We start from the raw sequence: 124,791 nt of genomic DNA, 5'->3' as shown, positions 1-124,791 counted from the left end.
TTTTGCAGAATTCAGATGGTCAGAAAACAAAGAATTTTTACGTATTTCTGAACCTTCACCTTCTCTTTTACCAATCCAAAAGATAAAACTATACTTCCGACAACTTCTTACCAACTGTTCGGCTAATAATATCCGTATGACAATCACGAATATATTTTGAAATATCAAAATCTCCGGAACAATCTCTCTCAATTTCGTAGACCCACATACTCATAACTATAGGTTATGAAGAGTTAACAAGTTTAGTTTGTACTATGTGAAGTATGCAATGTAGGTGCACGGATTCACGAAAATTAAATACATTTATGTATTGGAGATTTTTCCCTCGGGGGAAACATTTCTTAGACCAACATGGCAACACGAGTAGTTAAGTGACTATCTTAGACTTTTAAAAATATCCTTTGAATACGGCCTTTGTTCTGGAAGATGTATTCTGGTTTTATGTCAAATCACGTGGCATTTTTTGTTTGTCTGGATATTCGGGTTCGAACTAATATTCTCTCACCGTCTCAATTTAGAACCCTGAGTGTATAAAACAACAGAACAGGGCCCCGTTTCTCGAAATTTTAACTAAAGATAAAATCCAATTTTAGTAGATACTTCAAAGTTGATTGACTAAGCACTAAAATCAATCTAATATTATCCAATCAAATTACTAAAATTTGGATTTTATCTTAGTGAAAAATTTGTGAAACAGGCCCCTGGGAGTCAACGGTGTACCTATTACAACAGTGTACAAGTATTGACAGTTGAAATCGGAGAAAGTTGGGTGGAAACACCGCGGTCAAGACTAAATTCCATTGCCTCGCATTGCATACGTAACTGCAGTGTTTTGTTGACAAGACACTAAACCATATTCTATTTCCATATAAATCTAACATTTTTAACAGAAAACATGAAAGACATAAGTTGAGTGATATTGTGGTCCTTTACTGTGATAAAAAAAAAACTAACAATACCGACGAGAAGATACACCACAATACCTTGTTGCTTTCTTTAACATAACGGCAGACATATCTATATAGCAAGAGTCATTCCAAACATATATAGTACACAATGTATTAAACATAATCACACCTACTATGGTGGCCTATCGTTATCATTCGGGAATTTAACAAAATGTCTTTAAGAACTTAAATAAAACGATATGAAAATGAAAAAAGTCAAAATCAAAAGTGGAAACAAAAGTAAATATAAAACATATATATAGGATTATAGGCTTTGCCTGTTTCCTAATCCTAATATTCAATAAAATATTGTTTATAAAAAAAAAATTCGTTAATAAATCGGAATTATGTATTCATCCCAACCACCTTGTTATGAAAAAATTAATAGTTGGAGTACCCTGGCAAATAACGAGGGCTGACTGAACAATTCTAAGCCTGAAAAGGATAGTTCATTTGGGTTGACACAAGACTTTTACCACCAACAATATAATAATTGAATGAATCGTAGACATACGAACTGCATTGGACAAAACTGGCTACATGGAATTGTCAAGTACCTGCAACGGAAAGGACTAACCCCCAAAACAGATACATACCAACATGTTCTCCACTTTAGCGGGTGATACCCCTTCCTTATCCATAGTTAAGAAGTGCGCTGTGCAATTTAAGCTTGACAGAGATAGGCTTGGTGGTCATCAACAGCAACCATTCAAGAAAACGTAACCCGGGTGCAGTGTTGTGGACATCTCTTATGAGAGTGTTGGGCACATTATCGCCAACGAGTTAGAAATGACAAAAGTTTTTGCAAGATGGGTGCCAGAGCTCTGGACTGCGGATCAGAAACGTGTTAGATTCCTATGGAATTTAACAAATCCATCCGAAAAGTATGAAGGGCTCCTCAATATTGTTGTTAGTCTTGGCTCAAACACAGTGGGTGGTGCGGTGGGTGAGGGGGGTAACACAGATGAGTAGGTATGCAAAATTATCTTTTTTCTTGAATACATATAGGGCAATATTGCATCTAAACAGAGCAGATTACGTAGTATCTTATAAGTTGATATCACGTTATAAGTATGATTAAAGATTAATTACAGACATCAATATAATCATACTGGTAAACGCTCATTGTCATTTTGAATTTAAATAAAAAAGAGTACGGATATTAAGTTGACATCCAACTACTAAACACATTTTGTTATCATCATCTCCTGATATGATAATAAACCGTATTATTAATATGATATATTCAACCTTACCATGTTGTCATATTGTACATCGATTGAAGTATAATTATCTATTTATATACTTATAATTAGAAAGTCTAGATCACAGTTGGCTATGGTCGGGTGAAAATATAAAAGCAATATCGGGGATCTGGACTAATTAAGAAACACTACAGCGAGGAGTTAGTCCTATCCTAAATGATAAGGCTAACTCAATTTTTCGTCATAGGTCACGAGATGTAAACAGGGCTAGCGCTAATCCCAACCCTAATCCTAACGTTGGACCTAGCCGCAATGCTTACCCTAACCTACAATCTCACCAAAAATCACGTGCCCTAACCGTATTTACATCTCAGCGACCTTGACAAGAATTAAGCTGGCCTTAACAAATAGATTTAGCCACAGCCAGGTCGAAACGCCACATGTACACGAATAGACCTTGTAATGGATCTGCAAGCATCCTGTACACAGAGAACTATCTACTTTGAGAATAAATCTCTCCTCTGAATAGCCGCCATTTTAATAAAATCAGTTTTTTAAATACTCTTCAAAAAAAGTAGGGGATATTCAGAAACAATGCAAAACTGCGGAAATGCACTGCTGTTTTTATTAGAGGTAACCAGTGTATGTTAATAACAGGCCAATTGCCTACACATGAACATAAACAGTTCATAAGGGCGGCTTATCTGACGGCCCCATTTCACTCGCAAAGAGATACACCGTCAAAATTGAAAATGGACGTTTTTGATTTTTGTCTTAATAATGAGTAATTGCTCCACCAATCCTCAGACATTCAGCAATTAGTCGTGGCATGCTCCTAATCAACCGTCCAATCACGATTTGGGGCAATCTGACCCGCTCCTCTTGCAGTGCCACGGCAAATTCTTGCAGTGCCACGGCAAATTCTTGCAGTGCCACGGCAAATTCTTGCAATGTTGTCGTTGACGTTGATATCGACGAAAACGTCTCCCGATCAAATTAAACGTAACAAACTAAAGCAAAGATACCCAAAACAGTAAATCTTATGCAAGAACCGATAGGAAAGCAAACATGGGTAGATAAACCAGCACGCGGCAGTTTTCATCAACTCTTCCTTGAAGTGTCAAATTTGACAATGAACCCCTCCCACGTGTATGGCGCTATTGCGTGTCGCATGTGCAGCTCAGTGGGTCTGTTGGGACGATAAGTTCTTCATCTGTGAACATACTCTCAAAGCATGTCAAGTGTCCATGACTATTTATCATATCACATCCTGCATAGGTATTTGCATTTCAATATTCCTTACTTTTTTGAAGAGTATATTTTGCATATAAACAAAGGTAAATAAAGATTTTCAATTTCATTAAGTGGAAGCGGAATAATATTTCTCAATATTCTCGAAATATACTTAGTTGTTTCGACTAAAATCATATCGTATTATCTTACTTCGTACAGATTTAGGAAGCCGCTATGCTCGGTGAATTAGACTTACCTGGAGGTCCCGTGTTGGCCGAGAAAGTTCATCGGGAATTTCCGTCGTGGTTCTCTCTTGCCAGTGGTGCAGGACGAGGGGCCTAGCAAGGGACAACGTATAGTCGTTCGGAAGAGACAAAATTGGAATGAATGAAATATTTTTAAATGGCACGTCAGCACCAACTGAAAACTAAGATAATATACAACACAGAAGACGGACGCAACATCTTGAAAAGTAAACTCGAAGGTAGTTAATATACAGTATTAATAATATTTGTTTATAAAATTACATTTCTTTATGCACCCTAAGATGTATTTCTCAGCACTAGATTTAAGTTTGATTTATATTTATGCATTATGAATTATGTATGTATGTATGTATGTATGTATGTTCTATCGTTTTTATTGGTGAATAAACTGGTTTAAGAAAAAAAAAACAAAAAAAAAAAAAAAAAAAAAAAACATCCACCTCCGAGAGTCCGGAGAGGGACCATTATTATCAAGATAGGAAATTGGTCGCTACCAAACCTATAGTCATTTACCCTTCATGTAAAATCCCGAAACTGGACCGGAGAGAGAGCAAAGGCTAAGATCGAAGGAAGAACAAGAAGCTGCGAAAGGATGCAGATAAGTAAGTGTAATCAAATTAATTATTTCGTTTAATCGAATTAGGATTTAATACGTCGAGTACTGACCCCAATGCTTCACAACCAATTTGAAAATAAAATATTATGTTTTAAATATAAACAATCGGGGCCTCTATCGTGGGGCGATAACTCCTGAACTGCAGGTCGTAAAACACTGAAAATCGATATAGTTCATACGCGTATGGCACAAATGGTTAACACCCAACCTAAAAGAAAAATCTGTTAAAAACATAATTAATCTCCATCGTATTTAAACAATCTTGCAGAGACCTGTATTTCTAGTAGAAATCTACGTTCTCAGGAAAATTTTTTCTAAAATCTTCAACTATTAACTTACAGATTGGAAAATGTGCTTTTTCCTTTGCTGGACAGTTTCTATGGAATAAACCACCAGTCAATTTAAAACTCAACCATTCTTGTTTCAAAACCTTGATTTGTAAATAATCAGTGAATATAACCACCAACAGCACCCTAAAAACTGTTTTTCAGTATTATGCGCTTTATAAATGACCATAATATTATTAAAATATTGGTCATCTATACCACCGTTTTTAGAGAACGAGGACAAGGGAGAAAGGGATTTTAGGCCACTCGACACAAACAGTTCAAATTGTTATTTCAATAATTCGCATACACGTAGGATCTATATCTTTGGGAGGAAAGCAGAGGACCCGGAGAAAAGCCACGAGGTTAGACAGGCGACTCTATTCCTTGTCACGAATTTGAGGGGATACGCAACTATACGCCACTTGACAGAACTTATGATCTAAAGTGCACGTGTTAAACCATTCGCCCCACCCCCTCTTAACCAAAGAACAATAAAACTAAACGAATACTGATATTTGTCACATGGGGAATCACATAAATAGAGAAGAATTGCTGACTACTGGGGCATTTGCCGTGATCGAACGCTATGCATTTCTATTATATATACTGTATAAAACAACTACTGGAAGACGATAGGTGTATCGAATTGCTTGGTGTTTTATTTCAATCTGCATCATATACTATTCAATTGGTTAATTGAGCCCAATGACGTCGACAACCCACCCTTATATGGTGGAATGGAATTTTACTGAAGAATATTCTCATGAGATATCTGTTAACATGTTGTTGACATAGAACCAGTTATGTTATGGCTCTACAAGTGTTTTTATATCACAATATATCATTCAAACCCTAAGTTGATTTAAGTATTTTAAGTACATATCACATATTACGCGAATATATATTTTCTTGAGCAAAAATTCTACTAAAAGTATTACATTCGTCCCTTTCTTTAAGACTTTTTGCTCGGTATTGTGTAAAAGATCCCTCGAATCTTTTATAATAACCATACCAACATCTGTAGAATTATATAACTATTCATAAATGTAGCAGAAATCTAGAAAATCAACATATACTATTCAAAAAAAGTAGGGGATATTTGATTTTTAAGTGTTATTAAAGTCACCTAATGAAACTGACGAAGAAACAAATGACAAAATGAAATGAAGTTCACATTCATCGATTTATTCCAAATGATCGTTAGACTAAGTAAGGCACAGACTGACCATTATAAGGGTAAAATGATACCCGGGGTCAAACAGCAAAGTTACCACAGCATCACAACCAAGTCAGTAACGGGTAAATCCTCCTCTGTTTGCCAAACAAGCATTGATCCGACGTGGTATACTCCTAATGAGACGTCTAAGGTCATTTTGGTCCAGATTGTTCCATTCCTGTTGCAACGCAGCAGCAAGTTCTTGGACATTGGCAGGACGTTGTTGACGTTGACGTAACCTCTGTCCAAGCATGTCCCAGACATGCTCGATGGGGGAGAGGTCGGGACTCAGTGCTGGCCAAGGTAATGTGGTGATGTTCTGTTGTTGGAGGTAACCTGTAACGATTCTGGCCCTGTGACATCTTGCGTTGTCATCCTGGAAGATGAAACGGCGGCCATGACGTCGTGCGAACGGCACAACATGGACTGCCAAGATGTTGTCCCGGTAGTACTGGCCTGTAACACGCCCTGCAACAACATGTAAAGCCGTTCTTCCAGCAACAGTGATGCCTCCCCACACCATAACAGAACCACCCCCAAATCGATCATGTCTGATGACGTTAACGTCTTGGAAGCGCTCGTTTCGACGACGCCACACCCTCCTACGTCTGTCCAAAAAATCAACAGTGAACCTTGACTCATCTGAAAACATCACATTGCTCCAGCGTCGATTATCCCAGTGTTGACGATCCCTACACCAACGACGTCTTGCCTGAATGTGATGATCTCTCAAACAAGGGATCACGCGAGGACGTCGGGCGCGAAGGTGACCCCTATGCAGTCGATTCCGAATCGTCTGGCCACTCACTCTCACACCAGTGTCTGTTTGAAGACGAGCGCTGATCTGATTTGCTGTGATGACACGATTTCTCAAGGCCAAGGTACGGATAAATCGATCCTGGGCTTGAGTTGTCGCCCTTGGTCGACCTGAGCGTGGTCTGTCCTGTACAGATTGTGTATCACGGTATCTTGACCATAGCCTGCTTATGACAGACTGAGAAACATTCATCCTCCGCGCCACAACCGCCTGTGTTGTGCCGATCTGTAGCATGCCAAGGGCACGTAACCTTTCATTTTGGGTAAGCCGACGCATATTAAAATTTGTTTTCTGGTCACTAAAACAATTAAACTGATGTTTCCACCCTGGAATTCAATGCCACAATGACTGTAACATTCAAAGTCAGAGTCGTGCAAATCTTGGGTTGGACCCCCATGATGATCCCAAGCATCACCTGCATTCCATGCGGTAGCTATTGGTGCGTTTGGGCGTCACATGTAACTGGAAATGTTTCTTCTGTGAGGTTCTATAGTGACTTTTTTCGTAGTCATTTGCATATTTTAGTATTATGCCCCCAAAATCAAATATCCCCTACTTTTTTTGAATAGTATATATGCTTGATTAAATTCGCTTTGGCTTTGTCGTCTTTGAATTATTAAAACTCGAATATATCTATTTCTGCATAACATATCATGGTGTAAAGGTATCTTGTATTATTAAAGGGGCTAAATCGCTATTCTTTGGTACCTAGGAATGGACACAAATGGATGGCAACGCATATAATAATGTAATATGAATGTATATAAACTCATTTACATTCAATCCTGTCTGTTTTTACTGTAATTTCTAATCAGTTATGTTCGGCGAAATACGCGAATAGTGCAAATTGAATGACAGTCTATGACGTCTGGTTATTCCAGTCTACTCCGATAATCTTCACTTATGGGACATGTTTAGCCTCATTCATCCAGTCACTTCATTACAAATAGCACTCGTAAGCATTCGGGCACGCGATTCGTGTACCAAGTTTAAAATTTTCATTGTGTTTTAAATATTGGACACCAGAAGCCCACGGTAGGATAACAACATCAATGTTAATTTAAATTGATCAATAAAACGTGTTTGCAATGTCGAAGACTGTGGATGATTCTGGGGTGTGTTCCCACTTAGCCGGCAGACTGTTAATCCTTTGATTGATCTTAAAACTATAGTCTGTTTAAAAGTAGTCACTCAAGAACTGTTCACTAGTGTTCAGCGTTAATGAGCTCTTAATCCCTCTTACAAGTTCATTAACTTAATAAAACAAGAACAATCCTACGTCGAAATCACCATTTCACAGATATTATTTGGTGGTACCAAAAGGCCTCGAGTTAAGAAATATCGACAACTTGATACAAGAATTGAACATTTGAAAACACAGTTATTAAATGGCTCTTTAAGTGTAAATCGGTATGGAACAAATATTTCCTATTTAATGGGGCTGTAAAATGATTGTTATGTTGTAAGACATTTATTTATAAATTATATAATGCTATTTAATAAAAGTTAAATGTGTAAATTGTAATGCATTTTTATATGTGTAAATCATTTAATGTTATTTAATAAATATTAAATTTGTTAAAATCAATATATTTTTATATGTGTAAGCTATTTAATGTTATTTAATAAAAGTTAGATTTGTTAAAATCAATACAGTTTTAGTCTTAAAAAAGATATGGACTATAGTTTATAACACCATTGTTCTAGGATTAACTCTGGATTAGCGGCAAAATTTGACATCAAAGCCTGCCGGCTAAGTGGGAACACCCCGATTCTGGCTACTTTAATATTACATAACATTGTGATCAACCAGGGAAAGTTAATTGGTATAACAACCTGCTGCATGATTTAATTTTAGCGATAAAAGATTAATGATACATTATGCAAGCTTTAGATAAAGAGCTAGTTGTTCTTGCTATAATAGTTCAAAAATAGACAATGCAAAATGAATATACTGAAAATTTAATTCAAATTACTTTACTCTGAGCCAAAGTTATTACTGTAGTTTTGACAAGATGTGTGCATTGATCGTAACCACCGTACTGGTTGTTCAAAGCTTAGCCTCGCTTCCCCATTTTTAAATTAAATCATTAAATGGCCGAACCGTTCTAATCTACTTAAAATCGGGGCCACCCGATGGCATTGAGAGTTGATTATGGTCTTTGCAAGTTAATAAATGTCTTATGAATAATTTATATAACGGAATAAATTTAAGTCTGCTTTCAATCACAAAAGAAATATATACAAAATACAACGCTGTGTTTGTGCAACCATATAACAAGCATAGAAATATAGTCTATGATAACAAGCAGTGGCGTACTGCAAAGCCATATATGGGCTATGACTTCATCTTAGAATTGTGACGTCATATCTAAACTAGAAATCAGTCATTCGAGGCTCAATTGTCCGATGAACCACCATGCCAAGTTTTATGTCAAGCACCACTCCAAAAACAAGATCAGTAGTGCTAAGGGGCCAATTCCTGGTCCAAAAATGATATAGTTTGTGCTATTTGCGATTTTTGTCATTCAATCACAGAGTTAGTTTAGTTCAATATTAGTTTTAAATTTACATGATGATGTAACCTATAATATATTGTACATTGCCATCCGTCTCATCATATGTATTTACATATATATATATATGTATGTGTTTGCCATTTTAACTGTGTATATACATCCATTTTGTTCCTTTGTTTTAATATTATGCATGCATATATTATCTAGGGAGAGGGGTTTTACATAGACTAAGCCTGTTCCCCAATCCCATCCAGACATCCTGAATAAAAATATTGTTTATAAAAAAATAAAATCACAAGGTGTGCTGGACAAAACACAAAATAATCTGATACTTATGTATTATAAGGTCCATGATTTTACCCATAAACTGATCAGGCATTCTCATTTATGACATCTTTAGTTGGTTTTAAAAAAAACTGACTGAATGAAATGTGTGTTGGAGACACACTGTTAATCTACTGCTCGGGCATTTTCATACATGTTTGTATTATTTATCATGTTAGATTTATTATTTTTCCCGGTCATTTCGATGTTGGGGCTATGTTTTGACGTATCCGTAATGCGTTATGGAGTTTTAATAAAAGTAGTTCTTCAATAAACACCACCCGTTACAAATATAAATATCTTGAACGAAAACGTATGGTCAGGTGCCGTACTATATCTTGTCTCCCGGGGATATTATAACTGATTAAAGGTTAAAGTTATAGGTAGACCATACCTAACTTTAAGTGTATTTTAATAACTATTGTAAATTAATAATTCATTTCAATCATACTCATTTGTATCTACATGCGCTACAAGTTCGTCTGTGGATTTGGCACTATATAAATGACCATATTATTATTATTGAACATGTGCGACATGAAATGTCTAATTTTGTCTTAACGACAGTGTGTTTCTAAGGATTTTTTTTTACCCTTAGAGTCACGTGTGGATTGATAGAACTGAAATGAAATGGGGTTCAACACCTACGCTGGGCTAATAAACACAGACAAACACAATGTAGGTTTTTTTATGGAAGAGACATTCCCTCTGGACTAATATGTTTACCGTTTTCACAAAAAGAACGAAAAAAAATTCCGGTGTTCATTGGCCCGGTTGGAACCATAAACCCTCATTTCATTCTGAAAAGGGCATGGTCACTGTGTGACATATGTTCATTAGTGTTCCGCCCCGGGAGAACCCCTGATGTAGCCACCAACCCTGAACAGACAGACAGACACAAATAATAGTATTTACATGTATGAAATGAGTGTCATTAAGGGATCGAACTTGAAACAGTCGTTAAACCACATTTTACGCCCAGACACACTCATATTGATTTTAGTAGCAGTATTTTAATAATAGATGTGGACTGATTTTGTTACTGAAAGAAAAAAAAAAAACAACCATTAAATTATTCTCTTCATTTGTTTTATTGACATTTTATCTTTAAGATAAAAATTGTTTCACCATTTTATCTTATCAACAGTATCTTTATTTCAACCACTGTAACAATCTTATCAACTGTATCCCTGTTCTGTAAATGGCAGTAAGATTTTCACATTTCTACTATATTCATTCTCTTCAGACACCTTCCTGTTAAACTGAAACGACAAGAAATAATACAATTCACACTGACAACCAGCAACTTTGTCACCACTTATGAAGTACAATTAAGGATACAGTGGCGTGGAAGCGTTGTCTGAGGTGAGCAATGGTCGATGGGTGGACATTAAAGTGTCTGGCAACGGCTACCTGTGAAGCCCCCTGATCCAGCATGCCAATAGCTCTGTTCCTGTTTTCTTGTGTAAGGTGTGGCATTTTTCCGAAATGATGAATGTTGAAATTTTGATCTGTATTTAAACGGCCAGAGTGCAGGGAATGCATGTGCAAAACGTTTGACATGGGACTGCTTAAAATCTTGAAAAAAGACAAGTGTTGCGTTTGCACGAACAAAGTTCATTACCAAGAACTGATATTGGGTTCAAACCCAGAACTCCATAAAAAGAGACCCATCACAAGATTCACCTATGTGCCATAAGATAGGAAAGCACAAGAAAACATTTACCAGAAATATTTCACGAATTAGGCATTGCATTTTTAATGGCTTTGAGTGTACATGTAAAGACACCAAAATTCTACTAGAAAATTACTCTATTCCCTGGGAAGACATCTCAAAACCCAACCTGTTCTTGTGGTCACTATATAGAAAATTTGCACACTATTTGTTACATTGTCCAAATTTTGACAATTTAACATTACCAACTATGAATAAATGAATCAAATATATTAATTCAGAAACTGTAATCAACCGTACTAGAAATGCAATATCTGCAATATCGCTAGTGTAAACACAACACACATCAATTCTCTAGGGTCAGTAAAACTGTGGAGTTATGAACGACATGCCAAGGTTGACATATAAATACTGAGAACACGCCATGGGTTTGATTCCGGACGGTGGTATTACCAGAACCATTGCACACTGGTTTGGATGCCATCACATTACCATCCTAAGGTTCGTCACTAGAGATCGACAAAGGCCTCGAAAACACCTGGACAAGCCCAACACATAATCTGACAAACTGTACAGGACCACACGCTGTCGGCTATTGTGAGGGGTCAAAATGTGTTCATATGTGTTGACACGGTTCGTCGCCGAGTTCGCTCTGAAGCAGAACCACCTATCTGTATTGGTGTGAAAGCTGAAGCAGAATTACCTACCTGTATTGGTGTAAAAGCTGAAGCAGACCCACCTACCTGAATGGTATGAAAGATGGAATAGTCAAACCTACCTGTATTGGTGTAAAAGCAGGAGAGGGTGGCGTCAGTTGTTGAGGTGTGTAAAGATTATTTAAAGTAAACCATATTACATCTTTATCCAACTTGATAAAGTCATGGAAACAATTTACACTGGCCTGAAATAAAATATTTTGAAATAATTGTTTTTATTTATTTCCAAATAGCCTAATATGGATTATCGTAGCTAACAAGGAATCTGTAATAGCAATGGCTGTATGTGTCGACAATATATGATGGCATTCAAATGGCAGGGAAAAGTTCAGAAAAATATCATAGATGCTTTTGTTTCATTTTTTATTTAACATTTTATCCTTCTATGACCACTTTACAACAACTGGATCACAACAATTTCAGTTTCATATTTCAGAAAAATTCAGGAAAACATATTAAAATGGAGACTATGACATACGGAAAGCATATAAAAATTAAATTACCGCTTGTAATGTTTTAGGTTGATTTATATTCAGATATGGTAGACAACAGGAAGTAATCAGGTTCAGATCATTACCATTTATCTGTAACTATAGTAAACACTAGTATCAAATTAATATATCATTACGTGTCAATATACAAATTGCTAGTACTCTTAACTACAAACCAGACAAACTTAATCATAATAAAGTTCTTAAAAACTTTGTATCTTGTGATATTTGTCTCTATTTTAGACTAGATTTAAATCATTTTTCAGGTCAAGTTTCTAAGATTAATTCTAGTTTGTATGATGGCAAGTAAAAGGTCATCTAACTGATGGTATTTCAGTACAAGCAAGAGCAGGATTTAGATCATTCAACCCATCCAATTAAGGATAAGCAGTTATCTCAATTTAAAGTTAATGACTTCAATCTTCACTAATGACCCAAACCACAACACTTGTTACCAGGTGTTGAAGTCACATTTGAGTAATTAGTAATTATATCAACACTTATACCATCCTTAATACATAACAATCGATCTACTAGAATAAACAACTACTAGAGAATCTAAATGCTGAGTTATCTCTCTGTGATTTCTCCTGAGAACAACGATGGCTCAGCGAGTAAGGTGCTGGCTCCTGTGACTAGAAGGTTCAGCCTGTGTTTGATTAGGAGTTGTTTCTTCTTGAGATTATTCAGCCAGGTTTCCCCTTATTAGTGATACAAGCCGAACAGTCTAGTCATTCAGATGGGACAATAAACTGAAGTCGCTTGAACACATTGCAGGTGTGCATGTAAAAGAACACTAGACAGTTGGAATTTGATGAAGGCTTCTGTTTGGGAAAAAATTCAATCATAATCATAGCACATTGCATGGCATATGCCCATCTTCATTAGCCCAGTTGGAGCAGAAAAGTAACCCGTTAAACTCCATTTGGTGTCTCCTATAAAGACATTTGATTTTTTCGCACTGTATGCTACACGTTCTCATGATAAATTGCAAGCTAGATAAATATATATTGTTAACAGCATATTTTTGAGGAAAATCAGTATTTTGTCAAATAAGAATACATATAACAAAGATCCTGTTGTGGAAATGTAAGAATTTCAGAAAGTTAATATCTATGTAGAATTCAGAAGGTAAATTTTTCATACTTGATTTCGCAAAAAGTAACCGTAAACCAAAAAGTAAACCAAACAGTAACCGTAAACCAAAAAGAAGTTCCAATTGACTTGTATAGAGACTGTATAGATTGATACATCCCCACATGTTAGTGATTCAATATTAACCTTTATGATTAATGATACTAAATGTATTTTATTAATGGTACTGTATTTTTTTTATTACCTTTAAAGCTAGCTGTCCAAGATTGGTTAAGAATGTCAACTGTAGTTTATAGTTAACAGTGAAGGTGTACATAGATCCACAATGATAACTGAAAAAAAAAAGCCAAACAATTTTTAATTAATTCAGTGTGAAAGAATGATGATTAGAATAAGGATGATAGTATATGGTATAGGCCTATGATCAGCCATTCATCCAATATTACAGATACATTATGGGAGATTAGATAAAGAGCTGGCAGTTCTCGCTTTAATAGTTAAAAACTAGATAATGTAAAGGCAATTTGCTGAAAATTTCAGTCAAATTGATCGACTCTGAATTGAGAAGTTAGTGATTGAAATTTCGGCCTAGTCTCGACCAACATTACTAAAGTCAGTACAATAAAAAACATAGTCTCGATTATCCATTTCATGATTAAATCATGAATGAAAGTTGAGCAGCAAATCGGATCCTAATCCAATAAATATCGCAGGCAAGCGATAACATCGAGAGTTGATTATGGTCTGGATAAGTTAATTAATGTCTAATTAATGCCTAAAGAAAGACCTGCAATAGGCAGATTTAGATCTTGCATAAGGTATGTTTCAGTGGTAGACATACATCTTAATCTTAATTGTGATTAATTGTGGAAAATATGGTTCTTTGAAAGTAAATAAGCGTGATAATGTACAAGTTAGAAAATCCCCGACATGAGCTACGATGCCGATCTGTATAGAGTGGAGGATATTTAAAATACATGTATACATAATACAAAACAAATTTAGATCTGTATTTAAAGTAACGATGCCTGATTTACATTTTTCAAAAAATATCAAATTTGTCACAGCTTAAATCCATGCTAATTTGTACTCGGATTAATTAGTTATCCTTCAAAAATAAATCAAAATTCCAATTTCCAAGACTAGATAATCTCCCAGCTTGGATTCTATCAGATTTTAAACAGGCCCATTAATTTGGTTCATGGCAAATATAGATGGCGATCATCATGTTACATAGACTGACTGGAATTTTTTGATTGATATTCCAATTAGAGATTCATCTTTCACAATATTGTAGTTGGCAACGGATTTTATATAGCACTAAAATCATGCATAAACTCCTTAACCAGATTATTTTACGCCTTATATAAATCAAGCAATAAATTATTATCCTACAGCATGATCTATCTAAAAATATTCTAAAATTAATACAATTTAAAGCTGTATGTATCGATTAAAACACAGCTTATTGTGACATTATTTATATTTTGATTGACATGACTCACAATACCAGGTCTTTGTAATTTACAGTAATTCTCAAAATACAAATATAAATAAATATGATCATTAGAATGAAATCTGAAGCATTTTGATGTCTTAGAAGAGACAATACATAATACTCTCTTTATTTGCATAGTATGTTTTCTGCTTTAAATTTGGATACACTAATTAACACGTTTTTTGTATGTGTTTTCTACCATTTTCAGTGAAATAAGCTCTTGATATTTTATGACTTGTGTATAGTACACAAGGCAGGTAATTATAAGTGGTTTGATACAGTAACATCTTTTCTTAAAGGACAATATTGGTGTCAGTCATTATCACATATGTGATAGAACTGGTTAAACACGTTCCAAATATAATTTTAACACAGAGATCATTGCTACGATATATGAGCAATACAGGTGTCATGAATCGGAAATAACTTTACATACATTAATATTACATTAATGTACTCTTTTAGGCCCATTTATGTCTATTTTAAGGCTTCAAATAATAGAGCTATACACCCTTTAATTTTCTTAATTAAATCATTTAACTTAATGGTCGACCTGGATTAGTTTCATTGAGGCCAGCATGAGTTTCTTTTTTTGTCAGATTTAGCATAGGATGAAGATGACGACGGTCTCTTCCAAAAACATAACCATTTTCCATTTCTAGTTCATAATATTGAATATACTTCAATATTTCATTCACATCATCAATACATTATCCATTTCAAGTAAGTTTTATAAAACCCATTTGTTTAAAAGAATTTTTAACATCCTGTTTTCATTGTCAATTTATATTTTACTTTTAACATTGTTTACTTACTAACATTAATGTATCTTTTTACTAATTGTTTACAGCAAAGCACTTTTCAGCACTCTATGTGGAAATAGTTATGAATCCCCTTTTTTAAAAAGAGTTCATCATTAATTTTCTGTGTAACTCTTTTTCAGTGCAATTAATATTTTACTTTTAACATTTTTGACCTTTTTTTTTTAATGCATTCATGTATTTTTAACAATTGTTTTACTGTAAAGTGCTTTTGATCACCCTTATAAAAATTATTAATAATAATCAGGGCATTGATCTGGGCGTAGTGCAAAAGGTTGAATCTTAACTGTATCTTAAGTCCTTTGTTTAAAGGTTTACGATCAATACAAATGCAAAGCTTTCCATTAGATTTTACAATCACATATAGACTGCTGATTATAACCAGAGTGATGCTTTGAAGTTAAGAGCATAACATTCTTTAAGTATATAGGAACAGTAGTTGTCATACTGGATAAATTCAAGGTTCAATGTCCTGGGAACTGCAGTTGCTCAGTGAGTAACCTGCTTACTCGCTAATGAAGAGGTCTCGGGTTCCCTCCCACTGTTGGCCGAGAAAATCTTCAGGATTTTCCAGAGTGGTTTCAGGGGTGCAGGACGAAGTGCCTGGCAAGAAGTGATGAACCTAGGTTTCATCCAGAGTAACAATATAACCCATGAAAGCACATGGATCTCTCCAAAGTCCTTGAGAAGCTGTTGACTAACACAATTCTCTGATGGTTTTGTTCTTCAATCAACATTCTGAACACCCAACGAGCTGACAACTGTTTTCATGAGCAACTCTTCATGGATTATTCGTTCCACTGATGTTTTGCTAATGTTATCTGCAGTAGATGCCTATCTGGTAGTATTGTGTCTAGAACAGCAACAAGATTATCTTGGATGGTCACTTCATAAGGACGACTAAACTGTGCTTCATCTTAGATACTGATCCTTCCCTTTGTAAATTCAGTACACAGCTGTTAGACTATTCTATATGAAGGAGCATTGTCACATAATGTTTGTGTCATGTCATCATGAATATTGCATAAACATTTTCAAATGAAGATACTTAATCAAGGCTTTGCATTCTGTCTTCTCTATTTTGAGAGCAAATGAAAGCGTCATGCTGTTAGACAATTAAAAAAGGAGGAATTTATAGCAAATGGAATTATGTTTTGAATGTCAAGCACCTGCTGAAAAACTTTTCCAGCAACATGAGCAGAAACCTTTGGAACACCTCTCTTATTTGAGCGGCAAAGTTGAACGAAAAAATTTCAAATCTGTCACACACTTGAATTTACTACAGGCACCCAAAGAGGTCACTTTACCATATTCTATAAGTTTATGTCAAAATATCAATGGTCAGATATTTTTACATGTCCTGCAAGTTTGTTGGGAAGAAATAGCAATGAAATTAGGTTTAACATCCTACAGTTCTGCACCAACTGGGCTAATGAAGATAGGCATTGGTCATGCAGGGTTCTATGAGGGAGGTTTTGACCGGACCGCCGTACTACAGCCACTTGTTTCAAATTCCAACTCTCAAGGGTTCTTTTATGTCCTATCCAAACAGCTAGACACTATTTGTTGATTGTTGAAAAAAAATAAACAACCCAATTGATTATTGATGTTTATTTCCCAAAAATTAATTCTACAGTAGATATCGCTTGTGTGATAAATTTCATAATCTACTGCGATATCTCCTTATCGCTTTAGATGAATTTGATTGGTCAGTTAAAATGGAACTACTTTTTTGTATTTTCAAAGAACAGTTCATTTTTTTATTAAAAGTAACTTCTTTTTTTATTAAAAGTAACTTCTTATTTTATTAAAAATGAATTATTTTTATTTAATTGACCTTGATGGAAACACTGGGTCAATATAAAGGACTTTGCAATGGTTGAATTGCTATCAAAAAATGATGTATCACTACGCCGTTATGTAATCAGGTTCAGTAAAAGTGAAATCTATAGCAAAGAATTATATTTATTTATTTGTGCATGTAAGAAATAAATAAAATCTCCTACTCGTCTTTTTTGATATCAAAAAATATCAACATTCGTCGTTAAAGTAAAAAAAAAACATGTTTACATTATCGACTTGTGTTGATATTTTTTGATATCAAAAGACGAGTAGGAGATTCTCTATATAACATCATTTACTATATACATGTATGATGATGATATATAACATCATTTGGATACTTAAAACTACCATGTTGAAACTAACTAACATATGGTGCAAAGTTCCATTTGAAGCTACATGTAATATCACCTGGTAAAATGTCAATTGTCATACAGAATATCTTACATAGTTGTTTTGTTAAAGATTAGTGGATGATCACTGTATTTGCTTTCTACTCTTAAAATGTAATTAAGTCCTTATCCTGATATGTAAATTAATGATTGTATAATTGTTTAACTGTCATGGTATGACATACTGTAGTTTATAGAACTTAACTTCTAGGCAACTTATTAAACATGCATTATGCAAGAGGTAAATCTGTCTATTGCAGGTCTTTCTTTAGACCTGAAATGTTATATAAACTATTAAAAAACAGATGTGACGTCACCCTTTGATGTTGGCGTACCATTATTTCAAATAATCGTATGGGCAACTTGTCAATCATACATTATTTATACTAGTGAAATATTGGACTCGTGTGATGTATTTCACTGTAAAAGCACCTGCGGAGTTACTGTATTTTAAGTTGTTTAATGGTCTCGAGCTTAAGAGATTGCGTAATGAATTGTAAAAACACTCAGTTACAATATATTACTTAATGTCTCTCTCTCTCGACCATTAAACAAGACCATAATCAACTATCGATGCCATCTTATATAACTTGTCCGATTACCAATGGATTTCAATCTGATCTGCTGTTCAATGTCAGCTGATGATTAAATGCAAAAATGGATAATCAAGACCTCTAGTTACTTATCGTGAGAGTGCTAACAAAGATTTTAAAATAAGGTTTTCTCGACTTGTAAGCGATTTGACTGAAATTTTCAGTATATTCCCTTTACATTATCTGGTTTGTAACTATTATAGTGAGAACTGCCAGCTCTTGATCTAATCTCCCATAATGTATCTATAATACATGGAATAGCCAAGACTACTATAGAGATTGGACAGGACCATGGAAGCTGACCTGCATGATGTACTAAACATGTATTCTGAAATTATACAATGAATTCTTACTGTAAATTCTTACTGTAATAGACAAACAGAAATAGATTTAGCAATAAAACTAGAACCAGTTTCACAAAAACTTAAGCTACAATCACTAAAATAGATTTTAACTAAAATTAATTTTATGTGTTTCATGAAGATCGATTGTAACTTAAAATGGAATTTTAATAGATTTTAGTTAAAATTGCTTGTAATCGTGCAGTTCAGTTTTTTTGTCAGCTTGCATACGGATTCAAACAAATACACTTTGGAATTGAAAACTGGTGACAATTACAATATCAATGGGGAGAGTTTCATATGCTGTAGCAATGTTTGACCATGGTCAGACAGTCGGCGAGAGATTAAATAAATTATTGGGATGAGTTTATTGTGGTTAAGTCATCTGGAAATGTATCAGTGGATTGGCTAGATTTGAAATGTAATCCCCTCACACCCTTTTAAGGATACTTAGAAAATGCCCAAGTGCCACACTCCTTATAAGGCCTATTTATCTTATTAAATTAAAATATTTTTTTTCCCCAAGAAAAAACTCTTCTGGCTCCTAAAACTTCTCACTGTGTGCTTTTCTGCTTTACGTTATGTTATTAAATTTACGATATTAAAATTTAATTTCAAATACCGGCAGTTCTATAACATTATTCAACACATTTGAGATTACTGACTTATCTTTTACAAATAATCTTAACCCCCAAACCACATAAGAGTAAATACTGTGCATATGACACGTCTTGTATTAATTGTATGCCTTCTAAAATAGTTTTGAGAAACTCATGAGCATTTATAACAAATAACAGCCATTGCCATAAAATCTTTTCTAAAAGCCTCATTAATTAATAGAAGAGAGTTTTATGGTTGTTGATAGCTAGATAAACTGTTATTTATCAATTAGTAACTGACATTGTCGTCAATACTTGACATTATTTATAGTAAGTATCTTGCCACTACACATCACAATATTTGTTCTGTCATTATATTTTGACATATAGTGACACTAACGATACCAGAGAGAGATTAAAGAGAATTCAGTGACCTTAAAATATTTTCATAGGCGTAGGAGCCGGGGGCGGGAAGGGTGTGGGGTGTGTGGAGCAGCCCCCAAGATTCAGTGACCTTAAGATATTTCCATAGGCGTAGGAGCCGGGGGGGGGGGGGGGGGAGAAGCCCCCAAGATTCGGTGAACTACCCATTATTCGGGCTATGTATTTCTGACTTTCGGGCACAAACAACAGAGAATGGGGAGCATTAAGTTGTATTTTGCTTAACATATTGTAAATTTATATTGTTGTGTTATTGTGTAATTAGTTAAAAATATACACCCATCACAGCTTTGTAGGAAATTCGTTTTAGTTAATGATAGATTCATTACAAATTTCGGGCAAATAGCCTCCTATCCCCTAAGCTAAACCAGCGGCTGCCAGACAGGATACGCCAACATTTTGCAAGAGATGGATAGAGAACAAGCTAAAAACAAAAAAGATTTTTTGTACAATCAGGAGCCATAATCCAGAAAGTTATGGTCTTAAATGTGCAAATATCAAAAGGGACTGAGATTTTTGGAATATAAGGATATGTTTTAAGATTCATCAAAATTGGATAAAAATTATGACCTCTAGAGACCCATTACCTTTGTATTACCTACTTATACACAATTTGCATACAAAGAGCAGCCATTTTGTTGGGCAGTTTCATTTTGATTTTCCCGAAATTCCAATTCAACCTTCATTATGGTGGAATGGTGATATATCTAAACGGTTTTTAAAATCTGAAAAAAAATTGCGACCTCTAGAGAATCCACAAGCTAAAAATGCGATTTTTCGACCAATCAGGGGCCATAATCCAGGAAGTTACGTTCCGATATGTGAGCTTATCAAAAAGAACCAATATATATTTAAAGTTTCATCCAAATCGGATAAAAACTGTGGCCTCTTAAGGTCCACAACCGTGATATACCATATTTTGTGAAATGAAATGACATGAAATGAAATGGAGTTTAACGTCCTACCGTTCTGCTCCTAACCTGGGCTAATGAAGACGGGCATACGCCATACAGTGTGCTATGAGGGAAATTTTGCCCGGACAGCAGCACTACGGCCTACTCTTATATCGAATTCCAACTGCCAAAGGATCTTTTACGTGCACGCCAATGTGTACACGGGACCTCGGTTTTTCGTCCCATCCGAACGACTAGACAGCTTTCCTTGTCAGCCCCTCCGTCCTGCATCACTGACAAGGGAGAACCACGCCGGAAAATCTGGATGAACTTTCTCGGCCAATGCAGGGATCGAACACCCATCCTCCAGGCTAGCGAGCTAGCGTCTTACCCACTTAGCCACGTGATCCCCCCCATATTTTGTACACTATTTGCGTACAATTTTTGTCCAATTTTCATGAAATTGGAACTCAACAGTGTATAACTGTGATATATTGACACGTTTTTTTTTTTAAATCGGATAAAAATTGTGACCTCTATAGGGACCACAAGCTCAAAATGTGATTTTCCGTACAATCAAGGGCCATAATTCAGGAAGTTACGATCTGATATGCGCGAATATCAAAAGGAAACAAGATATTTCGGTTATAAACATGCATTTCAAGTTTCAGCAAAATCGGATCAAAATTGTGACCTCTAGAGTGTCCACAAGCTAAAAACTTGATTTTTCATACAATCCATGAAATTATGGTCCGATACATATGAATATCGAAAGGAACCAAGATCTTTGGGAGATAGACCTATATTTCAAGTTTTGTCAAAAACGGATAAAAATTGTGACCTGTAGAGTGTCCACAAACAGATTGTGGATGGACAGACGTCTGGACGGACAGGGGCGACAACAATATACGTCCACATGAAAATGTGCCCTGGGGACATAAACCAGAATGTTATGATCCCACATGCGTCAATATCTTTGGGATATTAACATATATTTTAGGTTTCATCAAATTGTGACCTCTAGAGGGTTCAAAACCTTGGTATTCATGCTTATTATACTATGTGCGTAAATGGGAGTGACCATTTGCCAGATAATTTTGTTCCAATTTTCAAGAAATTTGAACTCAACCGTAATTAGGGTGTAACAGTGATATATATGAACAGTTTTTAAAATCAGATAAAAATTTGTGTCCTCTAGCAGTGCTCACTCTGGGTTCCATTTTTTTCCCACCAATTTTTCATTTTAATTTAATAGCTATACATTTTTCCGTCCCCAAAAAAGAAAAAATATCTATTACATTTTTTCAGTAATTTTGATTTACATAAGTACATACAATATAAATATGATATTGCAATTTACAAAATCCTTCTCTGCTTTGCAGAAGCCCATTTTTTGAAAGCTTTTTCAATATCTGAGGTAACCACTTTTCCAATACTTAGAAACATTAAATTATACAGTGTATTTGTTTTTAATGAATTTCTGTATTTGTTTTTTATAATATTTTGTCAACTAAACCCTCTTTCACAGTCTGCAGTTGCGACAGGAATTGTGACCAAGCGGTTACTGATATCACATGGATTTGAACATTTCCAGTCATCTCTAAAAGATCTACCTTTTCCAAATGCACTTAAGATTTTATGTTTTTCAAAAATGTTCTCTGCCGCTGACTTTTGAGGTACATGCAGACATATTGTGGAAGTTGTTATCGCTTCAACATGCAAGGAAGCTGTACATGTGCCTCTATCAGCAAGCAGCATACACGCTCATCAGGAAATCTAACCCACGAGAGCAAGCCAGAGGTGTCCGACCATCTAGAGGATTAGCCTCTTAATGACTGGTTCTTATTACAAGAAGCAAACGTTAACCTCGACAAAAGAACGAACATTCCTGTCCTAAGCGATTGGCACTTCCATGTCTGCGATATACCCCCCCCCCTCACTAATGAACGACATCTCTGTATGTAATAAACTAAATACTTGTTTATTAATTAAAGTTGACAAATAATTGGACTGTAAAGTACTATTTAGATTTTTTATACTAAGCTGATTATATTGATATTTCTATAATCTGATACAACAAAGAATAAAGCACTCAAATGGAAATTATCACTAGCTATAAATTGACTTGACTAAAAAATATTTTATATAACCAATATTTGCAGTCTACCAGACAAACAAAAACCCAAATGAACTTATAGTTCCGGCGTTATTCCCCCGGTGGTGCAGAGTGGGGCGGGGGGCTGGCAAAGGACAGAGTATATTCAGCTGTTCGTATGATATCTTCTATTTCAGACAAAGTGAACATTATCAGGTTTATATTTATGATACACAGTCATATTGAAACCGAATGTTGGCATTTCAGCAATAGAAGGAGTGCACATGACACTTCTCAACAGTTTTTGTATCATACGACTGAACACATCTTTTTTTTTTCTTCTTGAGTCGGCGCGATTGTACAAATAGATAGGGTTGTTATGGTAATGTTACCTACACAAAGCAAACATCAAACCTATTCCTAGCACCAACTATTTAGATATTTGTTTAGCATGATAAACATTGAATTGAACAATCTACGACAGATGTATATCAGATAAAAGTAAAGATCTCCAAGTTATTACTATAAACTTATTAACTTGACACGCAATAACACTGGCTCACTGGACAGTTCACCGAGATATCTTTCATATTGCCATGGCAGAGGATCTGGCAAGTACAGTGAGGAGAACCCCCACGTAACTGAAACCTTGACAAACAAAATGTCCCTCATAGTACCCCACAATTATTAGACCAGTAGGTGCAGAAAAGTTGGACGTTAAACCCCATTTCATTTCATTTCATATTCATAAACACAGACCCGAACCAGATTTCTAATATTGGAGGATTGTCCCTTAACCTGGTACCCTCAACCTCAGTCATGTTACACTTAGTTGAATCTTCTAAATGCACGTGCTGTGAAGAATAAACCTTTCTTACATATTGATTTCAATTCAGTATAAATCACTTAGATAATATATTATTAAGCATTATTCTAAAAATGACAATAATTTCACATACATTATTTCTTATATAACACACGAAACTGTTAATTAAAATCATGTGTGCTTTGATAATGATCACTTGATTGTTTTCCATATCAATTGTGTTGTGTTTTGTTTTTTAATTAAAGCACAGACGCAACTTGAATCAACGAATGTTAACAAGACTATATGTCTATATTTTATCGTTGGGTTTCCTGACAGTTGAAATCCGGTGAAGAGGAGGCGTGGGGGTAGAGGGGTGACGTTTCCCGAGCACAATCCTTCTCCGCAGAATTGTACACCTTGCCATAAACATATGCCAGACTGAAAATGACCGAAATGTTATGCTGAGATTTGTTAACACCTAATCTTATTATGTTGCCATTTGTTGTAGTGGATGGTCGTGTCCGAGGTCATACGAGCATCTTTTGACCCTATAACGTCAGACATTTGATTAACCAATCAGCGTTGATGTTTCTGTTACGTTACCCACCTCATGCCAAAATACTTGCCGTAAGAAACCGTTTTATTGGCTAATCCGTCACATCATCCAGAACGCAGGTTCCCAGTGTATTAAATATAAGTAAAACAAAATTTTGAACTATAAAAAACAAAACAAAATAGGATCTGTGTTTTAATCAGATTGGAGGGACAAGCTAAAAATGTGATTTTTTGTACAATCAGGGGTCATAATCCAGGAAGTTACATTCCAATATGCGTGAATATCGAAAACAATCAGGATCTTTGGGTTATAAAGATACATTTTAAGTTCCATCAAAATTGGATAAAAACCGTGATCTCAAGAGTGTCCACAAGCTAAAAATGTGATTTTTTGCACAATCAGGGTCCATAATCCGTGAACCATGCCAATATCGAAAGGAACCAAGATCTTTGGGAGATAAACAGTCTATAAGTTTCGTCAAAATCAGATAAAAATTATGACCTGTAGAGTGTCCACAAACAGGACGTTTGTCCCTGGGATAGACCGGACAGAAAATGTGAATTCAAATAAAAACTAGAACTCTGAAGGAGTACTGATGTGTTGTGGTACGGCAGATCACGCCATGAATTATTGAGTTTTTAGTAAAATCCAATACCTATTAAAGTGGAAAAACCTGTCATTTTGAACACTTAATAAAATCGGAAATTATACTTCAAGACCCAACTTTTTGATATTAACTGTAATTAGTTGACATCAGGGACATCATATATACAAAGGTCAAAGGTCACTGAAAGGTTAGGTCACCAGATAGAAGGTCAAAAGACGAACAAAACTCAAAGTGAAACTGGAAGTAAACGAAACTGGAATTAAAAATCGGCTCCTTAAGAATTGTTGCCATTTGGAGTAGGTTCAAAACAAAAAAAAAGTTTTCAAAAATCGTAATTAAAATTTGTCCACTTGCCCTCGGTTTTTTTTTGGTCCTATCCAAATGACTAGATGTTTTTCCTTGCCAGCCCTCTGTCCTGTACCAGTGATTAGATGAAACCCCACTAAAAAACCCATAGAACTTTCTGTGCCAACAATGGGACCAAACCTTGGTTAATAAGTCAGCTCCATATGCACTGATCCACAATCTTTACAAATATTCAATATCTATGGAATGTCTCTTTAAAGACATGGGAAATACAAATAAATGATCATAATCATCATATCAATCAGTTTATTTGTTGGAGATCATAAAGAATTGTAATTCAGAAATGCATTGATAAAAACTGGCCTATCCTTTATAAAATCAATAATTTGTTCTTGTTTTTGCTTCTAAAATTGTACTACGATTTTAAAAATATTTATGATCCATTAGTGCATTTTCACTTTAAAAACATGAGAAATAAAACAAGTGATAATCACCAAAAAGTACAAAAGGTCAATTTATACGAAGCAGTAAAACGCCCTTTAATTGTCATTTTGATCTATATCTTCATTTTAATTAACAAAACTTTCTTGTTTTGATCAATAATAACATCTACATACAACGTGTCTAAATGGAATTTTCCTTAATACAAATGGTTAAAATTACCTTGAAACATTGTGTAAACTTATACTTGGCACTGTATTAATGATTAAATAGTGGTTTTATTTACGTTTCTCAGCAGTCTGAATGTCTAAAGCACACGTGGATTACCCTACTAACAAACTAATTTTGTCTCCTTAAAAGAAAATGTGACATCTTTGTTAAAATTTGGCATGTACCTGAGAGTCCAAACAAATCGAATCATAAATCAATTTTCACCCAGCAACAAACCTACTGCAGTTTTTAATCAAGACTAATAACTTGTCTTTATCTATTATAAACCTAAATAAATAAAGACTAAAGATGGCAAACAGATAATGACGTGTTGGATATTGTTATCCTGAAATAGGCATGTCCTAGGATCACTAATAGCCCTGAAGAAGATTTATGTGGAAATGGATTTGAAGTGCTTTGTTAATATCCAAACATCAATGACATGACATAGTGAATTTCAACAATTCTATTTGGCTTTTATTCTCCACAAAAATTTTTGTTAAAAAATATCAATACAGGTAAACGCAATAAAATGAGCAAATCAGTTTGAATTTGACTTCTAGACAACATAATTAAGCCATTTCATCATATTCTGGTGTTCGTTGGTAAAGAAAAATGAAATAAAATGAATTTGGGTTTATTGTCCTACTCCTACTGGACTAATGAAGACGGGCATACGCCATGCAGTGTCTTATGAAGGAAATCTGGCCCGGACTCAAGGACTCTTCTACATTCACGCCAATGTTTGCATTGGGGCCTCGGTTTTTGTTCCCATCCGAATGACTACATGTTGTCACTGATACCTGGGATAACCAGGCCCCCGAGTTCACAAAGGATTATCAGACTTAAGTTAAGAATTTACTCAAAATTGTTCGCCTTTTTAATACTAAAATATAACCCTTTATGAAACTGTATCAAATACATCTATAAGAAACTATGTGCAGAGTTTTGTGTTTCTGGATCAAAGATATTTCTCATAAACAGTGATTGAAAGTTGAGTAAATTCTTAACTTTTATCTGAGAATGCTTTGTGAACTTGGGGCCTGGTCTTAATAGCCACCCTTACCTCTTATATAATATATACCAAGTGGTAAAGGGTTCACAGGTCCACAAAACATGAAAGGATCATTTACAATTTCAGTTTAAAGAAAACTGAATATTAATAAACATCCCTTAATCAAAAGCACAACATGCCAGAATATAGTCAATATATATTGAAATTCTATTTGTAACAGACCTGATTTTAGCCTGGTTTAGCAGAAATCGTTTAACTGAAGGAAGGATATCTTTCATAGTTCTCTTCATTAAAAAATCTCCTGAACAATCTGACATTATTCTTAATGTTTCCATGGCCTAAAATCAGATAAAAAGATTTTTTATTCGATTCACAAACAATCATAAACAAACTCTTTAAAGCTTTGTATCCAAATTAAAAAGAGGTGGTTATTAATTGGGTAAAATGTATAAAAGTGTGCATTTTAAAATAAAATATTGATCCAGAATTTTACCTTGAGAGTTACAAGTTTTTCATCATCAGAAAAACGAAGAGCAAATGGCAACCAAATTTCATGCAGCATTGGTAAAAGTTCTTCTGAAAAATAAAAATAATACAAAATAACCTACAAAGAGAAATGTAATGAATCTAACACAAGGTACCATTTTATGGATACACAATTACTGAGTTTAATACTAAGCAATGTTTCGACGAGGATACTCTCGTCTTTAAGCTTGATAAAGACAAGAGTATCCACGTCACTTAGTATTAAACTCAGTAATTGTGTATCCATAAAATTGTACCTTGTGTTAATATGTTCAATTACTAAATGCCAATCAAAGAAGGTAATTAATCTAAACTGTTTTACTTTGTTTTAGAAACTACAGACCCAAACTACTCACTTTGTTTTAGAAAATATGCATTGTCTTCCACAAACTACCAGCATTGGCGTAGGAGCCAGGGCTATGTATTTCCGTTTTCGGGCACAAACATCAGAGAATGGGTAACTTTGAAGTTTTTTTTTGCTTAACATATTATAAATTTATATTGTTGTGTTATTGTGTAATTAGTTAAAAATATACAACCATCACAGCTTAGTAGAAAATTTGTTTTAATTAATGCTTCATTCATTCAGAAAAATTGGGCGACAAAGAAAATTTTCGGGCAAATAGCCTTAGCCCTCCAACTGAGATTGGCCCCCTATGACTACCAGTACCCCCTCTGTTATAGACTACCAGTACCCCCTCTGTTATAGACTACCAGTACCCCCTCTGTTATAAACTACACACATTTTTCTATAATGTAAACACACTGTTACACAAAGTACACACATTGTTACACAAAGTACACACTATATTCTATTCTAAAAAGTACACATCATAAGCTACAAGTACACACTTTATATACTACAAACAAGTACACACTATATATGTTACAAATAAGTACAAACTTATTCTACAAAGTAAACACAATATATACTATGGAGTATATACTTTATTCTATAGAGTACACACTTTGTATGCTACAGAGTACATAATGTATGCTACAAAATACACACTTTATTCTACAAAGTACACACTACTTAAGTACACATATTGAGGTACAAGGTACACACATAATTTTACAAAGTACACACTACTCATAAAAACTACAAACTATACATTTTACTTAAGAAGCGAAACATTTTAGTTCCATTACTACAAATTGCTTTATCATGCTTTACCTTTTTCTCAATTTTGAACAGCGATGATTTTTTAGAGTTCAATTACTTACCCTGATAATTATATAAAACTTGAACAGAATATTGTATGATATCTAATACCAACAATCTCAATCGTGGATTATTACAAGACAGCAGGTGCTTCGTTCGCAGTAGTATCTATAACAAACACATAACATAGATTGTATAAACATATTGTATAAACATAACAAAAGTACAAATGCCAAATTGGACTTAGTCATCCACCAGGAATTAAGGAAATGAAATGAAATGGAGTTTAAGGTCCTACTGTTCTGCACCAAACTTGGCTAAGGAAGACGGGCATACAGTGTGCTATGAGGAAAATTTTGCCCGGACAGCGGCACTACGGCCTACTCTTATATCGAATTCCAACTGTCAAGGGATCTTTTACATGCATGACAATGTGTACACAGGACCTAGGTTTTTTTGTCCCATCCAAATGACTAGACATCTGTCCTTGTCAGGCTCTCCGTCTTGCATCACTGACAAGGGGGAACCACGCCGGAAAATCTGGATGAACTTTCTCGGCCAATGCAGGGACTGAACACCCGACCTCCAGGCTAGCATGCCAGCGTCTTACCTACTTAGCCACCGTGACCCCCAGGATTTAAGGACTATCAATATATTAAAGAGGCATTATGTAAGAGCTAAATCGGCAGGTATTTTATTCTGACCCTAAATTTTATGCAAATTATTATTTAGACATTTATTCATATGAAGAGAGAGAGAGAGAGAAATGAGGTTTAATGTCCACTCGACACAAACTAATTTGCTTGTGCGTAGGGGTCTTTAGCAGTGGGAAGAAACTGGAGGACCTGGAGAAAACCCACGAGGTTGGACAGGTGATTCATATTAAGAGCCCATGATCAAAGTCTTAGATATGTCAAATAGCAGTACCAGTATTATCAGGTTTTTTCACATTAATGCATCCCTTAAATTTTCTATTATAATATGCACCCCTATGAAAAAAGAGTTATGTTAGTTATTATGTTGCAAAACTAATTTTTCATTTTTACCTCTTTAACAGCCTCTATATGAAAAGGAAGATCTTTTTTATCACAGTCTCCCTCCTGATCCTCATCTTGAATGTCATCAGCATCCATCGTATCCCCACTATCAATATCATCTATATCCCCATCAGCTATCTGTTTGGTTTTATGATAATCAATAAAATACTCTTCAATCTGTTTCAAAGTTAAACTTTGTTTTGAATCTGGTTGCTGATCTTGTTGGAGTTGTTTCAGACTTGAAGCTAGATCAGATTCAGATTGGTAGTTCTTTTCTTTGACATTCTCTTTCTAGAACAAAAATGGCATAAGTTAGAAATTTAATATTGCAAATAAATGAAGAAAACTATATATACTTTTTAAACAAAAAATTAAACAAACAAAAAAGCTAACACTCTAATTATTTAAAACATCAAGGGCAAAACTTTCAGAGGAGACTCCCAGTTTTAATAAAATACAGTAGGGTTTAACATTCTACTTTTGTGCACATGGACTACTGGACTAATGAAGACGGGCATATGCCATACTGTGTGCTATGAAGCAAATTTTGCCTGGGCAGCAGCACTATCGCCTACTCTTATATCGAATTCCAACTGCCAAGAGATCTTTTATGTGCACGCTAATGTATACATGAGAGTGGCGGAACCTCAGTTTTTTGTCCCATCCAAACAACTAGACAGCTGTCCTTGTCCGAGTCTCCGTCCTGCTCAACTAACAAGGGAAAACCATGTCAGAAAATCGCTATTGAAGAACGCGATGTTCCATGCAGTTTTATTTAAAGGATATTTTGAATGACTGTTTCCTATCAACGAGTACACGGTTGTTCCTCGTAGTCTTTTTCCATCTGATCGACTGGATGATATTGCCATACCAATACCTCAATCCTACACCAATGACAAGGAAAAAACCAGGCTTTAAAATCTATCTAAAATAATTCCTGGGCAACACCACAATCAAGCTGGGACCTGATCGGTGAGCAATTGTTACTTTCACTGAGCTAATGTGGCTCAATCAGTGAGAATAAATAAATTGCAAGATAATATTGTTTAAGTGTCTATTTATATCATAGTTCATGGATATTTCAAATACCAGAAACCATGTCCCGTAGATATGGCTTTAATTGAACATATAAACAAAGACATTGGTTATTGGTCAAAGAATTAAAGATTACAGACAATGAGTGGAACGTATATTTTACCTCAAATCTATTTTTGTTTTCCTTCATACTTCATAAACTATATAACACATACTTATGGAAGAACAATTACTGATTTATTAAGGCGACGTTTCGAAGAGTATTCTCTCAAAGTTTTCAAGCAAGAACAGTAACAAATGTGTAGGGCAATTATATATAACAAGTAATAACAACAAATCAGTAACCATGCATGACAACAACAAGATCAAAGGCATGAAAACAACATGATCAAAGGCAATGTGCATATGAAGAATTAGTGAGACCACTGATAATTGGTATAATTAATATTGGAGTTAAATAATAATTGATTATAGGGGTAACTAACTTTAATTAGACAACCAATAATGACAAATCATAAACCTTGATATAAAACTACATAATTATTGTATTCTTTTCATTAGTGTAACATACATACGCTCGTAAATATAAAGATAAATTACTAAAATATCTGAGTAAGACAAAGAATTTAATAATGTTACTGTACCATTAATGATTGAAAATAGATTTTACAGTATCCATTATACAAGACAAAAATACATAAGTTATTCTTGGGACTGACAGAAAAGATAGGTTAGTAGGCTGTGAAATATATAAACATCTAGTCAAAGAGAGACAGCTCAGCTCAACACGAACCAAGCCATTTTGGAACCAACAACTGCTAAATATTTATTTCAATAATGTGTTTGTAGGTCTTTTAGAAGTGGGTGGAAACCGGAGGACCAGGAGCAAACCAATGTGGCTAAGCAGACGACCCTACATCGTGTGGGAGCATAACCATGCCACTTGATTCAATAACAGACCTTATTATCTAAAGCACATTCATACACCCAAACTACCATCTAGTCTGAGACTGGATACTGCAGAATGGCATTCAAAGAGATTCTGCATAACCTAATTATCTAGTATTTTCCTTTTCTTTAAATACATGTGTCTACAAGTACCTGATTTCTTTCATAATTATATATATATAATTTTAGAACTAAAATATCCATTTCTATATATAATTTTGTTCAAAATAACTACAAAATATGAGATGAAATGTTGGCGCATATACCGGTAGTTTATAGTCTATATTATAAATTTTTTTACTTACATCTTTAAAAGGAAACCATCTTAAGATAGAAACCACTAGTTCTTTTAAGACTTGTAAAAACACAGAACTATTATCTTCATAATTATTATCTAATGATTCTAAAATCTGAAAATATATCAAATTCAATTTGATTACATTTAATTTGAAGCCAAATACTAGTATATATAATACATAAATAGTAACCAGAAACAAAATCAATAGGCTTAAAGGTATGCTAAAAGGTTATTTGGAATATTATATCATTAAGCTCCATCATGCCAGAAATGAAAAGAAATGGGTACAACATCATGGTTTTCTACTCCATTAGGGCTAATAAAGACAGACATACCCCATGCAGTGTACTCTTATTTTGAATTTCAATTACAAAGCGTTCTTTTATGGGCACGCCAGCATGTACACAAGACTCCAGACTTTTGTCCCATCTGAACATCTGATAAGCTCCCTACCCACTAGCCCCGCAAAAGAACTTTTTTGAACATCACCGGGATCAAACCTGGGATTTTCGGTCAGCATTTTACTCACTGAGGTACTGTATCTCCCCATCTGGATAAATATTAAATACTGAACTTAATATAAAATCAAGAGTGGTTATAATGAAACGGATTCTTGTACAGAAATTATGTATATTTCAAGGTTACAGTTGTTTCTCTTGATTTCAAACTGCCATTTTTATGCGTCTTTTCATTAAAACTGTTCATCCTTCATGAATTGTGGCTCAGTGGGTAGGACGCTGGCTCACTAACCTGGAGGTCCTGTGTTTGATCCTTGCGTTGACCGAAAAAATTCATTAGTGGTGCAGGGCCTGGCAAGGGACAATGCATAGTCGGTCGCATGGAATGAAAAAATGCAGTCCCGTGTACACATTGGTGTACACATTGGCGTACACATTAAAGATCCCTAGGCAATTGGAATTTGATATAAGAGTAGGCTGTAGTGCCGTTGTTCGAACAAAATTCCTCTCATAGCACACTGTATGGCGCATGCCCATCTTCATTAGCCCAGTTGGAGCAGAACAGTAGGACGTTAAACCCCATTTCATTTCCATTATTTTTTTCTAGACTTGGATATGCTCAAAAACAAGAGAGGAAATCAGGTAGGGTTGATTGTCGAGAATTTTCTTCAGAGCGGGGCACCCTAACATGGTCACGGAAATAAAGGAACAAACCTCTTGAATGGTATCATGAATCAAGGGAAGTAACTCCACACTACTATATTCTATCATAACTTGCAGAACTAATGGTGCATGGTTATCATGATGAAACCGTCGTAACTTTAAAGATATTGTGTTTACCAAATAATCCGAGTTTTCTCGGATTAGTTCATCTATTGAGCTGTAAAATAAAACAAGAGGCCTGAACAATGTGAATCAAAAGAATATAAATATATCAATAGATTTCCGTCACAGATTCACAGACCTGAATACAAATATGTTTTGTGTCGAATGTAGACACAATTAAGGGCGTTGAGCAGTCTAAAATGCACATTTCAAAGCTAGCACTGTAATTTTTGTTGATAAGATATGACATTTTTTGTTATTTTGGGTCGTAAACTACGTAAACTACATATTAATCACCAAAAAAATACCAATCGTGATAGATGGTAGACCTGGATAATCGTGTCTTAGGAGGAATTCCTTCTGAAGTCATATCTAGATAGACGTGAATGATCCAGTGTGAAACTACTACTTGACACGGCCATGATTGTTTACAGCGGATGACGTGAACGGTGTATATGACGTCATAATTTATTCAAGAACTGATCTAGGTCGGGGAAACCTTCTTGATTGCTATACTATTCAAAAAAAGTAGGGGATATTTGATTTTTAAGTGTTATTAAAGTCACCTAATGAAACTGACGAAGAAACAAATGACAAAATGAAATGAAGTTCACATTCATCGATTTATTCCAAATGATCGTTAGACTAAGTAAGGCACAGACTGACCATTATAAGGGTAAAATGATACCCGGGGTCAAACAACAAAGTTACCACAGCATCACAACCAAGTCAGTAACGGGTAAATCCTCCTCTGTTTGCCAAACAAGCATTGATCCGACGTGGCATACTCCTAATGAGACGTCTAAGGTCATTTTGGTCCAGATTGTCCCATTCCTGTTGCAACGCAGCAGCAAGTTCTTGGACATTGGCAGGACGTTGTTGACGTTGACGTAACCTCTGTCCAAGCATGTCCCAGACATGCTCGATGGGGGAGAGGTCGGGACTCAGTGCTGGCCTGTAACACGCCCTGCAACAACATGTAAAGCCGTTCTTCCAGCAACAGTGATGCCTCCCCACACCATAACAGAACCACCCCCAAATCGATCATGTCTGATGACGTTAACGTCTTGGAAGCGCTCGTTTCGACGACGCCACACCCTACTACGTCTGTCCAAAAAATCAACAGTGAACCTTGACTCATCTGAAAACATCACATTGCTCCAGCGTCGATTATCCCAGTGTTGACGATCCCTACACCAACGACGTCTTGCCTGAATGTGATGATCTCTCAAACAAGGGATCACGCGAGGACGTCGGGCGCGAAGGTGACCCCTATGCAGTCGATTCCGAATCGTCTGGCCACTCACTCTCACACCAGTGTCTGTTTGAAGACGAGCGCTGATCTGATTTGCTGTGATGACACGATTTCTCAAGGCCAAGGTACGGATAAATCGATCCTGGGCTTGAGTTGTCGCCCTTGGTTGACCTGAGCGTGGTCTGTCCTGTACAGATTGTGTATCACGGTATCTGGACCATAGCCTGCTTATGACAGACTGAGAAACATTCATCGTCCGCGCCACAACCGCCTGTGTTGTGCCGATCTGTAGCATGCCAAGGGCACGTAACCTTTCATTTTGGGTAAGCCGACGCATATCAAAATTTGTTTTCTGGTCACTAAAACAATTAAACTGATGTTTCCACCCTGGAATTCAATGCCACAATGACTGTAACATTCAAAGTCAGAGTCGTGCAAATCTTGGGTTGGACCCCCATGATGATCCCAAGCATCACCTGCATTCCATGCGGTAGCTATTGGTGCGTTTGGGCGTCACATGTAACTGGAAATGTTTCTTCTGTTAGGTTCTATAGTGACTTTTTTCGTAGTCATTTGCATATTTTAGTATTATGCCCCCAAAATCAAATATCCCCTACTTTTTTTGAATAGTATATAAATATTTTTTTTTCTTTCAGCTTGTACCTCCATTTTTACACAACAAATGGTCGGACTGTTATGTGTCCTCTGGGTTATTTTACATATGGAACAAGCGTGCAAAGTCTTAATAAGATTGGTGTTGAAAAGTTAGTGCGTACTCAATGCCCTTAAGAACAGCCAACATGTCAGCAGAAATATTTTCTTATTTAGATGACCAGTGATATTTTAATATTCAAATGATATGCGTATTTGTTGCCCATTGTTCTGTCTACTCGACTTTCACTGTTGATGAAACTTGGCTCGAAGATAAAGTGTTGATTTGACGGGATGAAATCTAAACAATTAAATGATCTATAAACAGGAATTCGTTGATTACTAATTTTGTCTTAAACTCTTTGACAGTGAAACAAACAAATCAGGTATAGATATTGTAGGCACCAATCTTGGACAAGAGAGAGAGAGAGAGAGAGAGAGAGAGAGAGAGAGAGAGAGAGAGAGAGAGAGAGAGATGGGTTTAACATCCACTTGGCACACACTAGGTCATTTCGGGACTAACTTATAGTTCAATATTAATATGGTAATTTGCTTATTTGCTTTTAGCAATATGAGAAAACCAAAGCATCCAGAGAAAACCTACGAGGTTGGACAGGACACCATACACTTTGTCCCGCACAAGCTGGGTATCAAAACTGGGCCACTTACTCATTGACAGACCGTATGATCTAAAACCAAAGTGTTACGCCATTTGGCCACCCATGACATAAATCTTATATTATAAGTCTTACCTATAATGGCAGGAATTAGAAACCTCTATAAGACTATAATATGCTGTATGACTGATATATGTATTATCTTGTCCAAGTTTCTCTAATAACGGGTAAACAACATCCATTAGTAAACATCTGAATTCTTCACCTAAAACCTATAATAAATAATTAAAATAATCCCTTGAACTAAAACAAATTATTCCTGTTATTAAATAACAAAGAGATATATAATCCCTTGATAATAAGCAAAATCAAAAAATCCAAATCACTAATGATGCATACACAAGGACATATAAAGAAAATAATCCTTTAATGAAATAACGTAATACATCTAATCCATTAATAATTAACTAACTTGGAAAAATCAAAGATAAATCCCTATAATTATCTGACTGACAGGTTGTTCTTTTTCATTCTTTTGATATTAAACATATATAATTTGTAACAAAAAAATACGAAGAGAGAGAGAGAGAGAGAGAGAGAGAGAGGGGGGGAGAAATTAACCTCCACTGAGAGACAGAGGGTTTAAGGTCCACTCCACACAAACTAGTTCATTTTGGGACTAACACATCGTTCAATTTTATTTCAATAATTCACTTGCGTGTAGGGGTCTTTAGCAGTGGGAGGAAACCGGAGGACCCGGAGAAAACCTGTGAGGTTGGACAGGCGAGCCCACTCCTTGTCACGTATAACCCCTCAATCAAAACCCCGCCAGCTGACTCAATGACAGACCTTATGATACAGCGTGCATGTGCTAACCTTTCGGCCATCCAACCCCCCACGAATAGAAATAGAAAGTTTAAAAAGATCTTTTTTGAATAATTATACAGGTACATATAGATAAAAAAATATCAAAAAAAATTTTCAGCCCAGCATGGGATTCAAACATGTAACATTGTTCTAATCACTTGACTACCCATGGCTGGTTTACAGGGATATAAAGAAGCATTGCATGTTAATTAAATGTCTATAAAGTTAATAAAGTATACATGTTAGTAAACTAACTTTCATTTGTTTAAAATGTTGTCTGTATGAAAATGCATAGTGGTAGTATTATGCAACAAATCCCTATAGAATCAATGTAAGGGTCCAGAATGACATTTCTATGAGGTTGTGTCGGTTTAACTATGTATGATTAACCTTGCATTGGAAATGGATAATCAGTATGCTATTTTGACTATGGGCACCATAGACATCAATATAACTAAACCATGGTTTTTTTTTATGGACTAAATACAAATTTATGTAAACACTGTTTAAAGATGGCAATTGCAGGTCTTTCTTTTGACTTCAAAAGTTATATAAACTATTATTTAAACATTTATTCACATGACAAGCCTATATAATCAACTCCTAGAACATTCGTTGCCAGAGTTTTGAACGAATTAAATCATGGTCACCATTATATTAATGAATAACACGTACCGTTGTTACCATAATTAACAATCTATGCCACATATAGTTTGTATTATCTATCTTTGAAATATTATAGCAGGAATGGGAAGCCCTTTATCTAAATCTTACATTATGCATCTTTAAGTAACACTGACTTCATTAAGCACGGCATTTTTGATTTCGAGCATCAAGGGCGACCTTCCTTTGGTTGCACAGATTTTCGTACTATAGTCGAACTATCTGCATGCGAATGACATTTAGTTCAACCTGTGGTCGTGACCAGCCGTACCATGCAATAGAGCATGGTTGAGATAGTTCAAAGATGGCTGACAAGACTAACGGTCCATGGGGTATAGATGTTAACTACTTTGGGTTTTTTTTCGTGTTTTCTTGATGAATGAAAAGTATTCTGATATTGACTAATCCTATCTAAACTTGTTTTCACACTGCAGCGTGGAAAATTAGCCAATTCTTAAAAATACATGAGTAAAATAAAGCAGGCGGAACAACTGACATGGGTGCCGCCATATTTCATAGTCAATGGCCCGGGCAATTTGCATTCTGGTTCTGGTTCAGACTGTAGTCGCTACCATAGTCTACAGCTGAAGGTCGCCATGGTAGTCTCATTGTACAAGTGAACATTATATGCAGATCAATCACTTAGCCATAAATAAATATAGGGCATATCATACCTTTGCAAATATTCCAATGCCTTCAATTAAAAGACAAATTTTCATGATATTATGGTTCATATTGGCTAGAGTTAAACTAGAGTTGTCCCCCTTGTTTAGGCACAGACTAGATGGGTGTTCATCAAATTGTGTAGTTGATTTGGGTGGTGTAGATGTTGGAATATTAAAATTATCATCAGATAGATACTCATCAACTAACATCCTGAAAAAAAATTCCAATAGACATAAAAGTGAAGAAATAAAGCACATGAAATTTACCATAGTTCTTTGTGCAATATGATATGCTTCCCCTTTTGTTTAAGGGAACTGTTGTGGTGGCTTTGTAAGTCAGGTGCTGGAGGTCTGGCACGGGTAGAGAAAGTTTCTCAGAATTTTGCAGTGTGATTTCCCCTTGTCAGAGGATGTAGGACGGAGGGTCTGACAAAAACATTGTTTAGTCATTCGGATGGGAATTTGAAATATAAGTAGGTTGTAGTGCTGCTGGCGAGACAAAATATCTCTCACTGCACACTTGTATGGCCATCTTTATTAGTCCAGTTGCTGCAGAAAAGTGGGATGTAAAACCCTATTTCATTTAATTTCTTTTCTTAAAACTGTCTTTATTAGCCCGATTGGTGAAGAAACACGGGACATTTAACCCCATTTAATTTCCCTTCCTTACAAAAATAAAATGATAGAAAAACTCACCTTATTATATCAATAACCAGAGAAACATTATCTGAAAATAAAGAAAACATGTATCACTTTTTTTTTCTCTATTTCCTTCTAATATTAATTGAAAATTTATATATCAACTAATTTAAACATTCATATTTTAATAAAGCTAAAACTTCTTGATCAATGGATGAATATATTAATATACTCTTGGTTTGATACAAGTATATTATAAATTATCCACTTGTTAGGCATGTAAAATTCACAAATAAATAGAAAGAGTATGCATTATTTAAACAGGTGTGATGCACAAGGCAGCTAGGGTATAAACATTAAACAGGTGAGATGCACAAGGCAGCTAGGTTATAAACCTTAAACAGGTGTGATGCACAAGGCAGCTGGGGTATAAATCTTAAACAGGTGTGATGCACAAGGCAGCTAGGGTATAAATCTTAAACAGGTGTGATGCACAAGGCAGCTAGGGTATAAATCTTAAACAGGTGTGATGCACAAGGCAACTAGGGTATAAACCTTAAACAGGTGTGATGCACAAGGCAGCTAGGGTATAAATCTTAAATAAGTATGTGATGCACAAGGCAGCTAGGGTATAAACCTTACCTTTAGTAACTGAACCAGCAATGATCTGATTGATAATAAACACAGATTGTAGTTGATAAATACTTGATTCATGTAACATGTCCATCATATGATCTACCAGTAAGTCTATATCACCTAAAGATATACAATATAGAGTATGAGAGACATTTTACAATTATAAACTCTTCACTGAAATGACATGATCAATCAATAGTAGGCTAACTTAAATTATTATGCCCATTTAAACCTTGCATTGGTTTCTATTGGTTTCACAATGCTGAGACAAATAAAACAATAATAATATTCAGGGGCAGATCCAGACCAGAGGGGCATCTTTGGGGGGGGGGGGGAGGGCTAATTTAAGATTTCTACAATTAAATGAGAGAATGATTGCCAGGGCAGCAACTTATTGTCCAGTTAGAGTGATTATGGCTATCCAGACGGACCTCAGATTGTTTTTTATTAAAATGACTAGACATACTTTTCACAGATGTTTCACAAATATTTGCAAAGTATTATTCTGCTTACCATATTGTCCAAGTAGATGACAAGATTGAATAAGAGCAGTCGCTATTTGATTGTCACGGAAATGTTTGAAGACATGTTTTGGCCTCATTATATCAGCTTCTGATGGAATCCCACCTTTAACTACAAAAAAAAAACAAAAACAAATTTAAACGTTAAAGTAGTCAACTTTTTTCAAGGACTTGAAATTTTTAACCATATGGAACTCACAAATAGATCTTAACTAGAAATAATTGCACAAACAGTTTTTATTATGTAAATAAATTAATACAGCTTTGTGGTTTTTACTTTGAAAACTTTGCTTTCCCACATGAAGCAAGCAGATTCTTTTTCCCATAAATTTTTTTTTCTATCAAAATTGACGATACCAAGCATTAATCAGCTGGACCTTCTGTTTTAACTTCATTTCATGATGATGAAGGAAGAAGATGGCCCACCCACAGTGTTTTAAAATTACTTTTTTATATGCAAGAACTCTTTTATGTTTTTACCCTTTTTTTGATTACTTCATATTTAAATACTCTTAATTAAATCAACTTGTCCATGCATAACGTATTGGACGTTATATTTGTAATAAACGACAACAACAGCTGATCATCATCCTTAATTAATGGACAGCTGACATGTGTAAGATCAGTCGAAAAGTGGAGAATCAACTCATCATGTGCATTGCGTGAGGCATGGTAAATGCAAGCATACTATAAATGTTGACTGAACCAACTATTCAACATTTATTTCTAAATATAAGCTTACCAATAGACTGTGATTTGTGGTCTATTATTCTGATATCTGTACAATCAAACTCTAGAACTTGTATTAAGGACAAAGATAATCTTCTAAGATGAGCAATAGACTTTAATACTTGGTTGATATCTGGACCTGAAATACAAATAAAATTTCTAAATTAAATATCTAGGAAATACAAAACATACCCTTTAAAATTTTTCTATTTTATAGAAGACTAATTTTGGAAAATGACCAGAAACCATTTGGTTTTGTTTAGAGTGGAAAAGTGTGTTTCTCACCCTTATTAATATGATCATAATATTGTAATTGTTTTCATCTTAACTACTTACCCAGTAGAGTTAAATAACCATTAAGTAGATTTACGATAGCTAACTTTTCATCTTCATCTGAAAGATAATATTGATTGAATATATTTAAAACATAATGTAACAGCATAATGTAACTGAATATATGTAGAATATAATGTAATAAAATATATGTAAAACATCTTGTAATAAAAAATATATGTAAAACATAATGTAATAAAAAATATATATACACATATATGTACATAATATATGTAAAACATAATGTAATAGAATATATGTAAAAGATAATGTAATATAATATTTATGTAAAATGTGATGTAATATACGTCAAATGTAATGTGATTGAATATATGTATAATGCAATGTGATCGAATATATGTAAAAGATAATTATTATTATCACTGTTCGATTTATATAGCACTTCATTACACATGAATTTTTCTAAGCATCCACGACAAAACAGTTCAAAAACATTTTTGAAATAAATGTCTTTAAGATAGTCTTAAAGCTCTGGATGGAAGAGGACTCTTGAAGAGTTTTTGGAAGATCATTCCACATATTAGCTGCTCTAATGGAGAAAGCATATTCACCAGAGCATTTATTACATTTTAGAATCCTTAATATGCTACAATCACTTGAATAACGAAGGTTGGATCGCCGAGGAGTATGGAAGTCAAACAGTTCTTTTAAATAATTGGCTGCAGAATCAGAATAAATCGATTTAAACACATTCACAAGAGTTTAAATTGAACCTTTGCTCGAACTGGAGGCCAAAGGAGTTTCTGGATCTTAATTAGCTGATATATGATTAAATCTGGATCTTAATTAGCTGATATATGATTAAATCTGGATCTTAATTAGCTGATATATGATTAAATCTGGATCTTAATTAGCTGATATATGATTAAATCTGGATCTTAATTAGCTGATATATGATTAAATCTTCGTGTTCTATAGTTATGAAATGTGCAGCATTGTTTTGCGCTATTTGTATTCTATTTAAATTGCTTCTGCTGCTCCTAATAGAAGGGAATAGAATATATGTAAAAGATAATGTGATCGAATATATGTAACATAATATTTACATGATGTTGTCTTTCATTTCATGGAGTTTTTGTCTTTGATTACCCTTCTGTATTTGTTACATAGAATATTAAAAGTTGCTTGAAAGATCCCTCAAATAATATATCATGGATATTGTACAGAACCTGCAGAAATTGGTGCCAACATTTCATGCGAATCGTCATGGAGTCACAGCTGGATGTAATTATTTTTAGTTACCTGCTATATGTATTTGTCGAGGTAAAGATGTCGTAAGACTGTGTAGATTATCTGATAACATTTCTTGTAGTGCTCTCGTTTCACCAACATCCTTCTGCTTCTGTTTAAACTCATTTAAAGACTCCAGACTTTTCGTTTTAATATTTTTATAATCATCACCAATAAATCCAACTAAGACTTCTAACAAGGCAGGAACACATTCTTTCATAGATCTGGAGAAAAACCAAAACATGGACTTGATTAATTTTAGTTAGATTCAAAGAAAGTCTATATAGATCCTCAAAAAAGTAGACTTTGCATCTTATGCCTGTCAATCTACAGAGTTTTTAACAGTTAATGGGTTATAATTTTAGTTTTCTCAGATTCGTCATAAAGAAGCTTTTAAGCCTGCCTTGATGAATTATTCAAAGTAGTGAAACCCTGGACCTTTATTTACAAACATAACAAGGCCTTGACAATAATGTTGTTGGACGCCATGCATGCTAACATCAGATATCCTCCTTATATAAGGTCTCAGTGTACTTGTAACTGGAAGGGGGGGTTGGATGGCCAAATGGTTGGCACATGCGCGGGATGTATCATAAGGCCTGTCATTGAGGCAGCTGCCGTGACAAAGAGTAGGGTTGTCTGTCCAACTTTATGGGTTTTCTCCGGGTCCCCTGGTTTCCTCCCACTGCTAAAGACCCCTACATGCAAGTGAATTATTGAAATAAAATTAAACCATATGTTAGTCCCAAAATGACCTAGTCTGTGTCAAGAGGACGTTAAACCCCATTTCTCTCTCTCTCCTAACTGGAAATATCAAATATAATTACTTGCAACATTTTTTCAGCAGTAATTCTGCCCAGTCTACTAAAGCTAATCTCACTCTCCAGTTACTGTGGGTTTTAACAGTTGTTATTTGTTTTATTAATATCAATAATTTAGTTGAGGTGGATGTCAACCAGTCTTTGTTCCTTTTTATCATCAAGTCTCTAATTTTCTCATCAACTAATAGAAAAAATAAAGATTCAAAGTTTTATGGACCAGGAATCAAGAATGGTGTCATCACGGCCATCTTAGAATTGTGACATCATATCAAAATTCAAAGTCTGTCAATCGATGCCCAATTGTCCAAAGAAGTATGCCAAGTTTCCAGTCGATTGTATTTGAATTGGTGCAACCTTAGGCTTTTTCAAAGAGCATCATCCCTAAGAAAAAGAAGAACAACAAGATGGCTCAAAAAAGTAAAAGTCACATGTTGTTGACCAAGGCATAATCTGAACACAACAAATTTAACAGTCTTAGGAGACTCATCAGCAGGAGTAGGAAAACTGTAAGAAAAATTTGATCTCCAAACAAACAATCATACATGGAAAGATAAGGCAGACTTTCAAAGCATGATTAAATTCCAATGACAACATCTGTGCACAGGTAGTTCCGTATGGCTGAATGTAATGAATTCAATGAAAATTAATACTTTCTATAAATAAATCAACTAATTAAACCTTCATTAGTCTTTAGGCTTCCATTCTTTGTTTCTGTTATATCAACTGCTTCATCTGACATAACTAATGATGTTATTCTGGCCCATGTATCCAATGCTTTCTGCAAATAATCACATGATAATTAACATTTTTGCTTAGAAAGGTCACCAATTCTAGATGGAGGACACTTGTATCTGAAGTGTTGCATGGACGATGTTAATTTACGTCTATCTAAAGTCATACTATATTGACATCATTTATTAAAATTTTGTATCAAGTTAAAAAAAAAAAAGAAAAAAAAAAGGAAAATAAAAGCATTACAGAAATACTGATAGTAAAATAAAATAAGAGGGGTGTGTTTGACCTCTGCTAAAATATAACAGTGATGTGTATGACCTCAACTAAAATAATTGGGATGTGTAAAGCATTGACTACAGCCATGAATGCCAAAATATAACTCACCACTAGTACAGCCTGTCCTTGTTTCTGATCACCAGTAATAATTCTTGATAATGTCATTGTAATACCCGGTAAAAACGATGCAAATACATCACCCAATAATACTCTCTCACTCTTAACAACTGTTACAGAAAAAGAATAAAACATGAAATAATGGAGTCACCTGCTACAGCCAAAACATCGAATAAGAGTCCATGGTTACACATGCTGTGGGATATGTTCACTATTGACAACTTAAAAATGCATGACAGGTTCCACAGCAATTCAGTTGCCTATTTTATAGATTTTATGACTGTGGAGTTGGATTCCACTCTATGAGAGAGAGAGAGAAATGGGGTTTAACGTCCACTCGACACAAACTAGATCATTTCGGGACTAACATATGGTTTAATTTTATTTACATAATTCGCTTGCGCGTAGGGGTCTTTAGCAGTGGGAGGAAACCGGAGGACCCGGAGAAAACCCACGAGGTTGGACAGGCGACCCTACTCCTTGCCACGTACAATCGGGGATTCGAAACCACGCCAGTCGACTCAATGACAGACTTTATGATACAGCGCGCTCACGCTAACCATTCAGCCATCCAAACACCCCCTCCCCCCACTCTATGAGACTCAACCAAATCCTATGCAATCTGATTAAAACACAGATCCTATTTCGTTTCGTTTTTTTATAGTTGAAAATTTTGTTTTACTTGTCTTAACTACACTAGGATCTGGAAGAGTTGTTATCATTGACGTGTTCTGGGTGATGTGAGGGATTAGCCAATGAAACGGTCTGTTACACCGAGCTTTTGGCGTGTGGTGCATGGAATTGTGGGTAATCCACTAGAAACATCAATGCTGGTTAATCAAATGTCTGACGTCATGGTGTCAAAAGCTGCTCGTATCACCTCTGACACGACCTCCCAAAACAACTGGTCAGATCTTCATGTAGTGTTGGCATTCCAAAGTATATAAAAAAAACGGAACGAAATATAGATCTGTTTTTTAATAAGATTGAATCCTATGGTAATTTTGTCCATGGAACTCCTCTATTCCTTCAGTCTAGTCTTTGGAAAGAAATGAAACGCGCTTAACATCTTTATTCCCTTTACCAATTGGGAAATTTTGCCCGGACAGTGGCGCTATGGCCTACTTTTATATCGAATTCCAACTGCCAAGGGTCTTACTCACTTAGCCACCGTGGCTCCCCCACCTAAACAGATCTATAACACGCAACCTTGGATTTTTTTAACTATATGCATAACTAGGTGATTTTCGTTGCAATGCTCTGATCTCCATGCCGCACTCTTTGAAAGAATATGTAAACCCATCAAATGAATATATTACACATATTATTGTCCATAGACTGGAGTCTGTCATGTATGTACATATATAATTATTCCGATTCCTGTAAATGAAAACAGCTGAGGGATAAACTGGATGATTAGAAAAATAATATGAAATATATTCAAAGGATATATATTAGTAAAATATAATTGTAAATCTACTTACGTTTTCTGTTAATTTGTGCAAGTGAACACAGACATACAATGGCTGTAATTTGTAGATCTCTAGATCTTTCTACCTCAGATTCCCTCAGGACCACAGAAACAGCGTGACCCAGAGCTGGTAATGATTTTGGTTCATATAACATCTTTAAAACACTGAAAGTGGAAAAAAAATATATACACATTTTCAATTGGACCACAATATACCACCTTTTAAGCAGGTTTTTATGAGTTATCCTCAAGAGGCTGGTCATCCATGACATCATTACTTTTTCTCTCATCAAAACGTTCTCATCTTATTATCATGTAACTTCATATGATCATCTTTATTGTCATGTATGATATGCCTCTTGGAAAAATAAATAGAATAAATAGAATATGCTGTAAAACTTGTATCAGCAACAGACCAAACAGGTATATAATCAAAATATGTACAGATTATATACTAAAAGAGTTTTCATACTCTATTAGCGGCATATTACATAGAAGGGAATGAGTATTGAAATTAATTCCACTTCCATGTTATACATATAGTGAATATAAACTAATTCTGGGAGTTTGCAGAAACTAACATCCAATGTCATAGCCCGTTTTCTCTCATAAATTGAACATAAAAGCTATTTTGTTCTGTATAACCAATGCACAGTGCCCCCCCCCCCCCACACACACACACCCTTGGCCTTTTGGAAACTCTGCCATGTAGCCATCCCACTAGATTTTTTTTGAATTCACTGGATTTCAATACTGGTTAGAATTGGTTCTGCTTGACTGAATTACTGGATTGTGTGTCTTTCTATTTTATTCCATGAAACATTGAAAATTCAAAAATCTCACACAATATAAGCATACATATACCTCCATTCTGTATTTACAACTAGAGCTGTAAGAGTTTTCAATATAACCAATTTTAATTCTTCACTAGAAGCTGTCACTGGAAACATTATAGACACAAGATAAAATATTAGTACACATGTTATGCATACAATACATGATGAATTGTTCAAAAATATCTGGGAGTGTTTAAAAAATAAACAATAATGTACCAGTAGTAAAGAAGAGTAATTAGTAAAATTGCCTTATCTCTTGATTCAAGGAAATTTATTTCCCCACATTCTTTGTCTTATTTCTATCTGCAAGTATTTTATCCTCATTTTTTTTTAATAGAATGATAGTGTGTCTTTTTATTTCAAGAGACACAGACTCTGCATTCCAGCATCATATAGACAATCATATCTGTTTAATTACCTGGCAGTGAATCATGTGGTGAACTAATCATACAACAGAAAGTTGTAAATAAATCTGTAAACATCTGCCAGTTAGTGATTTTACTTCCACTAAATACAAACATCATACACTCACATACATCAATATAGACATCTTGTTGGCTGGAATATATAGATAAACATTTAGAAATATAGAAATATCAATACAATTATTGTATAAAACAAGATTCGGGGTTTTATAATTTTGTTTTCAGTTTTACATTTTTATCATAATTGAAAATGATCTGTAGTAAATTCAAGTTCTAGATTAATGTGAAGGTATTGATTATTATAAAACTTTTAACCCTTTAGCAACTGGTCCGTTTAAAATCACTGCTACATGTACCTTTAACCCTCTAACACCTGAAACTGGTCGAGTCAAGTGAACAGCTGTTAACTATTTTAGTATATGCACTCAGTGGTTTGAGGCAGTCTAAAAGAGAGCACTGTTCTCTAATCTTTTCAAAGAAGTGGGATAGTTATGGTTAATAACATTCTTCATAATAAAACCCAGAAAAAAATCCCAAAATATCTTGACCTTAAGAATTTTTTACAACGTCTCGGTGACAGTGACAATACATGTAACTCTATAATAAATCATAGCAACGGTCTTAATTTTAATAGACTACTTCTTCCTTAAAGCCCTTCAAAGGATTTTTCACATGCATAAGAACCAAAGGTAGATGTATTGACAAAATACATTTTCGTGGCCGAGAACTTACACAGTTTTAACTTGCTTGAATACAAGTCGTAGAGGAAATAAAATATATTCCTGTAGATCTTGTAGTAAATGTTGATCAGTGACCTTCAGTTCCTGGTGTAGTTTCTGTATGGATTCTCGACATGGTTGTTTCGTCACAGTGACACACAGTGGTTTCAATCTGTTAAATGCTCTACTTTTTTCTTCATCCCTGAGAAAAGATCAAACAATAAACCATTAATTCATTCATATTATTCTATAACTCGACTAAAAGTTCTTTATAGTTTTTAAAATTGTTGTCATTTATGTCTGTACATGTTTACCAATCCATTTTGGAATCGGGTTCTTCTCTCAAGAGTTACATACCAGTAATTCTATTCAATTTTTAATATTCAGCGTTTTTTTTAGCAATATTACAATCAGTTTTTTTAAATGTAGAACTTAGAATGAATAATAATTTTGAATTCATAAACATGAGCAATGAAACTATATGTAAAATGTAAATCAATACATCATGATATATATACCATCTGAAATGTTTGACGTCTTCGATCTCTAGACATTTTCACGATGACGACAATTGAAAGGTCAATTACAATAGGCCTATTGGGTTACGATTTTTGTAAATTAAAGAAATTTCACACTGATTCCAAAAAACAGATAACATTATACTTTGATCAAAATTTAATAATGTAAATTTTTTGCTCAAACATTGATGAAATTTGTAAGATACGGTAGTACGTACAGTGTGGCACTGTAAACCAGTGAAATACAGAATTAATGATTCTAGATATTTGTTTACCTAAAGAAACTGCACAAAACTCTAAAGTCTTAATGTCATTGATAATTATTAAAACTTTTATGGGGGCATAACATGCAATTACAGGTGTCTTTTTGCTTTAAAGGGGCGTTAAATGAAATGAAAAAGGGTTAAGGGTTAAACGTCATACTTTTCTGCACAGTTTAATGGGTGTAAAGCTCTACACGGTAACTATTCCATAATTCCCAACCCAAAACCAAACCCTAACCCTAGACATAACACTTACCCTAACCCTAACCTGCAATCTCGCCAACAATCACGTCCCCTAACCTTATTTACATCTCAGCGACGTAGCCGAAATATTCAGTTGGCCTTAAGAAATTGATTTTGTCCATTTTACGCGTCTAGATCTACTTTTACTTTAGTCAGATAGGTTATAGAGAGGAAATGTCTAACGATCGTCATTTTACGTTTTAAAAATACACTGCACCAAAATCGAAACAACTGTTAGAGAAATGTCCAACAGTAATTACTTACGATGTCATTGTCGGATTCTTTAATCATTTAGCCTCAAAGAATGGAATATCGTCTTCGTCTTTAAACTAACATTTGATGGGCGCAGACATATTGGAAGCTTGGCCAATCAACGCTCTAGATTTGGCTGGTTATAAATTTATGCGAGCAAGAATCTATATAAATCGCGGAACGAAAAAATATAGTTACAATCCGTTATTATTCTTCCTTTATATACCTGTTCCATTTCTTTAATTTTTCAATAGCATATCTTTAAACAAGTTTGACAAACTACAATATTTTTTTTTCATTTCCGAACCAAGAAATTAAACCGGGTTTTTTGGCGGGGAGGAGGGTATTTTTTCTTGCATTTTCGAACATCTAATATTTAGGAAATGTATTACTTTAGTAACGAAGTCTTATTAGAGACCCCTGTTACTATCAGGGGTCTCACCCCAGTTGCTATCAGGGCTCTCTAAGACTTCGTTACTAAAGTAACTATATAATATAGAAATGTATATATACTCTCGACTGTGCTATCGACATTCCTAATATTCGGTATCAGACCTGTACGTGTGAAAGGAAATATCTTTCAGCAGTAATAATTCCTAATCACCTATATACACAGCTAATAGCAATGTCATATGTATTTGTTTTCAAATATACTGTAATATGTAAATTATTAAATAAGATACAAACGACAGTGCCTGAAATCCATCGTATAAATTTTCGTTTCTTTTTGTGAGTCCCATTCTTGTAACTTCTCCATTTAGCCATGAAAATAGCAATCTGGGGGCTCAAAAAGTAAAAAACGTGTATATTTTGTACGAATACCAAGGCAATATGCTGTTATTTATTTATGAATCATGAATATGAATACCGCAGCATGGTTTTATTCTTTTATGAATCATAATGAATACCAACATGATTTTATTTATCTATCAATCATAAATATGAATTTCCCCATTCTAGGACCGAAAACTAGCCTTCGAAACAATATATGTACATGTATTAAGATCGCCATTCCCCCTGAAACAGTAATAAAAACAGCCAAATGCCCTGTCTTTCTTGAACCAGCACCGACCCGATCGAGTCAGCTACAGGCCAAATAATTGACAGCAATGTTAATATTGTGTGGCAGGATAAAAAGTGTAAGTCATCCTTATTCACGATCCTCATATTTTCCGGTGAAGCACAGCACCATTCCATTTTTCCCCATGAATGTAATCGTTTCTTCTCTTACTTTGTGGTTTCAGATAGACGTGTTATTTGTGTGTTGCTTCTACAATCTTTCTTTCCCCTAATTCATCACATCAAAACTTTTCTTTTATTAGGTGAATGCATGCATGGTTTCTTTTAACGGGAGAGATACTGTAATACTTTTAGTAGAATTTTTGCTCGAGAAATAACATATTCGCATAATATGTGATATGTACTTAAAATACTTAAATCAACTTAGTCTGTAATTGATAGTTACACATAAAAAAGAGCGATTTATCGAAAACATATGTCACTCATTTACCACCGAATTACACGTGAGTGGAATTATTCTAATTGCATCATTTGATTTAAAGTAACCAATCATTTTGTTAATTACACAAGTTCAGGGCCATAACCACGCGTTATTTTGCATGATATTCACTTACCTTTAAAAGAAACCGGGGAACCCTGTAAGTCAGACTTGCATTAGATTCCAGAGATCGAGGGTACATCTGAGTTCCTAGACAGCCGAGAGGCTGGATAGGGTGGAGAAGTGGTTTTAGCTATATAGTATTGTAATTTGTGCTATGTTTGTATACCTGTATTCAGTTATATGCTATATAAAATGCAGAAGCGAACTATGCATTATTATTCCTGGTAAGACAAACGTCTTAAGAAACTAGAAGAAGTAAATACACAACGTGAAGCAGAAGTAAAGACAGCTAGAGACAAATTCTAGACGATCACAAGGCTACAGAAATATGTAGTAAGAAAAGATGCATGGGTCGTATGTAGGATGTGGCGACCGGTTCCCTTAAATCTGCTCTCCACGTCAGACAGAAGGCTCATGGTGCTACAATACTCCGTTGACAGAAATAGAGTTGAAACATGAAACACAGAAACAGCCAGAGCCACGTGAAAAATTACGTTATGGAACAGATCAGATGGTATGAAGCCGGATAATAAACTAGAGCTTTGGGGTGAAGATTGTTATAACATCGTTTATGTATTTCAGGAAACGGAGGAACCAATCGTGGCAACGGATTTTACAATGCATGGATATGAAAGAGGGGATAGAATATACTTTTACCACATGAAAGGATGATAGCTAGGATGAAACTTTTGATGTGAACTGTCCCCAATTCCATTCTAAAGACTTACATCTCACACGAAACGGAAGAAAAATCAGTGATTTAAAAAGAAGAAATCACACAAAAGGAAACCGTGATTGCAATTATGAAACTTATCGACAATAAATTTACAGATTAATTTTTATTTTGTTATTTTTTTAAATATATTTACTAATTATTATATAGCTCAAATCAAAACAGTATCACGGGCGGGTGTGAATATGGAACTATTTTCATTTCTAATGCATTAATTATTGTAACTATTTAGGATTGTTTTCTTTTCAGACCTTGAGAAGTAAAGGCCCAATTAACTGTCCTGTCATTTCGAATTTTAGGATAGGTCCCGGATAAAAAAAATACCCCATTTAAATGAAGGGTGTACATATTCTGATTAACTTTCATTTTTCTCGCCTTTTTAGAAGTATTTTCAAGAATTCGCGCACACATTTGACGTTTAAACCAAGTTTAGACACCAGATACTTAAACTTTTTTAGTATTTAAATTTTCCCAACCTTTCAAGACCCGAGAAAAGTTGAATGATCATGAAAGAATATTCCTACAATATTTTCGAGCCGTTTCTTCCATGTACACACGTAAATATTTATCAAATTTTCATTTAATATTTTAGCATTTTGGTATGTCCTATTATTTCGCCTTTCGCGTAGGATCAATTTAATATATCCAGTACCCAGTTCACAATTTATGAAAGAATATTTATTCCTTCTATTTCTCCAAAAGGACCGGGTCCTACATTGTTCGTGGCTTAGACATTGAGTCATTATATCTATCGGTCCCAAACAACTTTAAAGGAGATAAATTGCTAATATTTAGGACCTAGAAATTGACACAAATGGGTCGCAACGCATGTAATAAAGTAATTTGGATGTATATAAACTGATTTACATTCAATCGTTTCCGTTTTTACTCAAATTTCAAATCAGTTATGTTCGGAGAAATACCCGAGAATTCTCAATAGAATGGCAATCTCTATCTAGCGTCTGGTTATTCCAGTTTACACCGGTAGTATTTATTGCGCATGCTCTCCAGATAAGGATATTGCGTCAAGGATATTGCGTCACCGTTTGACATGACTTGTGAGATACGTCTAGCCTCGTTCTTCGAGTTCCTTGTTACAAATGGCGCTGAAACGCATTCCGGTACACGATTTGTGTACCAATGGCAAAATGTTTATTTTGTCTTAAATATTGCCCATCGATCGAAAGTTACGTAATTGTGTCAAAAACAAATATTAATTTTTACAAATCTGCTTTTTTAATTTCGGTTTTGTATTTGCGCCATTTCGATTTAAGGGTGAAAAGGGTGTAAAATGAGCTATTTACAATGCTTTCCTACTTTCCCTATTTTAAAATGTTTCTTCGTAACTTTCATACACTTGTGCTTAATCCATACGAAAACAATCTATGTCAAATTCTGTTTGTAATATTAGGAATTGCCGGGAAATAGTCAATTTTCCATGAATAACTTTCATGTTATTTTGCCTGTAAAATTGATGTCAAATGCCACTTTTTAGCCCTCAAAACAAATATTTTATTCAAATGAGTCGTATTTGTTATTTGTTTGAAAATTATATTGGATTCCAATCAACAAATACAATGTCCCCATACGATCATACATGTAGATACCACAAAATGGTTTCTAACTTGTTCAGTTGCAGCAAAGATACACGATTTTCCACAAGTCACTTTTCAAGATTTTATGATTTCATAAAACTAATTTAACATTTTTATTATCACCAGGAGTAATGTCATTTTGGCAAAAACTGTATTATTAGCCCCCAAAAGTTATTGATATTCATTATTCGTACAAAATTATGATATTTGATTCAAATGGATAAATAAAATGAATCAATGTGATCGTATAGATATCAAAAATGGGGTTTCTAGCATCTTCCCTTTCACAGAAATAAGCAATTGTATCAGGATCACTATTTTGCATTTTAATAAGGCTTTGTAAATGGTTAATTCTGTTCAAATTAGATAGTTTATTGATAAAGGAAGTGTACAGTCTTCGTTTGCTGTAGTTCTTTATGACATATGTAACAAATGGTAACAAATGTATAAATCAAACTGATATTGCTGGATCTATCTTCAAGGGTAACGCGACACCAGTGAAACCCATCATAACTGTATTGCAGTTCTAGTTTTAGTTAATTTATCATGTTTTTTTTAAAAAACAATGATTAAAACCATGAATTTTAGAATTAGAAAATGCATTTGATATGATAATTTAAGGTGTCAATTGTAACCTATTTTTCATTAAATTAATACGACGGGAATGAAAGAAAAGTCGCTATAGTTACTCGATTACAATCAAAATCTAGTATATCGACTTTTGAACAGTACCCCGCGTCACTTCCCTGGCAAATAAAATTGAATTGTTCGATTTACCTTTAGTGTGACCCCGTATTGTACGGTATTGGACACACTCTAATGTCTTCAATCAACAATCGTCGAACAAAAGTAAACAGAAAATCTGGTCTAAAGTCAGATCTATCCAGTCATATATACAATACTTCAACCTTTGAGTGAAATGCTGTGATCCTTCTGGCCGTCACGTAAAATAATGTCATATTTGTTTTGGTAAGACAGAAGTATGTATTACTTGATTAACCAGTGTTAAAGTAGAGATGTTTCTTATATGTTGCCACTCAAAAAAGATAAAAACCTGACAGAGTTGTAGTAAACTTTTGAAATGATGTGAAAAAGATACAGTTAAATTCTTTAAACCAATATGTTTGAAACGCTGTGCATTTGGATTCTTTAATCAAGTGTATTGTTTTTATTCTGCGCTTTCAACATAATATTGTGGTTTTATCTGGATTTTTTGTTATGATAAAGGTATGTGTCTGGAACATTAAAGCAGAGTGGGTTTTCGGTTACTGTGAATAAAGTTGTTGGCGTATTTGCATTCTATTGTAAATAATTACATTTTTTTTTAACTCAACTGTTCAATTTAAGATCGAAATAAGCCTTTGACATTCAGATTTAAGAAGCAAATCGGTAAGTTTCGTTTTCTGTAGAAAATTTTAATCTTTGTTACGTTTTAGTATGACAGAATGCTTGAGGATGATAAAATAGATTTGTGAATAAGTGTGAGGAAGGAGGAAGTGAGAGGTACACAGTGTGAATAATGTATAATATTGTAACATCACATGTTTAACACGCCATGTCACCAGGTAAAACATAATTCTGTGTGAACCTACTAGGGTAAGTTTCATGTTTAGCTTTTCATATATACAGTTATAGAAAATGTTTAACGTCTTACTTGTCTATACCAACCGGTATACGCCGTGCAGTGTATACTATGCGTGATTGTATTTGTCTGGTAATCTACCCTTATTCCGATTTCCAACTGCCGGGGATCTTTTTCGTCCCATCTGAGCGACTAGACGCATTTTCTTGTCCGACCCTTCGCCCTCCAGTACTAAAAAAACCAGAGCAAATTGCTCGCTCAACAATCCCAGATACTTACCGAGCCACCGTTGCCCCAGTTAAGACATTATGCACCGCCCAAACATTATCGAATAATAACCCTTTTTATTAAAATAATTACACTATGTCTGATTTTTGTCAATTTGGAAGCGGGGTTTACGCACCAATAAAAAACATTTTTTTAGTACAATAACAGATCATCCAATTTTACAGTTTTAAAGAAATAAAAAATCAATTTAACATTTGATTATATTATTACCGTAAAGAGGTACTGAGGGATTACATTGCAGGTTGGATGGCCGAATAGTTAGCGCGTGCGAGCTGCATCGTAAGATCTGTCATTGAGTCAACTGACGTAGTTTCGATTCCCCGGTTGTACGTGGCAAGGAGTAGGATCGCCTGTCCAACCTCGTGGGTTTTCTCATGGTCATCCGGTTTCCTTCCACTGCTAAAGACCCCTACTCGCAAGCGAATTATTGAAATAAAATTGAACCATGTGTTAGTCCCGAAATGACCTAGTTTGTGTCAAGTGGACGTTAAACCCCATTTCTCTCTCTTTTTCCCCATTTTCATACAAGGTTGTATACTGCAAATTTCGAGAAGATGCTGAGCTATCGTCGAGTTATATAGACGTTTTAATGTCAATTTACAAATCATGCTTAAAGAAAACTCGTGAAAGTGGAAAATACCTATTCCATGTAGGCCAGTACCGGTACTTGAAAATCATTTCTTTTTATATAATATTGTTATCTTAGCTTCAATTCGAACTACTTAATATTCATTGGTTAAAACGAAAAAATTATTAAAATTATCTGAAATATGCATAGCAAATATTAAGGATTAAAAAAAAAGAAAAAAAAAAGAAGCCACAGTTTTTGAAATATATCTAGGAAATACGTGTCGATTAGGTTGATATTAACGAATATAAAAATATGTTATTGCAGTAGAGCAAACATGTCGGTGTTTATTAAAAATACATTAACGCTAATTAAACTGGTTAATCTTCTTTATCCCATTTTGTACAAAGTTATCACGTAAATTTTCTAAATTTAACTTTTTATGGTCGGAAATCTTTTCTCGGAATATTCCTCATACTACATACGGAACAGCCCACCTTGTCCGATATTTGTTAAATATGCCGACACGATATTAAATTTTCTTTTTGCATCAGATTGACAAAATTAATCAAATGTATTTTTTTTCTGAATGGGTTGGATGTCACCAACAAATACATATATTCTTTCGTTCTATATAATTAAAAAAAACCCCCAAAAACCCATTATATTAATTAAAAAACCCTTTGGGCATATGTAATTTGTATACCTATATGATTTTGCGCATTAACCAGTATACACACTTAAGATAAAGAGATCTGTTAAATTTTTTTTTAAAAAAATTGAAAAATTCAAACAACGTCTTACGCTCTGAGTCACCCCTGCTACCATGGTGGTATTATTGTTGGGTTGTTTGAGAGAAAGGCTGTTTGAAACTTCCTTAAAAAAAAGGTCCGAACCTTTGAACTGTTCGCATTGCTAATTAGTAAAATCCTCGTATCAAATTATTTGCAAATCTGCAAATGAATGACAAAAACGTTCTGCAAACGTGATCTGGTCTTAATATTTTAGAGTAATTAAATAAAACAAAACAAATACCACAAAAAAAAAAATCAAAAATTCAAAATTATCTAAAATTGTTTATTTTATTTTTAAATGTGTTCATAGAAAGTATGTGAAATAAAACAGAGATATATTTTAAGGAAAACTTTCTTGAAGATAACACCTTTTTTTTAAGATAGTTATGTTAATCTGGTAACTTCTAATATGTTTTTTTTTATTAGATTGTGAAGTGGCAAATAAATAATTTGTCTACAATGTAAGATTTGAAAATCTCATATGTATTGCAGACCAATACGATTATTGCAATTCCATCTGGATTTTATCGGGATTTTATTGTCTAAAGATATAAAGGAGTGTGTGGAAATAAAACACTCTGGTGCCACGCTCTTATTGGTCAGTCCAGTGTGATTGTCGACTAATATTTTGGTGTGACTCCACCGAAAGTACTAGTCAATTTTTATGTCAATCCTAGAATTTATAGTATAAATAAGCCGACTACCATAGCTTATGTCAGACGAAGTTAGATACTTAAGTGCAATGTATATACATCTAACCTATTACAGATTCTGGACTTTCAAAAAATACTGTCTTAAACATAGAAGCAAGATAATTATAAAGTTATAAAAAGTCGAGCAGTTTTGTTTTCCTCAAGCCGACTTATCTGATATTAAAAAGTGTTAAACAGGATAAGAGGATCATATCTCATTTTTTATAAGTAAAAAAAGGAAAAACTTAATACTGTTATTTCGTTTCAGTAAAGGAAGAAGTTTAAGCTTTCCGGTTATGGTATTTATAGTATCTATGGGACTCAAGGAAAATGATCAACCACCCTAACTTAATTAAAGCACGGAAGTTGAAGGCTGCATAAGGCGAATAACAGTCATACGTCGTTTTTACACTGTTGGATAGACGTATATTTTGTATAAACCCATGGCCAAACCAACACCTATTTTATACCGTGTTAAAGAGAAAGTGATGCAGAAAGTGAAATTTCATTACATTATTTTTACCCGCTTTTGATACATTTCTTGCAAGAATTGGGATTGACGGTGTCCAGTGTGCTTGGCTTATATGGATGCTTGTGAACATTGTCACGATTTCAGATTTTGTTGAAATGTGAATTTATATTTTTAACATAATTTTACACAACTAACAGCTAATTTCCTACTTTCATCTGTGTGATTTTGTTATTGTTTGAAATGTATGGTTGTTGAATTTAACATTTAAAACAGATAGTTTTGGTGTCACGCTTTAAAAACATTGTAAATTCATCGGAACTTGACAAGAATAGTGAGTGGCGAAGTAAACTCTGTGATAAACGTTTGGAAATTCAGTAAACATTTCAACGTAACTCGACGCAATATATGTTTAGAATCCCATAAAACTGAATTTATTTTCAAAACTAGCTATAACCTACGATTCTTAGACTATTATTCTGTAAAATGTCGTTTTTGTATAGATAACGGACATAAAATGTGAATTTTAAGCGAATAAATAATTCAATACTAAGATGACTTTCACCGATAGAATCAACATCGTTTTCAAGAAGTTGGTGACATCGAGATTGTTCAAATGGGGTGTTTTTAGAAAGTACAGATATCATGTTAGTGGATGATGACCTGCTAGGGAATGCTACTTTCACTTTGCCGCCTGATTGATTTAAGAACAACTGCTCAAAGTGTATAAGAACAATTGAATGGACTGGATCTGATTGAATTTGTTCGGTTGAGGGGTTTAAGGATACGAACGTCTAGATTTGAAAAATCGAAAATTCAAAATGGCCGAACAATCTGTCTCAAAGTTCGTAGTACTGCCACTTTTAATACTATATATGTTTATGCCGATTCACGACTCTATCTTCTTAATTAGACCGTTCTTAAAGGGGCCATTAACTATAGAAGTGCCGAAACATAATTTCTGGCCGTTTATACCTGTTGTGCCACCTATTCAAGACAATAAAACGTATTATAGTATACCAAGACACAATTTCTGGCCATTTATACCTATAGTAGCACCATTCGACCCGGATGTGAGTATAACAACACCCTCTATACCAACTAGTACCATAGCCTGGACAGACAATGATGGAGGTATGTAAGTTGCATTATATATACGGAACTACAAAAGAAATCTCAAATTAAAAATACATTATGGGAGATTGGATAACGAGTTGGCAGTTCTCATTATAATAGCTAAAAACTAGATAATGTAAAGGCCATTTGCTGAAAATGTCATTCAAATTGATCCACTATGAACCGAAAACTAAGCGATTGAAATTTCCGCCAAGCCTCGATCATCATTACGATAAACAGCATAGTCTCGATTATCCATTTAATCGTTAAATCGTGAAGGAAAGTTATGCAGTAAATCGGTTCATAATCCACTAAAGATCGCAGGCTAGCGATGCCATCTAGAGTTGATTATGGTCTGGATAGGTTAATTAATGTCTAATCAATAATTAAGATAACATTTCAGGCCTAAATAAAGACCTGCAATAGACCGATTTAGCTCTTGCATAATGTATGTTTAATTTTTAGCTAACGTTTAACTGTGTACTAATATCCAACTAAACAATATAAATATTAAAGTATCGCGAAAATGTATACATCTATGTGCATGCTTGTATTCGCTCTATTGAGCGGACAAAAATATCCCTTTTTTCGATAGAAAGTCGATATCCATCTTTTCACACTAATGACAGAGTACGGACTTTTAACACGATGAAAGAAGAGTCACGACCCCGATGTCTTGCCTAGTTTTGATTAACTTCAGGTTTTCGTCCCATCCCATCCCTTTGTCCTGCACCACTGAGAAGGAGGAATCAGACCGGATGAACTGTCGCGGCCAACGCAGGGATCGAACACCAGACCTCCAGGTTTGCGAGCCAACGTCTTTCTCACTAAGCCACCGTGAGCCCCTTACTAGCCCGTATTAAGTAAAACCAATAGTAGGTCGTCCTTGCTCCTGTTGGACAAACCATATAACTAGTATTCTTATTTTAGGGACAAACTGATCCGTAACAAATTTCGGCTCGACCGCCAATAAAGGCTTTGCATCATCAGTATGGAACAGTTTGCACCCGAAACGGAAGTTATAACGTTATAAATCTTCATGGGGGGAAATAACACCTCGTTGATAATAATCATGATGCCCCACATAAATTAGAACACGTGTGAAATACCGGATTTCAACGAGGAATGTCGATTGTAAACACACCCTTTATTTGTGGTATCGTAGGTTATAGATGGACTGTCAACGAATAGGAACCAAATGCCAAAAAATGACGATATAGCACACTATTTACCTTAGCGGAAAATTATATATCAAAGTATTGAACCGTTCGGGAATGACCGCTATAATATATCTGGGACTGCTCCTTTATTGATCGCTCCAATAGTTTTTCTAGTTGACATTCCTGAAGATGATTACTTTTATCCAGTGCCTTGTCAGTATTGTCAAAATGACAAAAATTTAAATTTGGGTAACTTTTTGGCAACGACTTTATGCTTACTCACCATTGAAGTGTTTCAAGCGATTTTTTTAGACATAAATTTTATATAAAATAGAAGCATTTAATTTTACGAACAAGTATCTAAAATAAATTCTTTGTTCGATTTGACAAGGATTAATTTTTTATATATATATATATATATATATATATATATATATATATATATATATATATATATATCATTGCTAGTAAAATATCAAATAGTAATTGCTGATGAATTGTTGTATGTGCAGTTGGGTTAAATTTTATTTAGTTTAAGGTATAAGCGTGAACTAGTGTTGTTTATTGATATGTGGGTAAAGGTATTATTGTCAAGTCGCTGAGAAACAATATTTACCTGTGTACTGTCCGTAAAGCTAATTATCTTAACTTCAACTCGCGATATGAAGAATGTTAGACATGAATGACTAGACGGCTTGTCAAGTGTCAACATTAAAAAAAAAGAATTTTCATGATGTTGTAAAGAGCATATTTCTTTAAAAGCTTAAGTTTTCTAAACCTTGTAGCCCTTTTCCCTATCACATACTAACTATATAAGCAAGTGTATGTCAAGGTATAAGCGGATAAAAAAACAAAACAAGCTAGATATTAAATGCATAAAATTTAAACTAAATGTCAGAATATTGTTACTAAATGAAAATACATTGGGGGGAGGGGTGCAATACTGGAGATATTAATGTCAAAATTTATCAGTCTATTAATAAATTTAAATAATCCACCTTAAGGTAGTCGAAACTGGTCACAACTTGGAATAAATGGATGTGACATTAATTTTGTAATTGTAGCTTGATGAAAAGCTGTTTAATTCAGATTATTGCCTTTACAAAAATTTTCACTGCGGATATTGGAATTTCTGATCCGGATGGGTACTAGATGACATATACCATTGGCATGAGGTTCATGGATGTAGTCACCAGGACCGACATATAATATAGGACCAATTTACAACTTGGTTCAAAGACACTTTGCTCAATGCATGTATTTCTTTTTCGAGATTCAAATAAATCTTGTAGCAATGTCAAATTCTTATAAACTATAATGTTGTTTGTAGGTTATGATTATTCGGAGGTGTTGGGAAAATCCCTTTTATTTTACGAAGCACAGAGATCAGGTCGTCTACCGTTAGCCAGAAATGTTGCATGGCGTGGTGATTCAGCTACGAATGATCAGGGGATATTTGGAGAAGATTTGTCTGGTGGCTGGTATGACGGTTGGTTTGGGTTCAGTTTTCTGTTTCATGGGAAAATACAATATTGAAATTGTTTTTGGCCGATACTGCACAATATAAACGAGAATTTTATAAGATATAGCCACATAAACGTCATATGTAAACTTGTGGTTGGTCACATTAGACATGCACTGTTTTGTCAAGATAATACACGTCTCGAAATGGAATGTAAGACTCTTTTACCATGACACCAAGAAGATGGTATGTTAGATGGAGAGGGAGAGGGAGAAATGGGGTTTAACGTCCACGCAACACAAACTAGGTCATTTCGGGACTAACATATGCTTCAAGTTTATTTCCATAATTCGCTTGCGCGTAGGGGTCTTCAGCAGTGGGAGGAAACGGGAGAACCCACGGGGATGGACAGGCGACCATTCTCCTTGTCACGTACAACCGGGGAATCGAAACCACGCCAGTTGACTCAATGACAGACTTTATGAAACAGCCCGCACGTGCTAACCATTCAGCCATTCACCCCCCCTATGTTAGATAGATTTTGTCTTGTGATAGCTTCAAGTACTTAACGACTTGAAACATTTTTGGATAGTCTGTGTTGTATTCGTGTAATATTTGATCTATTTTCTGTCAAAGAGTTCAGGGTGTGGTGTTTATTAGCCATTGAATACAGATATATAGTATTAGAGTATGGAGTAACACAGATAATGCAAATAGAATCGTTAACAAATTCTTGTGACGTAAAACACATTTACCAAATATGTCATCATGGTTATCATCACCCTCTTCCTCCTCTTCATCATCGCCATCTAAATTTTGTAGTGTTGTTTCATTGTAGCTGGGGATTATGTAAAGTTTGGTTTACCTATGGCAGGAGCGACAACTCTACTAGTATGGGGATTGATTGAGTTTAAGAGTGGTTATGAAGCAGCTGGGTTGTTAGCGAACATTTATGATTCTGTTTTATGGCCATTGGCGTATTTCATGAAAGCTCACCCAACAAAATTTGAATTTTATGCTCAGGTAAGTGGGGAATCTGGCACATAATTGTCTTGTGAACAGACACATTGGCAGACTGAGTTCTGGTTCCTCGGGCCAACTAGTTTCCTTGGATCATCTACCGATATTGAGCTGTCTGCCCCCTTGTCCCCAAAATCTTGTGAACGCGAAATAGGCTACTGTTTTTACTGGATCTGTTTCAAATCTCGTCTGGATAATTTTATTCTTGAGAGGATGAACCCTATCGATATTTAGTATTCCACGACCTTTAAATCGGAGCCCGGGGACCCTTGGACCACGTCCACCAGTCCGATGCCCTGTCCACGCCTGCACTGAAATACATAAGACTAAACATATCAAATTTAGTGACAATGTTTTGGAGTCTTCCTGTCCAGCATGAATCGCCTGGATTAAGCATCCTATCCTAATAAGAGGTAGTTCCCATGGCAACCGTTAAATACTGAATATGCTGTTAACATTACAAAATTAACTGTTATAGGTTGCCGACCCGTATGTAGACCATAGTTATTGGGGTCGACCAGAAGATATGAAGATGTATCGACCTGGATATAGATTATCACCAGAACGACCAGGAAGTGACGTCATCGGAGAAACAGCTGCGGCTCTAGCTGCGGGCGCAGTAGCGTTTAAATCACGTGGTTAGTAGGTGTACCTCTTGTAAGGACACAGTTGACCTCTTTTATTTATATGAATGACTCATTAAATTGCTATATTAAAAATTATAAGATCAACGCCTGTCTGTTCTACTAAATTGAAAATTTAACTGAAATTCAACATAAGACACCAAAATTCGAATTCAGTACTTTAATTTTTCACATAATTCAAACAGATTCTGTCACATTCAAAACCAAAGTTCAAACATTTATGTTTGTACTGTTTCCTTTCAAAACGAGAACCTCCACGCTTGCTTAGAAGGTTGGCCATCCATGCTGTATATAATATTTGAATAACAATACAGTAGCTTGGGCCAGAAGGCTTGATTCATTTTGTCGTAAACGTGGAGAAAATACTTTGACAAATTTGAAGAATCTGAATTAAGCTAGTAGATCATAATTGTGTTTTAGAATGTTATAAATAACTATATAAATGAATACACTACTCGATGTGTAGGATATGGTAGGCATAAAGCGTATATTATACAATTAAAACATTGTCAAGATGGCGTTAGTGTAAGGGGTAACTTACTTCATTTTACAGATGCCCCGTTAGCTCTACAAATGCTAAAACATGCAGAAGAACTATTTGAATTTGCGGAAACATATCAAGGAAAATACAGTGATGTGTTGACAAACGTTCAAGAATTTTATGCGTAAGTTGTGTATCTGATCTTTTGAATTATAAAATCTACCCATAATTACTGCTACCATATGTTAAATAAACGCCGGGTTCTATATGTTAAATGGCCTTCTGGTACCATGGCATATGACCTACTGTCATTATATTTTGAGATATTGTCATACTAGCATAAGGTTAAATTTTGTAGGATCACTTGTACAAAGGTAGGTAGGAAAATTTGCGTTTCTGTCTGCTTTTTATGAGATTACAATAGTCATATCAAGCATGTTCCTTTACGTATACCCAAATGTGTACACGACAGAGCTTTGTCCCATCTAAACTATAAGGCAACCGTTTAGGTGTCTTGTCAACGCCAAGATGTTTTACCTGCGACTGCTACACATTCTTCTTGTGTGCTCTGTGCTAAAAATATAATATAATATATACCCACATTGTCCTGTGACCAGGTATTCCATATTCCCTTATTTGTAGGTCTAGTGGCTATGAAGATGAATTATGCTGGGCTGCAGCCTGGTTATACAGAGCGACAGGACTCAAGAAATATTTAAAAGCGGCGGAACGGTATTATAGACGAGGTAGTTCCTGGGCTCTGTCCTGGGATGAAAAGAGAGCAGCTTCCATGGTAAAGTATATAAACGCTTAAAAATACTTTTCTCAACTGTCTGCGTCCTAAATTCTATCCACCTTTTAAATATAATTTAGTTTATCTTAAAGTTAGAAGTGAATGTAGCATATATTGTATCAGCATCGTTAATTATATTAGCAATACAGCCGGACCTGTCAGAAGTCATTGTAAGGCGACACTGGGCAATATCGAGCAGAATGTTCAAACAGGAAGATAAATCTGTCGGGTTTCGTTATCGTTTCTATACGATTCTATAGTCAGCAATTATGTATCCGTTACCGATACTAAGTAAAGCGATTACAATTCACCAAAGTCAGTCAAACTGAACTTGTATTGAATAACCAAGAGTCTGACTGACGTTTGATGTTCTGTTTCAGGTCTTGTTATATACTTTAACCAAACAAGATAAATATAGAGAAGATATAGAATCAACAATAAAAGACTGGATGCCCGGTGGATCTGTTCAATATACCCCAAAAGGATTAGCCTACAGATTACGGTGGGGTTCGCTTCGATATACAGGTAAATATGAACTGTATAGATTTAACCACCGTAGTCGTGTTTCTGGGGTTTAAACTTGTTTCCTATCGGCGGGTGTAGTGTCATGGGTCTTCTGTCAGACGTGGAGAGCGGACGACATGCTAAAATCGGTCGCCACCTCCGGCGTATGACCCATGCATCTTTTCTTACTACATATATTAGTAGCCTTGTGATCGTCTAGTATTTTCACTTGTCGTCTTTGCTTCCCCTTCACGTTGTGTATTCTTTTCTCCTCTATCTCAGTTAGTTAAGACGTTTGTCTCAGTAGTTATAACAATGCAACAGTTCGTTTTTTACATTTTATATATCAAGCTGCTTACATATGGTACAATGCATAATAGAATAAAGTCATTCTTTCAAACCCTATCCAGCCTGACTCGCTGGGGCGAGTCTGCTGATAGAAATTGCTACATCTTTTCCCTTCTAGAATCAAGCTGTTGTCTAAAAAATTCTCACAAGTATGTAGCTTTGGGTTTTGGACCACCAATTAACTAATTGGTCAAATATGCTGTAAATAATTATAGAGATTGGTTACTCAAGCCGAATGATGCAATGGGTAAATTTCAAATCACGTGTTAAACATGATATTCTCATTCCCACGAAACCAGCTAATGTTGACCAAATTATAACTCTTTTTATATAACAATCTGTCATTCATTCGCTCACTTTGATTTAAGTACATATATGTGAATCTAATAATTTGCCAAAGATATTAATTGATTCAATGCTACTAATTTAAAGAGCAAACATTCTACAAAAGTCTTACACGGGTTCGTTGGTAATTCCCTTCGATATACAGGTAAATATGAGCTATACATATTTAACCGCAGTCGCGTTTTGGGGGTTTAAATTTGCTTCCTATTGGCGGGTTCGTTGGTAATTCCCTTAGGTTCATTCGGTTAATTTGTATGCTTTCCTGGGTCGTGTGGAGGTATGCGTCTTTACCCTTATGTAGGCGGTTCGATTCTAGAACATCCGATACTGGCATAGCAAAAAGAAATATGGTGCAACTTTATTTTGATATCTTTGTTTTTCTTTTAGCGAACATGGCGATGATCGCCCTGATGTCAGCCAATGCCGGCATCAATCCCACAAGATATCGCGTATGGGCGAGGAAACAGATACATTACATGCTTGGGGATGGTGGTAGAAGTTATGTTGTAGGATTTGGTGTGAATCCACCAACTCGACCACATCATGCATCCAGGTAGTTAAACTTATATTTAATTTTATTTTAAAGGCGTAAACATATTTTTATTTGTGTCTAAAATAATCATTGTTCATACGTATAATATATGGATGGTACCCCACTCTCCCATTAACACTATACACAGTGTTTCTATCAGACTATATGTTTGAATAATCAATCATGATATATGCATCTATTACTTACTCTTTCTAGAACACAAGGCAATTCTTTTCGTAGATAACAATAATATTGTATCGTTTGTATACCATGCTCTGTTCTCTTGTTTCAGTTCTTGCAGCTCTCCACCGTGGCCGTGTACTTGGGCCGACTTCTATAAAAATGGGCCTAACACTCACACCTTATACGGAGCCTTGGTTGGTGGACCAGATGAATTTGATAATTTTATAGATGACCGAGCCGACTATGTACAGAATGAAGTCACGTGTGATTATAATGCTGGATTTCAATCGGCAATAGCGGGTAAATAACTATAGATCACAAATATAATTAGGCCTGGTAGAAACTCTGCATCTTGGCCTGTTAAACGAAATTAAACTTTTATTGTCATTTAAATTTGATAACATAATATTCTAAACATTATTTTCAACAAGCATACTGTAATAATAATACTAGTGGGCTAACGTAACTTCTCGAATGTGATTGGTCAGTGAATTTTTCCAATCCGCGCATGCAAAGCGCCACCAGGGAATCAATGGCAGTCTAGAATTAGGTTATCCCTTATTCTAGACATGACCAAACTGTTTGTGTGTTGTATACTAGTAAACTGTATTTATCATTATAGAATAGGCCATACTTTTATATCTATGGTTTTCTTTTACAGGTTTAAAAGAACTCCAAGTTAGGCACCGAAACCATTTATAACAAGATGGCTACGGAAACATTGTTACATTGGTGGACTGTTTTACTCTATCCGAACAAATAGTGTGTATCCAGTTGTGGTCGAACTCGTTATTGATAATTCCGTTTATGAGACATGTGAATAGGGTTACCTCCCCTGTAACATATATCGTGTTGAAAATGCACGATTGTCACGTATAACAAAACGGCAATGTTTCTTCGTACATTAAAACCTTTCTCAGGTTCAAATACTAACTAGTGTAAAAACCTGAACTACGCTAGATGTCACCTTGGTGTGTAAAACTTTATAATGATTTATGTTCATATGCCCAGACTATCTGTTGTCAAGAACACCCGACATGGCTTATAGTAAATGCAGCCAAACAGCAACAAAAACAACAACGCCAGACTGGAAAATCATGTGAAAACGGACATTCTGAAACAGGGATGAATTCAGATGCTCGTCCACGATGTCCCAATTCTTGTAGTCAAATGCAACTATCAAATCATGTGAATGACCCAGAGTGTACACAGAATCAGATTATAATGTGTAATGTGCATCATAAAATTTAATGAATCTCTTGCACATGTCTTAATTATAGCAATAACCGATCAATCTTTGACCTGTAGGTTTCCTTCAAAGTAATTACTGACAGGTCGCTGGTAATGTTTTACATGTATATAATTTCCCATTGCTTGATTAAAACTAGAGAAGCCTAATCAAAATGTCACTCAGTAAAAATCTGTAATTGTGTACCATAGAACTGTGACGGGGTGTTCCCACTTAGCCGGCAGGCTTTGATGTCAAATTTTGCCGCTAATCCAGAGTTAATCCTAGAACAATGGTGCTATAAACTATAGTTCATATCTTTTTTAAGACTAAAACTGTATTGATTTTAACAAATTTAACTTGTATTAAATAACTTTAATCTTTACATTATCTGGTTGATGATTGTGTTTGGTTCCAACAGTGGTAAGAACATCATTCTTGGTGTTGACAGTAGCTGGACAAGTTTTTGTTGAACATTTCCAATTGACGGCTTGACTTTATACTGAACTTGTAACTATTGTGTATTAAATATCGGCCACCTCGATTATTGGAGATAAAGCGAATATTAACCTGAACGTTTGCCATTTTAAAATAAATATAATTTCGACACAGATCGACCATCTATTTATATTAATATAGTGAATTGATTTTATTAAGAGGGATTAAGAGCTCATTAACGCTGAACACTAGTGAACAGTTCTTGAGTGACTACTTTTAAACAGACTATAGTTTTAAGATCAATCAAAGGATTAACAGTCTGCCGGCTAAGTGGGAACACACCACTGTGACATGTGTTATTCCATTTCATTTACTGATTGCCATTGAAACGAGTAGAATACATCCACAGGCAGTTAATTGAAGTGATCGGATTAACGGTAATCCCGACAAACATCACATAAAAAGCATGTACTGTAACTAACATTGCGTTATGATTTCATGTTGTACTCCGTTCCTATAGGTCTATTTTCTGGTGAATTAGGGAAGGGGTGAGGAAATGTTTAGACCTTCTGTCTTATTATGTGTAAGTGATTGCGGTTTGGATCCTGGATTTGGATTTGACAAGGCACAGGGTCACCTGTTTAACCACGTGGATTTTCTCTGATCCTCTCTCTGGACTACAACTATTGTGGCCATTGACAATCCTGTAATGTTTTAAAGAAACCCTCCTGTGTACAAACTGTGTGATTTGATGATATATTTCGACTAAAACATATTCAAACTAATTAATCTGCCACAAATCCCTCTCAAAACTTTGTATTCGGGAAGAGATACCCCAAGCTAAAAAAAAATCTATTTTAGAGCCATGTTTGTCACTTAATTTGATTAGGGGAGGGTCCATTTTCAGAATGTATTTGTCATTACTTACTGTCCATTTACCATACATATTGCGGCCTAAGTAAATTCTTGAATTATTTTCTGCCAACTTCTTATTCGCCGTTTAATTGCAGATTCTGTTATACGTTTACACCCCTCAATGTTCTCACATCCGCCTAACCATTCGATCAAAAAATAACAAAACCGTCCCCAAAGTCAAGCTGGCAGACATTAAGCGGTCAGGTTGCCAGCTAGTGATACCCTGACATGTTTGCCCAGCGCTTGCCCCATGGGTGTTTTCCTAGTAAGATTTGGCGTCTATAATTTTGAAATATACCATACTTGCCATACTTTTATTGGAAATAACCACCCGATAAATTCTGTCGTGAGAATGTATCTTTAAACGATTAGGATTATTTTATGGTAGATTTTTTTTGTACAATAAATATTTTAATATAAAATCAGCGACCACGATATCCTTTTGTTTTTTGTATTGTTGTATACAGACATGGGTCAAATACCGACTAAGTACAGATTAGCGATGATTGATTGCATTCTAGATCTTCGATCTGTTCCTTACTGCAGGTCAATGGACGATTTAGATACAGTTTAATTCAATTGTTTATTGTTACGTTGTTGACAACGTGAAAAACAATAGGGACAATTATTTTCTCTACAAAAATATATTAGTTATCTGTAAAGATCTTTGTCTGGTCGAATAACAGTATTTTAATTTATTTTCTGGTATCAAGTCACCGATTTCATAATAAATAAAGTTGCTGACTACATCTATAAATACACTGGTTATTTTGGTATTAAGTTAGTGACCATGTGCATAAATAAACTAGGTCCACAAATAGTCTGTATATTTGTTATAAACTCAAAGATGTTTACCATAAAAAAACTGGGTATTTGTTATAACCCAAGGGAGCATTAATGCTTGCTTGCCTGATAACTGATTTAGGGGTTAACCTCCGCTTCCAACGAGGGGGGTATCACAGACAAACCTGCCAGAAGAGCCAACCACCGTAGAGTAGGGGAGGGAAGACGAAAAAGAAATATGGGCCGTCATGTGAGTTTTCTGTCAAGAATTACACCAATACTGATCCTGGAAATGTAATTACACCCGTGATACCTCAAGTACCAACTAACAAACCAACAGTTTAAAGAGCAGAGGTTTAGAAGCATCAGTCAGCAGTAACTACGAGTAACACATTTTCTGTTACTCCAAACGGTGCTATAGTCTGTAGCCACTATTGTATCCTTCCCTAGGCAACCGATGGTGTCGTTCAACATAACCCTGTAGCCTAAATGTCGGACACATAATCACTGAAAGTGATTAACGGCATTATTTAGTATAATATGAGTACACTGAAAATCAAAACTATATACATTGACGGATTGAATTTTGTGATTTAAGACATACATAATCATAAAGTAAATGAGACTGAATTGGAGCAATCTGGTTAAAACACAGATCCTATTTCGTTTCGTTTTTATAGTTCAAAATTTCGTTTTACTTGTTTTTACCACACTTGGATCTGGAAGAGTTGTTATTTAGTGGAAGAGTTGTTATTTAACTCGTGTTCTGAATGGTGTCAGTGATAAGCCCAATGAAACGGTCGGTTACGGCGAGCTTTAGGTGTGTTTTTCACGGAACTGTGGGTAATCCACTAGTCACATCAATGCTAATTGGTTAATCAAATGTCTGCCGTCAAAAGGGTTATAAGTCGGTCTTTTGACCCCTGACGTGACCTATCGCTATAACTTGTCAGATCTTCATGTAGTGTAGGCCATCGAAAGTATAAAAAAACGAAAGGAAATATAGATCTGTATTGGAATTGGAGAAACTTGTATCAATTTGTCTACCATCCTCGTCGAAAAGTCGCATAGTAACGAATTCAGAAATAGTTTATCTCGCGTTTGCGCTGTAGAATTATGCGTAACAGATGACAGATTGTACCGGACACACGACAGATAACAATTACACTTCGAGGCCAAGACCACCTATTTCATAACCCAGTTTGGCAACCAAGGCCAGTGAAACGCGTGATTGGCAGTTTAATGACCCATACTATGAGAATGGTGTAGTATTTATGTTAAAATATAAGGTAATAATTTAACACAACATAGTAATAGTAAATTCCGGATACGTAAGTCAAGGATTAATGTCACGAGTCTCCTACATATTGGGTTGAGCACTAGATAACAGTTCCATTGGATAACACAACATAGTAATAGTAAATTCCGGATACGTAAGTCAAGGATTAATGTCACGAGTCTCCTACATATTTGGTTGAGCACTAGATAAAAGTTCCATTGGATGACCCAGATATTCTAATTTACATTTGAAAATATGGCGGCCATTCTCAGTCCCTCAGAACATTCGGTCGCCCATCGTGGGCCCCGTGTTAACTCATTCGATAAGGCCCATTTTACACCAATTCGATTTGCCAATGACCTTGGTGTCTCTGATAAATATATATGAGTGACACGATGCTTCTTCACAACGGTATAGACATGACGAAGTTTCAAAATATGTTGAAGATGATTACAAAATCTACGTTCACATGAACCTGTCACATGACATCGCTCGCAAAAATAAGTAAAGTAACAAGTGGCATCAGCTCTTTTTTTAAAATATGAAATTAAATAAAATGGCGTTTAACGTCGACCGTCCTACTTTTCTGCAACGACTGGTACACTGCAACAAGCGCCATTTTGGCTGGATAGTGGCGCTACGGCCGACTCTTATATCAAATTTCAACTTCCAAGGGATCTTTTACCTGCACGCTAATATGTATATAGGGGGCCTTTTCGCCAACACCCCCACCCCCAATCACACCCGAGCGACAATATGCTGTTTCTTGCCAGTCCCTCTGTACAGCAACACTGACAAGGGGGAACCGCGCTGGAAAATCCCGATTAGTTTTCCTGGCCAACACTGTCATCGAACATTTTAGAGAGCCAACGGATTATTCAATGAGCCACAGTCCCCGTAATTATACCAATCGCAGCCCTAATCAAACTCTTACTCATACTTTAATGTGTTTGGAACACCTAATACGACTTCTTATAGCTTAATGACGACTACACGGATGATAGCACATTTCGTAGTACTTTAGTTTCGTATGATTATCTTATCTGTTGTTTGGTAGCACAGATTGTATGGGACACACGCCAGATAACGCATGGACGTGTGTATATCACAACAAAACCCAACAAATTTCATAAATCAGTTTGGCCGCACAGAGAGATATATTGGTAACAGGTAGGTTGATGGTCTATAGTAAGTTTGGGTAACATTGTCAATATTTGATTATTAAAAATGTAAGCAATTACCTCAGGAAAGGCGATTCAGCTCCCCAGGTGACGTTGACTAATAGTTTCCGGTCCTATACATTTTAAAATAACTCCATAATAACAACAAGTTGTTTTTTTTAAAACAAGAATTGTAATGCTGCTATTTATTTTGTATTTGGTACAATATTTAATAATGAAATTGACGATTGCAGATCATTGGGTTATTGTTACAAAAATGGAAATACACGCTACAGACTTTATCATCGTTGTTTCACATATTCTGACCCAGTTAATATTTAAGTTTAAAGTATACATGGCCGTATGAGGACTGATATTTTAAAATGAGATAAACATTCTAGAACATTCGGTTTCACTCCAATATTAGCGGACAAAAATTCTGATCTTATTTTTACAAAGTGATAATGCTCCTTTAACACTGCTTGTATTTTAATAAAAAAAATATTTTAGTTTATTTCTTAATTCTAGGCATCTTTGTTATGTTGGTTTTCTTACTTCTATTGGTAACGTCAAGTTGCCTCGGAGGTGACGTCACGACCAAATTTACAGTTCAAAAACATTGGCGTAACAACTTTGAAGGTTCTTTTTGCTTCCACCTTACTTCAGACATAGTTGGATTTGAAATCTTCGTCTCATTTGATAGCGGTGTAAAGAGTCTGCGGGTACCATTTTTATTTATATTATTGACAGGTTTTAGTTACAATTTGCAACATTTATGTCGTATTCATGCACGGTTTCTCCATAGTTGCTGAATAGTTTGAGATTTCCATGCAATGCCAATGAAATGGAGGTTCTACTATTTCTCCATCTGGCCTAGTGAGGACTGGAATACGCCATTTCTTATTCAAACTGTCAAGGTCTCGTTTACGTGCACGCAATTTCAAGACACCCCCCCCCCCCCCCGGCCCTTGTTCAGGACCCTCCGCCCTGCACCCGAGTAACTTTCTCGGCCAAAACCCGATAGATCCCTGGACTTCTGGGTTAGCGATCCAGACGTGCTCACTTCTAATCCCTTCATTCTACACTCCTATAAAAAGGATTTATTTCGTCAAATCGCCAAATGACATAATATATTATTTTAGCAATTCGAGTGTGAATGGTTAGGGAAACACCCTGATTGTGCGTCCAAGATAACTTTGGTGAATAAAGTATCAAGAGCACTTCATAAAAAAGGAGAAGATCTGTGCATCCGATTCCTTGGAGAACTTTGTGGTGACGGTACACCTTCTGGATCAGCTACTCTGAAAGATTTAACAGTTGATCATCAAAAGGTCCCCGCTGTTCCTCACATAAGTGGTAAGACTCAAATTGTATTTTAAAAAAATGAAAATGTCAATGTTTAGAAACCAGTACTCCATAAATATTTACCTGGGACTATTGCTACATTTGCTTATTTGTCCAAAGGTTCCACTGTACACGTGCTGGCTGTTCATGGACACAGTCTTAAGATATAGGTATATCTTACAGTTTACTAAAACGGTCTTCTACAAACCCCAACAAAATTAAATGTGTCCAGTTGGTATAAACTATCATTTCATGGAAATCTGTATATCTGATTGCATACCCGTGCTTTACAGGTTTACAATCCACTAAATACAATTATGCCGAAGTTCTGGAAAAGTCAATCCTGTTTTATGAGGCCCAGAGATCGGGTAAACTTCCAAAAAATAACAGAATACCATGGAGGGCTGATTCAGCTCTGGGTGATAAGGGAGATGCTGGAGAAGATTTGACCGGTGGATGGTACGATGGTAAGTTTCTTGTTCAATTCTTGGTTTAATTCATTTGTGTTTTTACTATTATTTAATGCGTTATACTTTTGTCCTAATAGGTGGGAGATACACAGTGGCTAAGTGAGTAAGATGCTGTCTTGCTAGCCTGGAGAACACGGATTCGATCCCGGTGTTGGCCGAGAAAATTCATCGGGATTTTCCGGCGATATTCCCCCTTGTCAGCGATACAGGACGGAGGGCAGCTGTCTAATCGTTCGGATGGGACGATAAACCGAGGTCCCGTGTCCACAATGGCGTGAACGTAAAAGATGCCTTGACTGTAGGAATTCGATATAAGAGTAGGCCGTAGCATCGCTGTCCGTGCAAAATGTCCCTACAACAGTACACTGTATGGCATAGAGCCGTCTTCATTAGCTTAATCGGAGCAGAACAGTAGGACGTTAAACCACATTTTTATTTCATTTTATGTCCTAATAGGTGGCTTTAATTGCCACTTACTATATATCGTGCAGTTTACCTGTACGTACAATGATTGTCTACCTACAACCCACAGTTGTATATTAGCAAGGAATTAATATTTACATCGTTTAAACGTTGTTACATTTAATATTTAATAGCTCAATTTTAGAGATTTTATCAGTGATGTGAGTAAGAAAATAAAACGATAGTAATTGGCAACATACAATACTTTATTTCGATCACACAAATCAAATACAATTCTATGAATAAAATAAGGTAGATCATTGTAAAGTACTTAGCCGTTATTGAATATTTAGTACCGGATTTAACTTGATACCAACAACAGTAAATTGAGTCGTCACAAAACCATTTTAAATTAACATTCATTGAAGGATATCATTCTTTAAGCTTAAAGGACGTATGGTTCTATTTTTTGGAAGCTTGAAAAAGACAAAAATGGTTCTAAAAGCATATATTAATGTAATATGAATGTATTTAAAGCGATTTATGTTACAATTTTTGAAAAAAAATATTATAATTTTTAATCAATTATGTTCGGTGAAATATGTGAACACGTTTTTAAAAATTATTATTTTACTTCCACATTGTGTTGTAGGATATGTTTTTGTTTTGTTCATTAGAAAATGACACTCGAAACCAAAGGGTACTGATTATAAAATGTTAATTGTGTCTTGAATATTGGATATTAGGATCCTATAGTTTTACGGCAAGATAACAACATCAGTATTGATTGGAATTGATCAAAACTATATTCTAATTTGTGTTTTTAATTTCGAATATTATCGCCTTTTCCTCAGCTGGAGATAACGTAAAGTTTAATTTTCCTATGGCTTGGAGTACAACCGTTTTGACCTGGGGTTTGATCCAATGGAAAGATGCCTATGAGAAATCAGGACAATTGGACTACATGTATGATTCTATCAGATGGCCCATGGATTATCTTATGAAATGTCACAGCAAAACTAATGAATTATACGTTCAGGTAAGTTATAATTTAACCCACTGTCTATTCCAGGCGACACTACGATTCGATAAATACTTGCTATTTCTTCGATTTTTAATTAAAATGGCTAAAACCGAACGACCTACCTGGAATTGTCACCCCTTTGATTTCGAAATATGTGAAATTTACAAGAGAAAAATGTATTTTATCGAACTTATAGCTCGACGAAGAATGCAATGGGGTGACAATTCTATGTATGTCGTTCAGTTTTAATCATTTTAATTAAAATGTAGAAATAGCAAGCAATGGTCGAGACGTAGTGTCGCCTGGAACAGAGTATTGGGATAAAGTGCAAGGACGATCCATTGAGAAAAGCGCCACCAATCACGTCGATTTTATTTATAAACTCCGTAACGCTCAATCCATGAATAAAGTGTATGTGTTTGGTTTCGAACTCCTATATCCCCAGATGATAATTATTGCGCTAGATACAGGGTGCCAATATATTTTCTTTTGATTGTCAGTCTAATGTTGTACATTCTTTAATTGATTCCCCTGATTTGTGTTAAGGTGGGTGATGGAAACATTGATCACAGCTCATGGACAAGTCCAGAACGAATGACCAGTCAGAGACCCGCATTTAAGATCGACACATCGCATGGTGGAGCTGATGTTGCCATGGAAACAGCAGCTGCCTTGGCTGCCGGTTCGATTGTTTTCAAGACAAAAGGTTTGTATTAATTAAAAAAATATCTCGATAAGAAAAGTTAATTGATTCAATCCCCCCCCCCACCCCCCCACCCCAAAAAATAAAAAAAATAATAAATCTCTCAAACGAGTTGTGCACCTAATTATTTTTTTCAGAATTTAGATCTGAAGAAGGGTCTGCAGTTTCTGATACTGTCTAATAATTATAAGCTACATATGTGGCAGCCATCAGAATTTAGACACATTTTATTTATTACAGATGCCGCTTATTCTCACAAACTGCTAACACAAGCTAAATCAATTTATGATTTTGCTAGAAAGACTAATGATCGGTATAGTGTTACTGTACATGCAGCTGCTAAATTTTACAAGTAAGAGCCCAGTATATTCTTTATAATGTTAAGAGCACTGGTCTAAAGTAATCTGTGCAGTTATATCTGCGTTTAAGCTAAAATACTAACATAATAGTCCTATTATTCTACACAAGTATTGTGCTCTGAGGGTAATTTTGACCTACCTCGGGTTTCCGTGCCATCTGAACGACGAGACATTGTTCCTTGCCAGAAAGTAAATTTTATGTCCACTATCTTATGGATATAATTGATTAAATACATTATGCCAGCTTATTTAGTGATGGTCGATGACGCAAATTGTTTTCATCGTTGGAAACATTGTCTTTTTAATTTAGATGTGTTTTCTATTTAACAGATCTAGCAACGTATCGGATGAATTAGGTTGGGGAGCTGTATGGATGTATAAAGCTACTGGGGATAAATCTTATATTGCTGAAGCTGAGAAACACCACGATTCTGGTGCAGCTTGGGGATTCTCATGGGATGAGAAAACAGCAGGACTTAATGTAAGTGTCGAGTATGGGTTTTATTAGAATGAGTAATTTGTACTTAGTTTTAGTTTCCTATTTGAACAAGTATGGGCGTCCCATACACGTATCCACGCTAATAATTCATAATAACCCCATTTTCATTACCCGTTTTCTGTGAACAGAACGATGTTGGTGTATAGATTTGTCGTGTTTTTATATGCATATGTGGTATGGTTTAAATATATGGCGTAGTTGTTGTGTGTTGAATCTAGATGTTGTATGAATATAACAGTTTTGTGTTGCATCTAGATGCTGTATGAAAACGACGCGTAGCAGTTTAGGGTTGAATCTAGATACTATATGAATATAACGAGTAGCTGTTGTGTGTTGAAATTTAGATGATGTTTGAATACATCACGTAGTTGTTTTGTGTTGAATCTAGAAGCTGTATGAATGATTTATAGCATAGTTGAATCTAGATGTTGTATAAATATAACGCATAGCTGTTTTGTCTTGTATCTAGATATTGTATAAATATAACGCCTAGCTGTTTTGTATTGAATCTAGATGTTGTATAAATATAACGCATGGCTGTTTTGTCTTGTATCTAGATATTGTATAACTATAACGCATAGCTGTTTTGTCTTGTATCTAGATGTTGTATAAATATAACGCATGACTGTTTTGTCTTGTATCTAGATGTATAAATATAACGCATAGCTATTTTGTCTTGTATCTAGATGTTGTATAAATATAACGCATAGCTGTTTTGTCTTGTATCTAGATGTTGTATTAATATAAAGCATAGTTGTTTTGTCTTGTATCTAGATGTTAGAAGTTTGCATGATGAACCTCACATGGGATATCTTTGTCTGGGAAATTAAATAATGAACCAATTATATGACTGACATAAAATCTATGTTGATTATAGCATTCCTGTTTGGCCACAATTCTGATTTAAAAAAAAATCAATCCATAACCAGACATCGATTAATGCGACTCTCGTATCAGCTACTACTGAAATTCATTGTCCAAATATCAATAATCACATACATAATTTTGCTTGGCAATTTTTTCTTCACGGACCCCTTTGACTTCTCCGGCCAATGTTCATATAATTATATAATATGTTGTCTCTGATATTTAGATGCTGCTATATGAAATAACAAAGAAGGATATGTATAAACAAGATATTATCGCTACCATGAAAGCCTGGATGCCCGGTGGACATCTCCCGTACTCACCCAAATGTCTGGCTTTTAGACTAACCTGGGGAGCTTTAAGATATTCTGGTAAGGTGCTCAAAAAAAACAATTGTCAAAAAATTGGAGTAGTTGTAGGGTATGAGTAGGCCGGCCGTTTTCCTCACAACATTTAACAAGAACCCCGGTTTGTAGACATTGTCATCTCTATCTCTCTACTACCCCCCCACCCCCCGCGCCCAATCCCCAACTTAGATGTCTAACTCGTAACCCACACAAAATTTAGTTTATATATTGATTAACTTTCAAAATAAACAACTGTCAAAAATTGGTGTACATGTAGTTGTACATAGCGTAGATCGTCAATTTTCTGCACATTGCCTAACAAGAACCCCAGTTTGTAGACATTGCCAACCCTCTCTATCTCCTAATAACTCCGACCCTTATCATCCTCCCCAACCTTAGATGTCTAATTCGTCTCTCCCCTCCCCCCCAACAAATTCTAGTTTATAATTTGATTAACTTAGCTTGTATTGATTTTAATTGTAGCTAATACTGCCTTGATTGCTCTGATGGCTGCTGATCATGGAATCAATCCGGAACCTTACAGAAAATGGGCGATGAGTCAGATTCACTATGCTCTTGGTGACGCGGGTCGAAGTTATGTTGTTGGTTTCGGTAAAAATCCACCAACACAACCACATCACAGAGCAAGGTAAATATTTTACAGTCAAAATATGTTCTTCTGATTTAGCACATTTTATCCCTACTACATTGCACAAGTATTATAATTTCAGACTCTTCGTATATTTTTATGAACACCACTAAACTTAACTTTATAATCAAAGAGCGATGGATTATAACCCTGGTCTCAAGGGTATAAGTTGTCTCCCTCTACCTTTAACGACTGGAATAATTCCTAAATTAGGCTGATCAAAGGGAAAACAGTATTATTAGGTTATCTCCCTTTACCTTTAACGACTTGAATGATTCCTAAATTCGGCTGACCAAAGGAGAAACAGTATTAAATAATTAAAACTTGTTTAATTACATATACCATTCTACTAGCAGCCATTTACACGTTATTCAATGACACAAGAATTAGTAGCACTACTCGATTCTCGAATACTTGTCTGTAAATATGGCGCCTAATTCATCACTGGACGTCTGGATTCAAATCTCGACCTGGCTCGGGAAGAACCTTCTCACGTTTATCAAGAATAGCACAAGATGGCCGTTTGTTGTTTTTGTTCGGATAGGACATTCCCGTTACTTAAATAGCCATTTTGCTATAATTAAGCTATAAGAACCTTAATATTTATACATCGCTTACATATATTATTAATACTCCGTTTCGTGTTATTGGTTTTCTATTGTTAAGTTTTCGCGTTAATGACTGCACCTCTAGATACTATACACCTTTGATTTTAACATTCATTATTTTTAATATTGATCTTTTATATAATTAAAATTTATTTTTTTACTTCAGTTCATGTCCTATGTTACCAGCACCATGTGGATCAGATGCCCAACGTAATCCTGGACCCAACCCACATACACTTTACGGAGCTTTAGTCGGAGGTCCCGGTAAAAATGATGATTATGTTGATGAAAGAAAGGATTACACTAAGAATGAAGTTGCTTGTGATTACAATGCCGGTTTCCAGAGTGCTGTAGCAGGTGAGTAAATAACATAAATAATCTTATCGCAATACTTCGGCCAATTTAATTCTGTCCACTCTGCACTTCTTCGAATTTCAAATGTCGAGGGAACAAGAGGTTATAACAGAGTTCTCCATTTCCCCCCCGAAAGGCGGAATAGATCCAAATGATATGAAGCGTGGTAAATTGCACTAAGTAGTTAGATCATCATGTAGTGTAGGCTAAACACATTTAAAACATGAAAGAGGAACAATTACTAGATCATTTCTGAATTAACATATGGTGTAATTTGTTTCAATAATTCACTTGCTTGTATGCTGGGGTCTTATAAATTGCTGGAAACCAGAGTTCCCGGAGAAAACCCAAACAGTCATATACTACAAGGCTCGAATTGACAACAGATCTTGGACCGCTTGGTCATTCCTCAGCCAACCGGAATAAAATAGATATCAAATTTAATTAGACTGCTAAATTTACCCGTCCGCAATGCGGCTTCGCGACGCTATATATTCCAGACAATCAAACAGCGGTAAACGATCCTAGGGTTCAGACTTAGCGCGTCAGCACAATAATACTAAGCTATTACCCCCCGCCCCCCACAAGATCAAATCCCCACCCAGCGGTGCCACAGAACAGTAGTAAGCCACAAGCTATTCCTCACCCAACCGAAGGCGGGGGGTGGGGGGTGGGGGGTGGGGGGTGGATGGCCCAATGGTAAGCACGTGCGCGCTGTATCATAAGGCCTGTCATTGAGTCAACTGGCGTGGTTTCGAATCCCCGGTTGCACGTGACGTGAGTAGGGTCGCCTGTCCAACCTCGTGGGTTTTCTCCGAGTCCTCCGGTTTCCTCCCACTGCTAAACACAGCAAACTAATTATTGAAATAAAAATTAAAAACCATATGCTTGTCCCGAAATGACCTTGTTTGTGTCGAGTGGGCGTTAAACCCCATTTCTCTCTCTCTTTCTCTCTCTCTCACCCAACCGAATAGAAATAAATATCAAATTAGATTGTTAACAATGTATGCTGTATTTTGAAAATTATATTGCTATCAATGTGTGATGTATTTTTTAAAATTAAACGAGATTGCTAAAAAAGTATGCTGTATTTTTAAAATGTAATTGGAATGCTACCAATATATGCTCCATTGTTAAAAATGTATTTTTCCTCTTTGTTCTTTTCTCTCAGGTCTACTTCACCTGTCCATAAAGCACCAGCTACCATCAGAATACCACAGTATATGTAAATAATATATAATGCCGTAAAATAGCGGATGCAAACCAAATCAATAAAACATTATTTTACTTTCGGTTTTTACGTTTATTTTTGTTTAATATGTCTGACAAGATGTAGCATGTTTGTAAATTCCCCAGCTTCTCTTTAATTATTAAAACCGATTTAAAATCTACCCAAGACCAAAGGTAGAGTTTAGCATAGTTACCCATGCCTTATCTCACACAACTATAAATCGCTTATCACATGTTGGTCGCGAAAGTTCCCCGGAATTTACCAGTGGTGCAAGACGGAGGCCTGGCGAGGAACAGCGTATAGTCGTTCGGATGGGACGAAAGAAAGAGATCCCGTGTACACCCTGAAGCGCACGTGAAAGAACTTTTGGCAGTTGGAATCAGTCCGTCTTCAATATTCCAGTCGGTACAGAAATGTAGGACGCTAAACCTAGTTTATATACGCATTCATGTATTGGTTACCGCTTTGTTAAAAACAAGCTTGACGTGGACCTGGGATTTTAATATAACCAAGCTAAACATGCATTATGTAAGATCTAAATCTGCCTATTACAGTTCTTTCATTTGGTTTCAAATTCTATATAAAATGTTATTTAGGTTAGGCATTTATTAAAATAACAAGCCTTAATCCACTCTCTAGACCACCGGATGACCGGGAATTAATGTAGTAAAATACAATTTAATAATTTAATTCAAAAATGGATTATTCTAGACAGTCTCGACTGACAAGTGCCTTTTCTGCGATAATAAACAATCTACCCTACTCTTCAAAGGCTGATAACTTCGCTCAGAATAAAGTAATCTGAATGACAATTCAATATATTCTTTATCTAATTCTTTACATAATGCACCTTCAACTAGGTTTTGGTCACAGGGATGATAGTAAATGGATATGTATATTGGCAGGGTTGCTCCGTATGACTAGCCCACCAATCATATCAACAACAAACTTTCAAAAATAGGTACTACTAAAACGAAATTCCAAACAAAATCTTCAAACAGTTTCTTATGCTTCCGACTCTCTCCCACTCGTTAATTAGTACAGTTTTCATCAGAAAGGCCGTGAAAATAATGACTCAGTTCTCCCGATGTTAATAATATCGAGGCATATTTAACAAATGAAACTATATTACTTAATACTAAAATCATTTTCAAATCATTGACACGCCAATCCCAACCCACCAAACCAGTTGACTAGTTCGAAATTACATCCTTATTTTAATGAAGTACACACCGCAACACAGTAGTTTATCTACTAATATTACCTTCACTACCAATGCAAATATGCCCCCATGATTGCCGTGAAAAGCATAAACATGACAACAAGATGGGACCAGTGATTATCATGGCATTCAACTCCATAACTCGAACTAATCTTCTTATGCTCGAGATTAAGTAGTTCAAGTTAAAGACTTCAAGGTCATTATGTAGGAATATATTTATCTTATCTATCGTTTTATAAGACACGGGCTAGTCACAGATAACATAAATACATAAACTCAGTCCACGCATTGTATTATTCAATTTGGCAGCGGAGGTGTACTTGAGACAGGTAAGGTCTTAATGTACCAGAATTGTTCAGTAAATCTAAAACATAGAATCAATTTAGGAAACAGAAGCACAAGTTTAATTGTGAACGACACCAGTCGGTACTAATGGATAAATGGCTATAATTTGCATCATATTTAGCTGGGCAATAATCCCGTCCGAATCATTGGACAGCGTCTTAATCGAGAGCTTCACACAACAGGCATCTTTTGATGTACTTATTTTATTTAATTGAGTGACGTTATTATAGGAAGGGTACCCAGAAGAACACGGTCTAACTGACGTAATATAATGAGGACACTAGTTTTGCGTTTTACCAAGAAGAAAATTAACAGATAAAGTTTATATTTCGCTCTTTAAAAATGGCACTATCCACTGTAATAAGTACAATCGAAAATTAACCGATATAGCGCTTAACCAATCAATAATCGCAATGATACTTTAAATCAACCTAATTCAACAATTTACTTAATGATAAATCATAATATGGAGATCGGGTTTCAATCCATTATAAATCGCGATCATCCGATGGCCCAGAAAGTTGATTATGGGCTTGCCGCGTGAATAACTGTCTAATTAATTTATTTAACCTTTGAGACCAAACGAAAGATATCGTGTAACTTTAAGATGTAAATGTTCACAAATTATCGCAACAGACTTTCATAGCATAATGCCATTGCTAACGATATTATACAATAAACTGGTTTTATAAAAGCTATACCCATTGCCAAAAGAGGATTCAGTAAGTGTTCTTTACTTCTATTCTAGCTAGCTTTGCCATGTTGGCCTTCTTACTTCTACTGGTAACATCCGGTTGCCTTGGTGCTGACGTTACGACCAAATTTGCGATAAAGCAGCACTGGGATAACAACTTTGAGGGCTCCTTCTGCTTCCACCTGACATCTAATTTAGTTGGATATGAAATCTTTATCTCTTTTGATAGCGGTGTAAAAGAACTCCAGGTACTTAAACTAACAAATGTATTGATACGTTTTGTGGAATTATAGTCAATTAGGTTATTTATACTCTTCGTTCAATGAGCTTGAATAATAAAATGATAAACCGACTATTAACCATTATAAACCATCCGATTGAAAACAGACGCCCAAAGCACACGTGGAGCAGAGCAACGAGTTACGTGAACGCAATATTAGGATGTTAGTTGATTAAAGATCCATTATGGGAGATTCGATAACGCGATTGAAATTTCAGCCTAGCCTCGATCATCATTACTAAAGTCAGTACGATAAACAGCATAGTCTCGATTATCCATTTAATCGTGAAGGAAAGTTATGCAGTAAATCGGCTGATAATCCACTAAAAATCACAGGCTAGCGATGTCATCTAGACCTGCAATAGACAGATTTAGCTCTTGCATAATGTATGTTTAATGGTAACGAGTATTAGCATTTCGTTGGCTTGGTTCTTGAGTGGTCTAAAGTCTACATGTTAGATCAAACGGTCTATCGTTAAATGAGGTCACGTGGTACATGACAATAAATACCTATTATATTTTAGTCCCGAAATAACCCTGCTAATGTTATGTAGATAGCCGTTTTTACGAGATTACTAATTATAGCAATGGGAGGCTGACTGGGTTGGATCACATCCACCCTGTGCTACGAAATACACCATGGTGAACAAAGAATCTAAAGGAGTTCACAGCAAAGGCGAAGATCTTTGCATCAGGTTCATGGGTAAAATGTGTACTGGTGCTACTCCTTCTGGTTCAGCTACCTTAAAAGATCTGACAGACGATCATCAGAAAGTTCCAGATGTGCCTCATGTCAATGGTAAGCTATGTTTTGATTAGATAATTACCACCTCTCAATGTGTCTATATAAGAGCCCGCCCCTGGAATGTTATCTGCTCCATTGTCAACTAAATATCTAAGTTTAATACAAAACACCCCCCCCCCCCCCCCTGTGATGTCAAGTTCACACATGGATATTATTTACCCATAAATAAATGTGTGGATAATCAAAGCCCTTGAAACAGGGTATGATTGGCAGTCTTTATTCCAAGCAGATATTGAGAATAATACAAATAATAAATTTTTGTTTTGTATTTCATTCTGTCATGGTGTTATATTAAAGCACAGCCATTGTCTTTCTTTGTGTGAAGCACATCTGTGTACTACTAATAATAAAATGTGCAACGAGCTAGAAAAAAAGACACATCCGAAAAAGACAAGTAGCTTGGCATTAATGTAACTTATCTTTTGATTTTTATGGTTGCTGGCATTTTAATGTTGCTGTTTTTGTTTAGGCTGTATGTTGTGGCCTTTTGAATTATGGTGATTTTCGCATGTTGCTCGGATACTGGAATTCGTATTTCGGCTAGTAATACTAAGTATAAATTGTGAGCTCTTAAGATGTCGCATATCTAATAATAAGTGCAAGGGGATCTCGCCACGCACAACAGCAACTAACAAGATGAAGCGATTGAATCCAATGGTCTGGTCGTAAATAAATAGTCAGTGGTTAGTTATCATCATAATTTTCAGGTGCGCAATCGACTAAATACAACTATGGCGAAGTTTTAGAGAAATCTATACTATTTTATGAGGCACAAAGATCTGGTAAACTTCCTAAAAATAATAGAATACCATGGAGAGCTGATTCAGCTCTGAGTGATAAGGGAGATGCTGGAGAAGATTTGACTGGTGGTTGGTACGATGGTAAGTTTCTCAGATAGTATTTTCCCAGACGCATTAATATAAAGTGCCTTGGTTTGCATGTTAGATACCACGACATTATTAGTAACTGTAAAGAGTGGGCGTAAAACTGAAGATTTGCCACAAAGAAACAAGTTAACAAAACCCCCATTCCGGGCATATGTACAAAACTGGTGCTAATAAATTAAACTAATTCGGAGTTCTGTTATATTCTGTCTCGCTATACACCTTAAAAAGCAAAAATAAACTACGGTGCAAGCCGCAATTGTATTTCAATATAATTAACCATAAGAGAATCATTGTATGTTCAACGCCAAATATTTACATGACACGTAAAAAATGTTTCAAAACCAGCAAATGTTAGTATAATAATTTTTCACTGTTTATGCCTAGCGTGTACAGTTTCTATCTTTAGTGACCTTTAATTCATGTTTATCAAATGTAATCAAAGAGCAATAATTCTTACTATTACATTAACTCGACACTGTCAATTCGGTCTTTTGTTTCAGCTGGAGATAATGTAAAGTTTAATTTTCCTATGGCTTGGAGTACAACCGTTTTGACCTGGGGTTTGATCCAATGGAAAGATGCCTATCAGAAATCAGGACAATTGGACTACATGTATGATTCTATCAGATGGCCCATGGACTATCTTATGAAATGTCACAGCAAAACCAACGAACTATACGTTCAAGTAAGTAATTAATGTATCCTCGGGTTATATTTAAGGTCACACAAGTAGTTCCAAATATCTCAAACAAAAAGAATTCAGTTTTCATCTTAGGGTTTGGTATCTGATTCTTGTTTTGCTTTTGAATGCGATGATTATCCAAACCTAGTACTTATGAACACAGCCTCTCCTGTTTTATGTGTTAATCCTACCGACGGCCTGGGTCAATGTATATATGCCTGAAATAACCGTAAATTATCGAACCGGACGGGCGTCATAATAATATATTCCCTTGAGAATGAGGTCTATAATTGAGCTATCTGCGGATATTATCTGCAATATACTAATTTCATCCTTTTTGCTTAGCAATGGTTATAGTCCATTAAACCAATTTTATGCTACGTTTTGTTAAGTGGTGTTTCCAATTAGTCATCCTCATCTTTGTCAAGGTTTCTTGAACACGAATGGAGCGATCGCTAGGAGTAAGGTGCGTTTCCGTGGCTGTGTAAATGCGATATTATAGGATATTAAGCTCCGTTTTCAACACAATGGATCAAAATTGGAAATAATATTAGAAAGTAATGTTGTTTCGAAATTGATGATATTTTTGTATTTTATTTATAATCCCTTTTTACTACTTCATTGATTAGGTAGGTGACGGCGGTACTGATCACGGTTCATGGACTAGCCCTGAACGTATGACCGGAAACAGGCCAGCTTTCAAAATCACCACTTCTCAAGGAGGAGCTGACGTTGGGTTGGAAACTGCTGCTGCCTTGGCTGCAGGGTCAATAGCTTTCAAAACAAAAGGTGAGGACTGCTTGCAAATTTATTGTGTTTGTGTGGGTTGGTGGGAGGGGGGGGGGGGTAAATTGAAATCAGACAATGAACCATTTAACCATTTTTTCAGACGCTTTAACTCCTCTTTAACTTCTCATTAAGTGCGTTAATCAAATGAAAGCTTACAATATGAATAAACGCGTTATTGATCACCTAGACCCTAGGATATGTAGCTTCAATCGGTGTCTAAACAATTACTAATTAATCTTTATTTGTGTGTCGCATTAATCATAGATATTGGCAGATGATATGTATTTTTGTTACAGATGCAGCCTATTCCCATAAATTATTAGCTCAGGCCAAATCGATTTATAATTTTGCCAGAAAGACGAAAGATCGTTACAGTGACACTGTCAATGCAGCTGCTGCTTATTATAAGTAGGTTATCTTAATTGTTTATCAATCATTTCATTTTGATAGCTACGGTCATATTTTTTAATACTTTCAATCATATAAGTATTTACAATTCACATTCCATTTGGCTTTAACTACATACATGTGGCGTGCGTGTTAATCGAGTGGAGACTTTCTGTGGATCGTATTTCCCCAGATCGTAGAAGACTTCCCTGCTTAAAGGCTCAATACCACTCTTGTTGTAACTGAATAATATGTCCCAATCTTTATTCTGGTCAACAAATTGTACTATTTTAGAATATTTCAATTAATTGATGATACAAATTTCATCTTAACACACCTTATTTAAACATTTTGAAAAATTCAACATAATAGTTTGAAACGTCTAACGTAAACCTTTTCAAATGAAACTTCAATTTAAAAATATTTTCGAACCCTCTGGACAAGTAAAATAGGATGTAATGGATAATTTACACAACAGGTAGGACACTTAAACATCTAGTACTAAGATAGAGATATTATTTATTTTCTGGAGCTTTCAAGCCAGCAAGAGTGTTATGGTCCCTTTAAGACATTAGGGAATAAACATTGACCACGCCCGTCCAAAAGGATATTATCTTCTTTTTTCGACACGTAGGACCGCATTTGATATAACAAATAAATCGTTGACCATCTTGGTCGCCACAAATCAATTGTGTCCCGTCTCAATGACAAACATTTCTACAACTAAGTTCTATTTAACAGATCTAACAACATAACAGATGAACTAGGTTGGGGGGCTTTATGGATGTATAAAGCTACCGGGGATAAATCTTATATTGCTGAAGCTGAGAAACACCACGAACCTGGTGCAGCTTGGGGATTCTCCTGGGATGAGAAAACAGCAGGAGTCAATGTAAGTTAGCTCGTCTAGCTATTGATATACATTTGTCATGCTAGGTTCTCACTATTATGATTCGCGCTACGATTGAAATCATGGTTTTAATCGTGGCGTAATCGTGGTGATCCTATCAGGTCTTAACATATATTGAGGTCAGTCGTGACAATCGTGTTGATCGTATCGATACGTATCCGAACGTATCTTCAGGTACCAGATCGTGGACTCAATAGGGACAATCCTGTCGTAACGCATCGCCCGACAGTGGGAAACCTAGCATTAGTTAAGTTTGAACATGTAATTTATGAGTTTTGGATCTGGTGCACGGATTTAGGATGGCGCGTCCCACTATAGCTAATATGAGAAAACATTTTATAAGAAGTATTTTATAAGGAGGCTATCTGTAAATTATTGTTGTAATAAAAATTGTATGCAAGTCTTTACATACTTAAATCTTCTTTTACGAAAATGAAAACCCTCATACGTTCCTATATGTTTCTTTGTTGTATCGAAATAGCACGCATTTGATTTGTTTTATATTTAGATGTTATTATATGAAGTCACAAAGAAGGATATATATAAACAAGATATAATAGCTACTATGAAATCCTGGATGCCTGGTGGAGATCTGCCATATACACCCAAATGCTTGGCCTTTAGATTAGTTTGGGGAGCTTTAAGATATGCATGTAAGCCGTAATATTCTAATTAAAATATTGTTATGATAGTTTGTCATCGATAATTCTTGATCCGTGTTTCTGATAAAAAATGCATTATTTTTACCAAGGTTCAGAATTCCATGTCACTTGCTGGTGTTACGGTCAAGAACGTTTCGGCTAACGCCGTCTACTGAAACGGTGGCCGAAACGTCGTATTTTCACAAGAAATATCCCAAGTCATTTGTCCAAACTATTAACCTGTGAACAGCACAGAGTAAAAGGTCGTATCAGTTTACTTTAGAGTGACGGTGACAGAAATGAGCAGGTTATACATAAACTAATAACTTTTAGATTCACAATTTTATGTCTTCTGGTATTGTCAATAATTTTTACAACTTTACAGTGTATCTGTGATTCTCGATATGTAGTTACCAATTTACAAGTTAATCCCCTTTAATTGTAGCCAATACTGCTTTAATTGCTCTGATGGCTGCTGATCAAGGAATCAATCCAGAGCCGTACAGAAAATGGGCGATGAGTCAGATTAACTATGCCCTCGGTGATACCGGTAGAAGTTATGTTGTTGGTTTTGGTAAAAATTCACCACAACGACCACATCACAGAGCAAGGTACGTTGGTCAGAATTAGTTAACTATTGTCAGAATCAAACAGTGGCGATCTTTCTGGGGGTCAAAGAAGTGCATAAATGTGAAAGTCAAAATATTGAAATTTATTTCGAAGAGTCAGTTATTGTAATATTATGCTGTAGCGAATGCTCGCCCTGAAACCACTTTCACTATTATGGCACTGATTACGTTTGTTCCCACTCTAATATTTGGTTATCCTTTAAATATGATCTGCAATCACGTACAGTCGGTAGCACAGCTACGACGGGGCGAGGGGTAGTTAGCCCCGGGATTCTCCTTTAGGAACGGCACTTTTGGTTAAATCATTTTTGGGAGAGTAAGAGTAGAAGGATACAAGCTTTTGTATCGAGACTAGTGTTTAGGATATACTGAAACTAATCCACGCTGAACTGCCTATAGCAAACCGTTTATTCATTGTACATCTACATATAACAAGATGATTGCTTTGTTAACTTCAGCTCATGTCCCTTGTTACCAGCCCCTTGTGGTTGGGGAGCCCAACAGAATCCGGGACCAAATCCCCATACACTTTACGGTGCTTTAGTTGGAGGACCTGGTTCATCTGATAATTATGCTGATGATCGAAAAGATTATACCAAGAATGAAGTAGCTTGTGATTATAATGCTGGCTTCCAGAGTACTGTTGCAGGTAAACAATGATTATTTTCATTATTAAGCTCCTCTTTATAAAAACAGTAAATCGATTACACAAGATAGTATTTGATGTTTATATTAATGCTGATTTGCTCAGTAGGTTACATTTTTTATTAAGTGGTGGATCTAGGATCTATTTCAGTAAACTAGGTGCTGGACTCTATTTCATTCACAGTTAGTTACAACTTTTCGTTTTTATTTATCCCCTTTCCGTTTCAAATATATCTTTGGGAATGTGTATCAATAGTATTATTCATGTGAAGTAGTGTATTGTCTTCTTCCACTATCCGTCCGAGTCATATGATTTGACTAAGATGGAACTGTTTGGTAGTTAGTTATAAGGGGTGGTGAATTTGAAATGCAGGCCCATTTACTAATTGTTCGTAGAATTATCGCCCCTATTACCGAAATCTGGTAGGTTAATTGTCTCAAATACCATACTGTGGCATTCTTGATTGTTGTGTTGGCGGGTGTTTGTTCATTTATTGAAAACGGTGTGTCATATCATAATGTAAAACAATAGAACTATATAACTTCTTAAAATTATATATTAATATAGACATCCTTATTTTGTATATTACGTTTTAGGTCTACTTCACCTGTCTATAAAGCATCAACTACCATCAGAATACAAGAGCATTTGCAGTCATAGCGGTTAAACTCTGAAATAAAACGTCTAACAATTTCCTTGCCTTTGTTCGTACCTAATAGTAAAGGAATATCATGGCATCCCCTATTTACATTGTAAGACCCCCCCCCCCCCCCACCTAATCGGCTTGTTTTGGTCATATTATGTGCACTTATATTATGTAAGGTGTGACCGTTAAATGTTCTACGATGTTCGAAGCGAGAGAGATATGGAGAAATTGGGTTTAAAGTTTACTTGACACAAACTAAGATATGGTTCAATTTTTTTTTAATAATTCGCTTTAGCGAAGGAGTCTTTTAGCTGTAGGAGGAAACCGGAGGAAACTCAGGGGCTGGACAGGCGACCCTACTCCTTGTTCTGTACATGCGGGGACTCGAAACCATGCCACTTGTTAAACAATTCGGCCACTCAAACTCCCGACAACCGAAGCACTAGACATAATGTTTTGTTAGCCTCACAAACGCTCACATGGCTTTTTTGCTCGCTGACTGGGGTTAAGGCATGATCGCATAACAAGCGACTCGTGACATGTGGTTAGGACTTACATGACCCTGTAGGTTTCAAACTAAAAACATTTGAGCCGTGAATTTCTATTAAATTCATAATCCCAAATCAAATAATCTGTGGTTACAGATCGTGCGGCTGTAATTTGAAATTGATCATCCGTTTAGATTGACGGTTCTAGTTTCTATTGCATTACTTAATTGCTTTATGAACTGACAATATTACAATATTTATGTTTATTGTTACGGTATTTATATGTTTAAAGTCTTTTTTTTACAAAATGATAGATCAGTGTAGTAATAGTATGTAGAGGTTAGCGTGGCTATGTCCCGGTCGGAGCTAACAATCGCATTCTAAAAGCCATTTCATTACATGTAGTTATATTGTCATTAAAACAACACCGGGCTATTTCAACATGACGCAGTGTAAAGGGAAAATTTGCCAAGAACCTACAAACTAGAGGATATATCCATTCAATTAATAATCCCCACTGTTCAGGAAGAACGAAGGTCGGGATAATAGTTGACACGCAAGAAGCAAATTGATAAGATGAGTAAAATGATATGCGGAACAAGCGCCACTAATGCAGAATAATTCCATTACACACTTATAGACAAACAAAACAACCGACAGATCTATGATATGTCATATATAGGGTGGATAGTTACATGTTTACTAATATGCTTCCAGACTGTGGTGATTCCATTGTGAACATCATGTTTTATAAAGAAGACGTTGCCACATGTTATTCCATCTGTGGTAGAAAGCGTCCAGCCCAACAAAACTAGAGTCGGTATAAATCAAAATTGCACTGTTGTCATATTACACAAAGAAAGTCTGTATCACTATCACTTGTTTTGTTGCGAATCAACTAAAAACGAAGCTATGGCTATTAATAATTTCTGCTGTATTACATGTTTGTTGCGGTCAGATAATTCGAACGATGCAATAGATTGGGCGATTTTAACATCCGCGATTTAACTGTATATTCAAACAACGCCAAATCGATTCTTCTCCGTAGCTTCACAGACCTCTATTGTCTTGGCCATCTATTCTCCCCATTTTAATACCACAAAGAAAAATAACAAACGAACAAGGTTGGTAAAAAGCATGAAAATTTATTAGAAAGAAAATGGATAAATATTTAATGAAATATAGTCAAAGCAGTATCCTTGGTAGCGACAATAGTCTTCGAACGTAACGGCAAAACATTGGCAAGATTTGTTCTTCTGTCTTTGTCCATATATTAGGTTCTTTATTCGTTTAATCCTTTCCTTTACTGATTTGAATACCATATACCAGTATGATACCATCTTGGATCTTATGTACATTGACCTAAAATAAAAAAAAGCTTTATCCACTGTATTGCTTTCTAGCAGATAAAATAGGCCCACGAACTGGTGGGTTTTGTTAGATAACAGATAATAAAGGCCCTATTGTTTTCATCTTTTTATCGAACCTTCAACGATTCCAAGCCTGCACACTTTATATTATACATTTTTGAAAGCTGAATCATTTGCTTTCCAAAGATAAATTTCATATCTTTCTGAATCTTATCTGCCTAAAGATGTGTACAAAACAATAGACGTATCATGCATGGACGTTTTTAAATTGTTCTCCAACATCGGATATCGATAAGCGGTATTGTTTTGTACACAACTTCTAAGATGCAAAGCAAATAAAGTTATGCAATAAATATTGGTAGAGGCACTTAAGTTAGTTTTTGATCAATAATTTGTATTGTGTTTTAAGTAAGGAATTAGTGAAAAAATCCTCAAAAACTCCCAACCTTCAAAAATTACAAAAACTTTGACTCCCCAGTGAACTTTAGTTGCAGATGATCTTAGACTTACTGTTCTGAATGTCCGCCATGTTGAAACATATTTTGCGATGCGATTGTAACCCGTTTTACTTTCACGCACACAGAGACTCAAAAACATAATATTCTAATTTCATTAAATATGAAATAAGAAGCGGAATAATTACTTCTCGAGATTCTCGGTGTATAGGAATTAAAATGTCGACCGACTAGCTTCGTGTCTGTTCTAAAGTAGACATCGTAGGTTTCGTATGCAGTGGACCGAAACCGTCGAGCCGAGAGAAATCCCACAATGTTTGTGAGGTATAAGCTTGGGGTCGAAACCACAGATGACAATAACGCATGCATGAATGATCAATTGATTTAATTCAGATGAGTGTGGTTATTGATTGAATTTAATATACGATAAACAAATCGGTGTGGTGTTTGTTTTCATATCAGTTTAACTTTCTTGTTTAAACAAAGACTCATACAGACGATAAAATTGCTTTTAAACATGGTTTGTCAACAAATAATTAAATTTAGGTATGGAAATACTGGGTAAACAAACGATACATTACCTTTACAGGGTAGGTCACGCGATCTAGCGCATATCTGAACACTGCAATTAATATGATGTTCAGTGGTCTGTAGAACTTGTTGTATATGTAATGTGCAATTAACTTTATTGTTATTAATGTACATAACAACTCTATCACTCACCGGGGTTAGTGCTAAATGATAAGGCCAGCACAATTTTTCGTCATAGGTCACGAGCTGTAAACAGGGCTAGCGCTTATCACAACCCTGACTCTAGATCTTACCCCAATGCTTACCCTAACCCTAACCTACAATCTCGCCAACAATCACGTACCCTATCCTTGTTTACATCTCAGCGACCGTGACAAAAAATTAAGCTGGCCTTAACAAATAGATTTAGCCCACTAACGGGGGGGGGGGGGGGGTCCGCGCTCGATGGCTGTGTTGGCCGATACGTTCTCGGGATTTTTCAGGCTTGTTTACTCTCGTCAGTAGTGCAGGAGAACGGAGGTCCGTGAAGTCTAATTCAGCCAATCGCTAGTTTTGTAGGGAAAAACTTGAATATTCATGTCACTACCTATATAGCTTACTGGTCTCTCCGAAGGTTTAAAATTGTTTTATTAGTATCAAATTCCAAAGGCAATGGCAATAGACATAATAATCGCGATGATCATTTACCACTGTAAATTTGGCAAGTATATAGACATTATATAGTCCTTCATCATATAATGGGGAATTCAAAATGAAATGAAATGGGGTTTAACGTCCTACTGTTCTGCTCCTAACCTGGGCTAATGAAGACGGGCATACGCCATACAATGTGCTATGAGGGAAATTTTGCCCGGGCAGCGGCGCTATGGCCTACTCTTATATCGAATTCCAACTGCCAAGGGATCTTTTACGTGCAACCAATGTGTACACGGGGCCTCGGTTTTTCGTCCCATCCGAACGACTAGACAGCTGTCCTTGTCAGACCCTCCATACTGCATCACTGACAAGGGGAAACGACGCCGGAAGGGGAATTCAAGGGCATTTGGCCAGACCAAGATGGAATCTAGGATCAAGACTCTTTTTACACAGGATTAAATTTATGTATCTGGGACTGCTCCTGTAATAATAAAAGTCTTACCGTTTGAAATACAGCAAAATTCAAACAATTTGTTCCGGCTAGTTCGGAATAGTCAAGAAACACCCGATAATTTGACTCATATCCATTAAACCATAATCCAAAAACTTAAAGCACACAAATCATTTCCATTTAGCATCAATATACTGTCAACGAGAATCTGATTCTAATACATTGACATACTTTGTTTTATCTTTATATACTAACGGTATAGCTCTTGTCAGTATATCCCCTGAAACACCATAATTATCATATAAATGATTAAAGTCGGTTACTGCCCTAATTTACATACTTACATGTATCTACAGTGTAGACCGGGCGTTATGCAACACCAAACTAGTGGACCAGGTCAAGTATTAATAGGCTAACTGTAAGTCCTGTTTCTGTGGACCCCTCTCTCTCTATCTCTCTCTCTCGCTCCCTCTCTCTCTCTCCAGAAAGATTTAACAATGGTTTACGAAATAATGGGTTTTCAGGTTGGATTAATCCAATTAGCAAATGTCATCATATCGAAACAAAAGTAGAATAAAGTTGTTAGCAGTGTACACCCCATTTAATAGAGAGGATCTAAATGTTCTTGTAAAATAAAGTTTCCGGTCGTAATAGATTTTAATTGTGCGCCTGTTTCCAACACAAAAACCTAGACATTGCGGTCACAATTGGGAAATTAAGAAGATTATGGAAAAAGAACGAAGACTTCCGACAGGAATGTGGATTTATGCCTGGATGAACATGTGATGTTGCTTTTTTGTATGTAAAAGCTTTTTAATGGCATTATCACGGAAAGCGCCATTTCAAGGTACTCAAATTCTAACTTCTATGAGGCTTTTACGTGCTCTTTTCTATGTGTCAATAGGACAAGTTTCAATATCGCTAAATCGGTTAATTAAGATAGTATACCTCCCATTAATGAAAAGCATTTATCTGACATCCTAGTCATATTAGTTCAAAACTAATCTATCGATTATCCAAGACGTGAATTATGCTATCTTGAAGATTATTATATTTTCGTTTAAGAAATACTAAAACCAGCCGAAGCAAAACTTGGCTAAACTGTTTGATTTTCTAATCGCCATTTGCAGGCGCTAGAATTAGAGCTAGAGCGCTTGCGTGCATAATCACTGATATATGCGTTTATCAATGATCTATAACTTTAACATAAATAAATCGTCAGTTTGATGGTACATACTGTAATAAAGTATTACGTAAAATTTGAGAAAATTAAACCCGAAGTGGACTTGGAATGTTGACCTTTTATCAATCAACATGTATTTGTGTACTTAGATATCATTTAGTAAATATCACCATTATTCAGCTTTATCCATTTTAAGTGATTGGTAAACTATTAAATAGAACCAAGTATCCTCTTTAATAAAACAAATAATCATCAGCTTCTCACGATAACATATATCTACTGATAAAAGAGAACTCTCGTTTATGTACATTTGGGTTCCCGTAAAACTGTTCGCATTGTCTTCTTTGGAAACGTTCGTGTAATTTAACCGGTACACTGTAACAAAAATTTCCGTGAAAAAACGTAAAAAATTCCGGAAACAAAAATTAACAGGAAATTTTTATCCGTATTTGTTTTTCCTGTAATTTACAGAAATTCCTTCAATTAACATAAATTCCATTTTCAAATACAGAAAAAAAAATCCTGGTAAATTTTGTTTCCTGACCATGAAGGTGATAAAAATTTCATTGAATTAACCATTGACTTTATACGCGTGCGTGAAATAGCTTTATTTAACGTCCGCTTCCACCGAAGTGATATCGCAGATAATCTTTAAACGTAACCTCTTTTCGCTAATATAAGAATTGAGAGCAAGGTATCACAAACCGCTACTCGTCAGTGGTTGGAGGCTTTCAGATGTAAGTTTGCGGTATTATCAATTCGCAGGTATGTAGACTCTGCCATAGAGACAAACCGACTTACACTGGCCAACCGGTTGTACTATCCGGATTTAAGCGTGCTTGATTACCAGATATTACATCCTTAACACACGGAGCATTAAAACATATTTTTATATATTTATGAAAATACTTACAATCTGATTTCCGTATGATGAATAACAATACACTTTATAGATCTTATAAATAATGGAAATTAGATATACATGTCAATTAATATACCAAACGTTGCAAAATATGATTCATCATATTATGGTTAATAAATTGAAATGAATACTATAACATGATGATTATTAGGAATGATTATATATGTATACGATTACTTATCGTTGCACCGTTTATCCCGTAAAATAACAGAATTAAGTCCATTACAGAACGGAATAAAACATTTTATCACTAAATTTCACGGAACTTCCTTGTCATTCCACCGTATATTCCGTAAAATAACAGAATTAAGTCCATTATAGAAGGGAATAAAACATTTTATCCCTAAATTTCACGGAAATTTCCTGTTTAATACTGAATATTCCACAGAAATACATAAAACACGTAATTTGAAGAAATAATTCACACTATTAACACAATTTCTCCAAAAAATCCATCGATTAACAGAAAAAAGGTGTTAAATTACGGAATTCGGCCACATAAAAAATGGATATTTTTTACAGTGTACAGGCTTTTTATCTAGACTATTTCGATGTGTTGATGGTCAGGAGAGGTGGAGTAAAAATACAATGTTCTATTTATTTTTTATTAACTTTGAAGGTCTTTATTTTCTAATTATGGCAGGGATTTCGATCGTCACATAATTTATCTCAGACGTTTGTATTTCTACAAACATGTTTTTTTGTTTTTTTACGGCATATCTATCAAACGCAGTGCCCCAAAATAAACCTACGGCATATCTATCAAACGCAGTGCACCAAAATAAACCTACCTGATATCGATATTTTAGAATTCCGATGGCGATATCAAAAGTAGATTTTATTTTGAAACAATATCCAAAATAGCTGGGAAAAGGCTAAACAAAGCACTACAAACTGGTTGACCTATAAAATAAGGAATCTCGATGATGAATATTTATTTTTAATAAATAAAGAAATTAGTCAATACAATACAAGGTCACAGAAAGCCTTCAAATTTAAGAATTGTTATTTTTGCCGTTTTGTTTTCGTTTCTTGAAAGAGATTTGCCGTGAGAAAGCTTTTATCTTTTAAATATATGCATTGTTATTTTGCCGTCTTGTTTAACGAAATAACTAATCACCCAAATGTTACAATAACAGCAGGTACTTCTATTTGACAAGACATTAATCCATACGTTTTAAAATTTCTCCACAGGATATATCTGATTAAACATATAGATCGTTCTGTAAATTGTCAATAACATAAAACTGTTATTAGAACTTCGTATTTTGAGAGTACAATACAGAACAGTTAATACGTTGTTACAATTCCCTATCACAGTATATCTGTAGGAATAAAAATATATTGGTCGTTATTTACGTTGTCAGTTGTGTTTATATGATAAATGTAAACTAGTTATTAGCTTTTCGTATTTTCAAAGTGCAATAAAGAACCAGAAAATAAAACATTAATCCATTTTGTAATACGATGTTTTAAAACGTTTCTATCACAATATCATTCGTCTTTCGAGGAGTCACTTGAGCAGTACGTTTCAGAGTGCAATCCAGATGTAGAATTTCCTTAAAAGCTTTTCTGTAATTTTTGTTTTTCACGGCATATATGATGAAATTCATTCCCGAATTCAAAACAGCTATAGGGAGGGTGATGTTTAACACCAGGACTGGTATTTCAAAGAAGTGTGCAAATATAATATATAGAATTACAGGCATCCAACACAGTAAGAAAACTCCATAGATTAAGAACAACACTTTAATTATTTGCATGTCATTGGCAACTTTGGCGTTTTTCTGGACACTCATAATGGATTTCTGGTGCTTTTTCGCGATATAGAATATATAACCGTAACAAGCACCTGCCAGGAAAAAACAGATCATAATGGGAATAATTTGTCCGTATAGTTGATATGTCCACGACAAAACTTTTTCCACCGTACAGGATTCAAATGGTTGCCAATCATTGTCGTACAGCGTTACAGTTCCTTCAACGACAGCAATAATCATACAGATGCATGCGACAATCACAGCTTGCTTGTAGGTTGCAATACGATTATAAACATAAGGAAATCCGATGAAAATTGCTCGATCGAAAGCAATGACTACTATACTACAAAGAGATAGACTTACTGAAAAGAAAAACACCACATGCCGTCCTAAACACAGGGATTTGTTTTCGTCTAATTCACGTCGGCCCTCTGGAAACTCGTATACGATTTGAAGAGGTAGTGCTAGCCCAGCTATTATATCTGAGAATGCTAATAAAGCAACATAGACGTTGGCAACAGTTCTAAGAACTTCTGTTTTCCATATAGCTATTATGGTTAATATGTTGCCACCAACTATAAATATGATTAACAAAATATAAATAACTAACATACATGCATTTAGCGGTGTAAAAGTATATTCCTGACAATCTACACACGAGTTATTCATTTCTGTTTTAAATAAAGGGGTTCGATCACTCCAAAGTATTAAACCCCAAGCCTCATTTTTTTTTTAAAAAAAAGTATCACAATCAAACACTAAATTAACACCTTGTTGTAAACTTTCAGTAGGAAATTGTTGAATATCCCAGTGGATGAAAGTGTCGAAATTATGTACCTGATAAACACGGGTTCAGTATATATATGTATAAACTTCGCATACTTAGAATTATTTTCTTGAGAAGCGTCTCCTTGTTATTCACATTAAATGTTTATAGCTCAACATTTCCACAATTTAATGCTGAAAATTACAAGCGGAGAACTATCCTTCACAAACAAGATTCGATAATGGCGAACCAATTAAATATCATTTAGTATTAACCTATACACAAAGTTGATCCAATTAATAATTTTCCATTCATCTTTTATATATGTCACTAATTTAAGTTAATTAACAATTTACTGACTTAGATATTTGTCTAGTAATTTTAATTGTATAAAACTGTTATCAGGAATGTTGTAGAATGTTAAAAGTCCACTTTCTCTACGACCCAACGATTATTACTGCCATATTTAACGACAATAGCTTTAGTATTTTAAAACCAGAGAACAGGTTATCTAACCGAATGAAGTTTTCTCTTCAGTCTTGACATTCTGAAGCGACACCACTCCCGTTCGGATGAATACGATACGGTTATATCTGCAAAAACAATCAGTGTTTGATCAGTTTTGTATATGTCAATCTATACATACGAACCGCTTTTACACATAATCATATAGCAAGCATTCTAGTACAATATGACTAAGTGAGATGTAACGAGCGGTTCCACACATCATGATATCGCGTACGATTATACGTAACACTTATACATCTTTACCTGAATATCGACACGCGCATTGATTGATTGTTTAGAAGCAGTGGGAAGCATACATATATCTATATAACATTACTCGATATTATCACTGATGATAAATATTATCCCCAAAATCAAACTAACACAACACAGCATTGGGTTCATGGGGTGACGAACTCTATCAGTCGTTTCATTTCGGAGTTACATTCCATTTACCGAAAACCTTCTAAATGCTACAGGTTTTAACATATTGTCTGCAAATTGTGTGTGAAGGATTGGGATCAGTGGTGAACTAACCATATCAATATTCAGCGCTTATCAATATTCTTATCAAACCCCTTATGATCCAAATAACGATTACCATGGTTAAATTAAAGATACCGGTACTAATAACTGCAGATCCGAAATTTAACTATAATAGAAATGACAAATAAATTATCAGATTTACAGATATCGGATTGTCTTTTTATGCCCCGTTGTGATGTATCATGACTGTTTGAGGATTAGGCATATTGATTGTGAAATTTGGAGTGACTCATTGATATTCAGCGCTCCGCCACCTTACGTTTCCGAGTTACCTTCCTCATATGGATATTTCAGAATTCCGATGGCGATATCAAAAGTAGATTTTGTTTTGAAACAATATCCAACGTACAGGATACGAGATCGTAGTAAATATTTAGAAAGTTAAGTTATTAAGCTATTGATCTTGAAGGGTGGGTAGGGATGTCGGTATGAAAATTCTCCGAACCGCAAGACAACTGCAGCACCAAGAGCCCCCCAAAATAGCTGGGAAATGGCTAAACAAAGGACTAGGAACTGGTTGACCTATAAAATAAAGAATCTAATTTTCGATGATGAATATTTATTTTTAATAAATAATGAAACTAGTCAAGTTCATAATAGGTTTTCGTTTCTTGAAAAGAAAGCCTTTAAATTTAAGAATTGTTATTTTTGCCGTTTTGTTTTCGTTTCTTGAAAGAGATTTTCCGTGAAAAAGCTTTTATCTTTTAAATTATTATATGCATTGTTATTTTGCCGCCTTGTTTAACGAAATAACTAATCACCCAAATGTTACAATAGCAGCAGGTACTTCTATTTGACAAGGCATTAATCCATACGTTTTAAAATTTCTCCACAGGATATATCTGATTAAACATATAGATCGGCCTGTATATTGTCAATTGAGTTTATAAACATAAAAGTGTTATTATAGAACTTCGTATTTTGAAAGTACAATACATATAACACTATAGGGTTATTTTAGGTCTAAGAAAAATGTTTTGTTTAATATAGAAATCTTTACCTACATGATGTGTGATGAAAACTAGAGTAATGAAGTAGCTTGCATTATCCTACTACTAACTTAGAGTCTAGACTTAGACTAACGCACCCCCAGTTATGTCAGTATCCATTTCTGGAAAGTAGGGTACTATCGTCCAGTCATTTCGGGCACAGATTAGTACATTTAACTAGAATAATGTTGACGTTAAACGGTGCCTATTCGAAACACTTAACCAAAAATGGTAATTGTCCCGCCCTAATAGCTGCTGCATTATACTTCTATATATTATAGAGCGGGTTTGATTTACTTCAGACAATCATTCGGAGCTCAAGGGGAACATACCTATAGCCCCCTCGGCTTAGAGGCTAGGGCGAACACATCATCCTAGCGCGAACCTTATGTAGAACTAACAAGAAGTATGTGGCTCTTGCCACGTTTAAGCCGTTAGGTCTGAGTTAGAAGGGATATTAAACTCAGACCGTGGAGATTTTAATCACTCAAAAAGTAACTATCATAGATATTGTAGTTTCGTAGTTTGCTATATTCGTTAGATAAACTTAGTAACAACATAAACGGTGTTCCAGAGTCAATTAATTGATGATTGAAATAATTGATCCAACAACATGAAGTCCAAGCAGGTCCTAAACGATCATCTGTTCCCATAGTGTCACATACAGAACAGTTAATACGTTGTTACAATTCCCTATCACAGTATATTGGTATGAATACAAATATATTGGTCGTTCTTTACGTTGTCAGTTGTGTTTATATGATAAATGTAAACTAGTTATTAGCTTTTCGTATTTTCAAAGTTCAGTAAAGAACCAGAATATAAAACATTAATCCATTTTGTAATACGATGTTTTAAAAAGTTTCTATCACAATATCATTCGTCTTTCGAGAAGTTACTTTAGCGGTACGTTTTAGAGTGCAATCTAGATGTAGAATTTCCTTAAAAGCTTTTCTGTAATCCTTGTTCTTCACGGCATATATGATGAAATTCATTCCCGAATTCAAAACAGCTATAGGGAGGGTGATGTTCAACACCAGGGCTGGTATTTGAAAGAAGTGTGCAAATGTAATATATAAAATTACAGGCATCCAACACAGTAAGAAAACTCCATAGATTAAGAACAACACTTTAATTATTTTCATGTCATTGGCAACTTTGGCGTTTTTCTGGACACTCATAATGGATTTCTGGTGCTTTTTCGCGATATAGAATATATAACCGTAACAAGCACCTGCCAGGAAAAAACAGATCATAATGGGAATAATTTGTCCGTATAGTTGATATGTCCACGACAAAACTTTTTCCACCGTACAGGATTCAAATGGTTGCCAATCATTGTCGTACAGCGTTACAGTTCCGTCAACGACAGCAATAATCATACAGATGCATGCAACAATCACAGCTTGCTTGTAGGTTGCAATACGATTATAAACATAAGGAAATCCGATGAAAACGGCTCGATCGAAAGCAATGACTACTATACTACAAAGAGATAGACTTATTGAAAAGAAAAACACCACATGTCGTCCTAAACACAGGGATTTGTTTTCGTCTAATTCACGTCGGCCCTCGGGAAACTCGTACACCATTTGAAGAGGTAGTGCTAGCCCAGCTATTATATCTGAGAATGCTAATAAAGCAACATAGACGTTGGCAACAGTTCTAAGAACTTCTGTTTTCCATATAGCTATTATGGTTAATATGTTGCCACCAACTATAAATATGATTAACAAAATATAAATAACTAACATACATGCATTTAGCGGTGTAAAAGTATATTTCTGACAATCTACACACGAATTATTCATTTCTGTTTGAAATAAAGGGGTTCGATCACTCCAAAGTATTAAAGTCCACGTCTCATTTTTTAAAAAAAAAAAAAGTATCACAAGCAAACACTAAATCAACATCTTGTACAATTTCAGCAGGAATTTGTTGAATACCTGGATGAAAGTGTCGAAACTTTGTACCTGATAAACACGGGTTCAATACATGTATAAACTTCGCATACTTAGAATTATTTTCTTGGGAAGCGTCTTCTTGTTACTCACATTAAATGTTTATAGCTCAACATGTCCACAATTTAATGTTGAAAATTACAAGCGGAGAACTATCCTTCAAAAACAAGATTCGATAATGATCAACCAATTAAACATCATTTAGTATTAACCTACACAAAGTTGATCCAATTAATAATTTTCCATTCATCTTTTATATATGTCACTAATTTAAGTTAATTAACAATTTACTGACTTAGATATTTATCTAGTAATTTTAATTGTATAAAACTGTTATCAGGAATGTTGTAGAATGTTAAAAGTCCACTTTCTCTACGACCCAACAATTATTACTGCCATATTTAACGACATTAGCTTTAATATTCTAAAACCAGCAAATAGGTTATCTAACCGAATAAAGTTTTCTCTTCAATCTTGACATTCTGAAGCGACACCACTCTCGTTCGGATGAATACGATACGGTTATATCTGCAAAAACAATCAGTGTTTGATCAGTTTTGTATATGTCAATCTATACATACGAACCGCTTTTACACATAATCATATAGCAAGCATTCTAGTACAATATGACTAAGTGAGATGTAACGAGCCGTTCCACACATCATGATATCGCGTACGATTATACGTAACACTTATACATCTTTACCTGAATATCGACACGCGCATTGATTGATTGTTTAGAAGCAGTGGGAAGCATACATAAATCTATATAAAATTACTTGATATTATCACTGATGATAAATATTATCCCAAAAATCAATCTAACACAAATAAAAAGAAAATATTCGAATAAAAAATAGTCAATAATCGATACAATAGCGCAATTAAATGCTAATATCCGATGCACAAAATAGTAAGATAATAGTGCATATAGATTTACGCGGTTGGAATCCGAGTGAAAACATGATAGGCTTTCAAATGATTAAACTCTTTGATTTTGACCCCCCCCCCTTAAATATAGAATTCACTAGGAGAATTTTGCCAGGACAGCTGTGTTTCCGCCTAATATTCATCGAATTTCAACTGTCAATGTTTCTTTTATGTGCCCAGTGACGTGTACAGGTGCGGACCTCAACTGTTCGTAAAACTAGAATCGAACCTAGGACATTCCTGTCGAAACAAAGAGTGCAACCATTATGTAAAACTGTTTTCAATTTTCATTACTTTTATGTAAGAGTTGAAGTGGTCAATAAATTCAATATTTCTCAACATATTTCAAAACAACACGACTATGCTGTCACGCATGATAATCAGGTTAATTTGATATCTAGGAGACAAATGAAAACCTCGAAACTAGAAATGTAATGAAATGAAATGGGGATTAACGTCCTACTGTTCCCTCGTAAATAGACCGTTGAATAGTCACATCTAAGACATTATGTGTACAATATTGAACGTAATCCAAATAACGATTACCATTATGGTGAAATTAAAGATACTGGTCCGGAACTGACAAATAAATTAAAAGAATAACAGATATCGGATTATTTTTATGCGCCCATATTACAGTAATTTGCCGTCACCTTTTTCCGTCGGCCCTTCAACAATTGACTTGTAACGCGATAGACGCTACAGTTTTTATCATTTTTTGTAAGCGCTAAACACCCTATCCATATTCAGTGGCGCCTTACCTACTGGAGTTACCCCCTCCCTCTACCTTTCCGAAAACTTTGTTAACGCGATAAACGCTACAAAATTTCACGGATTTCTTTCCAATTCAGTGTGAAGCATTGTGTTCATGGGTTGACGAACTCTATCAGTCGTTTTATTTCGGAGTTACATTCCATTTACCGAAAACCTTCTAAACGCTACAGGTTAATTTAACATATTTTCTTCAAATTGTGTGAAGGATTGGGATCAGTGGAGAATTAACCATATCAATATTCAGCGCCCCGCGACCTTCCCTTCCCGAATTACCCGCCTGTTCCGAAAACATCGTTAACATTTTTTTAAATTTGGTTTGAAGCATTGGAGTTATGCCACGACGTACGCTATAAATATTCAACGCTCCCCGACATTCCCTTCCGATATCCTTAAAAATATCTTTTTCAAAATTGGTGTGAGACATTGGGGTCACAAGATTATGAACGCGATCGATATTCAGTCTTCCACGATCTTACGCTCCAGAGTTACCCCCTCGCATTTTCCCGAAAACCTTGTTAACGTGATAGATGCTACAGTTTTTAACGAATTTAATCAAACTTGTTGTGATCCAAAAAACGATTACCATAGTGAAAACAAAAGATACCGGTACTAATAACTGCCGATCCGAAACTTAACTATAATAGAAATGACAAATAAATTATCAGGCTTGCAGATATCGGATTGTCTTTTTATGCCCCGCTGTGATGTATCATGACTGTGTGAGGATTACGCATATTGATTGTGAAATTTGGAGTGACTCATTGATATTCAGCGCTCCGCCACCTTATACCCCCGTCAGACCGGGGTGGCGTCCTTACTGCGCTGCGCGTCAAGATCGCCATAAACGTGGTAGAAACGCCAGCTATCGTGCTGTGATCTTCATGGTTGCCAATGATCGCCGAGTCACGGCGTTTGTTTTGACCATGTTCAAAACAAACGCCAAGGTTCCGCGATCTGAACTGGAAAGCTATGAGAATGTGTTGTGATCACGTTTTCCGGCGACCTTGTGCATTTTCCGTTCGCCGTACGGTCGCAGCAACGCAGTAAGGACGCGACCCCGGTCTGACGGGGGCATTATCTTCCCAAATTACCCACCGAAAACCTTGTTAACGCGATAGAGGTTACAGCTTTTAATATATGTATGAAGCATTGGGGTCGAGGTTCAGTGTTGTTGAGTTGATGAATGGCTTTATGGCGTGGTTTTCCCCCGGCAGCTAAAGACCCTAACGCACAAGCGAATTATTGAAATAACACTTAACCATACGTTAAACCCCATTTTTATCTCTCCATCTTTCGTTCCGGAGATACCCCACCCTCCACCCCCTTACCGAAAACCTTGTTACCGCGATAGAGGCTACAGTTTTTTCCATTTTGATGGGAGGAACCTTATCGACATTTAGCGTTCCTCGACTTTCCGTTCTGGAGCTACCTACTATGTTCCACGATGGACGCTAAAGTCATAAACAGAGTTTCTTTTTTAAATATGGTGAGAGGCATTTGGACTGTTTTGGGAGGAGTTCTGCAGAACTTTCTACTTCAGAGATATTTTACGGGCCCGGAAAAGCTTGTGGACACGATAGAGATTAGATTTCTTGAACTTATAAAGGATCCTTATCAAATTTGATGTAAAACCTTAGTATATGAGTGGGTGAACTCTGTTGATTCTCAACATTCTAGGACTTTCTGTTACTTTGAACTCATAAAGGATCCTTATTTGCCCGATAGGTTGTATTCGTTTGTCCTTATAGTAATAAAGGTGTATAGGGCTTTAAGATATACGCTTGAAAATCAAATCATGTAATTTGTACCACGTTAGGGTGCTCAATGATTAAGGTACTGGCTTACTAACCATGAGGTTCCGGGTTCGATCCTGGTGTTTACCGAGAAATTTTCACCTGGACTATATATAGCACAATTTGTATGAATTAGTTACTGATCTTGATAATTAGAAATGTATAAGAACTTTAATCATATATTCCGCCTTCATTAGCCCAGTTCGGAGCAAAACAGCAGGACGCTAAACCCCATTTCATTTCGTTTAACCATATACATCTATATAGAAACTAGATAGCACGTAAAGTTTCGGAAGATTAAACCTATAGTATTACTGACGTCAGCTTGGAAATTAAAGAAGGGATCCAAAAATCCACGGACGTTCAAAAGTTCATTTCTATTGTTAAAGAGACACAATTCGATACATCCAACCAGTGATAACAAAAGACCTTTATATCACAAACATATATCAATTAATTCATTTATTCAAATAATATTTATATTCAACAATAAGGATCTTTCCTTTGATTGTGTTCATCAGATATGGTCAGGAAGTGTTTATTCGTGCTTTTGTCTGTTTCAACAATGGCGTGATAATGTCGTCACTAAACTATACTTGTATTAATAGTAATCAGTTAGAGATTAACATAGCTTTTACATATATTGAAAACATGTCGTTGAACCCTGTTTGTCCATATAACAAAAAAAAAATGATTCGAATAAAACCTTCATAACCCCCCACCCCCTGCAAAAAAATACCAACGATAATAATCATCGGTATAGAGCGTGGTGTGCTGCTATACAATCCATTGCTTGTTGTTATACAGTAAGTAAATGAAAATAAATATTGTCAATTCTTTTTGATATCGAGAAAAACAAATGAAACGTATAATTAATTTATTGTGATGTCTGTATTAATCCAGCAGTATACCTGAAACCCATCGAAATGATTGATCGCTATCGGCTATCACCAGTATTTATAATACAGAATCTTAATGCTGTATATTATCATAGATTAATTCTGTTGTGATGTATACATAATTGATACTGGAAGAGTTGAAGCTTTTAGTGGGAAATATTCAGCTATTTACTTTGATGATAACAGATAAGACATTACTAAAACAATTGTCAATGCGATAGGGTGACTTCAAGTAGTACGCGTCCACACTGGCGACTATATTTTTGGACAGTATGTGTTATACAAAATGTAATATCGGCGTTCTATAAATTTATTAAGATCAGGAGCCACGATGGCTCGTCGGGTTGGATACTGGCGCACTAACCAGGGGGCACCGGTTTCAACTCGGGAATTTGACCAAGAATGTCAGTTATGCAGAACAGCGATGACTAATATACACGTTGAAGTCCCAGCAAAATTGTCCCCACATGGCCAATGCCTATTCTCATTAGCCCTGTTATCAAAGCTTATTTCCTTTCATTTTTATCATCAAACGAAAACTGATAATTAAGCTCAGTTTACCAATTTCCCATTGACATGCAGTAATATCCGCCAATCATAAACTCTCGGGAAGTATATGCACGAATACGATATCATCCTTGCGATTAGTTCAACGCTTCTAGGAAATTTGAAAAAAAAAAAAAATCTTAAACACGCTAACCTTTAAAGCTCAATAGTGATTGTTTACGTAGTTGCAATAACAGAGATAATGACTCTGAGAATAATTGATTCGTAAATTACAGACTCTTGATCCGTAAAGCTATTGCAAAGTTCCGTTGAGAGGGTTAATAATCAGTAGATGAATAAATTCAGTAAATGGGATCTCAAGGAGTTGGATGAACAGTGGTAACGGCAATGTTCAGCCACATTAACATTTAAAGATCTTTAGTATCTCTACCAATAGCGTGTGCGTGTTTTTTAAAATTATTCCAATGTTTGTAAACGAATGGAAATTCGGGATTCGTGACTGATTTCGCCCTCTCTGGGTCCCTAAGTTTTCGGTCTGTCCGGTGACATTTGTCATTAGTGCAATGAGAAAAATTGCAAATATATATTCTTGGTTTCGCTAATCTAATCGTCCAAGAATCATGCTAATATGAATAAAAGATTACGAACAAACAAGTATATATATATATATCTTTATTGATCCTCCAAATATGAAGAGTATTACAAAACATTGTATACAATAATAATAGTAATCACAAAATATAATAATAATAATAATAAAAAAAAAAATGTTGAAGGGTTAAGCTTCTAGATTTACACTGTCTAACGAATCACATTTATATAGAGTGGTCTCATACTAATCCCTTACAGACTAGGAATATAAACAATACTGTTTGTTTCCGCACGTGATCGTCGACGTTACGGAGAGAGAGCATTTTAACGAGGAAATTATTGTCGGATACCTCTTCGTGTGAATACAATTTCATTACATCCAGTCGTTTTTGCTTAAATAGGACACAGTCGACAATAGCATGACTCAGGTTGCATGTAAGGAATAAGCCACAATATTCACACAGTAATCTATCTAAAGATGTTGGATCATTGATCCTAGCGTATGCACATACCTTCATGAATACCCTGCAGGCTTTGCTAAGCGACGGATCACTAGACCACAAGGAGAAGATAGGGTGGGGTTCTATATATCTCAAAGCAGACATAAATCAAGAAACACCAAGCGATTAATATCAAGTCACGGCGCAGATATACAATTTCCTCTATTAATTGAAGCCAGTTTGTTTAATAAATTGATAACATGCTAAACTAATGTTTTTCGTGGTGTTCATGTCACGAGTGTATATCAAAAGACCAGTGATTTTTATCAAACATAATGTTATTGGACACGAGAGACATTGTTTCGACTTCCGGTATATTATTTTCTGATTATGAATACCGGTATGCATTTGGGTATTCTAAATTCAGATCGATGGATGTGGAATTACCACGACCCTTCAGGTGAAGAAATCATGATATCCTTGGAACGTCAATAGTCTACAGCCTTGACTAAAGATTATCAGACCTTTCGGACGACCCTATACTTGTCACATTACCGGAATTGTCAAGAATGTCATTTATTTCAAATCTTCACGTGTGCACTGCTGTGTTTAAGAATACCCGAATACAGTCCTCATGGTCTAAAGCGCATCCGATTTATCAACTTTGAATGTAGGGTACAAAGCTTTTCGGTCAATTTAAATGAAGCTTTTAAGATACAAAGCCTCGTACCGGTAACTTTTAATAATACGTCTATAATTTATTGGTGATTATAGTTATAGTCCACCCGACGACAGGACATCAAATGTCCCGATAAATCCTTGCTTTTCTTATGCAACTTTACATTGTTATAAATAATATCAACACCATTAAAGTAAGGAAGTGTATAAAATACCACAATTTTTGGGGAATGTGTTCAGTTTGGATTTATATTTTGAAGTGGTTACCCCTTGCATGTTCACTTTTATGACATATAAATAGGCGTACGAGCCAGGTGGGCAGGGGGGAGGGCAGCTGCCCCCCTAACTTTCGGGCAAGCTGACTTTTCGGGCAGACGGGTAAAGTGGAAAAAAAAATTATTTCATCTATAAAACACTAATTTTACGGGCTTGAATAGCAGTAAAACGCGTTTGCGGCCGACAAATATTCCAAAATTTTCTTGGGGGGTCCATACAAGGTCAGCTCCGCTTCTTCACCTCTCGAAGAAAACCGGTGCCGCTGTTTGTAAATCTGAATTTTTTTTCGGGCAGTTCTAGTTTTGCTTCCCTAACTGTCATCGAGCCGTAATAAAACACTGATTTTACTTTTCTTTTAATTGAATACCACGAATTTGTACTGAGTTGACTATGGATTAAAACGTTTTGTCTGGAGCCACTCTACTTTGTGCGACATTTTTCGGGTATCGATTATTATTTGTGAATGCAGCTGCAACAGTCTGATTGGATGGTTGGAATTCAGTTACAAAATTCAGTTGGGATTTCGGTTACAAAACCATTGGATACTTTTGGAGTTGCTCACACAGGCTAAAATAGCAGAAAACATATTTGTGGTGGTTAAATTTTCAAAATTTTCTCCGGGAGGGTGAGGCCCCCATATCCCGCGACGATTGATTGGTTGTTTGGAATTTAGGTCAGCCAGGTAGGCTATATTGGACCAAAGTGAACTTGCTGTATTCACGGGCTGGAATAGCAGGAAAACGCGTTTGCGGCAGTTAAATTTTCAAAATTTTCTCCCAACGGTCCCGTCTCCGTGGATTGGAATTCGAGTCAGCCATCTTAATTAAGCTATATTAGACCACTTTGAAGTTGCTTTGTTCGCCGGCTTAAATAGAGGAAAACGTGTTTGCAGTCGTCAAATATTCCAAAATTGTCTTAAGGGGGTGGGGGGCATACAAGGTAAGCTCCGCTTCTTCACCTCTCAAGGAAGACCGGCGTCGCTGTCTGTAAACCCAATTTTTTTTTTCGGGCATTTCGGGTTCTGCCCCCTAACTGTCATCGAGCCCGTACGCCTATGGACATATAGTGACATTGTTCAATGTTCGCGGTGGATTTCATTTTAAATCTTAGAGAGGAGAATCCTATCATATTTCCAATTTATGATCGTCAAGTTTGAAAACGAGAGAGAGAGAGAAATGGGGTTTAACGTCCACTCGACACAAACTAGGTCATTTCGGGACTAACATATGGTTTAATTTTTATTTCAATAATTCGCTTGCGCGTAGGGGTATTTAGCAGTGGGAGGAAACCGGAGGACCCGGAGAAAACCCACGAGGTTGGACAGGCTACCTCCTCCTTGTCACGTACAACCGGGGATTCGAAACCACGTCAGTCGACTCAATGACAGACTTTATGATACAGCGCGCGCACGTTAATCATTCAGCCATCCAACCCCCCTAAGTTTGAAAACGTTTCGCAGAATTATCTTTACATTTATACATGTATGTTTAATTATAAGGCTTGGAGGAGAAGATATCATAATGCAAACTTGCACTCTTTACTGCCGAATTCTTGTAACCTTGAGCAGATAATACATGTACTTATCTCGTGTTGATTAAGTTTTACCACGCCTTAGTCTAAAACAACTCCTTTTGATTATATACTTCGGTTATTCGAATACATGTTATTTGTAATAAAACTCTGCAATATTGTTTACAAGAATATGAATATATTGATAGACTTTAGTATATTTTCTATCATCGGCTTAAACAGATGGAATGCACTAATATGTCTCATTATGCCGAGCAATTACGGTAGAGAAAGGAAGAGAGAGAGTGGGGTGGGGGTTAATGTCTACTTGACACAAACTAGGCCATTTTGGGACTAACATATGGTTTAATTTTTATTTCAATAATTCGCTTGCGCGTAGGGGTCTTTAGCAGTGGGAGGAAACCGGAGGACCCGGAGAAAACCCATAAGGTTTATAAGGCGGCCCTACTCCTTGTCACGTACAACCGGGGAATCGAAACCACGCCAGTTGACTCAATGACAGACATTCAGACATTATGATTCAACGCGCACTCGCTCTCCATTCGGCCCTCGACTCCCTCCTCTACAAAAATAGTGTGACAAGGAAGCTTACAAAATCAATATATTTTAAATTAGAAAACATATGTTGTTTCGCTTTTTATCTGACTTGATTTAGTACAAAGCAACCAAATTGACCATTTATATGACTTTAATCAGAACAAGAAAAGACTTAAGTGGGTTGTTTAAATTTTAAAGATAAGTGTGTTAACGACGCCCACTTTGTCCAGATGTAAATTTCACACACGATAAAAACCAAGGAATTGGTCTATATCTTTACATAAGGCAAGAAATCAGCTAAGGTAAGGATGCTAAATCCATATTGTATGTTAGGCATTAATGGCAATTTTCCCAATTTTGTTTAGCACAAGTATTTTGTTTTAATATTTTTTGTTTCTTTTTCTTTACGGTCAATGGATATTTGTTTAGCTGCTTGATCCTTGTTAATCAATTTTGGCGACCGCTAAAATCTCAAGGTCAATAGGCCATGCTTTTGTGTTTGCCGATTAATTTCCATAAACTCACATGTACCAACCGATGTTTCTATTAGAGGCATTATCCAAGAGCTAAATCTGCCTATTGCAGGCTTTTATTTATGCCTTAAATGTTATATAAATTATCAATAAGACATTTATTAACGCAAGACCGTAATCATCTCTCTCGATGCCATCAGATACTTGAGATTTTCAACAGATTTAAATACGATCGACAGTTAATGATTTAATTTTAAATCGGTAGCAATGACAATCGAGAATACACAGTTCTTCTAGAGGCGATAACCCAGCTGGCATTTTCAACATATTATTCCCTTGTCATTATCTGATTTTTAACTATTATAGCGAGAACTGTCAGTTCTTTATCTGAATCCTCCATAATTCTCCTTTAATATCATATTTTTTTTATATCCCCGCATTTAATGTGGGTGTACATTGTCGTCGCCAACGTCCTGCGAGCTATATAACATTTCTTATAAACATTTTCCCAAATATACCAGTATTGTTAATTTGATCACAATGGAAACCCGATCATGTTGTGTTTTTTTTTTTTTTTTTTTGTAGATGTTGTTGCTTGCTATTAGTTGGTTGGTGATATTGGGCAGCCATGCCCAACATCACAAAATCTTTCACATGACCGGTGTCCAAGATTGGACAGGAAAGTTTCAGGGTGAATTTAACATCCCTTTTACTGAACATGTAGATGGCTGGGAAATGATTATAACATTTAGCGTTCCTGTCACCGGATTCTCGGTAGGTTAAACACATTAGTAACAATGTAGCAGGGCAATAACATAATTATGAGTTCTGGAAGCTTGTGGGCAAAGTCCGGTACAAATATGTGTGGTTTAATGGTCGATAGCGAGACATTAAGCAATATATTGAAACAACACATGGACGTGTGGCTTCAATATATGACGCAATGTCTTAAGCTTAAGACCATTCAACAACTTAAAATACAGACACGTGCTTTGCAATGGAACATGTCACATGGGTCCATAATTTCAACTAGTATAAATATTGTACGTTTGGTACATTGCCCGTACCATTATTTGAAATAATCAAAGGAGGATGTAACATCTGTATTTTAAAAGGGATTAACGTAGTCTGCCCTAAAAAAGAACAGTCGTATAGTTTGGGGCTAACTGATTAAAACATTATTTATTAACATAATTAAAGACAGTATTCAATGCATGATAAATTAATTAGATTCAGAAACAAGCTGTGCATCTTAAATTAATCCGTTTCCAACTAAACGAGTTTGAATGTCGATATACCCAGTAGTCAAATACTTCTGGAATACGTCTAGACTGGCAAGGAACGTGTGTCTATATATGCTTAACTGACCTATGGGCAGTTGCAGAGCAGCTGCTACCATGACATACATAGCCACATATAGAACATTTACATAGTTGAGTAATTTGGACGTTGTTTTTCATTATAAAGGAATGGATGGGAGATGTTGTGAAGACTTCAACAGATAATCGTGTGTATACTATTGTTGATAAACCCCATGTTGGAATACAAGAAATCGGAAACAAGTTGCAGGTCACTGTAAGTGGTTCTTACTCCGGAAGTAAACCACCAACTGCTACAGCAGAATTTATTAACCTGGGAAAAGACGATTTCAAACCAACAGAGCTTCCAAACAGTAAAGTCACTATTTTAATTCACAACCTTAACTTTATCATTAAAAAATGAAATGAAATGATGTTTAATGTCCTACTGTTCTGCTCCGAGCTGGGCTAATGAAGACGGGTATTCGCCAAACAGAGTGCTATGAGGGAAATTTTGCCCGGACAGCGCACTACGGCCTACTCTTATATCAAATTCCAACTGTCAAGGGATCTTTTACGTGCAATGTGTACACAGGACCTCAATTTTTTTGTCCCATCCGAACGACTAGACAGCTGTCCTTGTCAGGCCCTCCGTCCTGCATCACTGACAAGGGGGAACCACACCGGAAAATCTTGATGAACATTCTTTGCCAATGCAAGGATCGAACACCCGACCTCCAGGTTAGCGAGTCAGCGTCTTACCCACCGTGATCCCCTAAATCATTAAAATATAGCTGTATTTATCATTTAAGTTTCCATATTTATTGTTTGTGTATATAACCATATAAAATCGAAACAAACACTAAAATGCAAACATAGAGCTTACGAATTTATTATTATTAATTACATGGTACATTCCTTTTTATTTAGACCATTTCTTACCAGAATATCTCATTATGAATTGGCAAACATTTTAGGGTCTAATTTATATTCACAGAGGATCATACAAAGTATAATTACGACCAAGTCTTGGAACTGTCCATCCTGTTCTACGAAACCCAAAGATCTGGTAAACTTCCAGCTAATAACAGAATACCCTGGAGAGGTGATTCAGCTCTGGGCGATAAAGGACAAAATGGCGAAGACTTAACTGGAGGATGGTACGATGGTATGTAAATATTTATTGTTTTGAAACATTCTTTTCCCTACTTTTTCTAGGAATTTGTAATTATCGCTTGTCACAATTTTCAGTCTGCTAAATAGTGTAGAATGTTGAAATGGGGGTGTATATTGATGAACTATGTGCATAACCGAAATAGAAAAAAGCGATTTGATTGATCGAGAACTGGAATACAATAAAAACGGCTCGAAATGAGGTAAAGTGGTCAACCTTGGAGTAGATATTTATTAATGCTTGACTGTTCTGCTTAGCCCAAGCAAAGATATTCAATTTGATTTGTGGATGCTTATCAATAACTTCCATTCTAGTTGGGCGAGAAATTAAAATAAAATGAAATTGTGTTTAAAATCCTACCTTTCTTCACGATCCGGGCTAATGGAGTCAAACCACCCCCGTCCGACACTACTGACAATGGTAAACGTGCATGGAAAACCCCGAGGAACTCTCTGGCAATGCCGGAACTTCTTGGTTAGTGAAACAGTCCAATATCGACAGAGCCATGTGGCCCTTACTAATAGAGTGAGGGTGATCCAACTTGGTGTATGTTTTCATTACGGCAATACTTGACTAAGTTATCTAATGGTTTACAAAATCATATTTGCAAAAATAAGTAATGATCGAGTGTCATCTATCTAATTCGAGATTAAATACTTAGCAATATGTAAGTCATTTATTAATAATCGGTCTTAATTTTGTTTTCAGCTGGTGATCATGTTAAATTTGGCCTGCCTATGGCCTATTCAACTACTATATTAACTTGGAGTTTGTTAGAATTTAAAGATGCTTACACATCATCTGGCCAACTGCAATACATGTATGATTGTATTAAGTGGCCTCTTGATTATTTTCTTAAAGCACATACAAAAGCCAATGAGTTATACATTCAGGTAATTTAGCCACGCTGCACTTATATCTGTATTCATCAAATACGAGCTTCTTATTCCAAACTGAGGCCATTACCCAGTATATATTGACGGTCCGGCTTCTGACACCCATGTAGAAACACTTCATTTTTCTCAAAATTAGTGACGATGCTTACTATAAGTACTACAGGTATCTGCCAAACTTTCCATTTGAGTAGTTCACGAAACACATTTTTGGAGTACTTTTTTAAATTTCTCTGTTCAATATGATGGTTATTTAGATTAAAGATAAATTCTCAGCTTTCAAACGACGATTTAATTTACCTTGTCTAAAAGTTCCTTTTCAAAACGTTTAGCAGGTTATAAATGACCGCCTAAACAATTCGAATAACATGATAAAGTCGACTATTCGATATATTTTGCATAATTTGCCACGGGGTAATTCACACACAACCATATTCCGCAAAATTTCATTGCAGGCTGAAAATATAACCCAAACAATACCCCAAAATATCACCGGAAGTTGCCGATGCCTAAGGTCTGTTTTCAAAACCGGTTTATTCAGATGCTTAGTGATTGCTTGTTGCTTGTAAGTGGTCGCTGGTATATATGTGGGACTTAATTAGTTTTATTGAAATTAATAACTGATAACATTTGAAATACTTCTACACATATGGTTTAAAGGTAGGAGACGGTGGAAAAGACCACAGCTATTGGGGTAGACCAGAGGACATGAAAATGGATCGACCATCATACAAGCTGGACGCGTCGTGTCCAGGAAGTGATGTGGCCGCTGAGACCGCTGCTGCATTTGCTGCAGGATATATGGTGTTTAAAACGAAAGGTACGTAATGCTATGGAAGCCGGTAATTTCCCCTTCGTCTTCTGTCTGTGCTTTAATTACGTGTGAAAGCGAATGCAAGAAATCGAGTCCCTTCTTAGATTGACGACAAAATTTCACTACGCCTCGCCTAGCCTGTTTATATTTGTCACGAGGTCCCGTGTACACATTGGCGTGCACGTAAAAGATCCCTTGACAGTTGGAATTCGATATAAGAGTAGGCCGTAGTGCCGCTTTCCGGGCAAAATTTCCCTCATAGCACACTGTGTGGCGTATGTCCGTTTTTATTAGCCCAGTTCGGAGCAGAACAGTAGGACGTTATACCCCATTTCATTTCATTTCATTTCACACACTGTTCAAAAGAAAGCTATAGTGGACGCTTTAAACATGGGAGTGCCTATGACATATACAGGCCGTGTAAACACCATTGGACGACCATTGAAATTCAGATTCAGAGTTGAGCTGCTGTTTACATGGAGGGGCTATTTTCTCTGAAGCCGAAATATTGTAAACGGTCTAACCCCCCCCCCCCCCTCCAACTTTCAATAACATTTAACTTTATAAGGCGAACATTTTGCTCTTATCGGAGTTGAGATATTATTATAGTAATTGAACCTTAGATTAAGCAACATCATGTGACGTCTTTGCTGTCGCTCCACCGTCCCACGCATCCACTTTACAGGGCTGCTAGTGGGCGTATTTTCGCTGCCTGACAATTGTATAGGTTTCTTTTGCAGATCCAGCGTATGCCAACAAGTTATTAAAACACAGTAGAGAATTATATGCTTTCGCTTTGGCTCATCAAGGAATCTATACGGACTGTGTCAACGAAGCTGCCGCTTACTACAGGTGTGTTCATATATATATCATTCAGAATAAATTATACACGAAATATTATTTTTTCTGGCAGTCAGATGATTATACAACCCTTAATAATTACTCGCATACACTGTGACATTCGGAAATCATGCATCATTAAGGACATTCGTCAGTTGGTATAATTATGCATTCCAATATAAGTTTGGTATTGGTGTAAAATCCGGAACTTCTTCCACAAGCTCCAAAGACATGTTATGACCAGACAATAGGCTGTGAACCAGTTAAAGTTAGGACAAAACAGCCATTGGTTTTTTTTGGGTGGGAGGGGGGCTCGATTTTATGTCATCTGGCTCTGAAATTAAAATGGACATATTCAAATCAAATCGAATACAAATCTGCAAAGTCATCGCTACGACACGTTTTCCTGTTGCCTCTTTAGGTTATCGAGTAGAGCATATAACGACTGCACGCGTATATGTTAAACTAGACCCTTGCGTATTATTTAATCAAGTTTACTATATTTTTTATAAACATATAAAACAGGTCTATGGGGTTTGAAGATGAACTTGCTTGGGGTGGAGCATGGTTATATTATGCTACAAAAGAAGACAAATATCTAACATCAGCTGAGAAATATCACCAACCTGGTAAAGCCTGGGGAATGTCATGGGACGATAAACAGGCTGCTGAAACGGTGAGCAAAAAATGAAATGAAATGAAATGTGGTTTAACGTCCTACTGTTCTGCTCCGACTGGGCTAATGAAGACGGGCATACGCCGATTAGCCTGTCATATTAATTGGCCGAAGCTTCTTCACAATACATATAGATTTAGATATTCGATTACTTGCGCTTAGTATAAAGTGCAGCGCGGTACATGTAATCAGGATGTATTCAAGCATCAACTATCAGCTGTCATCATCTGATTCATAATCCTATCGTTTCATTGACAGACATTTTCAGGACATTCTATTTTCATTATCTATTTTTTAACTATTATAGCGAAAACGGTGAGCTCTTTATCTAATCGTCCATAATGCCCCTTTAACATATTATTTTCATTAGGTACTTCTGTATAAATTAACCAAGAAAGATAAATATAAACAAGATATAGAGGCTACTTACACAGACTGGATGCCAGGTGGAGGAATTCCCTATACACCTAAAGGTCTAGCTTACAGATTGAAATGGGGTGCATTGAGATACGCAAGTAATTAATTTTCTTTAAATATTGTTACTGGATTGAGACTAGTAATTGATGAAGATTGTTTGAATTTACAGTTTCTGTCAGGTTTTTGTGAATAGTCATTATTTTGTGGTCGAAAGGCTTTAGGAGGTAAACATACATGAATTAGGGACATAGCGCACGAAAAGGGCGCCACAGCCAACATATTCCATTCTCTGGGCATAGAAGAAAACCGAGATGTTCAAATTTAAAGTAGCTCAGTCTCTAACTCAATATCATCCAAAATCTTCAACATTGAAAACACGATTTATTTGTCAAATTAAATCAACATTCATGTTGTGATCTTACCGGAAAAAGATGGACTTTTGATATCCAATATTTAAGACAAAATTAACATTTTACCATTGGTACACGAATCGTGTACCATAATGCGCTTCAGCCCCAGTTGAATCAACTGACTCAAGGGACGAGGCTAGACACATTGCACCAAATCAAACGGCGTATGTAGACTGGAATAATCAGACGCTAGAAATTTGCACTCGCTTGAGACTGCTGGCTTATTTCGCCGAACATAACTGATTTGAAATTGGAGTAAAAACGGAAACCATTGAATGTAAATCAGTTTATATATATTCATATTACAGTATTATATGCGTTGCGACCCACTTTTGTCAATTTCCAGGTCCCAAATGTTAGCGATTTAGCTCCTTTAAGAGCGGATTGGTTATCCTCCTTTATCTATAAAGTTTATCTATGAAGCTAACTTCCGCCAGTAGTAAATGCTTATCTGATTTAAGTAGAAATATAATTCACGATTATTCACTTCAGGAATATAGGGCATGAGGGAACTTTATTCCTGTAACCATTTTTATACGCCCACATTTTCATGTTCCTTTCGATATTCGAGCGTATCTGACAGTAACTTGATGGATTATCGCCCCTGATTGTACGAAATGTCGCGTTGTTAGCTTGTGGGCCCTCCAGAAGTCGCAAATTTCGTCCGATTTTAAAGTCTGTTTAAATATTTCACTGGTTGAGTTCAAAATCTGTGAAAATCAGACAATTATGGCCGACAAAATGGCTGCTCCTTGTACGCAAATAGTGTAAAAGTATGCAATACCAAGGTTGTGAACCCTCTACATGTCACAGTTTGTATCCGAGTTTGATGAAGCTTAAAACTTATGTTTATATCCCAAAGATCTCGGTTCCTTGCGATATCCGCTCACATTGTTCTCTGTCCATCCCTTGCAAAATGTGAGTGTATCTTGAATGTCAACCGCTTGTTTAATGTAAATGTCAAGTGATGGATCAATCGGGTCCTTCTTGAATGACACAGAAAGGAAATATCTAAAATAGTTGTATATGGGTTACTTTCCGTAGTAGCAACAAAGGGAGTAGACTTCTGGTGAAGATGCTACAGATGTTGGAATTCCTACTTGACAACATATTCGTTGAATTTTGTAGGGAAACATTGTTTTCCCGAATTTGTGCGTTGGACTTGGTATTTGGCAACATGGTGGGACCGACTGTGTTTGTTTATTTAATTTATTTTACATCTTTTCATTGGTTACTACTGTCCACGCTTGGCAAATTCGTCAAATGGGTGTATAGTTCTAGTCGGATAAATTCTTGTATATAATTTTGTATTATTTAAGGTAATATGGCTTTCATTGCTCTAATGGCGGCTGAAGAAGGTCTTCATGAAACTGCATACAGGAAATGGGCACAAGGACAGATTTATTATGCTTTGGGTGATACTGGCAGAAGTTTCCTGATTGGGTACGGTACAAACTACCCAAGACGACCTCATCACAGGGGAAGGTAAGTGGACTATAAAACTGATGGATTCATTCGCTAACAAATCCATAATTTAAATAGCTTTATCGAGGTGTGGGGAATTCAATGCTCATCATGGCCCACGGTCTCGAAATCAGGAATTCGATTTTCAAAGTAAATAATGTAAAATTGCCTTGAATATATGTGTGTTTTTTATGGTTTAAGTGCAATGCCTTCGGATACAGTTATATCAAGATCGGTATATACAATGAACATATAATTTGGCGATATGAACCATTCCCTGCACTGTGGTTTTAAACCAAAGTCTTCGGATATTCTTATTTAGAAATGGGGTCTGGGTGTGTGTGTGTGTTGTAATAGCTAAGCGTAGCGTCGATTAGTATATAACGTGGTGATATGAACCATATACTGCAATATCTGTCTTTGTACTGTGGTTATATTGCGATACCCCCGGATACAGTTATTAAAAAACGTGATCCGAGAGTATGCACAACCACAACTGACAATAGCTTACAATGGGAATATTACTTGGATTAAGCAAACGGTGTTTATTTTTTGTATGTGTTCAGCTCATGTCCACAACGTCCTGCGCCGTGTGCATGGTTTGACCAAACTCAACCTGGTCCAAATCCACACATCCTGTATGGTGCTTTGGTTGGTGGTCCTGATGAGCATGATGGTTATAGTGATAAGAGAGATGATTATGTTCATAATGAAGTAGCCACTGATTATAACGCAGCTTTCCAGGCAGCTGTAGCTTGTAAGTACAGCATCGTTGGCACCAGAGGGTGAGGGATTGGGAGTAGGGAGACAAATGTCTTAAGGTTACCCTCTATGTTTATCAATATAATCTATACTAATGTTCTGAATGTCGTTTCGCTGTCTGTTCAGAGTTGGCGGCTTCACTAGGGCTGTCCCGAGGCTGACATTAGATGTTTAGAGGTATCTCAGACCTGGGAATAACATGGTCTATATGGCGTTGACCTATCGCTTCCGACTTCGCATCTTCGGGTCATCCGCTAGCATTAATTATTATCATAGACTATGAATGAATGTAATTAAGCCAACGAAATATGTGCAGTTTTGAAACAATACTTTTTTACAGAGGAATCTGTTATAGATGTTATCGTTTAGTTTTAAAATGTTACTTTTGGTCATATTTTCAGGTCTGAAATCACTTCACCTTCGTGGAAAATTTACTTAAGGATTATAATAAAAAGTTTTAAAAACCTTCGATGTTTCTCATTGACTTGTGTTCGTACGCAAAGCCGATATTCCAATATGATATCCTGGTAATCGGGTAAGACAGTGTAGTTGGTGATTTGCAAATCGGATTTTTTTGATGATAAATCACCTCAAGAGCTGTATTCTACAAATAATTAATTGTCAGAAAATACAACCAGGTCTTCTAATACAGAATTTCTGTTGTGTGAAACAGTTGTATTTAACTTCCGCTTCCACCGAAGTGATATTGATGGGATCTTATTATCAAACAATCCCATTATGACTCATCTGATTTGAAAATTAAATGCAAGTATGTAGTCATTAGAGCTGGTACGAAACCAGGTATATGAAGAACATTAAAGAGTTGCTGTAATGAACATACTGTGCACGGATGAAGTTTAACGTCCACTCGTTACAAACTAGGTTATTTCGGGACTAACACATGGTTCAATTTTATTGCAATAATTTGCTTGCGCGTATGGGGTCTTTAACAGTGGGGGGGGGGGGGAATTGGAGGACCTGGAGAAAACCCACGAGGTTGGAAAGGCGACCCTACCCCTTGTCACGTTCAACCGGGGAATCGAAAAAGGAGCCAACTGAATCGATAGTCCAGTCAATTTATCATTTTACCCCCAAAAAATTGCAAGAAAATGTTTTTATGCATTTTTGCATTTATTTAGGTGTAATTTATAAAATTCCAAAAGTTTACCAAATTTTGCGCACCGGAAAGTGGTAAAATTCAAGATGGCCGACATTTGCCTAATCAATGTTCAAGAAAACCCTAAACTATTGGTTTAAGACCCTATAAATGTATTATGAACACATAAATTAATGCATTTGAGGTCATTTTTCATTAGAAGATATAGCCAGTAGTGCTAACTGGTCCCTTAAAGCGGTATAAATAAATACAATCTAAGATGGCCGACACTCGTCAAATCAATGTAGAAGAAAATCCAATAATTTTAATATGAACATGTAAATTAATGTTTTGGGGTCATTCTTTCATTTAAAGATATATCCTGTGTTGTTCACTGGTCCCTTAAAGCGGTAAAATCTGGTAAAATCCAAGATAGCTGACATTTGCCTAACCAATATACACAAAAAATCTACAAGGGTGTTTTTTTAAGACCCTATTAATGTATAATGAACATATAAATTAATGCTTTTGGTACCATTCTTTCATTTGAAGATATAGCAAGTAGCCTAGTGTTAGCTGGTCTCTTAAAGTGGTAAAAATAAATAAAATCCAAGATGGCCAACATTTGTCAAATCAATGTACAAGAAAATCCTAAACGTTTGGTTTAGGACCCTATAAGTGTAATATGAACATGTAAATTCATATTTTTGGGGTCATTCTTGCATTTGAAGATGTATGCTGTGGTCTTCACTGGTCCCTTAAAGCGGTAAAATCTGGTAAAATCCTAAGATGGCTGACATTTACCTAACCAATGTAAACGAAACATCTTAAATGGGGGGGGGGGGAGAGACCAAGTAAGCGCCCCCGTGAGACAAAGTCTCCTCAAGCCCAGTTCAAAAGAATTAAAAACTCAGAATTTGCTCCCATCAATAACTCAAATTTCAGGGAATTGACTAAAATTTTCAAGCCCCGTCCCAAATAATTAAAATCTCAGTTATATATTTTACGTTGCTATCTGATATTACTCCACTCCTCTGTGGTCTTATACTATCCCAGCACTATCATATTCACGGTTATAATGAACCGCCCTGTTAGTAGTACCGGTAGAGCGTTGGGCGACAGACTGTGCTACTGTTTTGTCAACTCTCACAAAACAGGCGAAATTGACAGGCAGATCTCAAGATTCTGCACCATTGACTGCCATTTCTAATCCTCTCGTTCACAAGAATTTGACCACAGCAATGATCTTAAAAGCTATGATATTGACTCAAATTGTCTCCCCTTCGGATTACTCAGTGTTATAGCCACTGCCCCTATGGTTCACAAAAAATTATTACCAATCATAATATGACATGAACTTTATGTCAACTTGAATAAAACTACTTTCCGTCAAGATAACGAACCACAAACAACCATATAGGCAATACGAGCTATGCTCTTTGTGGGCGGGATCTATGCTGATTGTGGGGTGGGATTATCGATGGCACCCTAGGTTTGGATCCGCACCCACCCTATTCACCGCTTCTAGATCCACTACCTGCGTTACCTTAAGATCCGATGTATATCAGTAAATGTGATGCAAACTATAATGTTGTATAGCCCAGCAAACTGAGATTGGCGCTTATTTTAGCAAAAGTTGCCCAGTTAATAAAAAGTACCCTCATATGTCTTACAGATCATAGAGACAACATAACCCTTCATTCTATGAAGAACAAATTGGTAAATAATTTCTTGGGCATATGTATTCGTGTCTTGCTTCACTCATCTCTTAGGACATTAGGCTAATGGGGGTAGGGACCCCAGAACATGTACATACCAAATATGCCAGTAAGTGATGAAGAAGTGCTGAGTTATGAATATACGTAAATTTGGGTCAACATGTTTTGGGGTAGCGGATTCCCGTAAATGGTATAAGGAACCACTTACAAGCACGGGGCATATCTTAGAATGGAATAATGGCCTCAAAAAAATTAATTTTGAGACTAAAATTTCTATTTTGTGATAAAACAATGCAGAGTTATGTCCCTTTATAACTTTGGATTCTGGGCAGCATGTTTTTCGGGTAATGAAATCCCCCAAAATGGTTCAAGAGAGCACAGGACACCTATGAAAACCATGCCAAATAAAAGTTTGACCCCGGCAACCTAATGAATGGCGTCAGTTTCATGTGTTTCTCTTAATAATTGACGACTTTTTGTTTGTCTGAAGTTGTACCTTTTAAAGGAATATGGTTCAAATCCCGAACTTTACCCTCACAATTTGGGACTTTCCGGTACTCCAATTTTGGTAAACTTTTATTTGTTCATAAATCACCAGGCAGTACTGATGTTGCATAGCTCATATAGTAGTTTCCATTTTAAAGGATAAACCTTTGAGGCTCGTTTTGCTCTCAAACCCAAACCATTCAGCCAAGTCGCTACTTTGAACAAACCCCCCAAAATAATTCAACGAAAAAAAAAATGGGCATCTAATATTTCTTAGCACAGTCATTGGACAAATAATGAATTATGTTTTCAAAATTCATAGAACGGCTGAATTTACTCGAATAAATATATACCAGTTTTTAAAAGAACATTTACTAACATTAATATCTAATCATATAACGGCGTATTCATTGGATGTTTTTTAACACATTATACAGATTATATTTATGAGGCATTTCTAACATATTTTCAAGCTTGACCGAATCGTAAATTAATTTTATTCGTCCATTAAAACAACTGTTTCTAACAAACAGCAAACATATTGACGTTTTCAAAAACATTTTCCATTGGTTGAACTAATTATATGATCCTTTGTCGACAGCTGTTTTCTACAAGACGTACTAAAAAAATCGCTTGACGAAAGAGTATACTATAGTTTGTTAGTTTTCTGAAATGAAATCACCCAATACGGAATGTAAGATCACCTAGCAGGTATGTATAATGTATTCCTAATATATTCCTAATGTATATATATGTGGTCTTAAGTAAGAGGATAACACAATCAGTGTATTTAATTGTGGTCTTAAGTAAGAGGATAACACAATCCTGGTGAAAATGTATATTTAGTTAATTATAATATGCTACATATTAACTGTTGTGGCCGAGACACATTTTCA

The 124,791-nt window shown here is 35.6% G+C and overlaps 6 protein-coding genes across 8 annotated transcripts; 4 read left to right on the top strand and 2 right to left on the bottom strand.

The window, feature by feature from the left end:
- Window positions 1-10,544: 10,544 nt before the first annotated feature.
- LOC126826916 (TELO2-interacting protein 1 homolog) lies at window positions 10,545-48,821 on the bottom strand. Of its 2 annotated transcripts, none has more exons than XM_056102526.1 (26): window positions 48,714-48,821; window positions 47,439-47,627; window positions 46,700-46,839; window positions 46,310-46,385; window positions 45,459-45,610; window positions 43,966-44,084; window positions 43,525-43,624; window positions 42,853-43,027; window positions 42,038-42,249; window positions 40,778-40,834; window positions 40,455-40,580; window positions 39,705-39,824; window positions 39,198-39,311; window positions 38,613-38,643; window positions 37,926-38,127; window positions 35,857-35,993; window positions 33,088-33,253; window positions 31,923-32,027; window positions 29,644-29,925; window positions 28,660-28,765; window positions 27,401-27,483; window positions 27,130-27,245; window positions 13,694-13,781; window positions 12,367-12,453; window positions 11,926-12,048; window positions 10,545-10,734 (listed from the first exon to the last, which is right to left on the bottom strand). In XM_056102526.1, exons 1-26 carry the CDS (start codon window positions 48,719-48,721, stop codon window positions 10,651-10,653), a joined length of 3,198 nt encoding a protein of 1,065 aa, XP_055958501.1. In that variant the 5' UTR covers window positions 48,722-48,821; the 3' UTR covers window positions 10,545-10,650. The 2 variants fall into 2 exon arrangements, with proteins under 2 accessions (XP_055958501.1, XP_055958502.1); XM_056102527.1 differs by lacking the exon at window positions 48,714-48,821 and adding an exon at window positions 48,463-48,584.
- A 5,036-nt stretch (window positions 48,822-53,857) lies between these two features.
- Window positions 53,858-66,808, top strand: LOC126826927 (endoglucanase A). 2 transcript variants are annotated; one of them, XM_050556079.2, is made up of 11 exons: window positions 53,858-54,039; window positions 56,843-58,177; window positions 60,650-60,808; window positions 61,620-61,804; window positions 62,280-62,439; window positions 62,999-63,110; window positions 63,569-63,719; window positions 64,100-64,244; window positions 65,304-65,469; window positions 65,741-65,931; window positions 66,293-66,808. In XM_050556079.2, the coding sequence occupies exons 2-11, from the start codon at window positions 57,865-57,867 to the stop codon at window positions 66,331-66,333; spliced, it is 1,623 nt and encodes a 540-aa protein (XP_050412036.2). In that variant the 5' UTR covers window positions 53,858-54,039; window positions 56,843-57,864; the 3' UTR covers window positions 66,334-66,808. The 2 variants fall into 2 exon arrangements, with proteins under 2 accessions (XP_050412036.2, XP_050412038.2); XM_050556081.2 differs by lacking the exon at window positions 53,858-54,039 and adding an exon at window positions 54,155-54,246.
- A 4,609-nt stretch (window positions 66,809-71,417) lies between these two features.
- Window positions 71,418-80,352, top strand: LOC126828060 (endoglucanase E-4-like). Its single transcript, XM_056102545.1, has 12 exons — window positions 71,418-71,444; window positions 71,963-72,156; window positions 72,577-72,790; window positions 73,072-73,245; window positions 74,505-74,689; window positions 75,221-75,380; window positions 75,618-75,729; window positions 76,067-76,217; window positions 77,329-77,473; window positions 77,933-78,098; window positions 78,873-79,063; window positions 80,232-80,352. The coding sequence occupies exons 2-12, from the start codon at window positions 71,974-71,976 to the stop codon at window positions 80,291-80,293; spliced, it is 1,743 nt and encodes a 580-aa protein (XP_055958520.1). The 5' UTR covers window positions 71,418-71,444; window positions 71,963-71,973; the 3' UTR covers window positions 80,294-80,352.
- A 2,293-nt stretch (window positions 80,353-82,645) lies between these two features.
- Window positions 82,646-89,893, top strand: LOC126826923 (endoglucanase E-4). Its single transcript, XM_050556071.2, has 11 exons — window positions 82,646-82,800; window positions 83,418-83,631; window positions 84,345-84,518; window positions 85,025-85,209; window positions 85,836-85,995; window positions 86,292-86,403; window positions 87,124-87,274; window positions 87,801-87,945; window positions 88,379-88,544; window positions 89,021-89,211; window positions 89,805-89,893. Exons 2-11 carry the CDS (start codon window positions 83,472-83,474, stop codon window positions 89,873-89,875), a joined length of 1,515 nt encoding a protein of 504 aa, XP_050412028.2. The 5' UTR covers window positions 82,646-82,800; window positions 83,418-83,471; the 3' UTR covers window positions 89,876-89,893.
- An 11,419-nt stretch (window positions 89,894-101,312) lies between these two features.
- Window positions 101,313-102,212, bottom strand: LOC130013562 (uncharacterized). The gene is made up of 2 exons (XM_056102256.1): window positions 102,070-102,212; window positions 101,313-101,463 (listed from the first exon to the last, which is right to left on the bottom strand). Exons 1-2 carry the CDS (start codon window positions 102,210-102,212, stop codon window positions 101,313-101,315), a joined length of 294 nt encoding a protein of 97 aa, XP_055958231.1.
- A 9,406-nt stretch (window positions 102,213-111,618) lies between these two features.
- Window positions 111,619-121,061, top strand: LOC126826925 (endoglucanase A). Its single transcript, XM_050556073.2, has 12 exons — window positions 111,619-111,676; window positions 112,433-112,621; window positions 113,315-113,519; window positions 114,143-114,313; window positions 115,028-115,212; window positions 115,873-116,032; window positions 116,767-116,878; window positions 117,392-117,542; window positions 117,913-118,057; window positions 119,689-119,854; window positions 120,400-120,590; window positions 120,997-121,061. The coding sequence occupies exons 2-12, from the start codon at window positions 112,433-112,435 to the stop codon at window positions 121,032-121,034; spliced, it is 1,713 nt and encodes a 570-aa protein (XP_050412030.1). The 5' UTR covers window positions 111,619-111,676; the 3' UTR covers window positions 121,035-121,061.
- The last annotated feature ends 3,730 nt before the right edge of the window (window positions 121,062-124,791 follow it).

This window comes from Patella vulgata, chromosome 7, assembly GCF_932274485.2.
Source record: "Patella vulgata chromosome 7, xgPatVulg1.2, whole genome shotgun sequence".
NCBI lineage: Eukaryota > Metazoa > Mollusca > Gastropoda > Patellidae > Patella > Patella vulgata.
This window is presented reverse-complemented; position numbering and strand designations above follow the sequence as displayed.

Bases quoted from the DNA above. Each gene is read 5' to 3' on its own strand.
- LOC126826923 (XM_050556071.2), top strand. From the start codon at position 83,472: ATGGTGAACAAAGAATCTAAAGGAGTTCACAGCAAAGGCGAAGATCTT. The intron at 87,275-87,800 runs GTAAGTTAGCTC...TTTTATATTTAG, and splicing joins AGAAAACAGCAGGAGTCAAT to ATGTTATTATATGAAGTCAC. The intron at 88,545-89,020 runs GTACGTTGGTCA...TGTTAACTTCAG, and splicing joins CGACCACATCACAGAGCAAG to CTCATGTCCCTTGTTACCAG.
- LOC126826927 (XM_050556079.2), top strand. From the start codon at position 57,865: ATGGCCGAACAATCTGTCTCAAAGTTCGTAGTACTGCCACTTTTAATA. The intron at 61,805-62,279 runs GTAAGTGGGGAA...TAACTGTTATAG, and splicing joins AATTTGAATTTTATGCTCAG to GTTGCCGACCCGTATGTAGA. The intron at 65,470-65,740 runs GTAGTTAAACTT...CTCTTGTTTCAG, and splicing joins CGACCACATCATGCATCCAG to TTCTTGCAGCTCTCCACCGT.
- LOC126826925 (XM_050556073.2), top strand. From the start codon at position 112,433: ATGTTGTTGCTTGCTATTAGTTGGTTGGTGATATTGGGCAGCCATGCC. The intron at 116,033-116,766 runs GTACGTAATGCT...TTTCTTTTGCAG, and splicing joins TATGGTGTTTAAAACGAAAG to ATCCAGCGTATGCCAACAAG. The intron at 118,058-119,688 runs GTAATTAATTTT...GTATTATTTAAG, and splicing joins GGGTGCATTGAGATACGCAA to GTAATATGGCTTTCATTGCT.
- LOC126828060 (XM_056102545.1), top strand. From the start codon at position 71,974: ATGTTGGTTTTCTTACTTCTATTGGTAACGTCAAGTTGCCTCGGAGGT. The intron at 72,791-73,071 runs GTAAGACTCAAA...CGTGCTTTACAG, and splicing joins CGCTGTTCCTCACATAAGTG to GTTTACAATCCACTAAATAC. The intron at 78,099-78,872 runs GTAAATATTTTA...TTTTTACTTCAG, and splicing joins CAACCACATCACAGAGCAAG to TTCATGTCCTATGTTACCAG.
- LOC130013562 (XM_056102256.1), bottom strand. From the start codon at position 102,212: ATGTTAGTTATTTATATTTTGTTAATCATATTTATAGTTGGTGGCAAC. The intron at 101,464-102,069 runs GCTAGCACTACC...TATAGCTGTTTT, and splicing joins TTCTCAGATATAATAGCTGG to GAATTCGGGAATGAATTTCA.
- LOC126826916 (XM_056102526.1), bottom strand. The intron at 46,386-46,699 runs GTAATTAAACAG...TAATGTTTCCAG, and splicing joins ACCACATGATTCACTGCCAG to TGACAGCTTCTAGTGAAGAA. The intron at 27,246-27,400 runs GTAAAATTCTGG...ATCTGATTTTAG, and splicing joins AAAAACTTGTAACTCTCAAG to GCCATGGAAACATTAAGAAT.